Source organism: Rhinolophus hipposideros (genome assembly GCF_964194185.1).
Source record: "Rhinolophus hipposideros genome assembly, chromosome: 4".
Lineage (NCBI taxonomy): Eukaryota > Metazoa > Chordata > Mammalia > Chiroptera > Rhinolophidae > Rhinolophus > Rhinolophus hipposideros.
In genome coordinates, this window is record NC_138050.1 from 51,380,528 (window position 1) to 51,524,706 (window position 144,179).

General features: G+C 43.3%; 3 protein-coding genes across 9 annotated transcripts; 2 read left to right on the top strand and 1 right to left on the bottom strand.

Annotated features, from left to right (window-relative positions):
• Positions 1-7,467: 7,467 nt before the first annotated feature.
• TMCO3 (transmembrane and coiled-coil domains 3) lies at positions 7,468-56,790 on the bottom strand. 2 transcript variants are annotated; one of them, XM_081047079.1, is made up of 14 exons: positions 56,556-56,790; positions 55,106-55,201; positions 50,081-50,604; positions 46,008-46,187; positions 44,077-44,268; positions 42,496-42,624; positions 39,954-40,046; positions 35,795-35,981; positions 29,807-29,924; positions 22,593-22,788; positions 15,790-15,940; positions 11,748-11,827; positions 10,632-10,781; positions 7,468-8,720 (listed from the first exon to the last, which is right to left on the bottom strand). In XM_081047079.1, the coding sequence occupies exons 3-14, from the start codon at positions 50,522-50,524 to the stop codon at positions 8,607-8,609; spliced, it is 2,034 nt and encodes a 677-aa protein (XP_080903205.1). In that variant the 5' UTR covers positions 50,525-50,604; positions 55,106-55,201; positions 56,556-56,790; the 3' UTR covers positions 7,468-8,606. The 2 variants fall into 2 exon arrangements, with proteins under 2 accessions (XP_080903205.1, XP_080903206.1); XM_081047080.1 differs by having other exon boundaries at positions 54,975-55,201; positions 56,556-56,754.
• Positions 56,791-56,931: 141 nt separating this feature from the next.
• DCUN1D2 (defective in cullin neddylation 1 domain containing 2) lies at positions 56,932-87,740 on the top strand. Of its 6 annotated transcripts, XM_081047081.1 has the most exons (8): positions 57,022-57,114; positions 62,256-62,297; positions 63,426-63,642; positions 66,106-66,274; positions 70,829-70,959; positions 82,379-82,461; positions 84,169-84,265; positions 85,661-87,740. In XM_081047081.1, exons 1-8 carry the CDS (start codon positions 57,112-57,114, stop codon positions 85,747-85,749), a joined length of 831 nt encoding a protein of 276 aa, XP_080903207.1. In that variant the 5' UTR covers positions 57,022-57,111; the 3' UTR covers positions 85,750-87,740. The 6 variants fall into 6 exon arrangements, with proteins under 6 accessions (XP_080903212.1, XP_080903209.1, XP_080903208.1 ...); XM_081047086.1 differs by lacking the exon at positions 62,256-62,297 and having other exon boundaries at positions 56,932-57,114; positions 63,568-63,642; XM_081047083.1 differs by lacking the exon at positions 62,256-62,297 and having other exon boundaries at positions 56,987-57,114; positions 63,241-63,642.
• Positions 87,741-89,780: 2,040 nt separating this feature from the next.
• ADPRHL1 (ADP-ribosylhydrolase like 1) lies at positions 89,781-109,115 on the top strand. Its single transcript, XM_081045998.1, has 7 exons — positions 89,781-90,144; positions 94,910-95,074; positions 101,627-101,752; positions 102,125-102,265; positions 105,334-105,461; positions 106,026-106,158; positions 107,647-109,115. The coding sequence occupies exons 1-7, from the start codon at positions 89,931-89,933 to the stop codon at positions 107,802-107,804; spliced, it is 1,065 nt and encodes a 354-aa protein (XP_080902124.1). The 5' UTR covers positions 89,781-89,930; the 3' UTR covers positions 107,805-109,115.
• The last annotated feature ends 35,064 nt before the right edge of the window (positions 109,116-144,179 follow it).

Genomic DNA, 144,179 nt, shown 5'->3' on the forward strand with positions numbered 1-144,179 from the left:
TACACAAATAACATCAGTAAGGAGTATCCAAAAGCAGTAATAAGCTCTATAGGATAGTAACTATTACAGTAGATGCCAAAAGCTCACCAAACTGGGGGAGAACAACACTAGAAAAGTCATAAATCCAAACCTTGCCAGGTCTGTAGCTGAGAGAAACTCAGGCGTCTCCCACACGCTGCTTACAAGTTCCCAAGAATGTTGCTGCTGTTGTCTTTGTTGTTGTTAGAAGTCAAGGCATCTTCTGATGCTATAAGCTGCAAGCTGTATACAAGTTTTCAAGGTGTTAACAATCTGAAGACTGTTGCTGTTGTCGCCATTGTTGTTGTTGTTGGAAGTTAGGACGTCTTCTGACGTTGTAAGCTGCAAGCTGCATACAAGTTTTCTAGATGCTAACAAGTTCTCAAGAAGGCTAACCGTGGGGAACAACACTGGAGAGGCCGGGAACTAGCCAGACCTCACCAGGTTCGCGGCTGGAAGTCAGGCAATCCCCGGGTGTTGTAAGCTGCATGTTGCTGGAAGTCTTCAAAATGTTAGAATGATGAGAAATCACCAATGACCAAATGACCAAATGACGAAATAATAATAATAATAATTACACTTCCAACTGAGGTCTGTCTTATATATTTTCTCAGATGTACCTTAGAGCCAAGTTTCTTGTTCCTGCCTCCCCTCTCAAGGAATGGCCAGTTCCGGGAGGGTCCCACAGTTACTGATATGAATGCTGCCCATCCTGCCAAAGGGCCAATTCATCCAGATAAGCAACAATGCTTGGCAATGTGTCTGTCACATTGTCCTGATATAACTTAGCTACTTCTTCACTTCATCTGCTGATGTGGGCGAAACAGACAGAACAAAAAGGGAATTCTCTCAACCCCTGATCAAGAATTTCTTTAACCCTAAGTTCACCATCACTTCACAACATAGAAAGAACGACAAACATCATCTCACATCTCCCCTACTCGAGAGAATGAGACCAAAGGGGGAATTTACTCAAGCCCTGATCACAGCACAGAAATCACCTCACGTACAGGAACAGATAAAAGCTAACAGAAAAAAGCTCACGTCAATCAATGAAGGCAAATTTTCTTCAACATCTTCCCTACAAGGAATTATTCATTATGAATTTGTACCAACTGGACAAACAGTTAACCAAGTTTACTATTTGGAAGTGCTGAAAAGGCTGCGTGAAAAAGTTAGATGACCTGAACTTTACGCCAACAATTCATGGCTCTTGCATCACGACAATGCACCAGCTCACACGGCACTGTCTGTGAGGGAGTCTTTAGCCAGTAAACAAATAACTGTATTGGAACACCCTCCCTACTCACCTGATCCGGCCCTCAGTCAATTCCTTCTTTACTTGAAGAGAAAGGAAATATTGAAAGGAAGACATTTTGATGACATTCAGGACATCAAGGGTAATACGATGACAGCTCTGATGGTCATTCTAGAAAAAAAGTTTCACAATTGCTTTGAAGGGTGGACTAGGCACTGGCATTGGTGCATAGCTTCCCAAGGGGAGTACTTCAAAGGTGACCATAGTGATATTCAGCAATGAGCTATGTAGCACATTTTCTAGGATGAGTTCGTGAACGTAATTGTTGGACCTCGTAGCCTTTTCAGATTGGCTTCTTTCACTTAGTAATATACATTTAAGATTCCTCTACATTTTTTCATGGCTTGAGTCCTCATTTCATTTTAGCACTGAATAATATTCAATTGTCCAGATGTACCAGTTTATTTATCCATCATCTACTGAAGGGCATCTTGGTTGTTTCCAAGGTTTGGTGATTGGAAACAAAACTGCTATCAACATCCATGCGCAGATTTTTGTGAGGACATAAGCTTTCCACTTATTTGGGTAAATATCACGGAGCATGATCACTGGGTCGTATGGTAAGAGCATGTTTAGTTTTCTCAGCTACTGCCAAACAGTCTTCCAAATGATTGTACTATTTTTCATTCCCACCAACAATGACTGAGAGTTCCTGTTGGTCCACGTCTTCAGCAGCATTTGCTGTTGTCGGCATTTTGGATTCCCACCTCTAATAGGTGGATAGTGGTATCTCCTTGCTGTTTTCATTTGCAAATCCCCAATCACAGGTGATGTGAAGCATCTTTACACATGCTTCTTTGCCATCTGTATATCTTCTTTGGTGAGGTATCTGTTCAGTTCCTTTGCCCATTTTTTAAATTGTGTTGCGTATTTTCTTATTAAGTTTTAAGGATTCTTTGTGTGTTTTAGATGGTAAGTCTTTTATCAGATATGTCTTTTATAAATATGTTCTCCTAGTCTTTGCCTTGTCTTCTCATTCTTTTGACAGTGTCTTTCACAGAGAAGTTTTTAATTTTAATAAAGTCCAGATTATCAACTATTTCTTTCATGGATTGTGCCTTGGTGTTATATCTAAACACAAGGTCATCTAGATTTTCTCCTGTTATCTTCTAGGAGTTTTACCATTTTGCATTTTATATTTAGGTCTATGATCTATTTTGAGTTAATTTTTGTGAAAAGTGCGAGGTCCATATCTGGATTCATCTTTTTGCATGTGGATATCCAGCACCGTTTTTGAAAATACTGTCTTTTCTCCATTGTATTGCCTTTGCTCATTTGTCAAAGATCAGTTGAAAGCAAGAAAAAATACACACACACACATACACACACACACACACACCCTTTTTTTCAGGGCTCTCTATTCTGTTCCATTGATCTATTTGTCTATTCTTTTGCCAATACCATATGGTCTCGCACTGTAACTTTATAGTAAGTCTTGAATTCAGATAGTGTCAGTCTCCTGACTTTGCTTGCCTTCAATATTACAGTGAATATTCTGTCTTTTGTCTCTCCATATAAACTTTAGAATCAGTTTGTCAACATCTACACAATATCTTGCTGGAATTTTGATTGGGATGTCACTGAATCTATACATCAAGGTGTGAACAACTTACATTTTAACACGATGAACAAGACTTTATTCATGAATTGGACTATCCATTTATTTAGTTTTTCTTTGACATCAAAGAAAAACTAAATTCATTAGAATTTTGTAGTTTTCCTCACGTAGATCTTGTACATATTTTGTTAGCTTTATACTTAAGTATTTCATGTTAAGGGGTACTAATGTAAATGGTATTGTTTTTAATTTCAAATTCTAGTTGTTCATTGCTGATATATAGGTAAGTGATTGACTTTTCTTTATTAACCTTGTTAATGTATCCTGAAACCTTGCTACAATTGCCTGTTCATCCTAGAGTACTTTTGCAATTCTTTCTGATTTTCTACATAGACAATCATGCTATCTGCAAACAAAGACAGTTTTATCTCCTTCTTTCTAATTTTGCACCTTTTATTTCCTTTTTTTGTTTTGTTTTGTTTTCCTGCATTAGCTAGGACTGCCAGTATAATGTTTAAAAGGAGTGGAGAGAGATGACATTCTTGCCTTATTCCTGACCTTAGCACGAAAGCTTTATCACCATTAAGTATGATGTTCGCTGTAGGGTTTCTGTAGATGTTCTTTATCCAGTTGAGGGAATTCTTTTCTCTTGCTAGTTTGCTGGTTTTTTTAAAATCATGAATGAGTGTTGAATTTTGTAAAATGCTTTTTCTGTGTCTATTGATATGATAATGGGATTTTTCTTCTTTAGCTTGTTGTAGATCTTAGTATAATTTCTTCCCTAAGTGGTTGGTAGAATTCACCAGTCAACCCATGTGAGCCTGGTGTTCTGTTTTGCAAGGTTGTTATCGATGTAGTTTCTTTAATAGCTATAGGCCCACCCAGATTGTTTACTTCTTCCTGTGTGAGTTTCGGCAGCTTCTCTCTTGTGTCACTCCCAGCGGACTCACAGTGCACCCCCACAGATAGTTCCCCCATTAGGGCCAATGCTGCGGCTGGACTGGCTCTTGTGGTCTTATTATGGTCACAGGATGTACACAAAACCCATCAGGGAACTTGGAGGAACAAGATTGATTACTCACAATTCCTGGAGTGTGCATGGTAAACCTGAGGGCCACACAGGAAGGTCACAGGGGGAGGGAGAGAGGGAGAAAGAGAAAGGGAGAGAGAGAGGGAGAGAGAGAGAAGAGGAGAGAGAAACCTGGGGCTCTGCCTTTATTAGGTTCCGAAAGTAGGGTATCAGCTTGGAAGTCACAGGTGACAGCCCTGCTGTTTGGCGGGGCGACAGGGGTACATGGTTTGGGCTGCAAGCGACAGCACTGTAACAGCGTCCTGACATTGGTGCTGCTAACCTGGGGCTGAACATCACAATGACTCTGAGGGATCCCAGGGAGAAGAGATGTCTGAAGTCAAAGACACCAGAGCAGTCTCTCCACCTGGCAGAACCTGCTTCCCCTCCCCCTGCCCGTCACCTGCACGCTCCTGAAGTAGCTGCCGTTGCTTGTCTTCTTGAAGATTTGCACGTCTGGTGGGGTCTCAGCCTCACATGGGGCCCCGCCCCGACTGCACCTGCACCTGGCTCCTGGCACGGAAGCCTCCCACACCCCTTCCTGCAGGTGGTCCTGAGTCTGTGCCTCACCTCATCCCTCCTGAGCTCCGAGTCACTGAACCTATCTTCAGGGAACATTGTGTCCAAAGCAGAAGTCATGGTCGTCCTCTCCATGCTCTGTCTCTACAGAACCCTCATCCACAGGGCTATGTCAGGCAGCACTGCGGCTGTGTCTATTGCTTAGGCTTCTACTGTATCACCAATGATCACCAATCACCAAGATTAGCAATCTGAAAAAGACTTGGGGATGGCTGTCGCCCTCTTCCAGAGGCTCGAGGGCCCCCTCGGGCTATGTGCTCTGTTCACTTCTCTCACCTGTAGCCCTGACACGGCAGAACCACACCCTGCAGAGCCATGAGTCTGCTCAGGACGGGGAGTTGTCAGGAACGCCCCACCCGCATGCTTCCGCACCGACCTCTGACCGCTGCAAGGCCAGCCCACACGCCTCTCCCCCGAGAGGACTTCCGGGCCACTCTCACTCCTCCTGCCTGCCCCCCAGCTGTCCCCACGTGCCCTGCTTTGACTTCCGAGCCCCTTCTGCACTGTTCGTTAGTCTGTCTCCTACATCAGATCTTTGCTTCCTAGAGGCAGAAACCACCTATCGTCTTCACTTCTACGTGTTTCTCACCTCTGCTTTGCGTACAATCGGTGATGCGTAACTTGTTTTTCATCTGTTGCTTAAACAAACCAAGGCAAGATTCCTTCCTAACTGATCTCCCATGGAAGATTTGCTGTAATAGCCATCACTGACATCTTAGTCTCCCACGGTGTAAGTATGTAGCTATCTGGTGTTTGACATTCTCCCTTTTGATTCCTTTGGGCCTGAATAAAGTGCCTCAGGATGGTGAGGAAGCTGGTTTACTGTGGACCTGCTCTCCACACCCTCAGCAAAGCTTTAGGACACCAAGGAAGAGGATGGCCCTGCCTGTCAGGTTAGGAGTCGGGAGTCACAGGCACAGGAAACAAGGAACACCACACATGGGTGCCAAGCATGGGGGCATGAGGGAAGAGCTGGGGGGATGGGGAGGTCCAGGTGTGACACCTGGCCACCCGGGTAAAATGCTTGGGGGTCCTGACACAAGGCAGTTAAGGTCAGCTAGTATTGCTCAGCTTTTATTGGTGTTGAGGTGGCCGACACACCTTTCTCCCAATCTGTCGTTAGAATTCCCAGGACCAGAAGGTGAATTCTCTAAGTGTGTTTCAAGTGTTGATCTCATAGGAATGGCCTCAAACCAGACACCGATTTTTAAATTCAGGATGACAATGTGTGGGGACAGAGCCAGGAGTGCAGTTTCCAGGCTCTCGGCCTCACGTGGAAAGGTGCTGGCTCAGGTAGTAAATGGCCACCAACTGTGATTGGCTGTCAGCTGTAACCAGTGAGCCATTGGCCACCAATATAACTGCTGTGGCTACGCTAGCAGCAAATGGGGGCTAGCAAGAAGATGGTGGCTGAGCTAGCAAGAGTGGATTGCAGAGAGGCGGATGCCGCCAGCGAGAATATAGTGATATGACTCCCCTACTTATGGCTCCGTGGGTGTTCCTTTTTGGCCTCACCATGTCCTGCGTTCTTATGTGGGGAGCGGGAGCTGAGACTCCGCGTGACTCCCTGCATAACATGATGTCACTACTGGGCTGGTCAATCAGCATGCTTTTCCTCTGGCAGAAGTATGTACAGTAGGACTCACCCCACACGTTCTGGCCTGTCCCCCTCCCCCAACACACAGTCACGGGAGGCGGCTTGCAGGGTCTCAGCTCCCACTCCCCACATAAGAACACAGGACATGGTGAGGCCAAAAAGGAACACCCACGGAGCCATAGAGGGGGAGTCATACCACTATAGTCTCGCTGGTGGCTGGGTTGGAGACACAGGAAGCAGGATCCACATGATCTGCAACCCGCACTTTGCCATGCTAACTGCAATCCTCTTGCTAGCTCAGCCACCATCTTCTTGCTAGCCCCCATTTGCTGCTAGCGTAACCATAGCAGTTATATTAGTGGCCAGTGGCTCACTGGTTACAGCTGATGGCCATCCAATCACAGTTGATGGTCATTTACTACCTGAGCCAGCATCTTTCCACGTGAGGCCTAGAGCCTAGAAACTGCACTCCTGGCTCTGTCCCCCCACACACAGAGGAAATGCTAAGAGGAGTTAGGCCTGGGGGGTGGTACAGTATGAGACGGGTTCGATGCTGGTATTTCGGAGGCAGGTGGTCTGCAGCTCGCAGGTGCTGGGGTTTGGGGGGATGGAGACGACTGCTGAGCCTTCTGCAAGTCTAAGCCTTCCTCGAATCCCCACGCTAGAGCCTAAGGTGGGGAGAGCGAGGACAGAGGTTGAGAGAGGGCTTTGTGAATTCAGGATGGGGCAGACAGGAGCACGTTTATAAATGAGAAGTACAGGCGAGTGAAAGACGAGGAGGCCAAGTCCTGGGGCTGGAAGATGTGAAGGGGGGAACGGCGGCCCCGGGAGGGATGAAGCGGGGAGGGTGGGCACAAGGGGATAGAGCTACCCATGGCTTCAAGGTGTCCAGATATTCTAGGACTCTTCAATGAGCATTCTCCATAGGGAAAGGTCTCCTAAAGGCATTTCCTCTTGTCATTCAGTGTGCATTTTTATTTTCTTCATTCTCACAGTGACATGAGCTCCATGTTTTGTTGAAAACTTGATGTAAGTGCATCAAATAGATTTTATTCAGTTCAACAAAATTTAATAAGCTCCTGGCTCTGATGTGGGCACTGGAGATACAAAACACAAACTAAAATGTATCCCAGAGGACTTCAGTGTATTCCTGCTTGCCGGGATGGGAGAAGATACAATATTGCAGACAGGACAGGACTGTCAGATGAGCGGGCTGTGCCCAGAATACGTCCCACACTGCCGTGTGTATACACCCAACCAATCCAAGAGAAGGCCCCCAGGTCGTCTGGATAACTTAGAAATGAATAAAACCAGTGCTGTTATATTTTCTAAAAATAAGCACCTTTATATAATTTCTCCACTGATTTACTTCAGATTCAGTACAATTTCTTTACCTTAAAGTGTTTTAATTTATATTACTGAAATCCATAATTTATATTTGTAATCCCTAATTACACCTAAAATGTCTGTCCCTCTATTCCAAGTATTTTGGCCAAATTGTTATGCTCTTAAAGCCAATACTTACAGGAAAACTCTGGTTTAAAGTAAGTACCCCTTCAGGAAATCTTTGTAAGGATCAGGTCTTCATTTGTGTGGTTTTCCTAAAATGGGGCACATAATAACCAAAATATACTTTTAAAATTCAAAGTTAGAACTTAGGCTTTGCACATAGCACTGCATTTAATTTGGTCTCCTGGAAAATAGTGTGGTAATATACACATCCTCTCAATAAAAAAATTGGTGAACATTAGTAAAACTTAAAAATCTAATTTAAAAAATATTTTCAATAAGTTTCAATTAATTGTATTCCAATCATAAATATCTTTATTAAAGAATGCATATTCTTGTGATTCAAAACTAAATATTTTAAAAGAATGATATACCTAATAAAAATTGACATGAAAGTGTTTTATTTAAAATTGTTATAATAAAAAGCAAATAGACATTTGAAGATATTTGTCTCATTTTAGAAAACATAAGTTTTAAGCATTAAAAGTAATTTTCTGAACTTGTTGCCAGAATTAAAATTTCACGTCACAGAAATGTTTCAAAACAAATATTGACCAACAGATTACAACACTAAAGTTGTATAATAAATAAAAAAGATTTCTAATTTTTTTTACCAAAAAAATCATGAACTGATGAAATAACAATAGAAAGTTAACATTAATTTCAGAAAAAAAGGCACATCCAGGCAAAATAGTCAAGGCGATTTATAAAATGCAGCGTTATGTTTATACTGTGCATGATCAATTGAATGCAGTAAATCACTCTGGAAGATTCTAAAATATGGCAGTAGTAATTTCTAAAGCCGGGCAAAGAAGAAGACACCCTCTGCCCTTAAAAGCGTATTTTGTTCCTGATGGAGAAGGCTCACAGGAATGTGCCATTACAGAACTGTCCAAAATACATGCTTTTCCTGCATACAGGTTTCACTTTGCAAAGTTGTTTTATCATCTCGGTGCCCTTAGAGACTTGACCGTCTGTCTGGTCGCGGCACACACTTTGTAATTGCAGCTCTCCACAGCACTGGGGCCAGTAAAAGACTGAGCGTGGTCACACTCAGGATTAGGAGGTACACCTGCAACAGGTAAAACGGAGTGTCATCTCAGTATTAGGAGGTGCACACGTAAGGCTGAGTGCGGTCACACTCAGGATTAGAAGGTACGCCTGCAACGGGTCAGGCGCATGTCCTCTCACACAGGCTTAGCAGGCCCACCTCCAACCACAGGTGCGTTCTTAGGTACACCCCATACAGCCAGAGGCGCACCGACATTTGGCTGTGAGGCAGACTGAGATTTGACCATCAGCGGAGACTGTCGTCAGATTAATGCACCACTGGGCCACACAGTGGAGTCTGTATAACCTGGGGGTCATCCCTTGCACAGACTGACCCCTTGGGAGTCACTTACAGTGAAAGTACAGCCTCAGGGCAGGTTTCAGAGGGAGCTCTTGCACAACTTCCTTTCTTCAGCAATTGTTTTTGGTGCTGTTTAATATCAAGACTTATCTTACTCACACTTATGGATACAAGGAGACAACCACTTAATTTTGAATGCTTACCAGCATTTCACATGTACTGATAAAAACTTTTATATTCATTCAGCCCAAATTTATTACTAGGGAGCAGGTAGGCAGAACCAAATATTCAATGTGTCACTTGGCAGGGCGGGCTTTATCGACAACATCACAACTGAGGGAGGGATGTGTGAGGTGGGGGCCGTCAGGAGGCTCTCCCTCTGTGGCCCCGCCATGTGGAAGGGAATGAGAACAGGGGCAAACCCCTGCTCTGGCTCCAGGGCTCAGGCCCAGCAAGGTCAACTGTGCTTCCACAGACATCAAGAAGGGCAAAAAGTAAAACTTAGATTGCAGAAGGGGGCTAACAGGTCAAGAAATTAGGTTAAATAATTTATTTTGTATTTTTATGAGAGTCAGTTTACGTGAGCCAACCTGATGATATGCTGAGAAGCAAGCTCTCAAATGCTCCTCAAAAATAACTTTAAATAGAAGTTACTATTTGAGAACTTGTGTGTCTACAAATCCATGACTTAAAAACATCCTGAAGTTAACTGTTTCTACACTGGAAAATACAGAAACAGCCGACTTCCACAGCCAAGGAGTCTATACAGAAAGCATGCAGGTTCCAGCCCTGGCATGCATGCGCTTTCTTAGTGAACCAACAGTTCCAAAGTAGGGAGTTCAGATTTCTACACTATTTGCTTTCACTAAACAGTAATGCTCTAATTTTAGTTACCAAATGCTTTTCTTAGTCACAGCATCAATTTGCTCTTAGATCATTCAGGGCTAATACTCAACTGAGTAATCTGGTCCTGAAAGAATATTCAGATTTTAAATATTAAACGTTTAACACTGGGGAGCAACAGATTGCGGTATTATTTACCCCGGGGCTGGGGAGCTTTTCTTTCACTTTAGAGCAGGGGTGTCAAAACTGCTGCGGCCCGCAATCCATTGTTAATTGGCCCGCAGCAAATTCCAAAAATATATTTAGTCTACTTAAATAAACCAGGTGAGGCAATATGTACTTCACCTCGAGTGAGTGGCCCGCCTGTTTGTGTATTTACCGCATATGGCCCTTGGTAAAAAACATTGAAAAAAGTTTTGACACCCCTGCTTTAGAGCCACAACCCACACCCTGCAGTCAAGCACAAAACCTCCTTCTTACCAAATTTAAAGTGACAATCATGGATCATCAAATGATATTCATCAAGTTCTAGTTCACAGCCAGTTAAAAAAAGGGCAAATAATACAAGTTAAAAAAAATAGAAACGAACAAAACCAGAGAGAAAAGGTTAGACAAGCAGGTAGACAAGCGCACAAGTGTACACACACACACACACACACACACACCTGCATGCACACACGACGGGGCATGATGCTCGCACAACAGCATGAGGAATGGCGACCAGGCCGGTGGCAAAACGCCTGTCTGACCCTGACCGTGAGCACTCACAGAAAGTGAGTGGGGACTCACCTCCCGAGAAATGATGCCCGCTCTGCGCGCTCTGCTCCCCAGGACGAAAGAGAACTCGCTGACCTGGGCCAGCCCTGCGGCCACGATCCACTTGATGTATTGGCTGGTCTTCGGCAGCAGGAGAGACAAGACCAGCGCTGCCAGAACAAACTGCGAGAGTGGCCGTGTGTTACCGCTTACCCAGAGCCCCGACAGCCAAGCACCCAGAAAACAGAGACACATAAACGCTGGGGCAGCCCTCAACGGGCACAAAGAGGGGACATACAGAGAGGCACTTCAATGCAGAAGCACCAAATAAACACAAAATGTCTGAAATAAAACCATATAAACACCAAGGCAAAATCAAGGGTGTAGGTTCACCAGCAGGAAACAAGGCTTTCCCTTCCAAACTACATTCACAGCATTAAATGTTATACAGCATTCAAGATGGAGATTTCAGTTTTAATGAGAGAGAAGTGTCTCTCTCATGTAGACAAAATCCAGAGGTAAGCAGCCTGGTGCTGGTGGGGAAGCCAGACCATCATCAGGGGTTGTACCTCCTTCAGATGGAAATATTTTAAGTCAATTTTTGTCATCTGCAGAGCCAGATAGATACAGACAGGTAATTGCACCTTGAAGTAAAAGTTATTATAACACAAGCAACTTAATAATTTGTAGGCACAGAAAGCAGACAAGCGGAGAGTGGTGAACTAATTCTCAGTGGTCATTAAAACGTATGTCTGCATGTGTCATAAGAGTGGGGATCTGTGGTTCTTTGGATTCACTTAGGATAAAAGTCAAATTATAGCGCAAGGATTTCACTGGAAGATCCAGAAAGCTGTTTCTTCCATCCAGCTTTCTAACTCCCAATTTGAAACATACTCAGTTCTTAGACAGACAAAGGAAAACAAACCCAAACCACCCCTCTCCTAATCCTGCTGTGCCAGTGGCAAGAGTGGTGAGCGTCATCTCACAGACGGGGGTTGTGTGTAAACGCTGTAGCTGGGGGCTCACGGACTTGGCACCACAAAGGGCAGGAAATTAGGCCCAAGAAGCAGTGACATGTGCCGCGTGACGGGAAAGCCACACATAACATGAGCTACACCAATCACGAGTCCCCGAGAGGCAGGACAATACCTTCATGATCACCACCGACAGAGTGAGGACCATCAGGACGGTGAGCTCGTACACCACAAAAGTGGGAAACACGTGCAGGCCTGTTAGGAAAAGGACACACACACAATTCTTTCAGGATCACACAGCACATCTCCCAACAACACACACCCTGTCTCAGTGATAAATCACGAATTCCCAAGCTCCTAATAGTTGTCTCGGTAGAAGGATAAAGTTCTTTAAGCACGATCCTCTCGAGCCATTCCCTGAAGTGCTCATCCAAGCATTTGCTGCCAGCGGCTCCGGAGCCGGCTGCGCCGGGCAAAGTGGCGGTGGGCTGCATGGGCCTGGGCGCAGAGCGCAATCCTCCGCCAGACGTCACCCCAGCACACAGCAGAGCATGATGGCAAGCAGCGGCTAAATCTGATGTTCCTTTATGACAACATTCTGGCCAGGATACTCTTCGAAGACAAGGAGAGGAGGTTGACTGTCCACACCTCAAGGCTGGGAGGCCCCATAGCTCGCTGACACAGGGTGGAGCGGGGTCGCCCCAGCACATTCTCGTGTCCTGTATGGACAGCACTGTGGCGTCGTCATCACACAGTCCCGCATTGTCACAGCAAGCGCCTGGGCCCAGACTAGCAGTGGGCCCTCAGCACACAGGCCAGATGACGGATATTTTCTTTCCCCTCTGAGGGCAGAGACCCTACTTACTCACATGCCTCCCTGCAGGGAGCAGAGCACTGTGCACAGAGCGACGATGACACCAGACTGACTGGAGACAGTACTTAGTGACGTTAACAAAACGGAAAAAGACGAAAGCCATGTTACAATGTCTTTGCCACACATAACTTTCACAGGAGGGCAAACAAGCTATGTTACACTTTTTCCCACTTATGGCCATTCATTCTTACAACAAATACCAAATGTATATTTGGGACAGCACAATGTTCAACAGGACAGGCTCTGGGCTAAAATTCAGGGTCTACCACAAACCAACTGTGGATGCTGGCACACCTCTTAACCTCTCTCAATTTCTTCATCTGTAGTTGTGGCTCTGGGCGTAGAGTGAATGCAACATGATGTGCGAAGCAGGTAACTGGTACACGGTCTGTGTTAATCAATAAACACCAACTCTCGTGGTCACTGCGCACACCCACTAGACCCACAGATATAAAAGTGAGTAAGGATCCAGGGCTGCAAGTGCTAGGTTATACCTGACATGTGACAACTACCTCTAGGGCACCTTCAAGAATGAGCACTGTCACCCCCCCACACCACTGTTGCTGGAGTCGCCCTGAGTGAATTGCCCCCAAGTTCATGTGCTGAGGTCCTAATCCCCAGTGTGACAGTATTTGGGGGTAAAGAAGGTTAAATGAGGTCACAGGGTGCAGCTCTGATCCAACAGGACTGCTCTCCTGTAAGAAGAGACACTGGAGCTTACTCCTGCTCCCATGCCCTCACTCTCTGTGCACACACCCCAAAGAAAGGTCATGTGAGGACCCAGCAAGAAGGTGGCCATCTGTCTGCGAGCCAGGAAGTCCTCACCAGAACCCGACTGTGTGTAGATGCCTGATCACTGCACTGTACATCTGAAGCTGAACAATAATGAATGTCAACTAGAATTATATATATATATACATATACATATACATATATATACACACACACACATATATATAGTCACAAGAAGTGGAGTACAGCATTAGGAATAGAGACAATGGAAATGTAATGGCTCGGTGCGATGTCAGAGGGGTAGTAGATTGGGGAAGGGGGTTGTCACTGTGTGAGGGATATAAATGATAAATGTCTAACTATTACATTGTTTTGCACACCTGACACTGATAAAAAAAATTTTTAAAAAAAGGACCCGACTATGTTAGCACCTTCATCTTGGGCTCCAGACTCCAGGACCATGAGAAATAAACGTCTGCTGTTTGAGCCCAAGTCCCCTAAGGTACATGGTTATGGTGGCCCATGCTGACTGAGACTGAGCACAAAAGCATTCATAAACATAAGCAAATGAGCTTGGCTGGCTGTGTCCCAATAAAATGTCATTTATCAAATCAGGTGTCAGGCCAGATGTGGTCTATGGACCAGAGTCAATGGACGCTGGTCCAGTGGGAAGATTGCAGATTGAAAATCTATACTGCTGCTTGCTATCTGCGTGAACCTGGAGCCCTTACTGTCACTGAGGGTTAGGATGCATGTCACTGAGGTGAGGCAGGGCCCGATTTCCACCTTGTAGGGAGGGCATGTGGAGTCCCACTCGTCTCCTGTCCCCCTGCATTATCCTGGGCACCACGGCTCTCCCTTCAGCACGGAAAGCCCTCCGACACTTTGGGATGCCAAACCGCCCTTTGCTGTTCAAAGGCCGCCGCTCCTCAGGAGCGTAGCCTGAAGCCCTCGGTGCACCCACCCCTGTTGGTGCCGGTGCCCACAGGACCCCTTCTGCTCCCCCACACTGACGGTGGCTAATGAGCCCTGAAAGCAGCAGCCACGTCCAGGTCCTCTAGGCAGGAGGTCAATGAATGTTTGTTGAAAACGGGGACCCCAATATTCATTTGCACGTCACTGAGGTCTAAGTATGCGGACAAGTAAAGGTGTCTTCTTCAGCGGATGCTGTTAACTTGTTGCTTGGACCCTTGGAACAAAAAGATTCTGTCCCTGACCAGTTAGAGAATAAAAACCTAACTGTATGCACATTTCTCAGCTGGCAGGGAAATTAACTTGAGTTCCCTTTGATATACTGCATGTAAATAACCAAAGCAAAAATACGTATGATTTTTGTTTTGTTAGAAAGCATGGTTTTCAATGAATCAAGAATCTTAATTTGAGGAGTATTAAAGCAAATATGTCTGTGTTAAAAAACATACGTATGGAATTTCAGTTTTTGCACAAGTGAACATGCCACGAAGCCCTAGCCGGAGGGACACGGAATGGCACGCACTCGTCAGGGTGACCCCGAGGTCTTAGGAATGGAACACAGGACTGAAATGCAGAAAGAATGAGGTCACTGTTTAATCAGTGTTTTTAGATCTTGTCTGGAAAAGAATTGACAGAAAAGAAGTCAATCATCAACCGGGAATGGAGTTCAAGGAATAAAAATTGGCAGAGCTTATTTAGCACATCGAGGGGGTGTTACCAATAGTGGAGGCAGGGGTGACGGGGAAGGGGGGGAGGAAGAGAGGGGATCAAGGAGAGAGGGTGAGGGGAGATGGACATGGACGCGTGCGCACACACACGAGAAAGAGCGAGAGGATGAGGGGAAAAGGGGGCAGAGAGGAAGAGACAAATGTCCACCGATAGGGCCTCTCTCATGGGACACAGAGGGCATCCAGTTACCGAAGCAGCTCATGAATGATCTTATTTCACCTCTTATTTCACACAAAGTGCGACCTTCCCCACTTTGTGCTTCTCTTTCAGGACTGACTTGAGTATTCAGGGCCTTTTACATTTCCGTATAAATTTTAGAATCTGCTTTTCCACATCCCCGTCTCGCTGGGATCCCACCGAACCTGCCGACCAGTGTATAGTGCGTGAGCTTTCCAGGCGGTGAGGAGTGGTGTGACGACTGTGACAAACGGAGGCCGTGATTCCGACACGCCTGCACCCCTCCAGGGCTGGCCACTCAAGAAACCCTGACAAAGCGAACTCTCCAGGGCAGCACACCTCCACATGGTCAGTTCACTTTTCTTTGTATCAAAATTAAATTCCCTCCCCAAGCCCCCATTTGGATGCACTGACTAAGCTGTTAACCTGCTGAGCACCAGTGCCTTTCCCTGTGGAGTCATCCCAAGTGAGGGTCGTCCTCACCTCAGGGCACCGGAGCCTTTTTAATGCCTAGTTACGTGCGCATCTTAGCACTGACAGAGCATGACAACCAATCAACGTCCCTTGGTCCAAAATTTCCCTCTTTTTAAATGTCTCCTTAGACTCTAGTTTTTATGGGTACTGTTTTCACTGTCTAGGCTATAAATAAAAGTATGCATATAAACAGATACCAGAAGTGATCTGCAAGTGTTTAACAAATACAATGCAAACATCATGACATAAAGAAGGTTACCTATGGATGCGAAGAAAATGATAGCCAGGAAGTCACGGATGGGCTCGATGTAGGACACAATCTCCTCGGTGACCATGTGGCCTTGGGAAGAGATGAGTGCTCCAGCCAGGAAGCAGCCAAGCTCCATGGAGACATCCAACAGCTCTGTGACCTGAGGAAGAGGGAAGGACCACACATCACACACACAGTGCCACCAGTTACCAACAGCTTCTGCCAAAGCAGGAGTCACACCCAAGGACGGCCTGTTAGATCTAGCAGAACCGACACAAGAAAACCATGAAAATCAAATATCGCTGTCCATCTGTGAGGTCCTCCGTGGGGCCTCTGTGGGGAAGACATGAACGACCACAGGCGGAAGGTAACATTAGTTGAATTAACCACACAAGAGAAAACAGTAATCTGAAACAATAATTCATATAGATTGCTGTGAAATTTTTGAATCAGAATATTTTTCTAAATTTATTTTAAATATTCGTGATACATTTTTTTTTTTTACCTTGAATCAATGAATAGCTGGACTGGGACATTAAAAAGCATACTGCATAAAAAGCAAAAAAACTATTCCCATCACCAACTCAAACCACTTAGAGAAAGCAGACAAAGCTGATGAGCAATTACCTGGAGATGGCAGGAAACCAGAGGGAAGCATCAACGAATCTAGAAAGGACTAGATTCAATAGAGCCAGATTCAGGTAGAACGGTGACGGTTTACCAGGTTTCTAACTATGGTTCTGTCACATGCAAAGCTTCAAACTTTTTGATGAGGCATTACTGATGCAAAACAATTGGAAAGAAGTAGCTGTTTTTTAATTTGAGATACCGAAACTATAGATGATAGCAGCAATAAACAGGAAAAAAAAGAAGAACTTTAAAAAAAATACCATTTACAATGGCACCAAAACACATCAAACAACTGGGAATATACAACCACAGAAGTGCACGGTCTCCGCACCGAGCACTAAGAAACACAGATGAGGACCTCGGTACACTGACGGTGTGTGCCACGCTTCCAGGCTTGGAATCATTAAAATGTCAGGTCCCCCTCAACTGTTTACAGATTCACCAAAATTACAACAGAACTTTCTCGTGTGTGAACATGGACAGGATAAATCTAAAACTTAAATGTGGACACCGGAAAGACCACAAATATAGCCAAGACAACACTGCCAGAGAAAAAAGTTGGGCCCTACACAGGTGAGCTGGCCAGGGACTAGAGTGAGAAACACATGCGCTCACACACACACTCACACAGCCTCTTGGTTTTTGATAAGGTGACCTTGCACACGTAGGGGAGGTATCCTCCGTCACACAGTGTGGGGAAAAGCACGTGAAAAAACAGATTCTGTCCACTCCCTTCCATCATGTGCTAAGCTCCCCTGAAGATGGACTGTCCAGCTAAACAAGAAAAATAAAGCGGTGACATTTCTAGAGGACAACACGGAGCATCTCCATGATCCAGGGGCAGGCAAAGATCTTTCATGTGGAATATAAACAGTACTAACCATGAAAACATCGATAACTTGGACTACATTAAAATTAAAATAAAAAAAAATGCCAATTAAGCAAATGAAAAGGCAAGTCACAAAATAGAAGATGATAACAAAAATATCTGAATATTATGCAGCCATAAAATGGAATGAAGTACTGAAACATACTATAGCATGGATGAACCTGTGACACAAGCAAAATGAAAGAAGCCAGACACAAGAGGCCACATATTATTTTATCCCATTTATCTGAGATGTCAAGAACAGGCAAATCCACAGGAACAGAAAATAGATTCGTGGTTACTACAGGATGGTGGGCAGACAGAATTGGGAGACATGGAGTTTCTTTTGGGGTGATACAAATGTTCTGGAATTGGACAGGTGTGATGGTTATACTGACTAGTACACTTTAAAATGGTTAAAGGGCGAGTTTTGTTATGTGAATTTCATTTCAGTTAAAAAAAAACTGACAAAAAATTTGCCAGATAAAAATTCCTACAGATGAGTAAGAAAATAACCAACCCCAAAGAAAAATAACCTGAAGACGCTAACAGGCAAGGTGCTCACACCATCAGTCATCAGGGAAATGAAAATCAAAACCCCGACGAGATACCACCACTACCCAGCAGAACAGCTACAACTACAAAGACGGATGATACAAATAATGGTGAGAATACAGTGGAACTGAACCCTCACACAGCGCTGATAGGGGTAGAAACCTACGGCATAACTACTTGGGGAAAGCTAACATGGGAAACTACTGAAGTTAAACATGTGCATACCCTACGACCCAGCAACCCCACTCCTAGATATACACTCATCAAAAATGAAAGCACATGTCCATCAACGAACACATAGGAGAATGTGTATAGCAGCTTTATTCACGGAAGCCCCAGATGAAAACAAACCCTAATAGTTAACAACAGAAAGGATGAATTGTGAAATACTCGCATGATGGAGTATCACACGGCAATGAATGAAGAGTCTGACAGAGGAATTATAAGAATATATGATCTGCAAAATGCCTCAGCACCTAACACAACACTTGGCAACAGCAGCAGGTGTTCAGTAAATACCACTGAATGAAGAAGTAAAACTGAAAACCAATGAAGTGGGGATTGTTTTTAACTTAGGTAGCTATTGGGAAATAGCAAAGAAGTCATCCAGGTAAGACAATTTTGCTGGATGCTGTTTTCAAAGAGAAAAATACTCTGAATGGATAAAGCAATGTAAAAAAATTAAGTAAGTCAGATACTTGAGCAGCTTTGAGCAGAAGCAAATCTGTCCTCTCTGAAGATCATAAAATGGGACACCAGGCAATTAAACTATATATACGGAAGTAATTTTTGTTAATTTCCTTTTTTTTAAATTAAACTTTGTATTTTGAGACAACTGTAGATTGAATTGTAGTTGTAAAAAATAATCCAGTGACGTTTCATGGACCCTTTACTCATTTTCCCCAATGGCAACATCTTGCCAAACCATAGCACAAGATCGCAGCCAGGACACTGACATGACAGGGCACAGAAGCGGAACACTCTGTCACCACGAAGACCTTTCCCACCCCACTCCCTCCTTAATGCCTGTCAACCAGCAATCTTCCCTCCAGTTTTCAAATTCTGTCTTCATAAAGGTCACAGCAATGGGATCATACGGTACGTGACCTTTGGGATTGCCTTTCTCACTCAGCATCATTCTCTGGAGATTCATGTACCAGTATTTTTAAAGCTGGGTCGTCTTCCTTGGTGTGGAAGGACCACAGCTGGTTGAACCATGCACCTGTTGAAGGACAAGTAGGTGGTTTGGGGCTAATATGAATAAAACTGCTATAAAAAAAATTTGTGTGTAAGTTTCTGTGTGAACATTAAGTCTTCATTTCTCTGGGATACACGTCAGGAGTGCAACTGCTGGGTTGTATGGTGAGTCCATTACCAGAGTACTTATTGGGGGCCCCAACAGTATTTCCCCATTCTCTCATGAGAAGGCTGCTTCCAAAACAAGCTTTTTATTTTTTAACCTTTCACATTTATGGCAAAGGATGTTCTACTGTTACTAGCTTGTCATGATCCAACAGAGCTAAAATTTGTTTTTAAATTGCTAATCTTATTTCAGGTACAATGCTGTTTGAAAGTTTAAGACAGAGGAACACGGCTTGACACTGGTGGCTTTTCACTCCCACAGATTTGTTTTTCAATGCAGCATTCACAAATACCATGTGAGCAAAGTGCTTAAGAGTGTGAGTTAATATGTTAGGAAAGTAGCTGAGACTGCTCTGCGGCCGTTTAGTCCTGGGGACAAAGTGAATGTTGCTGGTCTTAGTGTAGCTGGATCAGCTGACCACAAAACTGAACTAAGTCAGTCTGTGTTTGATCAGGTGTTGCAACCAAAAGGTTTAAAATTAGTTGATCTATGGTGGTGAAAATGAATTAAACGTAGCTATTGAGTTATTTGAAGTTCTCTCCAACGCAAAATTCATTCAAGAGAATGAATCTTAGGATGTTACTCTGATGAAATCAGCCAGGACACAGGCAAGTACTGTTTTGGAGTTAAAGACACACTAAAAGCTTTAGAAATAGGAACTACTAGTCTATGAAAATCTGGATATAATGAGATACATTCGTCATTGCCAAGGCACAAAAGGAGAAAATTCTCTAACTCCAGAACAAGAGAAGGGTAAGTCTCATTTCACAAAAAGACAGGACCAGAACATGAACTAATTGAGAGCATGCCTCTGCAGCAATGGTTTGCTAACAACTATAAAAAATTTGGAGTTACATTGGAAATTGTCACAAGAAGGATTCCAGTTTGTGAAAACATTTGGTGGAATTGGAGGTGTCCTGTGGTAATGAGCAGATTTCCAGGGAATGGAATGCCACGGAAGAGACAATGAATTTTTTGACCTTGATGACTACTAGGTAGTTGGCATGGGTCTGGCAAAATGTACCTCACACTCCAACATCCAACTCAAGGAGCATAACCGTGATGGAATCCAAACAGATCCCTGTCTTACAATTGGAACATTTCCAGAACTTAATCCATGAACACTGGGTATTGAAAAGAAAACCAAAACAAAACCAGGCCCAACCCTAGACTTTGGTTAGTCTTGGTGTCAGTCCAGCAGCCTACAACTAAATTCCTAAATGCCACTTTGGACTAATTTAAACAAGAATCCCAGTTTTTACTTTTACTCGATGGTGAAATTGGTTGCTCTTGTATTTTATGGGGGAAAAATGATTTTTTTAACCTTATACATAGTAGCAAAAACACTTTAACTGCTGTAAACCTTCAAAAGTTAATAGAAATGAGATCATATTGGTTTGTTTCTTATTTTAATTGGAGAAAAATAAATGGTTGCATTTTGCAATGACCCATTTACATGGCATTCTCAGCATAGACTGCATAAGAAGAAATATACATGGTGAAACGTTGGAACCATTTCTGTCTTGGTCTCTTGTTTAATGTTGAAAGGGTAAACTAATAAGAGACAACTTCAACTTCAGTCCCTTACACTATCCCTCCCACTACAGACTGTCAGTTTCGAGGATGTAAACTGCATTGCAAAGTCAAACTGATACATGAAGCATTGGGGAGAGTGCACTGTTTCCTTCCATCTGTTTTGGAGGCACATTTGTAACCAGGTTTGGAAGCCCATAGCATCAACTGCCTTGACAAGGGTTCCCATCATCTCAGCCTGCTAGAAACCAGTTTGGGATGGATATGATGGGCTTCTGTGCGATTGCTGGGATTGGGAGAAATAAAACATGCAATATAAGGGGAAGCAAAGAAATTTAAAGAATATTTTATTTTGCTTGGATCTGTCCACGGTAAACGGGAGGTGGTCACGTTTTCCTTGTGTTGGATGACATGCGATTATGTGAATGTCTTGATTTTTAAAACATGAACTGCAAGGGATTTTACAGGAATGAGATAAAACATGTATGACTATGCATGTAATAAAAAAACCCCAACCGCCTGGTGGGGTTGGAGTATCTGTTTCAAATATGGGACTTGCAGGCACCTCTCATATGAGAAATTATGGGAGGAGGGTGGAAAGAGCAGGGGAGGGAAGGGAAGAGATGGGACACAGCTCTGGCTCCCAGGACTTAACCATTTTGGTGCCAAAGTGGGCCTGGAAACCTGAAGCTCACGCTTCACAGCTGGGCTGTGAGTAGGACTTGACCCCAGCTGACGTGCAAGGTCATGGTGTGCCCGAGGTGGTGACAGTAAACAAAATGCATAGGACGTACCCAGTGGTAGCAATGGAAAATAAGGATACCAAATGGGTTTTGAAGACCAAAGGTTTTAAAAGTCCGTTGGTATCACTCCTACACTGATAGGGTAGTGGGGTGCATTTGGTTTTCACACTGGGTACTTTTAACACTTCAGCGCCTGACTGCTATTCTTTACTGACTTGACTCAGTCACTTGTAGCTTTATTGGTCTGAACCAGCTCCCTGTTCCCAGTTGCAGACCTGCCTATTATTCCAATAATCCTGTTTCACTTGAATGCAGGGAGTATGTCTCAAATGTAAAGTTTCTGGTTCTCACACTGTACTCTGAGCTCCAAATGACTGTCGTTGTGTAACCTAATGTTTCAGCCCCCAATGAGAAGAGTCAGTTCTTTGGCATTCACCAGTGCGGGAGGCTTCACTGGAACAGGTTTTTGCTTTGGGCTCCGCTGTCTGTTTGCAGAACACCCAAGAGTGAGCAAGCGTGCTCTCTTCAGAGCAGTAGCTCAGGGTTTTGCCATTGTAAATGGGTCTAATGTGCTATGACAAGACCAGAGAAATTGCATGTAAATTTACATTTTTGACTATGTTTGTTTCACATGATACATTTAGGGTATGCAGCTTCTTTTGTAGTTTTTATTTTTACTATTTAAGTTCGGAAATTATGCCAAAGTTTTGTATTTCTTTAATCAATGTGCACTCTTCAGTGACATATACTGCTGCTATGTACTACACTTAAACATATACAAACACATAAATAAGGGGGTGAAAACCGTAGCTTTTGTAGTCTCTATAGCCTCTACGGACAGATCCTAAGCAGTGAAATCGTGGTGCTGAGATACAGAAACGGAGAAGAGTAACAAACCATATTTAAGAATAAAAAATAAAAAAATGAGTATGAGTTTAAACAGGCTTAACTCATATTAATATTGATGGGTAACATAATAATTGTGCATAAAATTAAAAATTCTAACAAGTGTTTCAAATATTTTAACTGCTATTAAAATAAAAAGATAAAGAACTGATCACAAGCTCTCAGTGAACAGATTATAAATTAGATTATATAAATAACATATTTTGAGAATTACCGTTAACATTAAAAAGATGAAAGCAGAGATTCCTAAGATTAGGATTTCTTTGTTCCCTTTGCTTTCCATATGCAGCTTTCGATAATATGGTCCTATGAGGTAAGTCTTTATAACAAGACATAACAGAAAAACAGCAGCTAGCGAAAAAAGAATCTGACCAATCAAAACCAGTATTCGTAGTATTTCCATGACAATGCTAGGAAAGAAAAAAAAAAAGAGACATGTTATTTCACCTCCAAAACATATTTCTCTAAAACCCAATAAAAAGATCTTCCACTATTTTGTTTAACATGACGCAAAATAAATGATCTAAATCACATGCATTTTTATTTCCAAATATTAAAATAAAACGTATCAATCACATTAACCTCAGAAATTATTTGAATCAAATATAGAAGCTGGATTGTTTTACAACCAATACTTTAGAGTAAATACATTTAATAGGATGCAATGACTTGACTGACAGCTTAGATAGCTTTGTAATAGATAATAAAATTCCTTTTCAGGAATTAACCCCCACTTGAAATTCTTCATCAAGCAACAGTCACTTTGTAATATTACATTACAGGCTCACCATTAGAAGGTAACTAAAGAATTCCAGTGACTTTTAACAAAATACTCCTTTATCCCAAGCCAGAACTCTGAATTTTATATCTATTGTTTAGTCATAAAGAAAAGGATTCTGTACTAAGCTCTTTTCACAAGATGCTACTCAGATCTCGGAATATATTCTTAAGATCTCAACCTAAAGACTTTTATAAGAAAGGCACCACTATGTATTTGTAGTATTTATAATAATATACACATTTTCTTAAATATATGCACATTTTTCTTAGCTTTCCATCATATTTAGGAAACCATTCAATCCAAAATTCTGGTTTAAAAGTTCTCAATGGAAGAATACAAATCTGATTACAGTAGTCCCACCTTATCCACGGTTTCACTTTATGTGGTTTCAGTTACCCCTGGTCAACCAGTCTGAAAATATTAAATGGAAAATTCCAGAAATAAATAATTCATAAATTTTAAGTTACACACCATTCTGAGTAGTGTGATGAAATCTCATGCTGTCCTGCTCTGTCCTGCCCATGACATGAATCATTCCTTTGTCCAGTGTATCCACACTGTATATGTATATGCTCCCTGCCTATTAGTCGCTTAGTCGCTGTCTGGGAAACCAGAGCCACTGTCTGAGTATCGCAGTGTATGTGTTTAAGTAGCCCTTACTTTACTTAATAATGGCCCCAAAACACAAGAGTAGTGATGCTTGCAATTCAGATATGCCAAAGAGAAGCTGTAAAGTGTTTACTTTAAGTGAAAAGGTACACATGTAAAAGAAAAAACATACTATAATACAGAGGGTGCCAAAAAAATCTATACACATTTTAAGAAAGGAAAACTGTATTACGATTGTAATATATATATACCGATAACAAAAGAAGTCACGTTTGACTTCTGCAATTACAAGAGGTGCTCAGAGTGGTTACCATCAGCGTCCAGACACTTCTGATTACGGCAAACTACTGCTTGAGCAACAGTGACCAAAGCATCCACTTGTATATATTTTTTGGTACCCTGGGTATATAGGTTTTGGTACTATCTGCAGTTTGAGGCATTCACTCAGCGTATTGGAACATTTACCCCGCAGATAAAGGAGGACTATTGTACTAAGAGAGAATTCATCACTGTAGCCACGCTTAAATGAGCAATGCTGAACAGAAATCTCAAGTTGTGCGCAATTACTTAGGAGAATTAGAACAGAGCAACAGAGTTGGGCTTGAAGCAAAAAAGCAAAGTCACCGTGAAAGACTCCACGTCTGTTAATGAAGATGGCGAGCCAGTGTGGGAAATTAGGGTCTGTAACTCTGGCAGGAATAGAAATGTGCTTGCTGTGACAGAATCAAGTAGGTTGAGACCTACCTCAAATTCCTAGCCGTCTTCCACATCCCAGTAGCAGACCACTGAACTAATCTCTCACCACACACATCAACGCATCACAAGTAAGTGCTGTACTACCGATCCTGGTCCTGTCCAGCACCAGGGCACCCCTTCCCTAAGTGCCATCATCTCCCCACACAACTCCAGTAACCTCCTAACTGATCTTGTCCAGGCTCCACAGCGGCCAAAACAATACAGGGGGACACCAATCAGATGTCCAAAGCGCCTGTGACATTCAGATGAGCCCAGACTTCTTACTCCTTCCACTCTTCACCTCTCACCTGCAAAGCGGCCTACACCAGCCTTTCCTCCCTGACACACCACATTCCCTCCAGCCATCGGGCCTGTGCACAAGGCCCCCTCAGCTAGATGCTTATCCCCTACCCTGGGTTCTCCTCCCTGACTGGCTCAGCTGTGTCCTTCACAGTTCAGCCCAGAGTCCACTACTTAGAGGCCTTGCCAACCTGAAGTGGTCACCCATTGTCCACTGACTCTTCACCCCAGTGGAATTCTCTGCACAACACTCACCTGCACTGGACATCTTCTTGTTGACCATTCCCTTATTTGTCATTCATTATCTTCTCCAAACGCCATGGCAAGTCTGAGAGCAGGCCACACTCCCCTAGTGCATGGCAGCTGCTCCAGTCCCAGTCCAGGTTTATTTAGCTGATAAAGATACTGCAGCCACTGAAGACCTGCATTTCTCACGACAATCCTGACAGCAGCCCTACCAGGTATGTGCCATCGCCATCCCCATCTTATAGACAAGAAAGTAGAGGCAGAGGCCAAGTGATTGCTCCAGGTCACACGCTAGGTGTTTGGCTCCGAGGCCTGTGTGTCTAGTTGCTAAAATGCTCTCTGCAATCACCAAGCCCAAGGCTTGCATTCAGGTCTATCTCCCAATTGTCTCTTAACTGCATTGTGATGAGGATACAATAGTCAAACACTCAAAAAGGTACAAATGAAAAGTGAAAGTCACGTGCAACTCCAATCTCTTTCAAGACAACACTGTGAAGAGTTTCTACTAGCTCACGTGTCATCTGTATGCCCACACACATCCAGTTATTCATCTGCACGATGAATACATTATTCTGCATCTTGATTTCTCTAGTCATCATGTTTTGGCAACGTTTCTGTATCAGCACAGGCCTCACTCGTTTTAATACCTGCGCACGTATTCCGTCACGTGTCTGTGCCATCATTTTCTCAGCCAGGCACTTGGGCTGTTCTAGGTTCCTGCTCCAATTCCCACCCCTCACCAAGACCTCTGAGTGCTCACTCATTTCAACTATTCACTCATTTCAACTATAAAACACAATGCTTTCTAGTATATTCACAAAACTGTGCAATCACTACCACATCAATTTTAGAACAAATTGATCACCAATGAAAGAAACCCTGTACCCTAAAGTCCCCTCCCCCAGCCCTTGGCAAATTTCTGTACCTATGGATTTGCATACTTTGGATGGTCATATAAATGGAATCATATGTGGCCTTTTGTGACTGATTTCTTTGACTCAGCCTAATGTATTCAAGGTTCATCCATGTAGCATATGTCAGTACTTCACTCCTTTTTATGGCTGAATAACATTCTATTGTATGATCCTAGCACATTTTATTTATCCATTAATTAGTTAATGGACATTTCAGTTATTTCCTCTTCTTACCTATTATGACTAATGCTGCCATGAACATTCATGCACAAGATTTTTTTATTGTGATAAAATATTCGTAACATAAAATTGACCACTTTAAACATTTTAAAGTGTATAATTTATGGCATTATGTGAAATAGCTATGTCATACGGTAACTCTATGTTTAACCTTTTGAAAAATATTGTATGTGATTTTGACTGTTTTTTACAGCTTAACATAATATGGAGCATTTTTTCCATGTCATTAAAAGTCTTGGTAAACATGATGTTTTTATGACTAAATTGAAATAATACCAATGGTGTTGATACCTGTATTGGATTAATTTTTTTAATTGGGAAAATAAAAAAAGAAAAGCTTTTAAAGTTTTTTGATTGAGACAACATCCTATAGCAACAGTTTTACCTGCAAGTGACAGGAAAGTTTGATAAGATGAATGTCACATTTGTGTTTTATGAGTGCTCTATGACTCTGCTGAGGTTCTGCTTATTGTTTGGAAGGAGATCCCGACCTTTATAGACAACAATTTGTTATACACTTCTTAAATAGAACTCAAATAATTTTCAGCTAAACTTACAAATCTTCCTTTTGCTGTCCAGATTTTTGTTCAGTTACTTATCTTGAATATCTGTAGCCAAAAGAATAAGAACTGACTCTGATTTTTGAGGTTGTGACTAAAATGTTGCTTTTCTGATAGTTAAAAAAAAATGGATCAAAGGAAAATGACAATCAAAAGGAATTTCTTGATAAACTACCTTTACTAGTTATATGCACCTGGGACTAAACTAAGTGCTTTGCGTGATTCTGTTCTGCAATTCTCACACAGTCCCATGAGGTAGGTCCTATTTCTATATTGTCCTCATTTTACAGGCGAGAAAAATTGAAGCCCAAAGAGGTTCAGTAAGGTGCCAAAGCTTGCAGGATTGGCAAATGGCAGAGCTGGGGCTCCCAGGAGGCCTTGCTCCAGGGCCTGAGCCTCAGTTGAAAAGCTATTCATTCCTTCTACTTTCCCTGCCAGGCTGAGCTACCTAAGAGCACAGAAGAGATCTTAAATCATTTTGGGTATGCTGAAACTTAATATAATATCTGGTAAATACTAAAAACTACAAAATATTTCTATCCTACCCATCTGCAATGAGGCAGGTTTGTTAGTGCTCCACTTGGGTGGGGCCCAACAGGATGATGAAACACACGCACACACACACCCTCCCCCCACACACCCAGCTAGCCTTCACACCACACCTCAATCGGGGGACTGCTTGCTTTAAAAAAACGATGAAGAGGATCTAGAGACATATAATATATGAAATGTCCAGGATACAGCTGAAAATCACTCATCTCACCAAGAATCAGGGAAAACCACAACTTGAATGAGAAAAAACAATAAACAGACTTCAATATCAAGATGAATCATTTTTAGAATTATCTGACAAAGAGCTTAAAGCAGCCATCATAAAACTGATTCAACAGCAATTAAAAATTCTCGAAACAGAAATGCAAATAAAAATCACAATGAGATATCACCTCACCCCCGTTAGAACGGCTATCATCAACAAGACAAATAGTAACCAGTGTTGGAGAGGCTGTGGAGAAAAAGGAACCCTCATACACTGTTGGTGGGAATGCAGACTGGTGCAGCTGTTATGGAAGGCAGTGTGGAGGTTTCTCAAAAAATTACGAATAGAATTACCATATGACCCAGCAATCCCTCTCCTGGGTATCTACCCAAAAAATCTGAAAACATTTATACATAAAGACACGTGTGCTCCAATGTTCATTGCAGCTTTGTTTACGGTGGCCAAGACATGGAAACAACCAAAATGTCCTTCGATAGATGAATGGATAAAGAAGTTGTGGTATATATACACAATGGAATACTCTTTGGCGTTAAGGAAAGATGATATAGGAGCATTTGTGACAACATGGATGGATCTTGAGAATATAATGCTAAGCGAAATAAGTCAGGCAGAAAAAGCAGAGAACCATATGATTTCACTGATATGTGGTATATAAACCAAAAACAACAAAAGAACAAGACAAACAAATACTCATAGACACAGACAATAGTTTAGTGGTTACCAGAGAGGAAGGGAGGGTGGGGGGTCGAAGATGAAGGTAAGGGGGATCAAATATATAGTGATGGAAGGAGAACTGATTCTGGGTGGTGAACACACAATGGGATTTATAGATGATGTAATACAGAATTGTACACCTGAAATTTATGTAATTTTACTAACAAATGTCACCCCAATAAATTTTTTAAAAAAAGAAAGAAAAAAGAAAATAAAATATTTGATTTGGTCGTAAAAAAATATATATATATAAAAAAATTCTCGAAACAAATTGAAAATAAAAAAACACAGAAAAATCTCAGCAAAGAAACAGAAGTTATGAAATGAAGAACCAAATGAAAATTGTACAACTAAACAATATAATAAACAAAATAAAAATCTTGCTGGATACGCTAACTCTTAGAGTGGAGATGACAGAGGACAGAATCAATGAACTTGAGGACAGATCAGAAGAATTTACTCAGTCTGAACAGAGAGAAAATAAACTGAAAACAAAAATGTCTCAGAGGCCTGTGGGGCAATAACAAAGGACATTAGATCACTGGAGTCCCAGAAGGAGACAGCAAGTGGGACTGAAAAAGTATATGAGGAAATAATGGCTGAAATTCCTAAATTAGGAGAGAGAGACATAAATCTACAGATTCAAGTAGCTAAGCAAACACCAAATAGGATAAACCCAGAGTGTTATGGTTTATGTTCCCCCAAATTCATACTGAAACCCATTGTGAGGGTATTTGGCAGTGGGCCTTTGGAGAGTGATTAGGTTGAGATGAAGTATAACAGATTAGAAAAGACGAGAGAAAATAAATAAGACAGATCTTAGCATTTCAAACTGTTTCCGAAAGAAACTTCAAAGAAGTCTACTAATTTTTGACCAATAGTATCAGTACCACAAGAATTAAAATTAATGTATCCCCTGGAAATATTTAATGCACAACATTTATATGCATATATTTGCTTAAAACAAATTCAAGCTTATAATCCTAACCCACATGCAATGTACCTTTAAATTTTATAAGGCTCCTTATATTTTCCAAGTGTATTTATTTTCTGGCTGGTATTCTAATATATTGTATACGCAACATAACCTACAACTTTCTGGGTAAATTTATTTTTCCCATTTGGCTTCTTTTACCTTCTGAACCTAAGCAAGTAGAGTTTGGGTTCTGGTATCATTTTTATTGGAGAATGGAAAGAAGGATGAGGGGGAATGGTAAGACGGCATTGACAATGATAATCACCACGACAGCGTACTTTATACCTTAACTCATTCAATCCCAGTAACTACTTTATTGGGTAAGAACTGGTATTATCCACACTTTATAGATGACAAAACTGAGGAAGAGTAAGGTTAAGTAACTTGTCCGAAATCAACAGAGCTAGAGTTTGAGCCCAGGTAGTGTGACCCCAGTGTCTAGGCTCTTAAGTCTGTGCTAGCTATACAAGCTCTGAACATCTCTTTGGAAAAATGTGTTAAATAGTATTTTTATAAACAAACGATTTGAAACTAGAAAAGCAAACTGTGACATAAAGTAACATAAAAAAATGTACCTAGAGTATGTGCTGGCTCCTGCTTGGATAAGAGTCGGCATGACAGCTATGAACAGCCCCAGCTGCACATCCTGCATCACTAGCATTCCAAGCAGCACAGCGCTGTAGTCAAGGTCACCTGCGTGCGAGAAACAGTTATTAAAGGCAAATGCGTACGGTATTTTAAAATGTCCCAAGTCAAAATATAGTCACCGTACATATTTCCAATATAATTCCAATAATTTTGATACTTTAAATGAGATTATAGACTTTGAAATCTCTTTGAGAGCAAACATTGAAACAATTTTAAAGATTAAAACTTTTTGTAAAGAAAACTTCCTGAATATTTTATTTTCGTTATTTATTTGATATTTAAATAATTATAGAAAAATGTCATGATGGAAAGATGGCATGGCAAACAAGAATATGATAGGTCTGGATAATCATACCAAATTCACTGGGTCCCCTAAAAAACACGAAGCAGCAGCCTTCAACACCAATCTTTATTTCTTCCCTAAGCTATGCAAAAGATGTCTGGCCCTACCCTTTTCTGGTCACATCTGCTGGGCAGAGTCTGGCTGCACAGGTCACTTTCCCTCAAACCCACCATCATCCCCACATGGAATATCCCTTCCCTTTGAGACAAATGGAGACTTGGTAGGGATATACGGGCTCATTAGATAGACAGAATAGAAAAGCACTGACCAGCACTGGTTGAGGGGACTACACAACTCTGCAAAGAAGAAAGGAAAAATGATGTATTTTTCCAGAACTCACTACTTCACACAGGCCTCCAGATGTCTCCCTTTTCAACCAACAGTCCTGGCTTTGGACTTTTTAAATGTACTTCTAAACACTAAAGTATCATGTTCTCCCTAAAATAAGCTATTCTCTTTTTAAAAAGCTACTGACAGTATATATACATACAGTATATGTACATACATATATATATGTACATATATATATGTGTATATATATTTTTTTTAAGGAGAGCACAGCTCACAGTGGCCCATGTGGGGTTGAAACTGGCAACCTTGGTGTTATCAGCCCCACGCTCTAACCAATTGAGCTAACCGGCCACCCCACGACAGTACATATTTAAAGACCAATCTGTTAGAGTAAATTTATATAAAAGAAGCAGAATAACCAAACCAAACCAAATCAAAATCCTTCATGACCAGCAAAAACTTTGATTAGAAGTTTTTAAGAGGCTTGTTTTACTTATTATACAGAGTTACACTTTTGGTGAGTGAAATCATGTTGACTTAGAATTTTACAATATTCTACACTGATGATCCCATCAGGTTGTTGTGAGAGCTTGTACCTCTGAGGGCTGGTTACAGAGAATAAAGAACGGCTGGGACACTTCACCACACACCTTGATGACGGGGACTCTCCTGATCTCGGGAAACTCGGTGGGTCCTAAGCTTGCAGTTACATCATGGCCTTCTCCCCTACTCCTCACACACAACTCATGTATTTCAGACTGCCCATTACTGTACCTCTGCTTGATTTAGAGGAAATATAAAAATCTCTAAGTACATCTCACTTTTTACAATAGCATTTGATGACATACTGCCAGCATTTTGTAAATGTTTTTACAATTTTGTTCTGTTCCTTTGCACCTGATCATAGTCAACTGTCTTAACTCAGTCACTTATCTACCACCAGGCTGCAGGCACCACGGGTCAGGGCCAGGGTCCTCACCATGGGCCCTGGTGCAGGACCCGTGCTCTTCTCAGGAAGCACCCACTCGTGAGCAAATGCATTTCAGCTGGAGGAGAAAGACAAATGCTTATAGTGGTGATAAGCACAAAATGTAAACACTGCAGTCAAGACAAAGGTGAAAATAATTATTCATTTTGAATTATTAAAAAATAGATACCACTTTTACTATTTTGCATGTTTGTCTTCATTTTGCATTAAGTTTAATTTTTGTGCTTATCACTGCTATAAGCATTTCAATTTTTTCCTGTTTTCCATTCCTTTGATTAAATACTTTAAATGTGTAGAAAACAAAGAACATAACAAATGTCCAGTACTGAATTTTGCCAAACCTTAAATTTTTGATACCTTGGCGTCAGATTATTTTTTTTCAGGACTCTATTGGGGAACAGTGTGTACTTCCAGGACTTTTTTCCAAGTCAAGTTGTTGACCTTTCAATCTTAGTTGTGGAGGGTGCCATTCAGCTTCAAGTTGTTGTTAGTTGTGGAGGGCACAGCTCAGCTCCAGGTCCAGTTGCCGTTGCTAATTGCAGGGGGGCGCAGCCCACCATCCCTCGCTGGAGTTGAACCGGCAACCTTGTGGTTGAGAGGACGCGCTCCAACCAACTGAGCCATCTGGGAGCTCAGAGGCAGCTCAGCTCAAGGTGCTGTGTTCAATCTTAGTTGTAGGGGGCGCTGCCCACCATCCCTTGTAGGACTCGAGAAGTTGAACCAGCAATCTTGTGGTTGAGAGCCCACTGGCCCATATAGGAATCGAACTGGCACCTTTGGAGTTAGAAGCATGGAGCTCTAACCGCCTGAGCCACCAGGCCGGCCCCCGTGGCTTCAGATTTTTGAAAGAAGATACTGTAGGTACTTGTACTGAGCCCTCAGCTATCTCCTGCTGGGTCCCACTCTCCCTGGCTACATCTCCAATCAGTGCCTTATTTTTAACGTTTATCATCCCCTTGAATGCTTTTCTACTTTAATATAATAACATCTGTGTGTTTGGGAACAACACTGAGCTTATTATCGTGTAATTTTAAACTTTATATAATCAATATTTCTGTAATGTGCTTTTTTTTGCTCACCATTATATCTGAAAATTATCCACATTGATACACAATGCAAGGATTCAGTTTTAAAGCTGCAGCAGAATACATCACAATTTACCTATTCCCCAATCGATGATGGGTACTTGGGTTTAATTTTTCCATTATCACAAATGTGCTGTGATATGAACATTCTGGTACATTTACTGGAACACCCCCTTCCCTTGCTTGTTTTCATGAGATTTCCCCTAACCACTCCTGGCGCTGTGCCCTAACCTGCCTACGCTACTCCCACAGAAATGAGCATGCTCTATTTGGGAGTCGGTAGTAGCCCCTCTTTCCCTGGTGAGCAGCAGCCCAGGTGAGGTGACAGAGTGAGGTCTTTTGCAGGCCCTCAGGGGAGGCCTCCGTGGCTGCATACTGCATGGAGCAGTGTTAGGTCCCATTCTGGGCGTATGTATCAGAAGGTCCTGGTTGCCACATCTTCTACAGCACTTTTCATCATCGTCAAGCTGCTAGTGTGACCTCCATCTGCTTGACCCCTTTGTTTATCATCCTGTGGGTTCCAAGCACGGGCATGCAAGAGTGGAGTTATTTACTGGCCCTCTTTGAGGGGCCAATATCTGATATACTGATATATACTCAATATTTGATATACTGGCTGGAATCTTGAGAAATAGAAAAGGAACAGAATTTGGGCAACAACTAACAAAAACCCAGACTTGAAGAGTGATGGAGGCATCCTTCTTGGGCATCTCTTCATGCCCCCAGTGTACAAGTTTGCGAGTATAAAGCTTTGCATGGCTTCAAAATTTACATACATGTTATCAGACCAGATGTCTTCTGTATCTTGTATTTTCCCCCTCAATACTGTATGATTAATTCATTTTTACTTCTGTAGTATTTCAGTAGATGAATACACCATAATTATTCACTGTATTACTGAATACTCAGATTACTTATAGTTTTTTGCTATTAAAAGTGATTATTTTGAATATTCTTTCACATTTGCAAGTTTTCTAGGATATGGCTCCAAAAATGGACATTTCTGTTTGCAAAATTGTTCTCCAAAGCGGCTAAATCAACTCACATTCCCATAAGATTTCCAGGCACTCTATGTTCTTACTAATACATGGTATATCTATTTAAAATTTTCTGCCAGCTCACTAATGTGAAATGGCATTTAATGGTCTTCACCTGCATTTCCCTAATTACTAGTGAGGTTCAACATCTTTTTATCTCTATTGGTCATTCAGATTTCCTCTTCTGTAAGTCATCCTTTAGGATGTTTTGCCTATTTTCCAATTGGGTTTCCCCATTTGTTTTGACTTATTGAAGTTCTTGATACATTCTAAGTATTACTCCCTTGCACATTATATATATAGCAAATGTCTTCTCTCAGTCTGTGGCTTATAAAAAAAAGACCTTTTTAATAAAAGTTACAAATTTTAATGTGCTCAAATTTATCAATATAGTTTTTTGGATTCTGTGTTCACGTTATAAGGAATTCTCTTTACCCTCAGGTCACAGGCTATTTTCCTGTAAGAGCTCTAACGTTTTGCTCTTCACATTTAGGTATCTAACCCATATAGAACTGATTGTTGTGCATCCAGTTGAAGGTAATGCTCTAATTCTATTCCTCTGTACAGATAACTGATTCTTGTTCGCTGATCAGCCCACTTACTTGTAGTGTCTGGGCTATGCATTGCACCCCCTGCCCTGTCTTTGCCTGGCCAATACCATGTCACACCGAGCATGGCAACATGGCGATAGGTCTTGATATCCGGTGGGGAAGCGCCTCACTTCAAATTAGTATTGGCTAGTATCATCCTTTGTTCTTAAATCAACTTGAGGATTAGTTTGCCAAGTTTCATGAAAAACCTTGCCAGATTTTTCACTGGGATGGCTGTTTCTAAGTTTGGGGAGAAAACATCTTTATGTATTGAGTCTTTCCATTCATGGGTTCTCTTTTCTATAAGATTTTGTACTGTTATCCACAAAGACCACACATATCTTTTCAGAGATTTAGTCCTTAGAACTTTGTATTTTTTGTGGCTATTACAAGTTGAAGGTTCTTTTTTTCAAATTATATTTTCTAACTGTGCTACAGGTATATTAAATTTTTACCATATAGGCTTAATCATTAATTTTCCCATCAAAATGTAAGTCCTTCAGTATGTCTACCAACCTCCCAAACATGCAACCCATTAAATGACTCTTCCTATCTTGTTAGGCCAGCTCTGCTCACTGCCAGACGGGTTTTATCCGCCAGGTCAGCTGCACCGCTTTGGTGTTCTCTTCCCATATCTTCCCTTTCATTACTGTGTGTTGATAAAGGGCAAGTATCAGTGTGAAGTTACTATGACATTTTATCCCTGTTTTTTACTGACTTTTACAAAATAAGAGTGAAACGATGAAAATTACCATCATGAATCAACATGTAAAAAATCAACCAAGGAGTGGTTGATGTAAAAAATGGCAATACTGTCAAAGTTTAACTGTATACAGAAGACAGTGCCACCAAACAACAACTCAGAATGTTCATTCCTAGCTTTTGATCAAGTCTGATTTCACGATACATGATAATGATTTAGAAATGGCAGTGTTCCACACACAGATGAAACCAATGCCAAAGTACGAGGTGCAAACACCTTTAATTAACCAAGTTCCTCATATATTTTATAGTAAAAGGTATCAAAACTATGTCAATTCCCAATGCTTGCCAGAATTAAAGTAGTGAAGCAGTGCACATTAACCTTTTTTTTTTTAAAATCTGCATGTAACAACATCAGTTGACAGTAGGCAATAAATACACTGAATTATCTTACATAACTAGAATTCTGGAGGTGGGCAGAATTGGCTCCAGCGATGGCGCAGGCCAATTCCTGAGTCTTTCAGAAATATACACAACACATTGTGTAGTTTCAGGTTTGGTGCAGCACATTAATGTCTTAAATCCACCAGTCCCACGTATATTTTTTAATGTAGCCTCATTTCTTTTTAAACCTGGTCCTATCTATCCTAAATTTATGAGCATGTAAAAGGCATTTTTCTTAATCAAGTGGAAGTTTGGAGAAGCTGAATTTATAGGGACATCAGTTCTTAAGGGAACATGAGCATAAGTACTCACAATTGTTAGGAAAACCCCAGGGCGGGAGGAAGAGTGCAATTTTTTCTAACAGGCCTTCTGAGTGAATTCAATCAATTAAATATGTAACACTTCAACATATACTTAGAACATGTCATCACCTACCTTCTTTCTCACCCCGGGCACTGCCCACGAGGAATCTGGACACTAATGGTGTGCTTGATAAGGACAAGCAAGTAGAAATAAAGACACTCTGGGTGGGTCTGATCTGTAAAAGGTGTCCCCATAATAAGCCAAACGCAATCATTAATAGTGTCATATAACATGGTCCTTGTAAGGATATCTTCCACACCTTAAAGAGAACACATTTACACACATTTTAGTGACAATAAGACATCTCGTGACTAGCCACATACAGAGCACATACACATAGACTGTCCAGTAATGGGGCAGGCCTGAATCTTTCAGGAATATGCACAACAGATTGTGTATATTCAGGAAGCAACTCTGCAGTGGACACATCAGCATAACATCCAAAGTCGTAACCTTAACACAATAAAAACAGCAAACACTAACATAAGGCTTTCCGAGTTCTAAGTGTTCTTGTAGGGACTAAACACACACGTCTCTTCGTGTACACGAATCTGTGTGTATATGATTTAATCCTCAGAACACATCTTGGAGGTAGACAACACTCTCTCTCCCATTTCTAGAAGAAAACACCAAAGCCCATATTAGGTGACTTGCCCAGAGTCCCATAGAAGTCAATGTCAGGACATAAATCCAGATAGCATGGCTCAATAATCAAACAAATATTGATAAGGCATGTCGTGGCACTTAGCACTGTGCTAGACATGATGGAAAATGTGAAGAAATCAGGTTTGGTTTTAACCTTCTGGGATTTTCAATCTAGTTGAAGAGACAACACAATAAAACCTGATATTTACACAAATATGAGTATACATAGTAACAAAAGAAATTAACCAGAAACTCACCCTATCCCACTTTAAAGCACATGTTCATTTTCTTCTCCTTATTTCACCCTCCCAGTCAAAACCGATTCCCCCATCCAAGCCCTCTACTGAAAGAGCCCGTGGGAGATGCATGGCTCAGCACAACTCTAGGACAGTAAAGTCAAACGCAAACGTTCGGAGGCCCTACAAGATGGCCAGCCTCATCTGTGTCTCAACACATCTACTCACTTTCGGGTGTTCTGGATGGTGTGAGCTTTCCCCTCCCCTGCTCTGGTTCTCGGTAAAAACCAATACATCCTGCAAAATCATGACATTTTCTTTGGGAATCAGCTCAGCTGGGCATTGATTTCCTACTGTGGCTGAACAAGCACACACACACCCTGCCCTCCGCAAGGCTGTGACTGGCTGCCAACCTGCTTGTCTACCATGGAAACTTCAGGAAATGAATTCCAGGAGCCTCCTAACCCTGTAAAGCCCCAAATGGAGAAGACAAAACATGGAACTGAACTGAGTGCTCGGCCCTCAATGCAGAGCCAAATCTGTCTTCTGCCACGTGACTCTGGCCAATGTAGGCCCCTCTCTCCTTCCCAAAGGGGGGAGAAGGTTAGCTCCCAAAGGCTCTTCCTCAAAAGTTCAAATTTCATGTTCTCTACTTCCTATATTTGGCAGTGATGATAGCTATCATAAGCTAATCTCTTTCTAATAACTCCTCCTCTTCCTGTATATTTCAACCAAGGAGTAGTGAATGACTAGAGTGGGCCCACACAGCCAGCTGCACCTTCTGAGAAGGTTGGGCACGTTCGATTTTAGGGTTCACAGCTTTTAGGTAGTCCTTCCTGCAAATAGTGTTAGCCCTCAGGGCATTCCTATCTGCAAAGGACATCTGGAGTTTAGGACACCTGTCACTAACTGGCTGTGCACCTTGCCTAGGTAACAATCTCTCCACTTTAGTTTCCACATCTATAGAGAAAGGTGACACTAAATGACTTCTGAGGTCATTACCAGAGCAAACTTTTGACTTTATTATCTAGTGTCTTGCTACACCTTGGTCAGGAGGGCCAGAATCCATTCAGCTCAAGAAGCACAGTGTGGAGGAAACAACAGTGGGAAATGAGTCCAGAAAGATCCCGAGAGAGCGTTCGTTAGAAGCTTCGTGGGCCCCTGGACCCGAGCATCGGCACCACCTGCACTCACAGAAATGCAGGCCCTCAGGCTGCCCCTATCAGCACCTTTGGTTCAGCAGGAGCCCCAGGGGACTCCTCACACATCGGCATCTGAGAACTCTGATGGGGAATCCGCTAAGCCAAGGCCCCACTCCCTGGCACCCGCACCACATTCCCAGATGCGTGGATGGCCTCACATACTCTTGAGTTCTAATTTCCTCTTTCTTTTCCTAGGACTTCTGTCTACCACTCCCACACATCTGTCTAAAATCCCCAAATATAAGCCTCAAAAGGACAAGGAGCGTGCTGATTGTGTACATCACCTTACAACCAGAAGCTACCAGAGCGTCGGGAACTTCATCCTCAACAAGCATGTGTGGAGAGAACAAATAAGGGGCAAAAGTAGGAAAAAAGAACTCTTGCCTCTAATGATTTTATAATCTATTTAGGGAATGACAGAAACTGAACTATTACGACATAAAACTTAGAGGACAGTTTAAGTGGAGCTAAAAGAATAAGACAGTAGATGACGACTTACAAATAACTGATTTAGACAATCAATGAGACCAGTGGGCAGAACAGAAAGACCAACTTTCTTTAGCGTCAAGGAAGAAGTAGTTTCCAGACTGGTTCTTGAATAGTTTCTAATCAGACCTTTAGGAGATTTCACATAAGACCTAAGAGGGGCCTTCTGGCAATTATCAATATTTCAAAAACCCTATTAAATAATTTTCCACCATGATGAGGACACATGGGTAACCCACACAGCAGGAGTCCTATCAACTCAGAACAGTACACTAGTTACTTCAGGTGCTCTAAAGCTTTACCAGTTATTTATACCTGAGAAATAGAAAAAGGAAAACGTATTACTTAATAATGTAGTTTTTATTAGGTAGATATAAACCTTTTGCCATCCAAGCCCATGGGCCTAGAAAGTGATAGGATGTACTCTTGGTACGAGACCCGTTTCCGAGCCACCACAAGGGGGCAGCCGCAAAATGTGGAGAAGGAAAAAGAGAAGCCATCCAGTTGTTTGGTACACTATTTCCTGTTGCTTTTTCCTAGGCATTTGGGATCCTTTTGGATTGCCATGTCCATGCCATATACTCATTTTTTTCTTTTTAAGTTTATCATTTTAACATATTTTTCTTTATTACACATTCTTGTAATATTTTTAATGGCCACATAATATTCTATCAAGTAGCTATGTCATAGTTTAACCGTTAGATACTCAAGTTTCTTCTAATAAAATTCTACAATGAGGAGCTGAATACCTTTTGTGGGTTAATTAAAAAAAAACACATTTGATTGTTTCTTTTGGATAGAGACCAAGGAATAGAACTATCGTTTAAGGCTCTTAAGTCAAATTGCTAGACTGCGCTCCAAAAAGGGTACACTAGTTGTAACTTTCATCACCTAGTTCAAGAATACCTATTCTAATACTCCTCACAGCCATCTAAAAACCTTTTGCTCACTTGAGATTAGTATTCTAGTTAATACTGGTAAGCAAAATGATACTTGATTTTAATTTATATATATTTTTTTGTAACCAGTAGTGTCCTTTTATCCCCTTATCCTCCCCATTAGCTTGTAAATCAGCTATTTTCCTCTTCTGTGAAGTATTTGTTCCAACTTAACTCTTATTTCCATGCTGGAATACTTCAGCATTCAAAGTAATAATTCTAAAAGCAAACAAATTTAGAAGGCAACTGTTGCTGTCATTATTTTAACATTTATTCATACATTTATTCATCCTATTACAATATTAATCTTTCACATATTTTCATTTAACAGTGATAGAACAATAAAATCAAAATATGCGACTTATTTAGGAATTAGAATCAGTAATTTTTTTCTAGGGTAATACACTGAATATTCAATCCCTATGATATTTCAGCCTCTAACTGTTTTAAACCTTCTTGAAGGGACCCATATATTAAAATTCAAACGCATTACTTCTCAGACCTTTTTTGTAATTTTCCATTTATTCATTGAATTTTCACCTTTTCTAACATTTTTTACCTTGTAGAATTTGTATTCCAATAAATAATATCAAACTAAAACATCATATTGTATCCTAAAAATATTTAATTTGATAGCCAAGTCATGACCAAATGTTAAAAGAAAATAAACCAAAATCATTTATGCTCAGTTGTGGGTAACAACACAGACTGATGAGGTCCTTACCTTTCTCAGCTTTTCCGGGGAAAATTCTAAGCCAACAAGAAAAAGAGTAAAGAACACACCAAATTCTCCTAACGTCTCCACTTGTACAATAGACTGAAAAACACAATTTTAAAACCATATAATTTAATATATTTAACATATTAAGTACGCTTAACAGAACAATCTTGTACTAACAAGCTCAGTGGAACTATCTCCCCCCAAACCCCTGCCAAAGCACAGTACATTTTTAAAACAATTAATTTTTTGAATTTCCTCTACATCTGAGATAATTTGGACTTCCTGATTATAATGCTTTTTTTTCCTTTTTCTTGGAGGAACAGTTTTCTAAGAACAAGCTCATGCATTCACCTGTTTTTAAGTTCATTAATTGCCACTGTTATCTTCAGTAGTTCCTTTCTTTAGTGTTCTTTATGTGACAGGGAAGCATTAAACCCGAGCTTGATGCTTAACTAATTTAGAGTGTTTTACGCTCATTTGGGCTTGAACATGACTAAGTGAATGAATTATCTCCCGACTACCACATTTGATCATATCCCAGGTTTGGATACACAGTATTCTTATGTTCTTTATTTGTTTTGGTTCTTCATTTGCTATTTATTTTTAATGTTATCACACTATAATAGAGAATGTTATTTATACTATTATATTTGGTACTATTTATGTTACTTACATTTGAGGTTTTCAATTGTTGCCACAAACTTCCATTTTTTTCAATGTTCCTTGAACATTGGAAAACAAAGTACAGGCTCGCGTGTGCTATCCTAACCCTTAACCCACACTCAGTTTGCCAGCTATTAGCATTATGAATCCTGCCCCCTTATTGGCAACTGTCCTCCTTTCACTTTCAACCTTTCTTGATTGCTTTATTTTTACTTAATCTTGTTTACTGTACTTTTTTTTTTCCTGACACCATCTGGAAACCTGTATCTTTTAAGAGGAAAGTTTATTCCACTGACATTTATTGTTATAACAGATACTTGCTCTTACTTCTTTTACGTTATGTCTTCTCATTTTTATGCTTCCTTACTGCTTTTATTTTTTCTTTTATTTTTCTTCCCTTTTGAAAATCAGGCTGTAACCTATGACATCAAAGTAACATACTTAAACCTATACTTCTCAACTTAATAAATGAAAGCCTATCAACTTCCTACGAGGAAAAGATAAACATTTTGGTATAATTACACTTCCTCCATTATCCACCCCCCACTTTTGGCTAGTATGTTGTTGCATTTTTATCGTCGCTTACTGTAATTATATTATTTTTCCATGGTATAGCTGATTTATTAAGAATTATAATATTTATAGTATCAAGTTATATCTATTACCTAGTTATTTAGTCTTAATTCTTTGCTCATAAACTATCTTTGCTGCCAAGTAAACAAGGAAAAGGAGAACATGTTTGTATTTGCTATTGTTTGCAAATACTCTGAAAAGGGAGGGATGGGACATGGACTGCAAGACATTTTTCACCTACAGCTTTTTACATTATTTTCAATAATGGAAAAGTACTTATTCAAAAAATTAAATTAAAACCATTCTTCCCAAAGGCCACCCTAACAAGTGGAGGCCAGCCCACCAGGGCACCTTCCTCGTTGGTTGTCTATTCTACCACTAAGTTTCCAGGCTTTTAGCCTGGAGCAGCTGAGTATAACTTCTCACCTGGCTAATCTCACCTATTGTTAAAATTAGTTTGGTGTGAGGATTTCTTCACCACCCTCTTCTGCTATTGGCCAGTCCAGGAAAATCACATAGGTCCTCTGACCTGGTGCCAGGTATACTAATCAGCTGTAAGGGAATGACACTTTATTCACTACCAGTGGAGCATTCCACACCTTTCGCCCATTCGCCTACTTCTGTTCTACCCAACTGGGAAGCATCAGTGAGGTTTTGAGAATTCTGTCGTTTATTTTCGGCCATCCTATATTGCTCCTTCTGTGTGGGCTCATGATACCTATTCTTGGCATTTTCTTTCTATTTTGTCAAATTGAGTGTATTTAAATGACAAATTTTGAAGCACACAAAAGCCTTTCCTTATTGTCAGAAAGTGCTGTCAACATTAGATGAAGCTCACTTAAATTTGCTGGGCAAATGGCCTCCAGCAAAAGCAGCGTCAGTACCACACTGTTTCTTGGGGTCTTCATAATACCCTATATTTAGGCTTGATAATGCCTCACTACTTTATCAGTTTTTCAACGCATTAAGAATTTTTTAAAAAATACACTTAATCTAGCAATTTTAGTTGCTCTCTGTCTCTGAATAATCCAGTCCATCATATTACTAAAAATGGAATCTTTAAAACTATCTAATTTAAAGATATGAACAGGGTTATTTTCTCTAGTCAAGTCACTCATTCATTAATGAACAAAATGACTTTCTCATGGTTTAGCGATTTCCTATGATACTTTAAAGGGCATCTTCTTTGATGTGGATTATAAGAAACTGCTATCTTCATTATTTCAAGTTCAAAACTTTATTCAGTCTTCATGAATGTTTCTTTTGTTGTCTGTAAACAGATACTAACATAGTTCCATTTTGTTCTTACCTTAATACTATTTAGGCCTGAAGGTCCGAGAAGTACACCACAAATAATATAGCCAAACATTGTAGGCAATCCTATCGTCGTGCACAGCCATCCACAAGGTAAGGACACCATTCCTATAGTAACAATGTCCTAGTGTAAGAATAAACAAGTAAGAAACACAAAAATTCAAGACAACAGTTGGCAAGAAAAGGGTTGGTTGATGGAGAAAGCAGGATGGGATAGTATGAAGACTTCTCTAAATGAGAATAAAGGGCAGATGAAACTAAGAGAGATAATTTTACTACAACTGTGTACCACAGAGGAGTGGAAGACACTCAGAATGTTGTATTCTAGGAGTAGATGAGGTTAGCTCCTGATGGTCTAGCAATTACAGCAAAATACATCTGTTTTGCTTAAGCCCCATAATAGTATTCTGACAATTCAGAGCACTAGGACTCCATTTAGCCTTGTGGTCTGGGAAACCTTCAGAGCTGGTTTCCTAGTATAATGCACATAACTTCACCATTGGTTTTCCTACCACAGAGTCAATATAAACATCACACTAATAATAGATTCAGGCAAGAATCATCAGTAGATGCTAAAACTACTGGTAAAGTTTGATAAGAAATGAGATTTCACATAGTCTTAAAATATTTCCCTAGAAAGTATGTATTAATTACAAAGGGAACAAAGGGTAACTTTACAGTGGAGACCCTGCCTGTTCCCAGAGGGCACTAGTCCGTTTTGCAGACGCAGCTCCCTCCCACTTGCGGTTCCAGCCCCAACAGAAGAAGGCCAATACAGGTGCTGAGTTTTATCTATCGATTCGAGTCTATTGATAAAGGGATCTGCCCACAGTAGCCCATGGGGATCATTTATCTTCCTCTCAGCCTGTCTGTGTTGGCACCATCTCTAAGACGAGGTTCTTTGTCTGGCTTTCTTTTCCTGTGTAAATCTCAGGGCCAGAGTTTTAGAGATCTGACAATTTATCTGGAACCTGCCAGCCTTCCTTGAACAGGCTGAACCCTGTTCCTCATATTTCTCATTTCCATCCAAATCCAGTGATTCTGAAGCATAACACCATCGATTTCAAGTCTTTAAATAATTACATCCTCTTACTAGTCTGGTTTTCTTGGAGGTCACACATCTGCCGCTAACCCAGGCCAGAATGCCAGTCACCGCGGGGGGAGACAGTTCTCACACTGCACTCCACGGCTAAATAATGCCATATGGGATACCTTAGCCAAAACTTCTCTGCCTCAGAAGAATGCTCTATTTTAGTGAAAATAGTTATTAGATAGCTGAAATTTTAATCCCCTCTAAGTCTTCCAAACTCTCAAAAGCAAAATTAATTTTCATTTAAACATTAAAATACGTTATTCTTATGGGAAAAAATTGAGAGAAAATGTTTCAAATCACAGGAAACCTAGGAAATTCTAGTAGAATCTCTCTGTTAGGAGGAAGGTTGTGTCCCCTAATATAATGTTCCGAAAGAAAGCTCAGTTTTCCCTGACATGCACACCAGGAGATGAGGTGGGAAGTTAGTGGGAATTCAGCCCAGCAAATGATTTTGAGAGGCGAGCAAGCAGACAGACGAACTACCTTTATGAAGTGGTGATCTGCACGTGGGATTGTTGAGTCCCTGGGCTTGGTCAAAATATACTGGTTGTTCTGAGAGTCAATCAGCATGCTAAGGCCCAAGCCATCCTCCACTTCCCGTTTCGTGAGATTCTGTTTGGAATTGGCCTCTTCTTCCTCCACCCTCAGAACTGCCTCAAAATTGACCCCTTTGACCTATAAGAATAACCAATATTGTACAATTAAAACCAATGAAATGTTTTCAAGTTCAATGTTTAGAGAGTAAATTCTATATGGAAGAATGAATTACTTTTTTAGTATTCTGTTAAGTGTGACAAAAGATCAGTAAGTTCATTAGCATGAATTAGGAAAAAAATTTCAATTAAAAAAGTGATTTAAGGATGGAAGTGTTTAGGATTTCTATTATTTCCAAATACCTACTTTACCTGATTCAGGGTATGACATTGTGATTTGCAATAAGAAATATATATTTGGTCTTCATCCCCTTTCCTGGCTCACAGCTCCCCAAACCTATGTAATTTCCTAAGTGATAACGAGCGATGGGAACATCTTTTGTTCTATTTGGTCTTTTGCCCTTGGTTCCTGAAATAGCTCTAAAATGATAGAGGCGAAAGGAGTGTCTTGTTATTAATAACAAACTCCGAGCAACCTCACCTGAGTTTATATTAGAGGTGATTTTTGGAAAGCCCTTAGATAACCACAGGCCTGGACTAGTTATCAGAGGAACCAACCACGTGATGAGAGGGTTGACCTTCCGGTCCTCCCCAGACCTCCAGGAGGGGAGGGGGGCTGCAGATTAGGTTAATCACAAGCCTACATGAAAATCATGGGGTTCAGAGAGCTTCCACTTGCTAAACACATGGAGGTGTTTGGCTGGGAGGGTGGCGGGTCCAGCGAGGGCATGGGAGATCCACACCTTTTCCTTGTACCTTGCCCCATGCACCTCTTCCATCTGGCTCTTCCTGAACTGTGTCCTTTATAATAATAAACTGGTAACCAAGTAAGTAAACTGCTTTCCTGAGTTCTGTGACCTGCTCTAGCAAATTTCGGAGTCCGAGGAGAGGGTTGTGGGATCCTCCAAGGTGACAGCCTGGGACTGGGGACTGGTGTCTGAAATGGAGGGGACAGTCTTGGACTGCGCCCTAATTTATAGGGTCTGCACTAACCCCAGGTAGGTAGGTTCACAACTGAACTGAATTGTAGGACACCTGCTAGCAGCACAGAGAACTGGAGAACTGCTTGGTAGGGCACCTGATGCCCTTGGAGTACAGAAATGTGCAGGGAGCAGTGAACAGGGGGACACGTGTCTCACTTTCAAGGGCATACTCTTTCAAAAATTCATAGCCCTTAAAAAACTTATGAGGTCTCCTCCATTCCATAATTAGAAAGCTTTAAAAACACACCATTCCTTTCTCTCAATTTTTATTCTCCCTTCTTTCTTCGCTGAACTTGTTCTAATTTGTTTTTATCACCTAAACCTTTTCTGAGTCCATTCCAAGACACAATTTTCAGCATTAATCTCATTTTTCCCCAAAGAATCCCAAACACATTACAATAAGTGAACAGTCTGAAATCCTGCTTCAGATATGGAGCTTGTTTCCTGTAAGTAACTCATTGCTCCACTGGTAGGTAAGCATCGAAATCCAACTGCTCAGGGCAAGCTTTCTTGAAACAGGAGTTCTAATACAGCTGAGGGCACAACTGGGAAACAAAGATGAGCCAGGGATGGGGAGCTGACAAAACATGAAGAGAAAATAAAGGATAACCAGTGTACTTTTGCAAGACCAAACCCAATTATTTTTATGACACAGAAATGTTTGCTTTTGTCTTTGTTTTCAATCTACAAAACTACACATGCAAACAATTTCAACAACACATCCTTTCAGTAAGTAGCTCAGCAGGTGAAGGGAAAATTGTTCTGGAATGCTACTTACTGACTTATTGTCATCAAAAGCGTGTTCTTCTATTTCCTCCTCTAAACGATCAGCTGCCTTTCTGACATCTTCAAGAATTTCATCAAGCATGGATAAACTTTTGTTTTGATGTTGCATATTTTTAAGGGCTTCAACTTGATGTTTTTCTGCTGCCAGAAGTTCCACGTATTCTGTCTCTTCCTATTCATTTGTAAAAAATGAAGAGTGGGGTTTATTAAGAAATAAACCAGGATATGACTTCCATTCATGTAGGGGGCCTGACCACACCAACCAACACACTCTGTCAAGTACTCTTGTTCATAAATGTATAATTCTAGCTCTAGTCAATTAGGGAAGGTCGAGTCCTAGATTATCAAATATAACTGAGTGTAGCAAATGTTTAGAGGAAGTTATTTTTACACAAATAGTCATATGCTGTATAACATTTCGATCAATGATGAACCACATATATGATGGTGGTCCCATTAAGATTATAATGGAGCTGAATTTCCTGTAAGAAATGGAAGTATATGTGGTTCAGGAGAATTTTTCTTTATGATGGGAGCAATAATATCTGTGGGGCTTGGCAACAGATTCCCTCTGAGTCACCACCTCAAATTTGCGTGCACAGATTACATGCCTATCTGTACTGACCCACTTCAGCACAGATGAACCTATCCTAGTGCCCATTCAGAGGGCGCTACAGCCCTCCCAGGTCCAGCATGATGGTCTTCAGAATGCAACTGCTGTAAATTCTTTGTTGAGGACCTAAGATCCTGCAGAAAAACACAAATCCACAGGACCTACCTTAACAGGTATTAAATGACCCTGTCATTTAACTACAGCTTTCTGTGGTGGTATGGAGCCAGCCTGCCCCTGTACTTAGGAAATATTTTCAGGTTGTGATGATATAAAGTATAGGTAAGTTTTCTTTCTTTTATCAATTTAATGCCAGAGAGAGTCCTTTGTGCCACATAGGGTTAATGGAACCAAAACAAATTTCCAAAGTGAAAATACTGAGTCCTCAGTTCTATATCCTCTTCGTTAAACACCCTGTCTTTAAAAAATGAATACCACAAAGTTCCTTAATCTGACCACCATGCAATAGCCAAAGTCACATTGCCATGACAGTCCCCTATGTTCCTTTATCGCTCCGTCTTGATTTGTTTTTCTTACTGATCCTCAAGCCACCTTTCGTTCCCTCCGGACAGTCACTATTATGGAGATCTATGACGTATGCAACCAGTTTCTTCTCCATATCTCCAATCCATCCAGCCCACGTCCCTGTCCATGGAGCAGCACTGACAGCGTCAATGTTCTATTTCTGACAGTGTTGGAAGGAAGTGGGGGAGGGCTTGTGGGACAGTGTTTATAAGTCTACCGTAGTGAACAGTTATGTCCCAGGCCTTCACATCCACTCTCCATTCACTCACTGACTCTCGTAGAGCAACTTCCGTCATGCAAACTCCATTCATGGAAAGTGTCCTATACAGATGTAGCATTTTTTATCTTTTATACCGTATTTCTATGTTTACATAAACAAATCCTTACCATTGTGTTACAGCTGCCTACAGTATTCAGGACAGTAATATGCTGTAGAGGTCTGTAGTCTAGGAGCAATAGGCGATGCCATGTAGCCTAGGTGTGCAGGAGGCTGCACCATCTAGGTTTCCTAAGTGTACTCTGAGATGTTTGCACAATGATGGACAAATCACGTAATGACGCATTTCTCACAACGTATCCCTGGAATTAAGCAACACATGACTGTACATCAACAAATGTAATATACTATTGTAAATAAATTCTGAAGGTCATCTATTCGTACAAAAATCACTCACTGAACACTGATTATGTTCCAGGCATCATGCCTACTAGGTACGTATGGAGGTATAGCTGTACTTTAAAAACAGCCGTGATAGTTCATTATTTAGCTATAAATTTCTAATCAGGATACACATAGTAAAAGTCCAAGTTACAAAGGGGAAATTCTTCCAGAAGAATCTAACAGCATTAATTACTTGGAAAACTGATGGATATTGCTGATAATAGGATTCACGCATTTTATACAATATTTAAACTCAAGCTATCTTAATCAAATCAATACACCTATTATTAAAATATTTATTCACAATTAAAGGGGTGGGCATAGCTGGGACAGAGAAGTGACAGGACAGTCTCGGGGGCAAGCATGACCATTTTATGGATCTCCACGTGATCACAACACCCCTAACACACAGCTGTGGGATAACAATACCCGGACCAACTCAGAGATACGAGGCAAGAACCAGTGTAAGGTGAATGCTGTTTATTCAAGTTGTTGAAAGCACGCATATTTGGTTCAATGTCACTCAAGCTTACGTTTGTTCTCTATTTTATAGTAGAACTACCTTAAATTGACATCACTAAGTGCAGTAACCTCCCCTTTTCTGTGGGGGATATGTTCCAAGACCCCCAATGGATGCCCGAAACTGCAGATTATACCAAACCTTATGTATACTATACTTTTTCCTATACACACATACCTTTTCACTTAAAGGAAGCACTGTATGGCTTCTGTTTGGCACATCCAAACTGTCCGCAGCACCACTCTTGTGCCTTGGGGCCATTATTAAGTAAAGTAAGGGCTACTTGAACATAAGCACTGCTATGCAGAGACAATCAATCTGATAAGAGACAGCTAAGTGACTAAGGGAGCATATACAGCATGGACACTACGGACAAAGGAATGAGTCACGTTCCAGGTGAGATGGAGTGGGATGGTGCCGTATTTCATCACAGTATTCGGAACAGTGTGCAATTTAAAACTTGTGATTGTTTATTTCTGGAATTTTCCATTTAACATTTTTAGACCTCAGTTGACCGGGGTAACTAAAACGGTGGAAAGCGAAATCATGGATAGATGGGGACTAGTGCAGCCCTCTTTAAAACCAAGGAGTTTTAATGTCTCAACTGTCCAAAGGATCTGCGAAGGCAGTCACACCTCAGAGGAGAGCATCACGGTCTGTTTCTAACATACGATAACACACAAAATAGACAAGACGACTGAATCAAGGCGGATGAAAACCCTGATTTAGCCATTTACCCCATTACCATACAGTCATGAGCTGCTTAATGATGGGGACACATTCTGAGAGATGCATTGTTAGGAGATTTTGTCGTGGTGTGAATATCATATACTGTACTTACACAAACCTAGATGGTATAGCTACTACTGTAATTGTATGTGCTATACTTTTATACGACTGGCAGTGCAGTAGGTTTATTGACATCTGTGACACCACAAACACGTGAGTAATGCGTTGCACTAGGGTATGACGACAGCTATGACATTGCTAGGCGATAGGAATTTTTCAGCTCCATTATAATCTTACAGGACCAGCGTCATATATTCAGTCCATCATTGATTGAAATGTCATTATGTGGCACATGGCTGTATTTCTAATCCCAAATACCATACTTTGGTAAAGAAAGTTTTATAAGTCAATTTCTTTTCTATTTTTTAAACTACATATCAATACCATAGCCTTTCTATGAAGAGGAAATGATATGTATTTAAAGTGCCTGGCACATAATAATGGCTTTTAAAAATTATACAATATCACATCTGATACAGTAATGGTTTCTTTTCATTTTAAAAGTATACTTCATCAAAATCCTTATTTCAAATGTATACATTTGTTTAAAACTGATTTTATATTTTTGTTTTCAGTACATGGATGTTGAAGAAAGTCAACCTTCACACAAAAAGGGATTCTTGTCAGAAACTCAAAATGTTGGTTGCAGTTACAAATATATTTATTTCCACATCAGTTTATTGGGAAAAGTTCAGTAACTATTTTAATCCCCAGGGGATTTTGCAATAAAGAAAAGCGTCTGAGAATGACTCCCTCTAGAAGTGATCAAATGTAACTATGCTAAGACATAATGCAAAAGGAAGATTCTTCTACACGAGAGTTTCTGTTTGATTATGAACAGATACCCCAACAGACCACACCTGCTGAAGTATCCGCACCATCTGCATTTTCCCTTCCCCTCTACCTTCCAGCTCAGAGTGTGAAGGGCTCGGTTTGGTAAATGAGTGTGAGAGGACTAACCTTTATGGCAGCCTCTCTCAGGGCCTCCAGGCGCTGCCTGCTGCTCTCTTTCATGTTCACCACATCTTTGTAATCTCCCTGCAGGGCTCTCTGGAGTCCATAGATAGCCTGAAAGACTGAATTTTCACTTTCATTCAGCTCCTTTTGGAAAATTTCAAATGTGTGCACCTGAAACAGTTTCTCTTCATCCGACAGGCCAACGTCTTTTTCCACTGCTCGGATTGCATTTTTCAGTTTGTTAAGAACCACCGTCTTTTGGCGAAGAAGCCCGGAGAGCTTTCTGCAACCATCGAGGACCCACTGCTTCCTCTGCGTGATAGCTGCCCCTTTGCCTCGGTGTAATTTGATGGCATGTTTCGCTACCTCTTCATGTTCCGCAGCATTCGTGATCAAATGAAGTAATGGAAGCAACATCCAGAAGTAATTTTTTTCCAATACCTTCATGATCCAACTTTAGAGAACAGGGCAAGGCAGTCCAAAGATTTCTGCTAAGCTGAGCTTGCATTTTAGATACACATTTTCAGCTGAAAAAAGGACTTATTGTCACATATAGTTGAATGATGATTCATTATTATTGAGATCAGAGTTAAAATATTAAATAATTACATCTAGAACACTATCGCTATTCTGAAGAGAATGTTATTTTTCCTAGGTTAATATTAACATCTGAACTATTTATTGCACCTAGGTTAAAATCAAATACTGAATATTAAAGTATGGTGCCTGGTAAAGAATTGAGATGAAAGGTTTCATCTGAATGTAAAGGAAGTATTTTTAAGAAAAACTTAGCCTAATACTGTGTTTCCCTGAAAATAAGACTGGGGGGTCTTATATTAATTTTTGCTCCAAAAGATACATTAGGGCATACTTTCAGGGGACATCTCATTTTTTCATGTACAACAATCTACATGTATTCAAATACAGTCCTGTCATCTTCTTCTAGAACATCGTCATAATGTACTAAATGCATCCGTCTGGCTGACGATCTTAACTGGGGCTTATTTTCAGGGTAGGTCTTATTTTCATGGAAACACAGTATATCTCCTAAATCTACCATGTGCAAAAGTCAAAAACCAATTCTATTTAAGAGGGTCCACGTATCCAAGGTCAGAAAATTCACAGATCTGTGATCACCTGGAGGAAACATGCTCCGTATCCTCCCAGAAACGAAATCTTTTGAGCTACTATTACCTTGCTGTGCCACATTGTTGGCTTTCCACAATCACCTGAAATTTTGCCAAATTTCCAAAGTCAGTCTACAGTTAAGTGCTAACAAGATATCAAGAACGGGGGTGGGGAGGGGATCTCAAAATATAACCACATCTGGATCTCTAGGGCTTTATAAAACATTCATTTTCAATCATCCAAATTCAGGCTCCATCTCCCTCTCTCTTTAGGAAGACCTCAAGCAATGGGTATGAATTTTTCCTGACAAGTGAGGCAGACAGGACCCTGGGCATGATGAATTGAAGGTTTCAGTGCAGGCAGCGGTGGGAGCTGCAGCCGTGGTGTCCAGATTATGATAAGCAGAGGTCAGGGCTGTGTCCCCCAGAGAACAGCTTTATGAAGGAGCAGGTGGCAGCTGTGTCAGCGTGGTCACTAAGAAAGAACCACCTCAGAAGGTAGTAAAATAGAGACCAAAGGAAAAAGAAGTAACAAATGCAAGAGAGGCCAGTAGGATACATCCTATAAAACATCCACTGAACCTGGCAACTAGGAGCTCACTGGGCACAAGTAGTTAGGCCAAAAAAGAAAACACAACAAATACCTACAATTTACACAGGACTTACAGTTTTAAGGAAACAAAATATTCATATACACCATCTAATTATTCTTAATTAGCAGCAGATAAGCCAATGGATCAAGAATTCCTACTCAACTGTCAATTATACCAATATTTCCTCTATCTGGGGAGGTTGACTAAAATATGTATCGCTACTTTGATTTCACTGGTAATCTAACCAGTTTAATCTGGTTTCCCAGGCAAAGAAGATTAAATGCAGCAAAAATAAAGTGTGGTATTTCTAGAGAAAGAATTCTGACCAAATCAAGCTATGACAGCCAATAGAAAGTGGGAGACAAAACAGAGTTTAGAGAAAAGAAACACAGAACTCAGCAAAGACTAGCACTAGCCACCCAGGTTATCCAGTGAGCGGGGCTCTTTCTATGCACTTCAACAGATCCAGAAAATACCACTACTGGAGGCCAGGAGAGCCACCGGAAGTTCAGAATGACAATCAAAAGTCACCAAGAAAAGACTATAATCTGGTTAAAAAGTTAGGGAACTGTTCAATTTCAATACAGCTTTAGATACTTCGGCTCCTAACGTTACATAGAAAATTCACTTACCTAGAACAGGTCACTTCCTGACAGGGTAGGATAAATGAGAACTTGCTGTTTGTTACAGATTTAATACAACTTTAAGTAAATGTTCCCACCTTAAAAATAAATAGACGATTAACCATAGTAATACCTAGCAATACAGTTGGTCTGTTATTTTAATGACTCATTTCATTGCTAAGCTTCTTTGTTCCAAGGGAGAGAAAGAATTCAGCCACTACTTCAGAAGTGCACACTTTCAGTATATTTCAGAACCAAGACAGAAATTTCAGATGCTTCATCAATGCTTCCCATTTTCCTCCAAAAGTGATTCTTTTTTTCTTTTGAATTTTTTATAAGTGTTTGTTGGAGCCAAACTGATGACAAACCAGGAAGCAAGATCTCAAATGCTCCCAAGTGACTCTTTTATGGATTTCAAAGTTCAAAAAAAATAACCTGCTGCACAGTTTGTGTGTGAATAACACCTCTCCATTCATTTCCGGTTCCTTCCTCAAACAAGTTCCTAAACTGAAACAGTTATCCCTCTACCCCATACCATGTTCCCCAGAAAATAAGACCTAGCCGGACCATCATCAGCTCTAATGCGTCTTTTGGAGCAAAAATTAATATAAGACCCGGTCTTATTTTGCTATAAGACCAGGTATAATATAATATTATAATATAATATAATATAATATAATATAATACCAGGTCTTATGTTAATTTTTGCTCCAAAAGATGCATTAGAGCTGATGGTCCGGCTAGGTCTTATTTTTGGGGAAACACGGTAATACCCAAGGGAGTTACTAATTTTTTATGAGAGATCTTTGAGAATTTTAGTTCTAGTCAAACTAATATTTCCACTGAAACAAGTTCATGTCATCAACATGAAACTGAAATTATTTATAGACACTTAAAATCGGAATCATCCCTTTATCATAAACTTACTTCATTTTCCTTTCATACTTGGCTACCCAATCCTATGAACTACTAAATTTGTAGCATGCTTTTCCTGAGTAAATAGTAAACATTTTTAGCTTCAGTGTTATTCTGCCATTGTTATTTCATTATAAACAAAGACACTTTGGATTTTCTGTGTTTTTATGATGAATTCTTAAAATTTCTGTCTTGAACTACGGATACATACAACCTGGGTAGATCTCAAGGCTGAGTGAGGAGAGCCTATCACACACACTGTACAAATCCATTTATACGCATTCTTGAAAAGACAAACTGTAGAGTCGGAGGACAGTGGTTGTCACGGGTCAAGGAAGGGAGCGCAAGTGGCTGTGACTATAACAAGGCAGAAACGTCCCTGTGGGGCAGAAATGTTCTGTGTCTTGACAGTGGTGGTGGCCACACAAATCTACACGTGTGACAGAACTGCACAGATGTAGACACACACATAATAAATACATGTAAAACTGGTGTGATCGGTACAAGGTGGGTGGATTGTATCAACGTAATCTGCTTATCCTATTGTTTTGCAAGGATTTACCATTGGGGAAAACTAGATGTCTACATGATTTCTCTATATTATATCTGATAACTGTATGTGAATCTATAATCAACTCAAAATAAAGTTTCTAAAATTCTATATAAATGCTTACTGTTTCCCACTTAGCCTTTATTATGTGTAATACTCACCATGTACATTACAGAGCAAGGAAACCATTCCCGTGACATATTTTTTATATTTAAACTAGGAAATGCCCTAAAACAGAGCCAGAGTATTTCAGGATGCCTCAGCTACAGTAAAACCCAAGGTTACTTTTCATTTAGAGCAATACCAAAATCAATACTGAGGACAACCTCTCCCCCAAAGTTTCTATTTATACATAGTCCAACATTAATTAAAATGTATCTCCGCAAAGTTGCCAAATTTCTAATGGGTTTTGCTTATTTTAATAAATGCAGAACAAGAACCCCAAAACTTACTTTAAATTGATGAGATGATTTAAGAAGAAAAATATTTTTAATAAATGTCTTCAATGATTTAGAATAAAAAGGCAAATGGGTTCACCATTAAGCCTACTCAGAAAAAAACCAACCAAGAACTTCCAATACTTTTAACTCACTGTCATTTTACATAAAAACCAATTACTCTTATACCATTGAGAATTTTTAGTAATTCAGAAATGTCACATATCATTTATTGGGTAAAAAGCTCAAAAGCAAAGCACAGTAATATAGCCTAAGTTCAAGCTTTTTCAGAGCAAGTCACCAAAGTTAAAGATTTCTCCCTTACACCTCTAACTCTGGGTAATATGGCCACAGGGTACATGAGGAGACTATCTCCTTAGACATCTGTTAGGACCTACAAAGCCCAGAGCCCTAGGGTTATACAGTCCCTTCAGGGAAAGGGGAGGGGAAGCCAACGGAAGAGGCAAGACTGAGGGGGAAATAGCTCTTCTGTTTTCCTAGTTTACATAATGGGCTAAAATATGAAAACCTACCCAGCCTCCTGCTCATGTGCAGCCACAGGTCCCTCCAATGTCCGTCTCCTCGGACCTTCCAGACCCACTGAGTCAGATTTACCAGATCAAATTGCTGAGAAAGAATCTAGATTACCCACCATTAGTGCAGCAGACACCACCTGGGCTGGCTCCGGCCCCGACTCTACTCCCCACAGCTCTCAGGCCAGCCCACCAGGGGGCCAGGCCTATCCTTGGGCCTACCCAGGCCCCGAGTGTGGAGGGTACTGACCTGCTCAGGCCTGGGCTGCGGACAGGAAACCGGGAGCAAGCAGTGAGTGCGGCACGCATAGGGTTAACCAGTCCAGTGCTAGTTATTTAGCATTCTCTGAAAAAGGGAACATACGAAGATTATTTGTAGTAAATGGTTTAAGATTAGAATTTCTTCGTCATACCAGCAATACGTCCAGATTCAGCAGGAAACAGTAACTGAACACATAACAAAGGAGGACTTGTGGCAATGTCTTAAGAAGCGAGAAAACTCGCCAACACAAATAATCTACACCTCAGTGTAATTTGTGGAGGATGTAGCTTAAAAAGCATACTGTAAACTTTAACAAACTGAATGATATAAACTGTATTTCTGAAAAGATAAATATATAATCCTGTGAATACAATTAGCAAAAGCGTTAGACATGAGTTGAAAAAGGGAGAGAGGGAGGAAAGAGAAAGAAAATTCTTATGGATATTAAAACCCTTTAAGGCATTTAATTGTTCAACTACAAAAAAACAACGATGCCATTGAGTCATCCATCACTGAGACGCTCCTTTTTAAAAACTTGATGAACCAGTAAGATGCTCTGATCCAAAGAGTAGTCAGAAAAATGTGTAAATGTGAAAGGCTGAGCTCCCTTAGACTAGATCGTACAGTCTCCTACTATGTGAGCTTGACGGTGTTCCAAAGCGGGTTACAATCACCGTCTTTACTCGGGCGTTAGCAGGTGAGACCCAAAAAGAGCTGAGACCCAGGGCCTACGAAGGTTCCGGGTCAGCGCCCGCAGTTCTGCCCTCAGACGCAGGACAGCGCCGCGGGGGGGCGAGCCGGGGTTGCAGAGTCCTTTTGGGGGAGGCGCCCCCGGGTCACCGCGCGGGCGGCCGAGCTGGCCGCCGTCGTCCGGGCCTCGGGTCTCCCCCGCCTTTCCCGGGGCTGGCCCAGCTCGGCCGGCCGGACGGCAGAGGGCGTCCGGTCTTCTGTGCGGCCCCGTGTGTCGCACTGGCTCCAGCCACGCGCAGCTCGCACCTAAGTCAGAAGGCAGCCCCGCTGGGGGGTCTGGACACCACCCGGCTGTCTGACCGCGGACTCGGCGGCTCCCCAGCTGGGCCGCTGCCGACGGCGCCCCCGCCACTGCCCCAACACACACCCTCCTGAGCGCAGTCCTGGTCCACTACCAGGGCCATCTGTCTTTCCCAGCGGACTGGAGGGCGCGTGAACAGCATCCTCACCCAGCGCAGCGCCGATGCGCAGGCGGAGGGAGCGAGAGCGGTGCGCAGGTCGCTGCGGAGCCCGGCTCTGGGAGGCAGACCCTCGGAGAGGAGAAAGGGGAGAGACCCCCAGGAGGGGAGACCTCGCCCGGGAGGAAGCCCCGGGAAGGGCGGAGCCCCGGGAAGGAGCCCCGAGGGCCCGAACTTCGGGCAGGACCTGGGGCTCCACGCCTCCCGTCCGTACCCCGCGCAGCGCTCACCTGGATGTTCTGGCCGCTGCGCGGACTGGGCCCGGCTGTCCGGCGCCAGGAGGCGAGGGGCGGACAGGACTGCGGCCTCCTGGCATCCCTACGCAGGCAGCGAGGCTGTCCCTGGGGCCAGGACAGGGACGAGGTCAGACACCGGGAGGGGCCGAAGCGACCCTGCCAGTCTCCCGAACGCTCTCTGTACTAGGGAGACGCGGCTCCTTTAAGAGGGTGGGGCGTGGGTTCCGTCGGCCCCCGGGCCGCGCGGTGCTTGTCGGGATTTGTAGGAGGGGGCGGGCCTGAGAACTGCCCGCCCCCGGGGGGCCTGTGCAAGTCCGAGCCGAGGAAGGGCGGGGCCAGGGTCCCGTCGGCTCCCGGGCGAATCGGTGCACGCCGGGAGTTGGAGTTCGATCGGCAGGAACTGTCGCCACCTCCCCTGAGCCCCTCCCCGCGCGGGTGTCCCGCGAGCCAACGCCGAGGACGAGGACCGAGCGGCTGACTGGGGCGGGAGGCGGCTTGGGCTCCTGCGCAGACGGCTGGGCCGGCGAGAAGCTGGGGAGCGCCGGGGAGAATGGTAGGTGGTGGCCCGTTGGTGTCGCCTTCCATCCGGCCCCATCTGCAGACCCGGGGCTGGGGAGCTCCGGAGTCAGGGGTCCGGGACCGCAGCCGGGAGCGCCGGGCGCGAAGGTCACCGGAGCGGTGAAGTGGCGGTCCGCCCTCCTCCGCGGTGGGCGCCGCCGGCGGGGGGAGGCGCGCAGGTGGGAACCTGCAGGACCCCGGGCGGCATCGGACTGGTGCCCTAAGTGCAGCCTTGCGCGGTGACGGGCGGAGGCGCAGGGCCGGCGGGGGCACTCGGAGCTGGGCTCCACCGGAGCGCGAGCAGCCAGGTGGACGCGGCGGGAGGGCGTTTCCGGTAGATGCGGCGTCCTGTGGGAGCCGCGCGGGGCGAGACGGCGCGTGTGCGCGTCGCCAGGGGGTCAGGGTGGCCGCGGCGCGGAGCTCAGGGTCGGCGTGGCAGGACGGCACCCGCGGGGCCTTGGCTTCCGTGCTGAGTGCAGAGTTTCTCCCGGAGATGATGGGAGCCATAGGAGGATTTCAAGGATGGGGGGGGGGGGAGGAGGGTGTGTGCGTGTGTGCGTGTGTGTGTGTGTGTGTGTGATTTGATCATGTTTGTATTTTTTTAAAAACGCCTTTATGTCAGGAGGATAGGCATTGAATTGGAAAGGGTCAGGATTGCAGGGAGGCCGGCTAGGAAGCTGTTGTAATAATTTAGGGAAGACGAGATGAGGACTGGAACCAAAGATTGTCCTTAGGAATCAGGGGGGGTGAGAGGAAGGAGGGATGAGGACTTTCACACAACTGTTCAGAAAGGGAGAAGAAAGGACAGAAAGGACTCAGCAGGTCCTGGCTTGGGCATCTGAGCACATGGTGGTATTGACCAAAATAGGAAATAGAGAGGGAAGAGCAGGTGTGTACGGGAGACGATACAGTAATGAGGGGGACAATGAGGGATCAGATGGTTAGTTGGAGATACAGACCTGGAGCTCAGAAGAGAGGTTTCTGGAAATGTCTATGTACTTTGAAATGTAGTGGGAACCAGGGTCATCTGGGGGTTTTTCATTCATTCGGTAAATGCAGAGGTTTCTCTGTGCAAGGAAGGTAGTGTACAAGATGCTGGGGGTTTGATGGTGAGCAAACGTGAGCAGACGTGGGTTGGGTCTTCATGGAGCCGATGTCCTGGCAAGGGAAACAGGCACGAAACACACAACTGTCTTATTGTAGTTGAGATAAGTGTAGGGAGAGGCACAGGTTCCAGGAACCCGGGTGATGGAGCTGGTGAGTGGTGTCAGAAGCTAAAGTAATACCATGTGAGCTGAACTCTCAAGAATGGGTGGCGTGGGAAGGGCAGCCTGGTAGGTGCAGTGCTCCCCGTGGGAAGAACAGACTAAGTGGCAGGAGGTGGTGTGCTCCAGGAATCGGAAGATCTGCCTGGCGACAGCACAGACAGCCAGGGAAAAGTGACACAGTAGGAGGCTGGTGGAGGGACTGAACCAGATTGTGCCATCTTCTAGGGCACAGGAAGAAAACGTTAGCCTTTATCATAGGGTAGGTCCTGGGAGGTTGGTGAGAGGGTTTCCAACAGGAGAAAGATAGTCCAGGAGGAATGTGTCGGGGAAAGAGCGGAGGAATAAGGACAGAACTTCAGGGTGGGAAGAGGAGCAGAAAAGGAGATGAAGAAGGGTTGGTCAGAGAAACAAGAAGACTAGAGCGAGTGGTGGTAGAAATCAAGACGGGGCAGTCAGCAGTGCAGCCATAGACACTGAGACTCTAGTGGGACAAGTGCCCTGCTCAGGCACGATGTGCCCACCTCCTGCCGCCAGAGACCACCCTCTCCAGCTCTGAAGGGGAAAGGGCTGGGTGGGCAGGAGCTTTACTTGCAGAAGAGGACTGGGCTACCGCTGCAGAGGTTGGAAATCCAAGAGTGTGAAAGGGGAGCTTTGAATTTAAGACCATTTTGAAACAGAGTGACCAAGTTTATGGAATTAATTTGATTAATATAGTTGCCATGGCAGCCCCTTGTAAATTGACCCTAAGAGATTTTGTTGTATTAGGAGGAAGGGCATTGTAAGAATAACTTTTTTTTTTTTTTGGTTCATTTTATGTATGGTCAGCCTTGGTGCCGGATTATGTAAGTGATTTTTCACAAGGTCACAGTGAAAATATTTGAGACTTTTTCCATAGGCTAGAGATTTTATTTGATGTTTCTACTGTATTATCCAGATTTTCATTTCAAGAATTTTGTACATTTTAACAGCAAAACAATGAAACACAGAAAATCCATCCCCGCCTCCCACCTTTAAAAGCCGCCATTGGTAATTTCATCCTCTTGGTGTGGTCTCACTGAAGAGTAGGCTCTGGTCCTGCAAGTTTATGGACCTTTATTAATTTTACATGGATTTAGTCCTATCTAAATAGACCAGAACTTTCTTCTTTCCCCCTATAATTTTTGTAGTTTATGAGGCTTTTTCTTCTTTACAGCTTTATGCCAGTTCCCTTTTTTACACATTGCAACTTGCTGTTTGTAAATTGCACATATAATCTTTAAACTTACCTTAATGATTATCGTTTTAATCACTGTGATTTTATGGAGAAACTTGTAATGGGCGATATCAAATTGTTGCAGCTTTAATAATGGTCCCTTTCCTTTTCATTCTGGCCAGAGACTTGTCATGGACGAAGCTTAGACCCATGACTGCTGTTGCTCATTCAGAACCAGCACCTTGGTACCTCTTTGAGGTTCAAGGTCACTTTGAGGTTCAAGGTCGTAGGCTCTGTCTTGTGACATATCAGGCACTTGGAATAGATCTAAAAGGGATCTATTTGTTTCTCTATCTGCACATCTTTCCATTTTGTAACTTAACATAATAACAATTCAAACCATTTTATGTGGCCTGGACCCAAATACTCCTCCACCTACTCTTCTAGAGTTTCCAGAAATTATTCTCCTTTACACTGTTGATATAACTATTTTGTCACATATTAGGAGAGGCTTCAAGAAGTGATTGTCAGGAAAAATACCTCAAGATCAGGTATCATATCTTCCAGGTGTCTGTCAACATGTACGTGCTGTGGATCTAGCAATTATATAAAGCTGGTTAAATAATTCAGTTACCTGACAGTACACTATTCTGTTGATCAATCTTGGAGTTTCTAAGGGTGCTCTGTTGAATTTTTTTGAGTAAAATCTACATAACATAAAATTAACTGTTAAAAAGTATACAACCCTACAACTAGGCTGAGAAACAATGGCATAAAAACCCGGGGGGGAGGGGGTGGAAAAGTGGGGGGGGCAGAGGCAAAAAAAATGTATACAATTCAGTTGCATTTAGTACATTCATAACGTTGTGCTTCTACCACCACCTCTGGTTTCAAAACGTTTTCATTACCCCAAAGAAAACTCCACACCCGTTAGCATTCACTCCCATTCCTCCCTCACCCCACCAGCCCTTGGCAACCACCAGTCTGCTTCTGTCTCTATGGACTTGCCTCTTCTGGGTATTTCATATAAATGGAATCATACAACATAGGACCTTTTGTGACTGACTTCATTCGCTCGGCATGTTTTCAAGGTTTATCCACATTGTAGTTTCAGCACTTTATTCCACTTACAGCTGAATTTTATTGTATGTATAAACCAAGTTTTGTTTTACAATTATGACAGAATTTTAAAATCTAGCTTTGACGGCAATTTCTGTAATAAAGATGTCATCATTATCCCCAGTAGTGTACCGTTTTTGGGTTGAACATCTGTGTCTATCTTAAGGTTTCTGAGGTAACCCTTGGCTTTGGCCACCCTCTCTTGGGGAGGCTATCAACTTCATAAAAAAGATGCCAGCTTTATTTTTGTCAGCTTATTGTCAAAATTTATAAGATCTTCCCTAATTTAGTTCAATTTGATTTTACCAGAGAATATTCCCTTGAACTCTTCCTCTGGTTCTTTTCAATTTCAGAAAATAATGTACAGTATATTCCATGTATTTCCCTAGAATCTAGATCAGGATTGCAAACTACAGACCACAGGTTAGCTCCCTATGTTTTTAAATAAAGTATTATTGATGCACAACATGCCCACTCATTTGCATATTGTTTATGGCTGCTTTTCTGCAATGGTAGAGTTGAGTGGCCTTAACAGAGACCAATGGCTCTCGATTTAGCTCTTCGGTTCTTAATCTGAGTTCTACCTTCCCCTGCCCTCTGAGGAACCAGTAGATGGGCTTAAACATTCTGTGAAAACTCTGAAACTTTGTGCAAAACCACATGCACATGTGTGTTTCACATGTGTTTTCCTGGAGAGAGGATATGTGACTTTTATCAGATTCCAAAAAGGACCCAAGACCCCAAACCAGCAACATTGTTGTAAGCAGCCAAGATGTTAATTCCCTTTGTTATCCTAGATCAGCAGTTGCCAAACTTTTTAGTTGAGGTCCTCTTGTATAGGGGTCCCCTTGTATATAATTTAAAAAATTATTGGGACCCCAAAGAGCTTTTGTTGATGTGGGTTGTAGCCATTGGTGTGTATAATATTAGAAATTAAAATGGAAAATTTAAAAATATTTATGTACTTTAAAATAACAATAATAAACTCATTACATATTTGCATTACATTACATTTTTGCATATGTCTTTAATGTCTGGCTTAATAAAAGATAGGTTCTCAGATCTTTTGCATTTAGTCTGTTAAGATATCACATCTCGTGTAGCCTCTAGAAGCCTCTACCATACACCAATGAGAGAGAGAAAGGTGGAAAGTGGCCTGGAATCATTATGAAATAGTTTTGTGATCGTGGACCCCCTGAAAGGACCCGGGGGTCCCCAGACCATACTTAGAAAGTGTATTTGGACTGCATTATCTTATTCTCCTGCCGAATTGTACTTCTGCTGTTGTGGCATCAGCATGCACTGAGGGATGCCTTAAGAAGAAGCTCTGGACACTTGCTCTGCTCTTTCTTGTTGGCATTTTGGTGAGGGGTTGGTCTGGTATGAAGGAGACATTGCACGTTGCCCTTTCTTGAGCAGCCACAGGAGACGCTTCCTTCAGGGTTCAGTGCCAGGAGGAGCTGTGCCACTCCTGGGCCACTGGTAGGTTTTTAAATCTTATAGAAACAGATTTTCCTAACTAATCCTATTTTCTTCTTTGCTTTGACAACTGGGAAGCTTGGAGCCTACTTTTCAGCTGATTTTCAGCTCTTGTTAATGGTATGCATGTCTGTATATTATCCCTGTCTTTCTTACCTCCCTTTTTTCCTCCTCTCAAAGTCTTCATCTACATCTTGTTTTCCATTTACATATTTTTGTAAGTTATATTATAATTTATTCTGTGTGTTTCTACAAACCGTCTCATCTTTTTTTGGATAAGATTGAATATAAATTCTTTGAAGTAAAACTTTTCCTCTTATATATAAAGCATTAGCATCTAGTAGATTATAGAGTCTGTTCTGATTTACAGAAATTAGTGAATCACTTTCATTTCTGGTGTCATTTTTCATCAAGTTACCACAGATGAATAGAAACTTAACCATCCTAAATCTGGAAATATTAAGATGTTATTTTGTTTCATTATATACTATATATAGTACAGTTACTTGGCAGTTTTGTTATTTACTACCTACTTGCAGCCTCTGCCCTATTTTTCTATTTTATTTCTGTCCCATGTACGTAGATATTCTTGTTATTCATATCATCTTCATTTAGTCATAACAGGCTTCTGGTGCCTGCTTCTGGAATTTTTGTAAATTTTTTTTTGACACTATTCTTAGTTAATTGTGTATGTTTTCATCTGTGTGGTTCTGCTGATTTTAAACTGGGAAACAATGATGTTTCCAAACTGGGAAGCCCTCCTCCTGTACATTAGAGCCTGAAACTAACTGAAGTCAAAGAGGATCCTGCAGATGGGTGGTGGTGATGGTGGTGACGTGGTCAGGCCTTGGGGCGCACACCCAGCCTCATTTCTTCAGGGGCTTGTGTGTTATAATGAGGGATTTTACTGAGACTTAGAACAAAAAATAATGTCATACTTTATGCAAAATTAACTGGATAAAGATCAAAATGTATTTTGTTTAAAATATTGATTCTTATAATTTTTTGAAGATTAGACTTTGCATATTTGTTACTATATAGATGCTGTCGTTTCAATTTTCAGAAGACTGGGCAGTCTTTTTAACTGATGAAGAACGAGGCTTTGTCTTCCTGTAATTCTGAAGTGAAGTTGAGTCACCCAACGAGAAAAAACTAAGTCCAGTTAAAATATAGGCATTAGTAATAGAACGCTGAAACAAACCTCTGGATTGGCTTCATTGGCTTTCCTGCTTCTTTTGCATCCCAAAGCATAAGCTTAAATCATCTCAGAAGGACAAGGTCCGCCAGTTTATGGCATTTACTCAGGCTGGTGAAAGAACTGCCATCTACTGCTTAACACAGAATGAGTGGAAACTAGACGTGGCCACTGACAACTTCTTTCAAAACCCAGACTCGTTCCACAAGGAATCCATGAGAAACACAGTAGACAAGAAGAAGCTGGAGCAGCTGTATAACAGGTACAAAGGTAAGAGGTGACAGTGACAAGGGCAGACAGTAGAGAATTCGCTTCCATCTCTAGGTAACAGAGTGAATGTTATGTTTCTTGAATGTCTGATGCTGTGCTCAAAAGACCTCCAAGATGCTGTTCTTACTCTTCCTGGTTTTCATCTGCAAAATTCAATCAGCTGAAATGGAACTGTGAGTGTTAATCTATATAGATTAGGGGTGGGATGAGAAGAGTCTAAAGATTGATCTACCCGCTGTGTTCTGGGTAGAGTCTAATGAGTTAACCGCCAGTGGCAAGGGACCCGTGGCATAGTATTGTGGCCAAATGACTACATTTGTGAATACAGTGTTTTCCTAAGCAGTTCCATCTAGGCTGAAATATTTGTGGTGAGAAAGTTGTTTAAGAACAATACCAAATTATACAAATAATTCAACATGTGAGAGTAAGTCATCCTTCTCTTAACACAGTGTCATAGTGTTATAGCACTGAAAACAACTTCAGTTGTTGCATAAGCTTTGGGAAAAGTCTTTAGCAAAGAAACTTTTGTTTTGTAGATCGGGGACAGTTGTTATTTTTATTGAAATCAACACCTAGAATGGAGCTTTCCCTATCAAAAGACTGTCATACTGCAAAAATAAGTCTACATGATGAATACATACAGACCTAAATCACTCAGGCTTTAAAATTGTGTATCAAACGTCAAATCTGTGCTGTAATGGGAGAGGCAGCAACGATTCAAGAGTTGATTTATTTTTTCTTTCTAGTAGTTTCTAAGGCTAATCCTTATATTTCCAAAACTTAAAAAACACACAAAACCTTATTTAAATAAATATTAACCGAAATAGAATAACTCCCTTGGCTTTAAATTCTTGTTCATTATTTTTTTACTTTAAAGAATGCTGTGTATATATTTTAATCTGTCTATTTAGATCTGGAAAATGGATTGAAAATTGCATTCTTTTTTTAAAAAAGATCTTCGTTCAGAAACATATTCTGTAGTTAAAAAAGATTCGTACTTGTAGTTCTCGAAAAAATGTACATTGTTTATAATTAAGCTGCAGTGTGCTTTAAATTTTTTTGGCTTAGTTAATTGTTGAGCTAATTTTGTAAGTCAGACTGCAGATTTTTAAAATTATTCAAATATGTGCAGCTGCCTTTGAAAAAATACTTTTATGTAAGTGAAAATTGTCATTTTTCTTTAGTTTAAACTTCATATCTTCATCATTTAATATTATCCATGCAATTGTAGTTATTTAGATATGTGGTACAATCATTTTGGGTTGTAAAAATAAATACATAGTTCAAAGACTATTCACAAATATAATATTGGTTATTACATTAATTTTTTACAAATGAATGCGTACTTCAAAAGTTACTTTAAAATATTCAATATTGTTGTATATTAAGTGGAGATGGCTTATTAGGTGAGAGCATTATAGACCATTGTAGACCAATTTTTCTATTACTCTGAAGTTCTATCATGTTAGGAGCACAGAATTGAGTAGGAAGACAAGTGACAATGTGTCCTGTGACCTGTGTCCATTAATCCCATGACTATAGTTAAAGTATTAGTCCCTTCACTAATACTTTTGAAATAGTATTAGTAGAATAGAGTCGGTAGGATATATGCGGTTTCATTCATTTAATTATCATTTTTTTCCTTGGTAAAAGTCGTATACCGTACTTATATGATCAAAGTTAAATTTTGTATGACAGAAGAAAAGTTTATCACACTTAATCTTTATTTAAACAAAGTAACTACAAGTTTTCTGTTTGCATCTTCTAAACCAACAGAATTAATACGAACGTTATAATATATTACGATACATACCATCTGTCTGAAATGACTAGATCTTGTTTGATAAGGTCTTGCTGCGATTCTTTTAATAGATCGTATTATTTGATTTTCAGATAGGGAAATACTAAACCAGAAATGGAAGGCAGAGGAAAGCCTGAATTTCCAAGCTGTTAACATGAATGCATAAACTAAATGATTTTGAAAATAATTATTGTACAGTAGCATTAGAACTATAGCAGATAAAATCACTTTTAAAAGAAAAACATCAATCTTTTGCTTTGGTGGGGTTGTGATAAAAACTTAAAATATTATGAATACCAATGCAGTAATTTTTGCAACAGTTTGCCTTTAGGCAAACTAAAATTCTGCAAACTTTAATTTTATTTTACTTTAGGGAAATTAATTTTTTTCTTAATGATGAAGTCTTCTAAAAGAAGTTTCAATGCTTTTTTTTTTCCCCCGCTAAAGCCCAGAAACCTAGATTTTAAAAATAAGAGTATTTCCTGGATAAATTATTATTTGTTGCCGTTTCTTTCAAAAATAGTAGGAAATTACAGTTTATCGATTGATGTGTTTGAAACATGCGTGCTAGAACTATGTATTAGATGTATGAATCTAACAACCCATTTTAGTAATACTTTCCAAAATAGTATAACTTGTTTTTCCCTCAATTTTAACTATAGACCCACAAGATGAAAATAAAATTGGAATTGATGGGATTCAACAGTTTTGTGATGATTTAAGCCTAGATCCTGCCAGTATCAGCGTTTTGGTTATAGCGTGGAAATTCAGGGCAGCGACTCAATGTGAATTTAGCAAAAAGGAATTTGTAGATGGCATGACAGAGCTTGGGTAAGTAAATTAGTCTCCATTTAAGTTTTTTCAAAAAGGACAATACTTTCAACATTAATTATTTTTCAGGCACTTGTAAATATTAATTTCATATCAATTTATATTCTTTGTGTATTTTATAAATATCTTATGCATCTATATGCACTATATTAATCCTTTGGTTTCCCTTTAAATTACAGTTAAAGTTTTATTTAATAATTTTTTTCAGATTAATCCCTTTTGTAATTTATTTTCTACTTTAAAATTTTTATTCCAGTTTTGAATTGACAGTAAGCATCAGTGTTTTCGTTTGTTTTCAGCCATTCAGTTTATTTCATAATATTGCGTACTAAATATGTAATTTAGTGTGTTGCTGTATTAAACATTAATAAAATGTCATTTTGATTTTTGCTTGTAATACTTCTCTGTTCTACTTACAGTGTTGGGGGTACAAACTTCATTAATAACTTAAGATGTTTCTCACTTGTCAGATAAGTCAGAAGTAAATGAAAGCACATAACATCAGTGTTTTTTAATCATTAAATTTACTGAATTATTTCATGAGATCACGTAAAAGCCAATTTATTTGACTTGCTGATATTCTGATATTTCAGTGTTGACAACTTAAACTAGCTTATTTTTAGCTGCTGAAGGAGCTTGAAAGCCTAAGGTAAACATATTTTTAGGCATGCGCTTACAGCATTCCACAGTAACAAAATAGAGCATTTATTGTTCCCACTAACCTGATGAATCTGTTGTATTTGTCAGCCTTGTCTGTTTAGATAATAATAAAGACTTTCTTTATTTCTAGTGATATCTGGTGGTTGTATAAAACCAACCAAACAAAAGAGATATTACAATGATATAATAGCACATTTCTTCATCTTCTTTACACCCAGAAAAGCCTAGATGAATTATCAGTAGTTTTAGAATGGAAAACTACCTGTTAAAGCAGCATTCCATTGGCATTGTACTACCATGTTTCCCCTAAAATAAGACCTAGCCGGACCATCAGCTCTAATCTGTCTTTTGGAGCAAAAATTAATATAAACCTGGTCTTATTTTAATATAAGTCTGGGTATATAATATAATTAATATAACATAACATCATAACATAACTAAACATAACATAAACATAAACATAATATAACATAACATAACATAATTCTTACCGGGTCTTAATTTAATATAAGACCTGGTCTTATATTTTTGCTCCAAAAGACACATTAGAGCTAATGGTCTGACTAGGTCTTATTTTGGGGAAAACACGGTATATATTATCCCATCTGTTTAATTTCCCCAAAATAAGAAATTTTGCAAATAGGTGCTTCTTATAGAAACACTGGTATTTCTTAGACATTGTCTGGAAATATGTTATACAAGTAAATTTTTAAAATCCCTATCTATTATTCTGTTAAGTGCCATAACTTAAACGTACTTTAAAGATTTTGAGTGTGAATCTTCCCATAATGTGTTAGATAATTTCATGCCCTTTTATATGGAGCATACAGAATGAATTTAAGGTTACAAGTTCATGATGGTTAATGGTGCAGCTCTCCACATCTCACTGGGTGGGTAAAGGTGAAAGCATTTTATAAATATTAAAGTGCTGTGTACTAAACAAAATATTATTAATGTGTTAGTAAAGTATACTGTAGAGATAACCTCGGTGTTTTTAGGGACATAAAGGACTATTGGCTTCTAGTCTAAATAGCACTAACCTTTAAAATATACTTTGACTTTTGTGTCCGCTCTCTTATTGTTTTTTCACACTTTTTCCTGGCTATTAACTGTTGACTGTGGTTGGAGTACCTGCCTTTAACATCTTTTCATTGCAGACTTGAGGATTCTTTAGTAGACTGAGTAAACTTTATGAAATACCTTGACATCTTGTAAAACCAAAAAAATGACTGTATGTGTGGCTCTGTTTCTGAATTCTCTATTGTATTCCATGGATCCATTTATGTGTTCTTAACCCACACCACATAGTCTTGATTATTGTAGACTCAATCTTTGAGTTTAGCCAGACTGTAGGACACAAAGTCAGCAAACAAAAATCGATCATATTCAAAACACTGAATACAACAATGCAACAAAACAAAGTGAATTTTTAAAATTTATGTTATGTTCAGTAGCATCAAAATATAAAACACCTAGGATAAGTCGAATTAAAGATGTAAGACACCTTTATAGAGAAAACAACTCACTGAAAAACAGGAAACCTGAATAAATGGAGAAATATACCTCACTCATAGTTTCGAACACTCAAGTGTTTTATCCCTAGAAATATCTGTACATTTAATGTGCTCTCAATGTAAACTCCAAAAGTAGCAGATTTACGTATGTGTAATTTGAAAAGTGGATTTTAAATTTATATGAATATGCACAGTCAAGAATAACCAACAATTCTTAAGGAAAAAAGAATGAGGTGGGAAGATTTGCTCTACCAGATAATTAGGACTTTTCAAGATGTACTAAATAAGACTACATGGTATTTAGTACCAGAATAGATAAATAGACCAGTAGACCAGAATGGGGGACCCAGAAACGAATCCATGTATACAGGTACATTTGATTTATGGCAAAGATAGCACTTTAGAGAAGTGGAGAACAGACATCTTCTCAGTAAATGGTCGTGGGAGATTTAGCTAATCATATGGAAAAAAATTCATCTTGATCCCTACCTCATACCATAAAAATCAGTTCCAAGTGGATTGTAAGTCTCCGTGTGAAAACCTGAAGGCAGAGAAGCCTCTAGAAAATAATGTAGGAGAATATCTTTATGGTCACGCAGTAGGAAAAGTTTTAAAACATCAACAACAATAAAAAAACATTATGAAAAAGAAGATTGATATAGTGTACTACATTAAAAATAAGTGATTGTCACGAAACACCATCAAGGAAGTGCAAAGGCAGTTCACCTTCTGAAGTGCTTTAAAAATACTGCACTGACAAAGGGTTGTATCCCTAATATATAAAAAATTCCTATAAAACAATAAAAAAAGATAACCAAATTGAAAATGGGCAAGAAACTTGAACAAGCACTTCACAAAAGAGGATTTCCAAATGACCAGTGAAAATACATGAACACGCTCAATCTCATTCATTAGGGGAGTACAAATTAAAACCACAATGAAATAGAACCTCACAATTCAGTCTCTAGAATGGCTGAAATAAGACACTGTCACAAATATTAGCGAAAACATGAGGCAACAGGAACTCTAGTATACTCCTGGTTGGAGTGTGAAGTGGGACAATCACATTGATAAACTGTTTGACGTTACTTACGAAATTGACAGCGCTCAGACTCTGACCCAGCTGTTCCACTCTTGGGTATGCCTAACATAACGCATTCATGTGTGTGCCAGGATACATGTACAGAAACATTTTTAACAACATTCTTCATAGCCAGAACCAGCCAGAAAATTTATCGTCAGTAAATGCATAAATTATAAAGTGTAAATATAACGGAATGCTATATGGCCATGAAAATGAACCAACCAGAGCCATACGTCAGCATGAATGAACCTCACAGACATAATGTTGACACAGAAAGCCAGACACAAAATAATACACACCATGAGTTCCTACTTATAAAGCGTAGACACAGGGATAACTAACTTACTCTGTCAAGGAGTGCTTGTTGGGTGATGGAGGCATAAGGAAGAGAAAGGAAGTGTGACCACATGGAGGAAAGCGGTTGTGATGGGGAGAGGCCGGTGGCCACACCCAAGGTGCTGCTGCCTGCCCATTCTCCATGTGGGTGGGCTGCACTCGGGAGCACCCACGGCAGCCCCTAAACTGTGCATTTGTGCCTCTGAGTGTGTTCATGGACTTGTTGGCCGGTGGGTGGTTCTGGCCACTCCAGGACTTTCTCCATTGTCTTTCCTCAGCCCTGCTGTACTTAGTGTGTGCATAAGTGAAGTGTTGCTTTTGTTCTCTTCCTTCCTTGTTGTGCAATCAAAATAGAAATGACAAAAATCTATGTTTCACTATTCTAGAGTCTGCTTTAAAGATTTTTTAATATTCTTAAAGGTTCTTGACTTTGGAGGACAACCAATTTTAAAGTAATAGAGTTGTGTTTTATGATACTTGGACATTTTAAATCTAACATGATGGAATGAAGAAACCCCTGGATACAGTAGCTTAATGCTACCGGTTTTTTCCCTCTTGTAGGACTGTACAGAGTAGCAGAGGTGGGGCTGGCAGTGGCTCATTTCTACGAGGTCACTGAGGAAATGGGGTCTTGCCACTGTCATCTCAGGGCATTGACCTCTGTGTGGTCAAAGCTGCATGCAGAGTTAAACCATATCCATATTCCAATTTACACAGAGGAGGGCAAGCAATTTTATTTTTTTTAATGACAGCGTTAATTAGAGATTAATTCACATGCCGTGCAATTTACCCATGTAAAGTGTACAAATTAGTGACTTTAGTGTATTCACAGAGCTGTAGCCATCAGCTGTAGGTCAGTGTTAGAGCATTTCAGGTCCTTTTAGCTAGAGAAAGGGGCCCAGGATTGGGGAGACACGTCTGCCTCCCATAACCAAGCACTATCTCTGTCTCTTGCCACAGGTGTGACAGCACAGAAAAGCTGAAAACTCTCCTGCCAAGATTGGAGCAGGAGCTTAAGGACACAGTGAAATTTAAGGATTTTTATCAGTTTACTTTTACTTTTGCTAAGAACCCTGGGCAAAAAGGTTTAGGTGAGTATAAAATCCAGACTTGTAAGATGCCACATCTCACTGAGATTGTAAGTGGACAAGATCAACAGGATGTCAGTCTTGCCTGCTTTAGTGTTATTATCCCTCTTTGTGTTTTTTGCCCACTGATTTGCTCCACATGCAGGTAGACCAATTGGTACGGTCATATACTTGAACACCTCAACCAATACCATTCTCAAATTTACATTTAAAAATTTTAAATGTAAACTAACTTGCAAATGCTCTATGTTCCCTCATATTGATACCTAATTTACTGAGAAGTCAGCAATTCATGTCGATAGTAGGAGTGTTTGTACCAGCTAGTGGTGTGATCCCACCGATGGTGTTTCTAGGATTGGTCAGGTGACATTAATCCTGTTCAGGTCTGGAGATTTCAAGTTAACTTACTTAAAATCAATTCTCACATGCATTGGATTACATTTTAGTACAGCCATACCTCGCTTTATTGCGCTTTCGCAGATAGTGCGTTTTCATCAACATTGAGGCAAGACCTTCCACCAGCAAAAAGCTTATGACTTGCTGAAGGCTCAGGTGATGGTTAGCATTTTTTAGCAATAAGGTATTTTTCAATTAAGGTATGTGGGTTGTTTTTTATACATAATACTGTTGTACACTTAGTAGACTACAATATAGTGTCAACATAAATTTTATATGCTCTGAAAACAGAAAAATTTGTATGATTCACTTTATTGTGATCTTTGCTTTATTTTGGTCATTTGGAACCAAACCTGCAGTATCTCCGAGGTATGCTTGTACTTCTTTCAGAGTTGTATGATTTTGTCGTGTAAGTTGTATATTACTGTATGTGATACATTTGGAAAATTTTTAACTTAAAATTTTAGTTTGAATTTCTGGTTTGTTTGATGGCTTTACTTAGTTTCATTTGTGTTGCCCTTAAGTAATATGTCATTTATTTTTGTCATCTCTTTGTAGAAATAAATCTGTATTGACCTACATTTTGTTGTCTAATGTAACAATTATATTTTAGCTCATCAAATTTCTTACAAGTTTGGAGGGGAGAATTACATGGTCTTTAAACAGGGATTAAACAGGCACATTAGAAAGTATATTTTGATGAAAAGTTCTTATAAATAAAAGCAATAGTATAAAATGACCAGAATTAGGTAGGAAACCTAAAAAGGGCTTGAAAATTCATAGACAGAAAAATCCACTGCAAGCATTTGGTTTCAGGTCCTGGTTTCACTTGTGCATGTTTGCAGGTGTGTGTGTGCCGTAGCCTTTCTTATCCCTTCCATCTTTCTGACATTCTTCCTTTCCTTCTGTCAGCAGATGACATAGAGGTACAGTCTGAGGCAGCAGGCATTCTGTGTCACATCAGGGAGACGGGCAGCCGGCTCCTCATGTCAGATCAGGGACATGGGCAGCCCGCACTTATGTCTCAGATCAGAAAGCTGGGCAGCTAAGCTCTTCCGTCTCAGAGCAGGGAGATGGGCAGCTGCCTTTTCTTAAGCACTACTTCCTAGTTCTTACGGCAGGGGTTTTCTTCTTTTTCTTTGTTTTTCTCCAGTGTTGTGGGTTATTCGTTTTTGCTGTTGGTACATTGCACTGTGATGAGTCTCCGGTCAGATTCCCTGTCTCTCTAGGCTGGTCCACCATGTGAACGGGTTTCTCACTTTGCATGCCACCTCACAGACCACGCCCCTGCCACACCAGGAGCAGAAAAGGCCTCTGCCACAGGGCCCCACTCAGGGCCCCATGTACTTGAATGATCTGCTTAAAACTTCAGAAGATGGAAGTGGGAGAACTGCTCGGAAAATATGGATGGATTTTTTCCTATTCAAAGAAGTGGGTGAGCAGATACAGGCTGTCAGTTTTATAAAGGTCCAGCAGTGAGGAGTTTCTGACATCAAAGGCCTTGCACATTCCCCACCTTGTCATGAGTCAGAGAGCTGAGGTCATGGAAAACATTGGTGGGATCCCATGGGAAGAGATGTTTCTGACACCTTTGTTTGTGAAGAAACTGATCGTTTTCCTATTTGGCTTGACGTCGGTGAAGGATCTGGTTTTGTAACCAAGTGCACAGATTGAAAGGAAAGGGGAGTCCACGGCAGCACCCAGTCAATGGTGGAGCATGAGCAGTGAGAACAAGAAGCTGAAGCAGGGTTTTGTCTGTTCTCACCCCCTCACAGAGACCAACATGTGGTCAGCCGACAGAGATAATGGGCAGAGGGGCCACTGCAGGCGCGAGCCCTGATATGCCATTGGGCTCTTTGTGGCTCATTGGGGCATCTCCTGTAGAAGGTCTTGCCAGATGCTTCCAGAGGGACACCATGGAGGAGAAACTCTGAGGCATTGGCAGCAGGGCCCTGGTTACATTAGAATTTCAGATGATTCCAGGGTGTTCATGCAGAGTGGAGAGTTGGACTCGCGGTATTGTGCTCCTAGGAAAATTTTTAAAACTTGGCATACTTTAAAAAAGAAATAACTCTGACAGTCCTACTCAGCAGTGAGGGATAAAACTGGAGTGAAATACAGCATGTCACCCCAGTGGTGCTGCTCAGCCCTGGACACACTGGTCTCCCTCTCTGTCTTCTCTGCCACTCAGAGGTCCAAATGCAAAGTTGTTCTTGACAGCCAGTGTGGCTTTTGTTTGTAGGTGGCTTCTTTTATCTTTTATTTTGTTACTGAAAAGAAAGGTAGAAACTTACATTTATTAAGCATATATATGGCAGACTTTATCTGATTCACACGTGCCCTTCTCCCCATTTTATAAACGGAAACTGAGGCTGAGGCATAGAACAATATGTCAGAGGAATGAACAGGCTGTGGCAGCAGGTGTGGAGCCCACCCTCACCTGTCCCGTTGTTCACACCTCCCTGATGGGCTGCCTGACGTGGGCTGAGAACCCAAGGGAGCCTGCAGCTGTAGGACGGCAGGAGCACAGCGTCCATTCATGCACTGTCATGGGCCCCTGTAGGGAAAGCTCAGGCCATCAAAGTAGGATCAGGTTTGTCTTGGCCCATCTGTCCTTTCCTGGTCACTCTGCTTGCTTTGGCACTGCTTTCCTTCTAGGGTTTTCTTCTCCAAGCTTCTCTGGCCCATTCTCCCACCAATTTTCTTTGGATTCTATGTATAAATGAGATCATGTGGTAGTTTTCTTAGTGACTTATTTCACTTGGCATAATACAATTATGCTAAGTCTATCCATGTTGTTGCAGATGGTAAGATTTCATTCTTTTTGTGGCAGAGTAATACTCCGTTGTATAAATGTACCATGTTTTTATCCAATCATCTATTGATGGGCATTTCTGTTGTTTCCATATCTGGGCTATTGAATAGCGCTGCAGTGACTATAGCACCCAGATACTTTTAACCTCGGCTTTTTTTTCCCATTTGATCTATTGTAGCTCTGCTTTTCAACCATAAACATTTTTTCTCTTCAGGAATCTTATAAATACCTGGAGGATGTATACCTTAACTTTCATTTCCACTGCAACAAGGATTAGGTGGCTGCATTCCAGGTGTGACCCTCTGAGACAGGGGCCATCTCTGAAAGAGGCATAGGGACACATGGGAAGGGTAGGGAGTGCTAAACACTTGTCCTAGGCTGTGCTGAGGTACCTGCGTTGGTTACCTGCTGTGCAGCTTTTAGGTTGCCAACCCCTGGTTCATTTCATAGTGTAAGGGGTGTTTTCTATTTTAAGTATGTTAGGAAAACTAAGGAAAAACTATAAAATGTTATTAGCTGTGTGACAGCCTGTAAAGTGGCAAGTCAGATGCGTCATCGTGCTGTTAGAGCGGTTGAATGAGTGTTCACGTGGAAATGAAGAGCCGTGCATCACTGTGTTAGGGTGACAAAGGGGCCTGAGGCCGGCTGGCCACTTTCTCTCAAACCCTTTTTATCTCTACTTTGTCTCTTTTTTATTTTGTTTCTTTGTTTTCTTTTTGAAATTGTCCTCATTTTTCACTTCTCTTTCTCTTAAGACATTATCTATTGAGTTTATTTGCTCTTTTAGTGTTTCTTTTAGTTTAGGTATTTCTGAAATGATTTTCTTTCATTTCTTTCCTGAGTTTTGTCCCCTCATTTCTGAGTTTTTCTAATTCTGATGTATGTTCTTTTATGTTTTGTGTCATTTCTTAATGTCTTTTAGCTTGTTTTGAAATGGAGGTCACAATTTTTATCTGTCTGTTGGCATGTTTCCTGGCACACATGCATTTTCTAGGGATGATATTCTGTTTGTATTATCTTAGTGTCATAGGGATTTGACCTCAGTGTTTTTCTTTTGTTCATTTCTATGTGAAATTCCCTTTCCTGGACTTGTAAAAGGACGATGGTTCACGGTAGTGTTCTAACTTCTGGGGTATGTGTGTGTATGTAAAGTGTGCATGAATGTGCCTGCTGTGTGCACGTGTGTACACATGAGTATTTGTGCATGTGCTTGCATGTACGTTTGTGCGTGTCATGTACAGTGATGTAAAGTTTGCTAACACTTTCTGGCTCTCCCACTTTTATTTTTTCTTGTCTCTGCTGTTGTTTCCTGTTCAACTTGTCCACTCTCAACCACCTCTCTGCAGCGAGGCTTTGTCTAGAAGGTGCCGTGGTAGGTCAGTGCTGAGGTTTGTGGGAGCCGGGTTGCCTCAGCCCTTCCTGCCCTCGTGGCAGGTTCCTGCACCCACGTTCTGTTGGTCACAGCCATGGCCCAATTCAAGTTCAGTCCTCACCTCGTCCTGGCCAGGTTTTGCAGTAAAAGCCTGGTGGCTGCTCTGAGGTCCCTCTGCTGTCGCACCCATCAGAGACACCGTGCCCCTCTGACTTCCCCACCTCTGTACACACCATGCAGGTCTTGTGGCTGCTGGTTGTCCATCCTCTCCTACACATATTTGCAGTTCATTATGCCTTTTCACCTTACTTCATTGTAAATGTTGCTTTGGGTTTTTGGTTTTGCTATCTAGAAGCTTTATCTGTTTTTATATGAAGATTCAGATAAATGTAAAACTATGCTACCTCTTCTACCACCTTTCCAGAACCTTTCCAAATGCTTTTGAGTGTTAAGTGCTCATCAATTGCTTGTCTAAAGGACAGAAAGGAGAGGCTGAGGCATGTAAATTGCTTATTCTTACACCATCAAGTCAAGGGTCCTTGGGATTTTTCCCCCCCAAGGCTATTAGTTCATTCTTTTGTTTTGTTTTTTTACCACTTTAACTGTTTTCAAATACACAGCCCAGTGGTACTAAGTACATTCACATTCTTGTCCAACCATCACTGCCACCCATCTCTAGAACTTTTTTCTCTCTCCAGACTAAAACTTTGTCCCCATTAAACAATGATTTCCCATTCTTCCTCCCGCCAGCCTTGCCAACCACCATTCTACTTCCTGTCGCTATGAATTTGAGTACTCTGGGTAACCTGTATCAATAGCATCGTACAGTATTTGGCCTTTTGTTACTCGTTATTTAATTTAGCATAATGTCCTCAAGGTTCATCCACATTGTGGCATGTGTCAGAATTTTCTTTCTTTTTAAGGCTGAATAATATTCTACTATGTGTGTAGACCACATTTAGCTCATCCATTAATCTGTCAATGGATATTTGGGTTATTTCCTTTATTGTGAATAACGCTGCTGTGAATATGAGTTCAAATATCTGCTTGAGTCCCAGCTTTTCAGTTCTCTTGCGCATATACCCAGAGGTGGAATGCTGGATCATATGGTAATTCTATGTTTAATTTTTTTAGAAATTACCATACTGTTTTCCACAGCAGCTGTGTCATTTTACATTCCTACCAACAGTGCACAGTATCTCTACATCCTCACCAATACTTGTTATTTTATGGTTTTATTTTTTTAAATAATAGCCATCCTAGTAGGTATGCCCCAAAGTGTCGTGTTATCAGCTGACTTTTTACTTTTGGAACTAAAACTCTTGCTTCTTGCCTTCTCTCTTCCACGCTCTTCCTTTCTAAGAGGCTGAAGCAAAATATTCATTAAAAATTAAAGCCTATTTTAGTTTGGACCTTGATTGCCCAGTAACAATCATCAGTGTTCTCAAGGAAACATTACCAGTCTTTTCTAGAACCTAACAAACAAATAGACAACAGAATAACAGTACTAAAGAAGATTGGGGTTGGGCTCATTCAGCATTCTTGGGATATTTGTGAGAAGACTCGGTCATTTGGCGAGGATAAGTGCCATGTTCCCAACCGGTGGTTCTTTCTGCCATGATTATTATTGCTTCTGCTGCTGCTTTTTGTTTTTTTAACTTCTCTCCATTTCCTGATTTTTTTTTCCTAAATAATATTCTCTTGAACAAGAAATACTGCTTTCCCTGCTTTCTAAACTTTGGCTGATTCAGGTCTGAGTATAATTATTATTCTACTTCAAAAGGAGGCTGCATCGCTTTCGTGGGCAGGACAGGGGAGCTGTGCGCCTTTTAAGACCCAGCCCTGTAAATCCTACAGCATCAGTTCCATTTGAAGTTAACCACGTTCGACGGACATTTTAAATCCATAGTAATGTCTAAGAGGCTCTAAATTAATTATCTAACTTCAAGTTTAAAAATTTAGTTTCTCTCTTCATGAATATTCCAAAGAAATTCAGTATGAGGGTAAGGAATGTTTTGAAACATTTTTACAATACAGAGCCTAATATGTTTAGCCTCTATTTTAGGTAGATTTTTCCTTAGCATCGGGCAGTGAAAAAAGGTGGAATGTATGGTAATTCCTTTATTAAGAAAAAATTATTAATTAAGAAGAAATTATTAATTAAGAAAAAAATTTTTTTTTCTCAACAGTATTTCATTTACCATTCACGACACTCTTAGTACAATGACACTGTCATCCTTAATTTTCACTGAAGGGAACTGAACTTCAGAGGGCTTAAAATAACTTGCCAAAACCATGTTTCTAGAAAGTAGTATTGTCATGGGATTTTGCCTTTTCTCATTAGTAATTACTAAAAAGTTGTCTACGGCCATACAACCCTGAACGCTCCCGATCTTGTCTAAAATGTTTAAATGATTTCATATCTCACAATTCACTTAAAATATAACTTAGCACAAATTCACAACTATCCCCAATATTGTTTCACTTATCCAACAGGTGTGCTCTCTGTTGCAAAACAATTGTGTCCAACCCAAGTTCATCTCATCCAGGTCATGTTTTCTGATAAGCCCTCCAGTAAAGGCAATGTGTACCCATGTGGACACCAGCCATTTCCATGTGGAGCATGTGGAATACCTACCTGAGCTGGAATATCTACCTGCATCGGTTTCAGAGGAGAATGGGCACAGCTCCCCCCGAGGAGTGGGAGGCTGGCTTGCAACGTGATGCAGTGTCAGTTCTGTACTCTGCCTCCATCTCACCTGTCCTCGGGCACAATCTACCAATCTTGACAAGCATGGGAAAATGGCCATACAAAAGCCTGCACCAAGCTGAAGTCATTTCCGTGCTTATAGTAGTCTTCCCCATTTTATTCAGTTCTGCTACAGATACTATATATATTATAATATTAATATACTATATATTATTGGACACGCGGAACTTTATCCTGAGCTTTGGGTGTGGGCCAACATGTTATTCCTTTGCTCCTTAATGAAAACCTTCTCTGGCTTTTTAGACCCAAATCAGAAACTTCTCCTGATAGATTAAGCCTTCAGAAAATTTAGCGCACTGTGATTTTTTTTTTAAGCAAATAGCTGTGCGATCACTAATAGAAATATTTCTGAGGATTTCCTGTCATTCTATCTTTAGTTTTCTGGTAAGGCTGTGTCTCCATTGTTTTTTTGCCTTTTTGTTCTTGTCTGTTATTTCTGTGTGGTGATATTCTATGATGTTTCCCTCTGTTTCTTCTTTTATTACAGTATATATTTCAGTTCTGGATTTTTTTTGAGTGGTTATCCTTAAGTTTATGTAAAAAAAAAGTTTGATATTTAGAGTATTCCATTTTCTTCAGCACGCTTACTTTTCTCCATTCCCATATTCCGGTTCAGGCCTTTACTCTCCCCCTTTTGATGTTGCCACAAATTGTCTCTGTTGATGGTGGTCGAATAGCCTCCTTTAGTATTTCTTGTAGTGCAGGTCGTGTATTAGAAAATTCCCTCAGCTTCTGTATGTCTGGAAAGGTCTTTATTCCTCCTTCATGTCTAAAGGATATCTTTGCTGGATGTATTATTCTTGGCTCATAATTTCTCTCTTTCAGTAGTTTGAATATTTGGTTTCACTCCCTCCTGGCTTGTAGAGTTTCTGTTGAAAAATCTGATGATAATCTAATGGGCTTTCCTTTGTAGGTTACCGTCTTCTTTTCCCTGGCTGCCTTGAGGATTCTTTCTTTGTCGTTGATTTTAGACAGCTTTAATACAATGTGCCGGCTAGTTTCAGTGCCTAAGACTTCCGTTCGCTGAGGCAGTGAGGGCTTAAACCACCGATTTCAGCCCTCTTCTCTCAGTCGTTTCTCCGAGGTTTCTGCCGTGAGCGTTGGGTTCAGCGGTTTTGTATGCTGCCCCCTCAGCCCTGTGGGCCGTAAGCGGAGCCCTAGCAGTCCGAGTTCTTTCCTCTCCCGCATCTGCGGTAGTTCCGGGAGCAGCGGGCTCCGAGCACTGAGCTAGGTCTGCGTCCTGTGCCCGTGCGGCTCTGTCTCTGCACTTCTCCATTCCCTCCTTCCCCGCTCGCTCGCGCAATTCGCCCACCTTTAGGTGAATTCAGTAGTGGGCCTCTTCGTCTTGCCTGTCTGCTGTGGAGTTATTGTTGTTCAATTAGTTGTAAATTCCAGGGGAGCTTTACAGAGGCTCACCTCACGCTGCCATTTTGATGACGTCCAGAAAATTAATTTCTTAAAATTAATTATTAAGAAAAAATTATTATCTTCTTATTTAGTTTATATCTATAGACACTGAAGTGTTTATCAAAATCACTCACTAGAGAATTAGAACAGTTACTGCTTTTGATTCTTTGCTTCATGAGAGTAATTGAAAGAATATGAAATTATATTAAAGACAATAATGGCCTCTTCAGGAAGCGATTAGATTATTTGAATATTTCAAATACATTACAGTCTCTATCTTAGAAGGTAATTTGAGGACTTTAAAAAAAAGGAAATAAAGCAAGATGAATAATTTTGACTGTACACACAAAACAGAACAATTGATTTTACAGTTTCCAAAGTATGTTACGTGGTCTGTCTTCTGAAGGGTTAAATATAAATTAAAGAGATTGATACAAGTGTTCCTAGAAAAAAACATGGACAGCAGTAGAAAAGGGCAACCAACAAAAGAGAGATTAATTCTTCATGTCATTCAAGTTTGTGTGTCTAAGATTATGTATACTGTATTGTTTTATGTCTGATTATTCTTTAGCCTGTACTTAACTGATGGTCAACCTAATAAAAAAGATAATTAAAGTTATTTGACTCTTTGTTTTAATGTCAGAAGCTTGACATCGTTTCATAGTGGCTAGAGTCTGAAATCAGTTAACTTTCAGGAATCTTGACTTTTGAAGAAATAAAGTTTGATAATGATAATTATCTAATGATAATTAGATAATTTTTATATCTGCTGGAAGTTCCTTTTTTGATAGGATATCTTCATTATCTAAGTCTAAATTAGAGCACCACAAATATAAATTTTAGATAGTAAAGCTTGTAAACATTTTCTTACTCAGGAGATAAGACCTATCAGAGGTTATTGGAAAGAAAATAGCTGCTACAAAGATTCTTTTTCATAGCCACTAGAGTAGCTATTGTTCTTGATTTCAGTTCTCAAGTTCTGTCACCTGGGGTTTTGTTGTTAATTTGCAAATGGCTAAGTCCCTGAGGACAATATGAAACATTTTTACAGAGGTAATACTAAATATTGAAAATGCATACATTTACTTTTAGTCATGTGGTTTACAAACATACAAATGAGGAACTTCCTAAGAACGAGGACCAAACTAATCCAAAAGTAACTAGATTAAAGGTCTGCCATAAAACTATTTTTCTCTCTCCCCAGGTTTCCCTCCATTTCTCAGTATGAGACTTTTCATCATTAAAATGAGTTGCGTATAGATTTCAGTTAACGTCCTTCCAAAGTGATAAGGATGTAGATTTAACAGGATAAGACTAACCGTCTTAGCGTCTTAGCGTTACACTGCGGCCCCATAGGTAAGGCTCAGCGGGCCTTTCCGTCCTACCCATTTCTGACAACTGCTTTCTTTCTGATGAACACTCCAAGGTATTTAAGACTGAGAAAGTCTGTAATAGACTTTAAATACAGGGAATATAGGCATTTTTATTTAAAGTCGCTTTCTATTCATACATCTCTTTTGCTTATCCAATTTTAATAATAATTGACCCTGGAAACCTTAGGTCAGAGCTGTAACTTGAATAATTTTTGTCCATGTAGGATCAAACAAAATTTAGATGAAAATCTTCTGAAAAGTGTTCAGTGTTTTGCATTTAAAATAATCTGCTACCTTAAATATTTACTCAAATGCTTCTCACATTAATCTGACATACATAAGTAAACATATAATTAGGAAATTATTTCATTATCACTGTTCTTTTATTGTCTAAAAGTGGTGAGCACTATTCAACATGATTAAAGGTTATCCATCTTAAGAAGTAAACTTCTCAGCCTCTTTATGTACTTGCTATATTAAGCATCTAAAAAGAAATAGATATTAAACTTCTAGTGAGCAGAAAATGAATCAGTATTCCAAAAATTATGGATTGGGGATCATATTCTCATGCAGCTCTAAAACTCAGCATTCATATTCCATTAAGACATCATCTAAGATTGAGCCCTACAGCTTGGGTTTGTTTAGAAATTGTGAAATAATCATTCCTTTCTAGTCAGGGGAAAAGGAGGACATTGAATTTGATTAATAACCAGTCTACATTTTTAAATATCCTTACATCAGTGAAAGTCATTTTCCTTAAGCCTGCTTATTTGTCTTGACTATGCTTTGAGAAATTCAAAGTCATTACAGTGTTTTTATGATTGACTTTTGAATCAGATTATGTTGTAGTTCTAAGTAGCCAGGCAGATCTATCTGAAAAGCCTATGTCCCTTTCTAAACAAGTGTTTAACTTGTAGCTCATCATTTAGAAACTACATTGGTTTATTTTTTAAAAAATAAATGATATGCATTAATAATATCCAGGTTGGTTTAGATTTAAAAATGGCCTAATAGTATGAAAATGAGAGTCCTTGAAACTAATGAATTCAGAGATAATTATTTACATGTCTGAATAATGTAATACACAAATCCTTTTTTGAAGACATGCCTCTAGAGTTATGAGATTACATACAATTTCAGAACACTTCGATTAGGCCTCGTATTACTCTTGGGTAAGAACTGCTGAATTTTATTGAGTAAGTGAATTATCAGTGTGCTAAGAAGTGGTCGTTTTTTGTGCAGTGGAAAAAATAATTGGGATTTATTAACTGCTCTTTCTTTTTTGCCAGATTTAGAAATGGCGGTTGCATATTGGAATTTAGTATTATCTGGAAGGTTTAAGTTTTTAGATCTTTGGAACACCTTTTTATTGGTAAGTGTCCCCCTGCTTCTTGCTGTGTGTGCCCAGTGTGAAGAGGGCGGTCTGCAGGTTATATGGCTATCCATATTACCTAACCAAAGTATCGCATGTGGGCATTGTGGTAAAAGAGAAGTGCTATACAGAGATCCACCAGATAGCCTACAAGTCACCACATAGTTTTGTCACCTGCAGAGCATGTAGCCGCTGAGTTTTAGGTTGGGCTGCTCCAAGCCTGACTTCGAAAGTGGCTCCAGGCTGCCAACTTCTAGGTTGGGGTTTCAGATGATGGATTGTATCCCTTGTCCAGTGAAACCCTGCCATTGTGTGTGGGTTCACAGTCTGATACCATTTTAAGATGTATTTTATGAGGCTTAGAAGGAAAAGAGGGCACAGCTGGCCCCATTAGGCGAGAGCCATCTGTGCTAGAGGCAGACTTCCCAGTCGCGCTGCACCTTCTTAGTGAGAGGGGTCCTTCTGGCATGAAGTCAGGGGAGCAGGTGCGGCTGTGGGCTATCTGAAGTGCGTGGAGCATCCCAGCTCCCAAACAGGTGATCATACTATCAGTGTGCCCACCTCTCCCTTGTCAGTTCCATCCGTGAATGTGAGCGGAGGTTGTCGTCCTCGCAGCATAGAGTCTAACCTGGCCGAGGGCAGCCCTTCTATCCAGAGCACTTGTGTTTTCAGGCCCTCCTTGGAGTAGTGTGGGAATGCCTAGGTTCAGCTTCTCAACAACAGGTCACATTTACTCTGGTCCACGACTTACTACTTTTGTGGCTAGTAACCTCAACTGCAGACATTCCCCAGAGCACCTGCGCACATGTGTGCAAAGACGGTCGGAGAGCTCCCAGGTCATTGTAACGACAACACACTGGGAACAACCGCACTGTCCATCAGTCAGAGAGTGGAGAAAAGCTCAAGCGTGTAAATGCAGGAGGACACAACTGCAGAGCAGGGACAACGGATCCATCTAGATTTACAGGCGTCAGGCTGGATACATTTCAAACACAGGGCTGAATGGAACAAAAAGTTGCAGAAGACTACATACAATTTGGTAGCCATTATATAAATGTTTTAAAACATAAGACAATCTTATAAGGTGTTTATGAATATATGTGCATGTACTTACTATATGTGCAAAGACAGGCATGAGAATGATAAATGCAAACTTCAGGAGGATGAGGACCTCCGGAAGCAGAAAGAGCAGGATGAGAGAGAAATGCCAGGGGCTGCAGGTTACACCCTCCTCCTGCAGCTGGATGGTAAATAATAGAACATAGATGTTGGTATATTTTTGGTATATCTGACATATTAAATAACAAAGATGTTTACAGAAAATTGTCCCAACACATTGTAAGAACTACCTAGTATATAGAAAAATTATGTGTCAAAATACAACTAGCCTATTGTCCTGCATTGTTTCTAATTTGATTTGGGGGTTAGGGAAAGAGATTTAAAATGCTGCCCTTCTGTTTGACAGGAGTTTATAATCTTTGCATTTTAATATTTTAAATGTTTTTTTTAAATGTCTACTTTCTATGTTTGCACATTAGTATTATGTAGCTCTTCACATTTATCCAAAGCACTATTTTTAACGTTTAACAATTTTCTTCTGATCCTTATTTCTCATTAAATTCTGTACTGAGATAACTAGGCCACTAGGAGAGCTGACAGTTAAGTCTGTATCTTAAATCTTGTTGTTGTTTTTCTCTTCTGTATTAGGAACATCACAAAAGATCAATTCCAAGGGACACATGGAATCTTCTGCTAGATTTTGGAAATATGATTGCAGATGACATGTCTAACTATGACGAAGAAGGTACGAGTTGCAGATGATGGGCAGAGATGCTGATATGTATGCTACCTTGTCCTGCCCCATTAGCATAGGACAGTGATGGTAGATACAGACAGTGGATCAGACAGGTCCTACCTAGAGTGTAGGACAGTGACAACAATACAAACCCTAGGGTCAAAGTGGTTCCACTTGACTCCTGGCCTTACCCCATCAGTGAAATGGGAGTAATGATGATAATAATAATAATAATAATAATAATATCCATTTTATTATGTCTTATAAATCACACAAAAGAAAAATAGGGCTTCGTATTTATTTAAATCAAGAAGACAGTTCCCTAAACTAAAGCATTTCAAAAACGGACATGCAGAGAGCCCTGTGGCAGAACCATACAGTAGAGAGGTGTTTGGAAATCACTGCTCCAAGTGCATAAGCCCGTTCGATGCTGTAGGTTGTTAGGCTATTTAAGCTTATTTGATGATTCCAGTATTTGTTTATTTCCATGAGCATAATCACATATTTAGTAGTCCCAAACCCCAAATGTTTCAGGACACTCAGTCAGGGAACACTGAATGCCTGCTGCTCACTGGGCGCTCTGTTACGTTAGGGAAGGAATGCGCAGTGTCCGGACCCCACGTACTGCCTGCTTCCTCCGTGCCCAGCTAGGAGGTAACCCCCTGGGCAGCCTCCTCATCACTCGTCTTTGTTCTAGAAAGTGAAGGCTCTTCAGTGACAGCGCTCTCCACCCTGGTGGTAATTGTTGGCATAGAGTCTGTCTCTCTGTGTCCTCAGCACGTCACACCCCGCTAGCACAAAGGAGGCACCTCGTCAGTATGTGTCAAATCAGTGGGTAAATATGGTTGAATTCAGACAGAAGCCCTGCTTCCAGGAGCTTTAGCTATGGTGGGTGAGACACGGCACATCGACATAAAAAAGAGCCAACATGTACAGCAGTGAGTGTACGGTTGGCCACTGCATGGTTTCTGAGCATCCGGGCCTTTAAAAGGGGGCCACTTGGACTGGGGGAGGAGGCACAGCTCAGGGAGAAAACAGCACCCCTAGGAGCCAGAACTCAGGAGGAAAGGGGCGGCATCTCTCAGCCTGGGAAGGCAGAGGGTCCTCTGTTTGTTCCTGACAGCCTGGTGCAGGGGCTGAGGGCCATAAGGCTGCAGTGGGAACACGAGGGCCAGCTAGCCCTCTGTGCCGCCCTCGTTAGAGAGCCATGTCCACACGAGCACACAGTACCTGCCAGCCCTGGGCTGGCTGGAGTGGAAGAAATAGGTAACTTGAGCTGTTAACTGAAACTTAAAATCATTGGAGTTCTTGAGATGTAAATGTTGGATGATGAAAAAAGTGCTTTGAATATAAAAGTATTGCTCTAAAACATTAATTTTTAAAAACCTGTTTGTTTTCCTTTAGGAGCCTGGCCTGTTCTTATAGATGATTTTGTAGAATACGCACGGCCAGTAGTCACGGGTGGTAAACAGCCCTTTCTAGGCGGAAAATGAAGATGGACTAGGATTAGAAAATGGACTGCGTCCTGCAAGGAGACATTTTGCTCAGTTACTGTGCACATGTGTCACCGATTTCAGAAGTCGTCCTTGACCAGTCATGAAACTGGAATGACCATCTCACTCTGCTTAAAGAAAAGGGTGGCTGGTTTTGGACACCGTACGGAGACCCTCAGGAGAGAGCTGCTTCAGAATGTCTGGCGATGGGTCACATAGCTGCTGCTTTAAGAGATTTCTGCATGATTTTTATATTTATAAAAAAGTAACCTAGAGCCTGTTTGCAGGACTGCAGAGCATGCTGTTAATTCATGATTTAAGGTGAACACCAGCAGTTACCATACTCTGCTGAATTCTATGTAATTATACTTAAAAAACAAAACAAAATAGTATTTGTGTCCTTGGTAGGATGTTGTATTTTTATACAAGTCAAAGCTGTTTAAAATGTGCCCAAAAGAAGAAGATCTTGTCGTGGATTCTAACATTTTTTAAACTTGGTGCCAGGAATTCAAGATTTATATTTTTTGAATTATCAAATATCTAGATTTACCAGATCTATTTTTCCTTTAATTTTCTCTAGATGTTCATCTGAAAATCATTTTATAGTTTTTAATAGACATTACAGTTTGCACAGCGATGGCACGTGTAGTATGTGATTCCAGGGAAGTTTTATTTTAAACTGTTTACAAGTCAACAGGTCTATTTTACTTTTAATAATGTCATTTGAACTTCCTAAGAAGTTTCGTAAAGTATGCTTTTTAAAAAATGTATTTTATTACATTTAAAAAGACATTTTCCATGAAAAATATTTCTTTTATGAATGACGAATTATAGAGATTTAAAAAATCAAGTAAGTTGGTTCCTTTCAACTGTGTGTAACATCCACAGTGTCCACCGTCCAGCCCTTTGTGTGGTTGTGCACATTTGGAAGCTAAAATACACATCATTGTCCAAAACAACCAACCAAACCGGAAACCTTCATGTCATTCACGCGCTGAAGTCTGTGTTGGCCTCACATTGCCATCTGATTTCTCTGGTGTTTGCCTTGTCAGAGACGACCGTCCAGGACAACATGGATAAATGGGGTGTAGTCCAAAGGCCAGAGGCCTGCGACGCACCTGCTCTTTTGGAAAAGCTCTGTGTAGAGTTTTGAAGGTCACTGTGTGGACCCTACCTCAGATTTGAAAGACCTTCACGTCACAAATGTGCCTGCTGGCCACCCACAACCCAGTTTATGAGACAGATAAGTTGAGGTTATTTCACGGGAGAGAGAAAATTCACTTCAGACTTCTTGTAAACAGGAAGTGTGCCTAAAATGTATAGTTTGATTTGACTTTCAAAAATGCGATTCACTCTGTGGTTTAGGAAGCACCCATGTATACCATGAGGTTTGCCTAGACTTACTATATGTGAGCTATTTATATTTTTGAATAGAAATCTTTCAAAGAGGGCAGCAGGCCGTGGGGGATTGGAAAGGGGCGGAGGCTTAGAGATCACAGTCTAGGCTGGGGCCCCCAGCCCCAAACTAGGTGCAGGACCCAGGTAAGTCATTTCACCTCTCCCAGACCTCCACTGCTATGTCTGCAAAAGGCAAAGTGGGGTCATCTCTACCTGTAAGTCTGTGATTCTAAGAGAGCATTTATTTTATATAAGAAAAGCTAGCTTTAATAGAAACCTCAACAATTTTGAAGCGTCCTTCAGGGCTTCATGTATTCTTGACATGTAAGTGTTCTACTCAGAGAAGGTCCTAGAACTCAGATAACCCTGTATAAATTGTAGAGGTCTGGGACTCTTATTCTTCAGATTAAAATTACATGGGGAAAAATGTTTTCTGCACTCGTTTATCAATAGATATCAAAACATTAGTCATCGGACAAAGGCTCTTCAAAAAATTGTGGGTTTCTTTTTCTTCTATTATTATACATTTAAGTCATGCATGCTGTGAAAGTGCTAAGAACTTTGGAAACATTAAAATAAATTATTTTCTCTGGTGTTCTGTTATTTTAATTCTATTTTTGGTTGCTCACGTACTCACCACTAGATGTCAGGGTCTTGATCTTGTCATGGAACTGACAGGAAAGCCACTTCTAAAGCACAGTAAACTAGCCCCTGCAGGAACATTCCCGCCTGTGCACAGCCTACCACCCTAGTCAAATGAGCATGTCCCCAAATTGATAGCTTCAGTCATTTCGTTTTCTTTTTCAGAATCGCATAGTGTGCTAAATATGGTGGTTTCCATGTGAAAAATTAAAGATCTCATACAGCCCTTGAGTTGATAGGAATTATATAACCAAAATACACTGAAATGCAAGCTATAAGTATAGTGAAAATACACAAATTAACCAAGCACAGTAGGTTTAATAAATATATGTTACCGGTGCCTTTATAGAGTGCCTGCCAAGAATTTCTGGAATAGACATCATCTCTTTCTGCCTTGGTGACATAATACATTTCATTGTGTTATTTTAACTCAGTAAAAGTTTAGATGTAATATTATACACCTCTCAAGACGTCATGCTCCATGGAGGCAAGGGTAGATTTTTTTCTTTTTGTTGCTATATCCATAGTTGGTAGCATACAGTCGGGGCTCAGTAAATATTAAACAAATCAGTGAACTCATCTCACCTCCTCCTATTTTCTGACACAGGCCAAATAGTAAGGAGTTGCTCTTAGCATCTTCGATAAAGATTTCCACTGCCTCAGAATAAGCAAAAAAAAAACAGGCCTACACTGTACATCTGCCCTCAACAACAAATATTTCTGCCAAATGATGACGCTCCCTATGGTGGTAGTTGTCTAAATTAGGGCTGCTGTTGTCTGCCTAGTCCTGTTGGGTAGGGAACCCGCATACCCAGTAACCCAGGACCATCTGTGCTGGTTTTGACGGACTATTTGTCTCCGAATCTCTCAGAATTATGCTAGCTGGAATAATACTCCAGAACCTCATTTTTAACAATGCTATATGTTCATTTAAATGCAGCTTGTTATTATTAAAAGAAATTTCGTTTTTATCAGATGTGTAACTTAAGCCCAGGTGTGACGCCCTCTCACTTCTCCTGGTCTAATGTATAACAAGGTTCCAGGGGACAAAGGGAAAGCACTTTGGACACTGTCACTCTCCAGGGGTTGGGGAACAGCAAGATGGACCGCTTTTTTAAGTCCTTATTTCAAATCAAGACCCCTGCTTTCCCCCCAGCCTCTTCATAACTTTGAAGGTTCTTCCCCGTGAGTTGGCAGGGTGATTAAATTCAGGAAGCCTGATGATGGCGCCAGCATGGGTGCCACTGAGTGAGGTTCTCACACTTTGCAACCTCAAGTCTGGTTATTTAGAAAACCTTTTGTTGAACGTTGAATTATTAGAACACTTCATAATCTTTCACACTGGAGCTAGAAGAGCTTTGTTTCTTTACATTTTGCATTTTCTAAGTTTTCTGTCATAAACAATCCCCCCAAAAGTTTTCCAAATAACAAAACCATGGATGTAATGGAAGAATTTCAACATTACGCTAATAAGCCAGACGCAAAAGGCCATATAGTGTATGATTCCATTTATTTGAAATTCTAGGGAAGGAAAACAGACAAAGTAGGTGAGTTAAGTGCTTGGGGGGTGTGGTGGGACAACGGAGTAGATGGGCAAAGGGACTTTGGGGTGACAGAGTGTTCTAAAGCTGGTCTGTGGTAACAGTCGCACAGCAGTGCACCTGTACACAAGCTCGTCATACTGTGCACTGAACACGGGTGAATTTCGTGATGTGTGAATGACACCTTGAAGCTCTAAAAATGCAGGCATTTCTTCAGGAATACTGTGCAAAGATTCACTGCTTCAAAGCCCTTGCTGGGGGAGAGAGCATCTGGAATTGCTCTGGATGCTGACTAAGCCCGAAGGCTCCTCTGATGAAGAGCAGCGGTCTGAAGGAAGAGTCTGTCCAGACGCTGAAGGAAGCTGACACTTCCACGTGGCTCTTCAGGAGGCGCTGTGAGCTGCAGGGTCCAAACAAGTGTTCTCATTAGTGCCACCTGCAGAGACAGACGAGGAGTGCCTGGCCATTCGAGGAAACTCCTGACAGCGACACAATGACGAGAGCAGAGGTCAGCGAGGTGGACTGAAGGCTGCCACTGCTACGAAGCAACAAAGGCTGGGCGTGCTCAGCAGCTGTGGGGGCATAAGAGCCACCTCCACAATGGAGAGATTTCAGGCTGCGATGCTGCTGGGGAGTGTCGGGGATGTTCTCGGTTACAGAAACGCCCGCAAGGAGAACAGTTCTACAGGCACGAAGGTCCAGGAGGAGCTGCAGAAACTTGGGGGGCTGGACCACCTTGTGCTGTCCCCGGAGAGATGGCCTGTGAGTGACAACACCATCATGCATATGACCACAGCCGGGGCCCTGACCACAGGTAAGGCTCGGCCACTGTGCCCTTCGGCATGTCGGGTGAACCAGAGCTCTTGCAATCAGCACTGGAGCTTTGAAGGTGATGTGGCCTTTCAGCCATGGTGTCACCTGATGCCACAGCTAAAAGCAGCAATTTAATATACACCAGGGTCCCTCAGCAAATCGGACGTGCGACAGGTTGTGTTTCTCATGTAGTCTTTTTGGATGACAATGTTATTTATCTTTGCTTATCCACAGGGTCAGTTTCTTAAACAGGGAGTTTTCCTGTGTGTCTAAAATGGTCACTAAGCTGATCTCTCTGACTCTAGGGTGAAAGACAGTTAAATCTCTCCTTTGGGAGTATTTTGGGTGAGGGCTCAACTTTTCACTGCAGATAATAAGCCTTCTTCTGAGTCTATTTCAATAGACTATAAAGGAATAAGCCAGACTGAAATTTGGACAAATTAAGATAACATTGTTTGGGGATTACTTCTAAATTCCAATGAAGTAGGGTTAAAATGCTAGCTTCCTGAACAGGATTTAATTGGATAGTTGCTGATACATAAGTATGTCCTAAGAAAATGCTTTAAAACTGGTTGGATTTGGGGAGGGGAAAATAAAGTTTCTTGAAATATTCTTTCAGTAGTAGTTTGATTTTAGGATCAAGTTTTTATATGAATTTCAGAGAAAGAGTAGATGGACAAATGTGTAGCACAACTTTCCTACAAGTTATTTGCTCTTTAAAAACCTGTGTTGTTGGTATATCATTGCAAAATTAAAATCCGAGGGCGACTATTAAGTCAATGAAATCTCACTATGAGCTCACCTCGCCATTCCATGTATCTTCTGTGAGCACGCTGGGTTTAGTTCTGCGGTCATTGGACAGGAATGTCATCTACTTTGTGACTGGTTCCTAAATAGCTAGGGGCAGAGATAAAGCACCACAGATAAGATAAGGCGTCACAGTGTTGAAAATCGTGAAGCATCTTTCTGAATCTACACAACTTTGAAATCCAAATATTTCCTGTTTCTGATGTTTTTAGGAAGATTCTCATGTCCTTTGTGTTCAAATAACATTTTCGCATCCCAGAGCAGTCATGCCTGCCCCCAAAGAATCTGCTGGAGAGCATGGCTTTCCAAATAAAACCAAGGTTTGCTTTTGCTGCATGTAGCTGGTCCTTACTCTTAAACTTTGCTGCCTTCATTTGTGTCTGACGCCATGTACACACAAGTACACTGTCCACATGTCTTCGCCATGTTTGCCCTCCTCTCCATTAGCACTTGAGTAAGTTTTTGTGAATGGCAGAATCCACGACGTGTCTCCGTGTGGTTACCCCTAGGACAGTACCAGGCACAGGTCAGGGCATTCCTGATGATAACGTACTCTCCGAGAATAGATCGAGTCCTCTTAGCAGAAATAGCACACAACGTGACATTTAGGCATTTCAGAGGATTGTGAACGTCTGGGGCATTGTTTTTAAGGAGGGAGATGAGCTCCCTCTGTGATCACAGCCCCCAGCTGCGGGAAGGTGACTGCTGGGCAGGGCAGCACCCTCTGGCTTGGGGGTCATGAGAGCACACTCGTGAAGGCCACGTCCTTGAATCGGACTCCTCCAGAAACGCAAGCAAGCATACATTTTTTTTAATTCATAAAAATCTACGTTGAAATTTCATGTTAAGTTTAGTTTTTAAACAGCCCTTTTTTCTTCTTTACATAACAAATTGTAGTCAGTAAAAGAGGCCTCTGAACTAACTCTGACATGGACTATTTCTGTGCCAGGCATTTTTGTAACTTCATGTGTAAATCGTCTAATCCTCACAGCACCCTGAAGATTGACTTTACTGTTAGAGTTCTACAGAGAAGGGAAGCAGTACACAGAGAGGTTAAGTAAGGTGCCCAATGCTACACAGCCCAGTGAGTGTCAGAGCAGAGATTAGAACCCAAATAACCTGCGTCCAATGCCTCTGTTCTTCAGCACTGTCCCAGCCACCTGAGGTTATTAGACATGCCAATATTTCAAGGATTTCAATGGACGGTGGCTCTTCAACGTGTTTTCCAAAGACAGACAAGTGGAACTACATCTTGGCATATTTAATAAGTTTCACGAGTAAGTGCCCTAAGCTGATAAACCAGAGCTGTGTGGTCTGGCAAACCACAGTTGTACTGTGGAGCGAGGGTGATGAGGAAAGGCAGGTGCAGCCTGTGTGACGTCCTATTTCTGGGTGTGTCTGGAAAGGGCAGTGTTGGAGGAAAGCAGATATTGACCTAGGAAGCAGCCAATACCCAAGGCAGGTGGGTAACCAGCAGACACAGCTTATGAGCCACGAGCTCACCGACATGCATGTACCAAAGGCTCCCTGTGGACGTGGTCCTGCGCCCGTTACCCAAGGATGAGGGCGGAGGGCTTCCCGTCAGGGGCTCTGGAAAGTGACACTCATAGCTCTCTACCACTTACTCACCAGAAACCACTTCCCTTCTCTGAGCCTTCCTTCAGGATGATAACACTTTCATCATAGGGTTATGTGAGGATAAATAGGACAGTGTAAATACAGCATGAGCGAGCACTTCAGTTATTATGGGAAGGTGGGCCATGGCACTATAGTTAATGTCTGTCTTTCTACAATGTCTTATGCATCTGGGGACAGCAGCTCCAACTGTCATAGCCAAGCAAAGTAGCCATGTCGCCACTGCTGCAGGAGAGGAGTAGGAGGTCATTAGCCCACTGGGGACAGCAGCAAGTGCCACCTGCGTGTCCGTAACCTGCAGGGGAACGTGGGGCCTGACCCAAGTCTGAGCAGGTGAGTCTGTCCAGACTCAGCTCGTTATCTTCCTCCACCAGCAGCTTCTGATAACAGTGTTTTGAAAAGTTGGTATTTTTTCTTGCAAAGTAACTTGATACTAGTATTGTGACTTTTCCATATCATGACATTAGTTGGGAGACTTACAGGCAGTTTCTTAAGCTGCTCTGATTTTAGGCGACTGGGCAGGTAAGATAGAGAAGAAATGAGTTGAGTAACCATGTCACGAAGTAGAGAAATTCAGGCAAGAGGGTCCCAGCCTCTGCAGCTTTGAAAAATCTGTTTCTAATTTAAATTCTAACCTGAAATCAGCACAAGACTTTTAGTTGCCACTTTGTTTTTAAAGAGATTTTTTCCTTTTTTTAAAAAAAAGTGATTCCAGAATAAAAGGAATTATTTTAGGGGACTCTAGAAGGGCCAGGCTTATTCACCCTGCCTGGATTGAGTTCTGAAAAGCTGTTCGTAACTGATAGTGCTGGCGAATGAGAGCCTGGACAGATCCCAGGGGCTACACCTCCCAGACAGAGAGGTTCATTTGATTCTTGCGGGGTTACCGAGGGAACACCCCTCCGTGTGACCACAGAACTCATTCCTTCAGAACCAAGGTCTTGCCACAATCTCTCTTTCCCCCACTCAGAACGGGGCAATGCAGAGTGCGTCTAGGCCTCATGGAACGCCCCTTGCTGTGAAGAGATCAGGGAATGGGACAAAAGGACTTAGTACCACTCTTTTCACCCAGTCCTGTCTCCAACGGGTCACACCTACAGGAGAGAAGGGTGCAACCTGCTGTAGCTGCTGCCAGGACGGAGGCTTTCGTCCTGGAGCAGAGAGTTTGCCAAGTGCACTCCTAATGCCCTTCACCCCTCTGTGTCAAGACCCTGGCTCTGAGGCAGTCTGATGAAGGCTCTGGTCAGGGCATGGGAAGGTCCGTGGGTTTTCATGCCAATGGTACTCCACTGCCTGCTCTAAGCCCAGGGTGGCTGAGAGGTGGTTCTCCCCTCCCCCCACATTCCCTCCAACATGGGGAATCCACCCTCAATGAGAGGAGAGGCAGGAGCAGGCTCTTGATGCCAGCCCAAAGGGCTGAAATGCAATTTCAGCACAGAATGAGTTTGTTGGCGGGCAGCCTGTACCTGCCTGCCTCTTCGGGCACACTAGCCCCTCCACCAACCCAGTCTTGCTCTCACATATGACCAAGCACCTTGGGCCCCAATTTCAGAGCATGTGTGGCCTCTACCCACCATGCTGTGGTTTAATGGCAGAATGCTCAGGTTTACAATTGAAATCCACTTACTAACTCTGGCCTTGGGCAAGTCACATAACCCAACTGAGTTTATCTGGGGGAAAAAAACCAATTATGACACACAAGAGCCTCACATTGTTGTGGGAAGATTGCATGAGATCATCTAAGGCAGAGTGCCCGGCAGACAGCAGGCACTCAGTGTGCAATGGCTCCTCTGTCCTCCGTGTCCTATGATCTTCATGGTCTTCAAGGGACTTGGGATCACACTTGTCCCCAGAATGTATTCACGTGTTGGGGGATGCAGTTTGGGACAATGGCTGGCAAGCACTGGCTGCTTCATTGATGTGAGAAGAAGGGAGTTGTAGATAGGAGAGACTCTGCTTCAGGTGCCTAAGATGTGGGTTCTGAAAAGCCCAGGCAGATTTCAGTCCAGTCTGTCCTTGCACAGATATAACTGTTAGCAGTATATGAGGGTCGTGGCCTTTTTCTAGATTCTTATATGTAACTAGAATAATAAGCATCACAACCTATAATGTCTGAAATAGAAGTGAAATCTAAAGCAAATGATTTGTTACATTTCTCTAGGTAGCCAGGACCATGTGAGATGGGTCACTAATATCTTCTTCCTTTTCCACCGACTCAGAGGCTTAATGCTTGCTGTCACTTCTGTTGTCACTGCTGTGTTGGGGTTTATGAGGCAGATGCCCTTTCCACTCGCTCTGACCCTGCCTTCCTCTTCATTTTTCAGACTACTGGTGCCTGGATGACTTATACCGGGAGATGGTGAAGCGCTATGTGGAAGTCCTCGAGAAGCTTCCAGAGCATCGAGCAGACCCAGCTACTATTGAAGGCTGCTCGCAGCTGAAGCCCGATAACTATCTCCTCGCCTGGCATACGCCTTTCAACGAGAAGGGTGAGAGAATGCTTGCTTCTCCCTCTGAAGCCGCAGGGCACTAACCTATCTATCATCCCACTACTCAGGCGCCTTGCAGTTTTGTGTGAGTTGAGAGGGATTTGCCAGGGCTCCTTTGTAGGGCAGTGTGCCGCCTGGAGAGCCAGCCGCCTGCATGGGTGTCTATTTAGAGGACGCCAGCTTCCCCGGCAGTTTTGTCACTGATCCCTGGTTTATTTTAAGAAATATTTTCCATTGCTTTCCCTTTCAGTTTTCTTTTTCTTTTTGCCAAAACACTAAGAAAAACATATACCACCTGCATAAATGTCTGTCTTAATAATGGTTTCATGTGCTTATGGGGTGATGTATATAGGTAGCCACAGTCTCTACCTCCAGGACGTTGGCTCCTGGGGTCCCAGACCTGTCCTTCTTTGTTTATACTGAAGGATGGACTGCCCCTGTTTATACTGTTTATACTGCCCCCTTTGGATTTATACAGAAAGTGGGACCTAATTCTCTCTGGGTTTGTACTGAAGCCTGTATCCAATCAAATGTTACTCGGCATGCAAAGAATTGAGAAAATACGGCCCATAATGAAGAGAAAAATCAATAAATCCAAACTAATGAAACCTGATATAGACTTTAGAATTATCAGATAAGGATATAAAATAGTATGCATTCCATATTTTCAAAAGTTGAGATCCAAAATGGCAAAATAGATACTGTTCCTGCTTCCTTCCATGAACACATTAAAATTACAACTAAGTTATAGAACAATCACCCTGGAGAACCATCTGAAGTCCAGCTGAACAGAAGTTTCATAACTCAGGACATGAAAAAGAAGCCATGTCAAGACTGGTAGGAGGTGTGGAGACGTGAAACAGGCTGGTCCCAAACCTCTGTTGTGGCAGATGAAAATTGGGAGGGATACCTTAGCTGCAGAGGTTCCCCTTGGAAAAGCGAAGGACCCACTCAAGGCTCTCCATCCCAGAGTATTGGTGCCAGAAAAAGGAGCCCCCACAACATTAGGCTATGAAAAACAATGGGGATTCCAACCATCCAGATAGGACAGAAGGCTGCAGGAAACCCAGACATCCTCCTAAATGGCCGGCTCACAGACTGACTCGCTCGCAGGCACTCACCTTGGGCTCCAGCGGAGAGACAGTGACTCGGAGGCATCAGAGTTGTACGGGGAGCAGACTGAGGTGTGTGGCTTTGAGGCCAGGTCTAGAGGACCATCCCAATTTCCCTGTGAGACGTCCTCCTCTGGCACAGCCAGCAGGCAGCCGCCATCTTTAATATGTTGAGCCCGCCCCCTACGCTTACGTCCAAATCCGAACCTGATTGGTCTGGTGAGCTCCACTGCTCCATCCCGCTGACTCACTGGGACTCTGCCCCACCCAACTCCCCCAACAACTGAGTACCTTCTCCAAGAGCAGCCAGCCCTGCCGGAATTGCATTCTTTCTTGGAAAACTATTGGAGTCAACGAGCCCCAGATAGGAAACAACTGGCCTTGGTGTTCTGAGTAGCTGCAAGCTCAGTGCTGGCACCAAACCTGAGTCTATATTAACCTAATGACCACAATGCTTCCCACTGTAGTGATTCCATGAGACCCTGGCTCATCCAACTCGTATACCACACAAGAGTTTTTCAGGGGCTGAACTTTAAGGGAGCTAGCAAGTGGCAGCAGGACTTGGGGAGTTCTGGCTTTTTGTGGAGCTACCTGAGGCCTGGTATTGATGGCAGACATCCTCAGTTTGTAGTGTGACCTCTCCCATGTGCCTCTGGGTTTAGCACAGGCAGTGAAAAACCATGGATCACTTTGTAGCTCCTACCAGATAGTCCCCAGCTGGACACAGGCAATGGGTGACTGGGGCCTGCCCCAGAGCCCCTCACAAGAGACCCCAGAACTAACATACCTGGAGATTGGCTTCAGACCACAGCAGAACACCACCAAGCAGAACACCACAAGCAGAACACACAAAGGGTGGTCTTGACAGGCACCAAAGCCTGCTGAGGCAACTCTCACTCAGTGGGGTAAGCACCTCATACAGCAGCCTGTGAGATCTGGATGTGGTGAAACCCCACAGCCAGTCAGCCTGAGGGCCAATCCCACCCACTGACATGCCAGTAGCAATCAAGGCTCAACTAAAACAGGAGGACACACACAAACCACAGAAGGGACACTCCTGGAGCATCTGGAGCAGGTGACCAGGGAGACTGTGCCAGGGCCCCACAGGGCACCTACTACATAAGGCCACCTGGCCAAGACTGGGAGACATAGCAGATCTACCTAATACATAGAAACACAGGGAGGCAACCAAAATGAGGAAACAAAGAAATATGTCCCAAATAAAAGAACAGGAGAAAAGTCCAGAAAAATCACTAAATAAAATGGAGGCAAGCAACCTACCAGAAACAGAGTTCAAAACAATGGTCATAAGGATGCTCAAAGAACTTAGTGAGAACTTCAACAAAGAGATAGTAAGCATAAAAAAGGACATAGAAACCATAAAACAGAACCAGTCAGAAGTGAAGAATACAATAACTAAAATGATGAATGCACTGAAAGGAATCACCGGCCGACTAGATGAAGCAGAGGATTGAATCAATCATTTGGAAGACAAAGTAGCAGAAAACATCCAATCAGAACAGCAAAAAGAATGCAAAAAAATGAGTATAGTTTAAGAGACCTCTGGGACAATATCAATCATAACAACACTTGCATCATAGGGGAAAGAAAACAAGGGATTGAGAAGCTATTTGAAGAATAATGACTGAAAATTTTCCTAACTTGGTGAAGGAAATAGACATACAAGCCCAGAAAGTGCGGACATTCCCAAACAAGATGAACCTAAACAGGTCCACATCAAGACACATTATAATTAAAATGGCAAAGGTTAAAGACAAAGAGAGACTCCTAAAAGCAGCAAGAGAAAGGCAACTAGTAACTTATAAGGGAGCTCCCATAAAATTGTCAGCTGATTTCTCAACAGAAACTTTGCAGGCCAGAAGGGACTGGCACAAATATTCAATGTGATGAAAAGTAAGAACCTACAACCAAAGGTACTCTACCCAGCAAGTCTATCATTTAAAATTGAAGGACAGATAAAGTACTTCCCAGACAAGAAAAAGCTGAAGGAGTTCATCACCACCAAGGAATCTTAGAGGGACTTCTTTAAGACAGGAAAAAAAATATGAATAATAAAATGACAGTAGCTACATATCTATCAACAATTACTTTCAAAGTAAATGGATTAAATGCACCAATCAAAAGTCATCACAGGGTTGAATGGATAAGAAAACAAAACCCTTACATATGCTGCCTACAAGAGAATCACTTCAGATTGAAAGACACACACAGATGGAAAGTAAAGAAATGGAAAAGGATAGTTCATGAAAATGGAAACAAACTAAAAAGAAAAAAGTAAAAAAGCTGGAGTAGTCATACTTTTACCAGACAAAATAGACTTTAAAACAAAGGCTATAACAAGAGACAAAGAAAGACCCTCCAGTATTCCCACTTCTGGGTATTTATCCAAAAAAACCATTTTAGGGTTTAAAATGCTACTTTGAGGGGACATGTGGATCCATATGTTCATTGCAGCATTGTTTACAATGGCCAAGAGGTGGAGCCAGCCTGGGTGACTATCGATGGAAGAATGGATAAAGAGGAGGTGGTACATGTATACAATGGAATATTGCTCGACCATGGAAGGGTTCTTGCCATCTGCGACAGAATGGATGGACTTGGATGGTACTGTGCGGAGTCGAGTGTCAGACAGAGAAAGACAGATGAAATGTGATTTCACTTATATATGGAATCTAAAGAACAAATCAAACAAACAAAAAAATCTCAGAAACAAACTTATAGATACAGAAAATATTTTGATGGTTGCAGATGAGAGGGGGTTAGGAGTGTGGGTGAAAAAAGGGGAAGGGATTAAAAAGCACAAATTTGTTGTTACAAAGTAGTCATGGGGATATAGGTACAGCATATGGAATATAGTCAATAATACTGTAGTAACTATATATGGTGTCATATGGGTAATAGATTTGTTGGGGTGATAGATGGGAGAGGGTGGGTGCAGGGTGAAAAAAGTGAAGGGATTAAGAAGTACAAATTGGTATTTACAAAATAGTCATGGGGATGTAAAGTAAAGCATAGGGAATACAGTCAATGATATGGCAATAGCTATGTATAATGTCAGGTGGGTACGAGACCCATCAGGGGGATCACTTTTTAAATTATGTAAATGTTTAACCACGATGCTGATACTCCTGAAATTAATATGAAATAATATTGAATGTCAACTGTAACTGAAAAAATTAAAAAGGGAGGGTGGAAGGTGAAGGGTAATAGTGGTATGAAACAAATGTCATGGGGATGTAACATAAAGCATTGGGAATAAATCAATAATATTGTGGTATGAGATGGTTCCTGGACTTATCAGGATGATCACTTCTTTAGGTTTATAGATGTTGAACAAATATGGTGTACCCCTGAAACTCATATAATATTGCATATTAGCTATATTTTTAATAAAAATCTTAAAAAAAAAAGCTAAGGAGAGACATGAAGGTATAAAAGAGACCTAAATCACATTTCTAGAGAATTCTACAATGTCTGATTTTAAAAATACATTTGGCTGTGATTAACAGATTAGACGTTGCAGAAGAAAAGTTTAGTGAGTTGAACACACAGCAATAAAAACTATCCAAAATGGGATACACAGAGAAAAAAGAATCCAAAAATATGAAAAGAACGCTAGTGAGTCACAGTACAACTTAACGCAACTTAACATACCCGTAACTGGAATCCATACAGAGAGAAGGGGAACAACAACAAAAAATAATTTTGAAGAAATAGTGGCCAAAATATTTCCAAACTTGGGAACTGTAAACTCATAGATCCAAGAGACTCAATAAATTCCAAGCACAAGAAACACGAAGAAAATTACACTAAGGCACATAGCAGTCATATCGCTCAAAACTAATAATAAAGAGAACAACATATGTCCCATACTGACAGTCAAGGTAAGAATGACAGCACATTTCTTGTCAGAAGTAACATAAGAGAGGAGATAGCCAAGCAAAATCTTTAAGCTGTGGAAAGAATTAACTACGATCTAGAATCCTATACCCCACCAAAAATATCTTTCAGAATGAAATCCTAATAGCCTTTTTCAAGTGAACAAAAGCTGAAGAATTCATCACCAGCAGTCACACTATGAGAAATGCTAATGGAAGTCATTCAGGTAGAAGGGGAAAAACAGCTAACGGAAACAGGGGTCTATACAAAGGCATGGAGATCAATGGAAATGGTAACCACATGGGTACATAAGATTGCTAAACTTATTGAAATATTTTTAAAAGGTAATTGACTTTAACAATTGATGACAATGGACTGCAGGGTTTATAAAATATGTAGAAGCAAATGTATGACATGTTAGCACAAAGGCTGAGAGATGGAGGTGTACAATCATAAGGTTCTTATATGAGGCGTGAAATGCGGTATCACAAGAAGGCAGGCTATCATAGGATAAAGATGGACACTAGAAGCCCCAAACCACTATGGCAAATGTGGTCAGACGTAAAGAAGCTGCTGGTGGAATGCAGAACTGCTTTGGAAACCTGTTTGGTAGTTTCTTAAAAAGTTAAATATCAACCACCATATGAGTAGATGTCCCACTCTGAGGTATTACAATTACCCAAGAAAAAAGAAAGCATATGTCCACAAAAAGATCTGGTTATGAATGTTCATCACAGCTTATTTATAATAGCCCCAAACTGGAAACAACCCAAATGTCCATTCACAGGGAAATGGATAAACCAGTGTGGTGTATCCGCACAGTGGAGTATGACTCAGCAAAAGAAGGATCCAACTATTGATACACAACAACATGGATGAGTCTCAAGTAGTTACGCTGAGTAAAAGAAGTCAGGCAAAAAAGAGTATGTTCTCTATCATTCCATTTCTATAAATTTCTAGAAAATGCAAACTAATCTGTCGTGTCAGATCAGTGGTTGGTGAGAAGGGCAGGAGGGGCATGGGAAAACTTTTGGGGGTGTTGACTATGTTTACTATCTGTAGATGCTGTTTCATGGGTGTATTACGTGTCAAAACTTATCAATGTGCATACTTTAAAATACGTGCATTTGACTATATGTCAATAATAATTCAATAAAGCTATTTCTAAAGAGAAAATATATATGATTGAAAGCATACTGTGTATGCAATTCTGTCTTCTACATTTTCCCCAATACAAGCATATTGTGAGCATGTCCCCATGTCATCAAAAATTCCATTTTTAATAGCTAAATAGCACCCCAATGTATGGCTGCTTTGCAATTTATTTAATCTCTTTGTCAGGCATTTGGGTGGTTTGCCTACTTTTCACTCATTCAAGTGACACTATGATAGACATGTTATTAAATACATTTTTATGTAATAAAAATTTTCAGATTATTTGAAAATTCTCATTTTCATATGTTTTCAGAGTATTCATAAAAGCTAGATTGCCAGAGGTAGAATGATGAGAGCAGAAGTCTGTATTTCATGTTCCGTGTAGGCTCAGGATTTGGAGCTGCCACCAAAGCGATGTGCATCGGCATGCGGTACTGGAAGCCTGAGCGGCTGGAGACCCTTATTGAAGTCAGCATCGAATGCGGCAGGATGACACACAACCACCCCACAGGTAACACTGGTGTCGGGGCGGGTGCCTTTTGTGTGGTTCTCCACCCAATGGACTAGACTGAAATCTCATGTGATCACATCCACTGTTTGGTTTGCTATTTGTTGGCAGATTTGGGTTTTTAAATCTGAGGTTCTGCTTAGATTCTTTTGCCACCCTAAAAACGGGATGCGCAATAAGTGTGATGATTTTGGAGAGGGTAAGAAAAGCACCAGTTATCTGAAGGAAACTAGGATCTGAGAGGAAACAAAGGTCGAAGTACCCCAAGTAATTAATTGCCCAGGGTGCTATATCTGGTAAATGGCTTGTCCAGCATCCCAGAGCTAGGATGTGGGGCAGGCGCCATTGTGTCCCTCTCTCCCCACTGCCCTCCAGGCTTCCTTGGGTCGCTGTGCACAGCCCTGTTTGCCTCCTACGCCATACAAGGAAAGCCACTCGAGCAGTGGGGGAGAGACATGATGAAGACGATCCCACTGGCTGAAGAATATTGTAAGAAGACCATCCGGCACCTAGCAGGTGAGCCTGGCTTCCCTTCCTGTCACACCTGCACTGGCACCTCAAATTTGGTCTCAGTTCCCACTCAGAGTAGATTTGGACAGAACCGGTGGCTCCCAAAGAGGTCCACTTGCCCACAGTGAAACCAAGAGCCACCCTGGGGGGTCTGTGTGAGCAAGGGGGCCCCACATGGAAGGCCTGACGTGTTGCCAGCCAGAGGACATCACCCGCTCAGAAGGGCCCCAGGTGTGCACGGAGATCCACAGAGGAGTGAGGTGCCCACAGCAGGTCCTTGAGTAATGTCAGTTCATTCAACATTGTGTTGTGATAGCCTTGATGAGATGCCATAGGAATTTAACTCTTGTGTATGTTAATTAGCCTGCGGTAAAATTGGTTTCCTTATATGTCGTTTTGCTTAAAGTCACAGAACCTATGAAAGACATTAAGTGAGGACGTGCTGTACTTAGATTCAATTTTCCAAATTGTCCTTAAGTAGCCCATTCCTCAGACAGGGATGAGGGATGTCAACACTGGTGTCCGAAGTGCTCCCGGGACCTATTGGACAGCTGTGCCTGACCATTAGGGACTTTGTGTGGGAGACCTAAGGGACTTAAGTCTCCCACACAAAGGCTGGACAGAAGTCTGTGCCCACTGATGACATTTATTTCCAGGAAGATCCATTTGTCCCAGTTTACCCAAAACCTGTCATCAAATGACTCACACCCTTCTTGGCCACGAGTGAGGTCAACCTAGCCAAAAGCAGCCAATCCAGCAAAGTCCTAGGGGATCGTGGTGGTGCTGGCTGAGCATTCAGGGGCCTTCTGCACTCTGCTCAGCCTGCATCCCTTTCCCTGTGAGTTCCCCAAGGGATAGCAGACACAGGACAGCAGGCGCAGGACTAGGAAATCCATGGCTTTCCCCTCAGGGGGCTGGCCCAGAGGGACGTGGGCTGCATGCAACACAGACAACTTCATGCAGCCTTTGATATTCTTAAACTATGGAGGAGAATTTCTAGAACAAATTATCTAATTTGTCCCGGAAGAAAGGGAGATGAAGGGTTTGAATGTGAGAGCAGAGCTGCTGACTTTTCGGAACAGCCTGAGGCTTAGGTTGTCAAACTGAAAATCAACAAGTCACTTTACCGTCACCCTCCAAAGTGCTGGGACTATATTCTAGAATGCCACTTGGGAAGCTTCTAGAACAACTTCACAAGGAGACCTTTGCATTTATTTCTGCCTGGATCTAGCGCTGGGAAACACTTCCCAAGGGCCCTGTTCTAATGAGAAGTGAGAAACCTCAGTGTTCACAGTAAACTAAGTGTCCCTGAGTACTCACCCTTCTGTAACCTTAATTATAGAACACAAATGGCAGCGCTATATTATTTTCATTTGGTTTAAGTCATTGTTTGTTATCCCTGGGTTCTCTCCAGCCCTGCGGAGGTTGGTCTGTGGCCACTGGGTTAGATATCTCCCTAACCCAAGTAGGGTCCCCTTAACCCATCTGAAAGAGACCGGTAAGTAATATTATGAAACTGTATAGTTACAGTTTTCACATTGTATTAAGGAACATTTCCCCAGAACTCTAGAATCAAAAACAGTTTTCCCCAATGTTTTCTGAAGAATAATAGTTAAAGATGTCCCATGAAGAAAAACAGGGATGAAAGTCACTGGTCAGATAATTTTGAGACTTTATTCTTCCTATTTAATTTACAATTTGTTTAACCCAGTGTTTTATAAATGTCTATGGCAGAACCCTCTTTCAACCAGAGACCATAATGTTCTGCAGAACATCCCCAGGAAATATTCTTCCTAGGCCTTCCGCTTAGTTTATGACAACATCCACTGGCAATAAGGACGAGTGGCAAATTAGTTCCATGTTTTGTGTTTGGATGTCTATAGTCAAAGCTGACTGGCCATTTTCATGGGAAAGCGGCTATGTTTGAGTTTGCACCTAGACCCAGCTTGAGCCCTCTGTTAGGAATTACATGTCTCTGTAGGGCTAATGGGATCTGTGAATTCCAGTCCTGGCCCTGTTGCTTCTTTCACTTTTAATCTTATTTCACCAAGATAGACCTTAAATGGGCCTCACCATTAGTTTTGTAAAATAGAGTTGGGACAACACTTCTGAGCACGAGTGATTCCCTTGGCAACCTGGAATATCATCCTAGGACTGATCCCAGGCACCCCTGGCATCCCTGTGGCTAGAAGGGCAGCAGTGGGAGCACAGCTTCCCTCTGCAGCCGGTGACCATCCAGCCCCTCTCTGCTCACTGCTCTGCTCCCGAGGCTCCCCAACTGCAAACAGGCACAGCAGGGTCTGTGGCTCCTCTGAGTCAGTCGATTGTCTCAGGCCTTACTGGCCACTGAACTGCTCTACGCAGTTCATATCCCGGGTGGCCAGTGGACCTATGGTCCTGCCATAGCTTGTCAAGGGGGACAAGATCTAGTGTGCTAGCCCAGCCACCAAGTTGAGGGACGTTGAAGCCCTGCTGACCACCTGACTACTCTAAGACTCAGCGCCATCTCCTATCGTCTACGAGCAAGTGTAAGCTGCTGCTCCAGACTCGTTTCTGAGTTAACTTCCTTTTCCCCAAATGATCTCAGAATCACTGCTTTAACACCTCTGGGGCTGGGATGTCAAGCTGTTAATTAGGAATACTGAAAGGTCCTCTTTCCCTTCCTTGCATGCAGTGTTGAATTAATAGAAATACACAGGTTCAGAATTTTCAGAGTGCACTTAAAAATATTGCCATTGCTATTTTAGTTTCAGAATATAGTTAAGCAGCTCTTTGAGTTGCTTTTCCACCCCCCACTCCCACCCCCATTTCCATCTTCCTTGTTATGGTTTCAGAATAGCTATAAATATAAGCATTTTTAAATCTCTGGAGCAATCACTAGGTAAGGTGCCAGGTTCTCCTCCCACCCATGCGGGATGGAGAGCGTTATCCTCTGCCTCCTGTTCCTTTCTGCTCACTGCCCACAATGTCCCTGAGCCCACCCCCTCGGGGACTCCCTGTGCCCCAGTCATCCTCTGTCCCTGCACCCCAGCTGATGGCCGTGACACCCTGCCTACTCTGTTCTTTACGTTTAGAGTACCAGGAACACTGGTTTTACTTTGAAGCTAAATGGCAGTTTTACTTGGAGGAGAGAAAAATCAATGAAGACACGGGAAGTAAAGCCGCCTTTCCCGACCATTATGATGCAGAGGAGAGGGACAAGGTAAGTCTTGTCATGCCCCAGATGGCAGCAGCAGCAGGTCCCACAGCCCAGGGGGCCCTATGCCGAGAAGCCACCCCGCGCCTGGACTGTGTCCTTGCCTTCTGAGCCCCTCGTTTAGTGGGGCTGCCCCTCGCAGTGGAGTAGGCTGAGGGAGCAGCTGCATGTGAGAGGGGCCATGGAAGACTTCTTTGTCCCTTTGCCCTCCTCATGCCCTCCTCAGACCGAATGTCACCACAGAGGGGCTCCCTGGATGTGCTCTCCTAACAGTCCCATCACAGCACTCAGGCCTAGTTCCGTTTCTCCTCGTATGGCTACCCGACAGGCTGTCACGTGTTTCTCTGTGAAATGTCTGCCTCTGAATGGCTGGAGTGTACGAGCCATGAGAAGCGAGCCTTTCCTGTTCACTGTCTAGCCCCAACCCTGGGGCAGTGCCTGGCACACAGGTGGACTCCCATAAGGGCAAGTAAATAAAGGACCTGGAGGACCCAGGAAGCTCGTGTTCTAACGCAGCCTGTCATGGCTCTACTTTTGGCCCGTGCCTCTGACCCATGGTTCTTTCTTCAGACGTACAAGAAATGGAGCTCAGAAGGTCGAGGAGGACGGCGGGGACATGATGCCCCCATGATTGCCTATGATGCCCTCTTAGGAGCCGGGAACAACTGGATGGAGCTCTGCCACCGGGCCATGTTTCATGGAGGTGAGACTTCCTTCTTTAATGGCCTTGGACTTTAGGGAGACCAGGACCCCTTTCTATCCCAAAGCACCTGTAAGAATGTCCATGGCTTCCTTCTCTAGGTGGGGCTCTGGCTTCAGTGTGCTCGTGCACAGATATCACAGGCTGTGGGCAGGTCACGGCACTGCCTGCATGGCCCTGTGAGTCTGCGCTTAGAGAGAATGGAATATTCGGAGTGGCGGAGGTGCAGGCCTCCTCTCCCTTGTGGCTGCTGGTTCAAGAGCATGTGAATTCCACTGGTGCTGGCCACACAATGTTCTGCTCTGCAGAGTCATCTCATTTCTCACCTCTGCAGACTCTGCAGTCACAGAGAGGGTGCATTTTATAGAGTCAGGACGCCCTGAGTTCGAATCTAGCTCTGGGCCTGTCTCCCTGGGAATGAAGAGGGTAAGACCCACACTACAGGGCTATTGAGACAGTTGAGGACGAGATGCCAGGAGCTCACCACTGTGCCTCTCGGTAGCGATGATCTTTGCTGGGTGGGCTTGCTGCACTCCCTGGTGCCCATTTTCTCCTGGGAATGTAAAGTAAGAGGATAACAAGTATACCGTGTTTCCCCAAAAATAAGACCCAGCTGGACCACCAGCTCTAATGCATCTTTTGGAGCAAAAATTAATATAAGACCCGGTATTACATTACATTACATTACATTATATTATATTATATTATTATATTATACCCGGTCTTATAATAAAACAATCCTGGGTCTTATATTAATTTTTGCTCCAAAAGACACGTTAGAGCTGATTGTCCTGCTAGGTCTTATTTTCAGGGAAACACGGTATGTCACCTCCTGCCGGGCATGGATTCCATCAATATTAGACTAACTATTGTCAGAGAAAGTGCTGTTCCTGGTGCTGAGATGGTTGAGATGCTAGCACTTCCTGGGGGCCAATAGCAGGGCTTCTTCAGGAGCATAGGGGCTCCCACTGGGGGAGGAGGAGCCAAGGAGAGATGACAGGATGACAGGAGCTAAGGGCAGACGTGGAATGAAGGCACCTGTGGACGGACACAGTGACCCAACTAGCCCACTGTCCTTAGCTGAGAGCAGGAGGGAGTCTTTAGGAGGTGCAAACAGCTTGTCAGGGAGCCCAGCCTGGGCTTTTGCTGTCCTGGAGCTCCGCAGGAGGTGGTCTCCCTGAGTGCCCAGCCCTCAGGATGGCAGAGGCATCTGTATACTATCCTGTGTTGTCAGCATGTTTGGGATGGGGGTGAGGAGAGAGGAATCCTGGCCCCTTTATCAGGGACAGCAAGGGACTGAGGTTTTGCATGAGGGATGGGGAGGAGGCTGAGAAAGCCCTGCCTGCTGTAGAGCAGTCAGCCCAGAAGAGTCTCTAAGACGGGCCCTTGGCAAGGGGGGTGACTGGAGGCTGTAGCTAGTGTCAAGTTCACGTTGATTCCCTCTTCCTGCTCTCCCTTGCAGCCCCCTAAGGACGTGCGTTTCTGTTCCAGGTGAGAGTGGGGCGACAGGGACCATTGCAGGCTGCCTGTTCGGATTACTCCATGGCCTAGACGCTGTTCCCAAAGGGCTGTACCAGGATCTGGAGCACAGGGAGAAGCTGGCGCACCTGGGCGAAGCTCTTCACCACCTGTCCACAGAAGAGAAGTAAAGCCCATTTTCCCTTTCCAGGGAGCCCATGTCCACTCCTGGGGCTCCAGGGGAGACCACAGTGAGGCTCACCCCTGCTCAGCTCACTGACAATCCATGCCTAATTGACCAAGAGTACATTTTAACTCTTCCCCTCCCGATTTCAGAATCCTAATTGTTTACAAAATGCACTCTTTGTCCTACGAGAATAGCTTTCCTATCCTAACCCAAACCTAGTGCATTATTGAGGTCACATTGGATTTGCTACCCTCAAACCTCCCCATGCAATAGTCACGAACAGTCTCTTGGACAAATTGGTGTATTTTATTCTGTCGCTAAACTAATGCTATTCGCTCATTCATTTCAACAACTAACCACGATGGCTCTGCTCAGAAGGGCCCCCTCCATCTGCAGTACCTTCCGTCACTGTCTATCTCTAGCTCCTATACATGCATTTCAGCTACTGCAAACCTACCACCCCCCACCCCACCAGCTGCGCCCGTCCTTCACGGGCGCATGTTACACTTGCATTCTCACTGCTGGGTTTCTACATCAGAAGAACAGTCAGTATTGGTGCCTTAAGGTTGCAGCCAAACGCACTGCGTTTAACCTGCCAGCCTACGTTTTTAATCACACTAGATCTTTCAAACCAACCTCTTTTGGAACAACTAACTAAGGAAACCAAGAAATAAAGGGCTCTCATGCCAGCACCCGTATCTTTCTTCTCTGTGGTCTGCAGCTGTCACACTTGTGTGGGTCATGTCCACATTGCAGAGAGGGCCTGTAGCCTGCTCCACCGGGGTTCGCTGATAAGAAAACAGAGCCAGGGTTTCTCACTCTGAGATTCTTGCTCATGTTAAAAATAACTTTGGACACAACCTTTTTGAAGTAGCATCTGGTGTGACTAAAACAGCAGTTGGTGACTGATGTTTAACATGGCACTTTGGCAGCTTGGCTGGGGCCTGTCTTGTTGATGGCAGCATTCTTTTTATCGCAGGCTTGCCTCTGAGCACAGCCGGGCACAGTCCTCAGAGCCCCAGGGACACCAGTCCTGAGGCATGCCCGCTCGCACTCAGGCGCTCAGGATTCGTGGGACCACAGGGCCCCTCCGAGGCATTCTTACTCCCCTTCTTAATCGTCCTCTGGTGTCCTGGGCTGTAGGGATAGTAGAGTGTGTTTTCAATAGAATACATCACTGTCCATATCTTAGGAAAAGTATGAAGGTTTCTATCTGTGCTGATGAAAGAACCTATGAGCTATTGTGTAATAAGCAGATTGCACCAAAGTGTTTTTAATGTCAGGTTTCTGAATAACTGAACTAACATTTGCTGCTATTGATGCTTTTCAATCAGGAGAGGCAGAAAGACAGAGTGGGTGAAAGGTTCTCACGTCATTTACCTCCACCACCCTCGGGCCAAACCAGGGTTAGTGGGGGTGGAGAAATTAACTGAGAATTATCTTCTAGGAAAAGAAACCCAGTTAAGGTAAGTTGACCTTTTCCCTGGACATACATAACACAGCAGCTTACTGTTTTGAAGTAGTATCCTGTTTCACCAGCTTCCCTTACAAGTGGCTCTTTCGACCCAGCTGTGTGGAAGAGAAGCAGACCTCAAACGAGGAGGGTACCCTGCCGCTGGGTGCAAAGAGGCTACTTGGTCTGCGTTTTATAGCTGATTTAGGAGAATTCAACCCATCCTTAAGAATCAGGGAGTGAGTCTATTTACAGATTGATTATACATTAAAACACATAAACAAAAATTCAAAGGTAACATAAAATGAATGTAACTGTTTCCTCATTTCAGTTTCCTATGACAGGGACATGGAAAAGTTAAAAAGATAAACATAACCATAAAAAGTAATGCGGTGACTACCATACCTACTTGAATTTTTAAAAATGTAATACTTGCTGTTTCACTTTTGTTATAAAAGTATTACATGCACACAGCTTCAGAAATTTAAATGCCATAAATGGCGCATGTGGAAAGCATGATTCTTCTAAACACTCAGGCACATTCACATCTTACCAGACCCCAGAGAAAGCCATAGGTCACGATTCCTTATGTCACTTTCTAAAAATTTTCTCTACACATACAATCAGGGTTGCAAGTATGTGTTCTACACTTGCTTCTGTGTGTTGTACACACACACACACACACACACACACAATTTCTTTCCACAAATAAGAATTATAGTATTCATAATGGTTTCCTTTTGGCATTTTTCACTTAACTGGGTTTTAAAATGTTTTTCAGTATCATCATACATGTATCTACCTCAGTCTTTTTCACTGGTGCCTGATATTCCATTTACACATGTGCATAATTTATATAATCAGACCCCTACTGATGTAGTTTTAAGTTGTTTCCATTTCTGGAATGGTATTTTTAAACACTTCTCCTGATAGTTACTTTAAAAGGTTGCTTCCCCATCTCCTCTGGAAAGAAATGAAACTCAATAGCACAGTGATGTTTCATTCTAGGATGCATTTTTTAATTTAATATTTCTAAAATTGGGATGCATCGTATATTTTATTGTGTTGATCATTTAATTGGCAGAGTTTTTCTTTCCCTGACATCTATCAAGTAACAGTGCATCTTACGATTAATAGCACGTTAGATCCAGGAACGCTAATGTTAAATGCCCATGTAAATTCACAGCCCCTGTAAAACAGCAGATGTGGGCGTATTAGCACCTGTTACTCCCAGGTGACAAGGATAACTCCAAGGCAGGTGTGGTCCTGAGATGTGACCTACCTAACAGTTTTCCTCCTACACCTATAGGCCATAGCCCTCTACTGATAGTCCCATAGCTGATGCAGGATGCAGAAATGTGAGGTCTGAAGCTGGGACTCTGGACGGATAGCCGTGACTGTGGCTAGGAAATGTCATGGCTGTCAGGAAGGGTTTGCACTCTGGCAGCCGTCTGTATCTCCAGTGACAGGCACACAGGTCCTGCTCACGTCTCCACTCCACTATTAGAGCAGGTCCCCCACACTGCTCAGAAGTTTTCAGACTTCAGGCTGATTTTGATTAATTCATGTGCCCAGACTTTTTGGTTAAAAGATTTTGCATTTATTTTTATTTTTTTTAAAGATTTTATTGCGGAAGGGGAACAGGACTTTATTGGGGAACAGTGTGTACTTCCAGGACATTTTTTCCAAGTCAAGTTGTCATCCTTTCAGTCTTAGTTGTGGAGGGCGCAGCTCAGCTCCAGGTCCAGTTGCCATTGCTAGTTGCAGGGGGTGCAGCTCACCATTCCTTGTGGGACTCGAGGAATGGAACTGGCAACCTTGTGGTTGAGAGCCCGCGCTCCAACCAACTGAGCCATCCAGAAGGCAGTTCAGCTCAAGGTGCCGTGTTCAATCTTAGTTGCAGGGGGCAGAGCCCACCATCCCTTGCGGGACTGAGGAATTGAACTGGCAACCTTGTGGTTGAGAGCCCACTGGCCCATGTGGGAATTGAACCAGCAGCCTTCGGAGTTAGGAGCATGGGGCTCTAACTGCCTGAGCCACCGGGCCGGCCCAAAAGATTTTGCATTTAGATTTTAAATAATTTCCCCCAGTGTCTTCATATCTGGAAGCCAGCTATGAGGTGGGTTTGGCAGGTATTGTCACACCTCTCCCACAGCTGGGGAAACCAATGTATGGCTCAATCACTTGACAAGAGCAGAAGAGCTACGCAGAGGGTCCAGCAACCATGGTGCAAAGCAGAGCTGCCTCAGCTCCCAGTTCTCTGATGCCACCCACCATTACTAGGTGTGTTTTCCCGAAATCTGTATTTCCCTAACCTGAGGTACAGAGATGGGTACGGTTACTCCTCCCGTTCTGTAGAGGAGGAAACCAATTCAGAGGGTTGCAGCCGTTAGTAAATGGAGCATAGGAATTTAAATCCAGCATGTCTGACAACCAAACTCCTGCCTCTTAACCTCCCCATCAGCCACCCTAATTCAGCGAGACTTGACCATAGCCCTGAATTCCCCCAGGGAGATCCCGCCTTGGTGCGTTATGAAACCCCAGCGTCCCAAGCAGACAAGACTGGAAAAATCAATCAGATGTCAACTGATGGAACTAGAAATACTCAAATTCATGTGCCACCCAAATGTATTAATAATCCCATCATTGAAATTCATGCCAAGCTCCTGTAATGGTGAATACCTTTTAAGTAATGGTGCAGACACTGTGACTCCTTCAGTTAAAATCCCTCATGGGTTGACATATTTCCAGTTAATAAGTAGAAATAAAGTGTAAGCACCCTCAGAATGTTACAGGGGAAAAAAATCAACATGGGAAGGAAAATGGCAGCTTTAAGTCTCCCAGTGGTTTTCGTATGGCCCAGTCACTGAATAGAGACGGCTAACCAGCAAACGGAAGCATAAATACATGTGACAGAAAAACAGCAACTCTGGCCCTGAGTGCTTGGTCATCACTTTGCCTGCATAGGCACAGCAGGAGCTGTGACGGTGCCCAAGCTGTAGGCCAAAAGATGCTGCCAGGCTCACAGCACGTTACATGGCCTGAGGGCACATCTGTGCCTCAGCCGCCATCCCCACCACTCCATCACCACGGGGACATAACACAAGGAGGGTGACACAGTGAACATGGGGCCTTCTTGGAACCATAGCCACCTGGTGTGGACAGGCTTGTATCGTCCCAGACGCCTGAGAAATCCCAGAATGCCTGAGTCCTCTGCCTGCCACCAGGCCTGCGTGCATTAGTGCACTGCTGGGTCCCAAATATCACTGCTGACGTGGTGCTTTCAGGGTCCTAGAATGTACTTGTCACCCCATGCCTTTGCTTCCTTCCTGTCCTATTCTAATTGTTTGTTTTCAAGGATTTCAAACATACAAAAAGGCACAAAAAGAGCTCAAAGAAACCCCATATTCCCTTACCCAGCTTCACCAAATACTAACACTGGGCCACTTTTGCCTCATCACTTTCTCTCTCTCTCTCTCACTACACACACACACACACACACACACACACACACACATAGATATACACAGACACACAGAGATACACAGAGATACATGCAAACACATACATATAGCAGTAACTGTAAATTAGGTGTGAGAGGAGCCTCTCTAAAATGTTCTTCTTACTTATTAAATCTCAGGGCCTGGAACAGCATTTAACACTCAGGTGGTCTCAGGCAGCCTCAGTTGGACAGACATCCATTTATTCACCATATGGTTTATCCACCATAGCCAGGGCCATGCCTATGAGGTTCAGGTGCATGACCGTGGGGTCCCCCAGCCCCGATGGCTACCTGCCATTCTTTAGCCAGATTTATTTCCAGGAAAACACAGAGGTTCAGGTTCTCTGACTCACTGGCACAGTTTCAACTGTTAGCTACTTAGTCATTAAAGAAAATTACAGAATAGTCAACAGACATTAGTTACTGTGCTTTACTAGAAAAATAGTTATCGTTAAAATGATGCATACAAATTATGGTTAATAGTCACTATTAGAATTGACCTTGTGAGCTCACTGCTATAATAGCCACATGGGCTGGCTCACAGCCGCCCTCCCCAGGATGCTATCTGATCCCTGGTGAGCGACGTGGGTGCCCTGGAAAAGGGACCACAGGGAGAATTTGCCTGCTCCACGTGCATTCTCACCCACGTGCACTCCGATTCGGGGACTTTGGGGGTGTAGAGGTCTGTACTGTCACCCTCCTGGGGGACACTAAGAGGCTTCCACAGGACCAGTGGTGGTGGTTGTAGTGTGGGGGGGGGGCACTGGGAAAGGTTCCACTGGGCAGGGGCATCTGAACTAGATAGTGAAGGACAAATAGGAACTCGTCAGGAATGCAGCTGTTCCAGGACAGAATGCTCAGCCTGGGCAAAGCATGGAGCTGGGAAAGAGCATGGCATGGCCACAAAATGGAAATTCAGGAGTCCAGAGCTCCAGGGAAATGCCGTAAGGCAGGGTGGAGAGCCTGGAGGAAGGTCCAGAGCAGGTGGGCAGTACCTGTGTGCAGCAGGGTGGTGCTGCTCAGAGCTTGAGGCACACAGACCTGAAGTGCTCACCGTTGGCAGTGACCCGTGAGGTAAGCGGAGGCCTCCAAACAAGGCCCTTCCACAGGCGTTTGCTGAGTGCCTGCCCTGGCCAGCTCTTGCTGTCAGCCTGTCAGCCCACATGGAGCCTACATTCTACTGGGGGAGCCAGACAAAAATACACATGATGTGTTTGAAATTGCCCTCAAGTTGCAGACTATGATAAATGCTACAGCAACAGTTATCCTGGGGGAGGTGCTGGAGAGCACCATGAGTTGTGACTGCAGGAGTCATCTCAGGAGGGGACAGAGGAAACCCCGAGGGCAGCCTGCGCTAAGCAGAGGGATTAGTTAAAGCAGAGGCCTCGGGTGGGAATGAGCTGCCCAGAGCAGCTGGAGCATAGAACAAGGTGAGGTCAGCAGGCAGACTGGGCAAGCTCGGGGACAGGATGAGCAGGGAAGGGTGTCCCTGAAGGGAGGGCAGGAGCCCAGCTCACTGGAGGTGGCTCAGAGGGTTATTGTGGCACGGACGTTGTGAACATACACTCAACAAGTGTCCTGCAAACAATTCGGTGTCTATCCTGGGGCAGGATGGCCCAGGGAGAACAGCAGGAGAACAGAGATGGCCATAGGAGAAAGGCAGGCTGAGTTAGAGGAGAAATATTCGGTTCATCATGGTTGTTAAACACAAATGATTTTTTGAAGGAGATCATGCCATGTCCATTCTCTAATCACAGTCCCAGGATATCGTCCTGAATCTCCTACACTTCCTACTGCCACTGGCTCATGGGCAAAGCCACCTTGGCAAGACAGGGCTCAACTGAAAAAGAACTTTATGGTCCTGGCTAATCCCCTATTCCTTGACCTATAAATCTTAGAAAAGCATCCTGACCTTCTCTGAGAGTGAAAACATTTCTTAGGTGATTATGAAAGCATTTTGGAATGTTTTGAAACTCTACCCGTGTCCTGGTAGATAAAAGCCACTTAATATATACCTAGGGTTCTCCTAGGCAGCTTGGAGCAACTCGGTGACATTTAGTTCTCGGTGGTTATTAGCTTAGTGAGATGCTGAACGATGTCTTGATGACACAACCAACTTTATAACTGGCTCATGCGCTTACATGAGATGTGGCAGCACTGAGCTAGCCGGAACAGCTAACCTAGAAGTAGGGTAAGTCTTGTCCCCCTTAATGAACCATGAGAAGGACAAATGGTAAGTCAAACCAAGGACATGGCCCCTTTTGTGTCACTGTCATCATAAAAGTGCACCGCTGAGCTTCCCAGAACAAACAGATATGCAGCATCGAAATCATGGCTGGGAATGTGTGGAAGGTGGTGTCCAGTTACCCATAGACTGACGATAGAGTAATGGAATAAAATCAACATCGAGCTTCATATACTGTCCAGCTCTTCCGAATTTGTAGCCCATTAAGACAGGTGGTTGATGGGAATTTGAGGCCAGCTCAGTTCATCTTTCTATTTAGACAGTGGGGCTCAGAAGCTCTTTGGCAAGGTATGTGAAGGGGTGGATGAGCTCATACATGGATGATCCTCAAGGCCTTTATTCAGACATCAGAATGTCCCCAAAGCACATTGTCAGTGTAGCTATTTCAGTCATCGGAATGACTCAACCTGCGAAGTCATAAAGATGATTGAAATAACCAAGTGAGCAAACGACTCCAAGCTGGCCAGCAATGTAACAAGGGAGGTCTGGAAGCTTTCTTGTCTCCACCTGGGACCAGGTGAAGTCCTAGACCCCAAAGGCTCTCAGATGGCAAACTCTGGTGCTGAATTCACACGTCTCTGCTGCTGTGACCCTTCCCCATTCAGTGTAACTATCATCGTAAGAGACCCATTGATAAAACGATGATGTAGGAGGCCATCAGTGCAGTGCTTAGTCACAGGTGTGTTAATTCAGTCAACACTTACTGAGGACCCACCATGTGCCAGGCACTGAGCTACGTGTTTCGATCCTGTGTGAAGACACTCACGTAAGATAGCAGGGATAGATATTAAATAATTCAGCCAAGAATTCCGCATGACCGTCATGAGTACTGCAAAACACAACTCCTGCCCTACTGCCCTCCTGTGTGGGCAGGAGGATTTACTGCAGAAGGGCTCAGGAAGGATCCCCCCGAGTGGTGGCGTTTATGGGAGACCTAAGCAAAGAGGATGAAGGAAGGTGGGGGTAGTGTCGCAGAAGGCAAGAACAGCACAGGGAAAGGGTGAGGGAGGGCTGAGGGCAGAATGGCAGGGCGGAGGCACAGTACATGAGGAGTCGGCAGACATTGAGGCTGGGGTTCTGTCGGCCTCACTGACAGGAGTTCGCACTCAATTTTTTATTTTATTTAATTTTATTGGGGAATACTGGGGAACAATGTGTTTCTCCAGGGCCCATTAGCTCCAAGTCGTTGTTCTTCAACCTGGTGGTAGAGGGCACAGCTCAGTCCAAGTCCAGTTGCCATTTTCAATCTTAGTTGCAGGGGGCGCAGCCCACCATCCCATGCGAGAATTGAACCGGCAACCTTGTTGAGAGCTCACGCTCTAACCAACTGAGCCATCTGGCTGCCTTGCCCTGAATTTTAACGGTGGAAACCACTGTCTGGATGCAGCCTTCACTGGTGTGATGCAGAGGGGGTAGCGGGGGAGAGAGGAGCCGGAGCAAGTAGCGGGGGGTTTGTGAGTGTCATCGGCAAGGGGGGCAGCAATGCCACAGAAACAGATCCCTCCCATCCTCAGGCCCTACAATTGCAGAGCTTGGCCACGATTGGCTGTGGGGCCAGGGATAACTCCCGTGTTTCTGGGGGTGGGAGGTGCCATTGCCAAGGCTGGTTAAGCAGGAGGAGGGATTTGAGAGTGCAGAAAGTTGAGTTCAGCCATGTGTGATGTGTCTGTGAGACCCCAGATGTCCAGCCAGTCCCTGAGGCCTGGGCAGTTCCCAGAGGCACTGCCCATGGTATTCCATGAAGCTGGACACCGACCACATCCAGGTTCTAAACTTAGTCAGCCCTGTGATCTCTAAGTCTCTGAATACCTCCCTAGTTAGATTTCTCAGATGCGAAAGGGGTAACAATAATCCCTAAGAGATAAGATAAAATGAAATAAGCCAGTGTATGGTGCCGCAGAGCTCACCAGCAGTCACTAGAAAATCACCCGGAAGTTAACGACGGAGCATCATCATAAATTCCATTGAGTCAATTCAGTGATGCCCGATGTCTTATATGCCTCTGGGAAATAAAATGCCACCAGCCAATCAAGCTACCCACCAGGCTAAGATGCTACCGATCACAACACTCATCTTATTTCAGAGATGTGAGACGTGACAACTCTCAGCTCATGGAGCACTGCAATGAGCAAGGCTCTCCCTTCCCTGATGCCCCAGCACTCAGCCACAGGGCCTAGCCCCCACCGCCTCACCATCCCTACGGAGTTCTAGGCCATGTTTCTTTTAGGCTGCCTTTGGAAGATTGGGAGAGAAAGGGTGAGGGTTTGAGGAAGCCCCTGAAAGGCTTTGGCCTGGACCACTGAGTCCCCAGTGTTGGCTGCTGACAATCTGCCTCCTCAGGTAAAAGGAGTTCTCTGGTGACTCAGTGCAGCCCTCGGTGAGCGACCTGGTCATCAGGGAGAGAGGACATTCCGTAGACCACCTGGGGGCGTCAGGGAAAGTGGGCAGGCTGGCAATGAGGCAGGCAGCACAGATGGGCGTGGTCACCAGCCGTCTCAGATACAGCCTGACGCACCAAGGGCTGACCAACAATACCAAAACAGGCCTGCTCCTTGGTCTCCCCCAACCCCTGATGCTGGTCCAGGGCATGTGTGCAGCCTGGGTGGACATACTGCTGTGAAGTCACACACAGCCTGGCGCCCCCCAGGGTGGGCCTGACTGACCTTCCTACTGGTTCTCAGTGAACAGGCTAGCCTCTCAGAATTCTTGGCGCTGGAGGGGCACCCCCAGGCCCTGGGATTTTTATGTAGTTGTTATTCCGAGGCCATGCTGGCTCGCACCACATTGTGGCTTAGGAGTGGGTTCAGGTTTTGGTTTTGTTTTAGAAGCCTAATCCACCACGTTGGTTCTTCAAATCCACAGTTGTCTGAGGTTGGGAAAGATCTCAATCTATCCCAGTAGTTCTCAAAGTGGGGTCTCTGGGCCAGCAGCAACTACCACTCAGGGAACTTATTGGAAATACAAATTCTCGGCCCCTCATAGACAGACTGAGTCAGAAATTCTGGTGGGATCGCTTAGTACTCTGGGTTTTAACAAGTTCTCGCAGTGTTCTGATGTCCTCTACTGCCCTGATTCCCCGAAAATAAGACCTAGCCAGACAATCAGCTTTAATGAGTCTTTTGGAGCAAAAATTAATGTTTAAGACCTGGTCTTATTTTAAGACGAGGTATAATATAATATAATATAATATAATATAATATAATATAATATAATATAGTAAATACCGAGTCTTATATAAGACCGGGTCATATATTAATTTTTGCTCCAAAAGACGCATTAGAGCTGATTCTCTGACTAAGTCTTATTTTCGGGGAAACACGGTGTGTTAGAATAACTGAAGCAGCCACTTTCTGTGTGAATTCACTGCATCGAGGTGATTTAGGGGTTCTCAGGGAGCCTGAGGAGGCAGAAGTCCGAGGCTACGTTTTTGGCTTTTGCAATTCTATGTATCGGAATCCATTCCCAGGCATTGGGTGACTGCACGGGCTCACCCAGGGGGTAGGGTCGAATTGCCACGTGACAAATCATCCATGTCCTGTTGGGGTGAGGCCATCGAAGGGGTGGGCCTCTGGTGACCCCCCCCAATCACACCAAGGCACACGTAACAGCTTTTTTAAAGGATATTTGTGTGTGGCTTCTAAAAATAAAATGCTCTCTTCTGGAAAAATGCATAAAAATACAAAAAGAAAAATATGTTCGTATATTTCCTTCCAGCCTATTTCCTGACTGTGTGTGTCTGTAAAACTTCTTAAAAATACAGTTGGGCCAAAGTCCACAAACAGCTTTGCAGCTTGCACTTCTAACTTTACATCAGGAGCACTTTCCTATACCAGACTATTTCCTATAAATACGGATGTGCTGTTATTTAAGCAACCCAGTGTTGAACATTTAGGATGTCTCCAATTTTTCAATATCATCAATAACACTGAAGATTTTCCATGCAACATGTAATTTTTGTTCTACATCCTGATCATGTCCTTGTAATGAATAACTAGAACGTGTAATGGTTAGGCTATTAATTCTGGGTCCATCTTTATAGAACTACCATGTGGAGAGGTTGGAGATGGTGCTGCCCCACCAGGGAGGACCCTCCAGCTTTGACAGTGTAGTCAGCAGACGCCCTCCTTAGTGCCAGGCTGCTCAGGAGAGAGCCTCTCAGCCTGGGTGCTGGGCTGAGAAACCCTATCACATATCAGAGACCCACCATCCAAGAGACCTGCGAGGTCACAACCTCCAAGTCACTGGCTGGGCTGAGGTGATGAAATCATGGGGGCTTTGCTGACAAGCATCTCACAGGGATAGAGCTGCGTGAGCTCAGGGCTCAGGCCTCCATCTGTCTTGGGGTTTCTCTGGGAGCGTTTTCCAAGGGGTTCGAGAAGTCAGGTCCCAGTGGTGTCCCCGCTCTCTTCCCATGGTCCACTGCCCAGGCGTTCCTACCCCAGAGACCCCTCCCCAAAGCTGAGGCCCCTCCTGCCCTCCCAGGGCCAGCCGTCTTACTAATTATTCTCAGAGGCTCAGTTTGGGATTGAGTCAGGATACACACATAACTACAATGTAACTTCGTGTTTCATACTTAAACTTAGAGATATGCACAGAACCGCACAGAGATATAAATTCCCATTTATACAAGTATAATATGTCTATTATAAAAAAATTAAATATCTTACACATGCAAAGTAGATTTCCAAACTGTGATTGTTATTTAACAGAAAATGAAATAGTGACCCAGAGCGGTGACGGGTGTCCCTGACATCTCTGAATTATTGGCAGAGATGCATTAGAATCCAAGTCTATTGGCCCCTAGTCTCCTGTTTTTCCTCCTGGACTTGTTGGGTACTCAAAATAGGGGGTGTTCCATAAGAAATTTTCTATGAATTCACCTTGGAAAAAAATGATAATATCTGTAATAATTCATTTTTCCTTACAGCCCCAAGAGTGGCAAGATTTGCAGCAAGAAGACACCCATTGATTCCCAAGCCCTCAAAAAGAAGGTCAGTAAGGTGACCTGTGACCCAGCTGTACGTGCCATCCTCAGCAGCCTACTGCTCTACATCACTGGCCATGAAGACGGGCCCCAGGGGTGGACTCCCACCAAGAGGACAGAGAGTAGAGAAAGTCAGGTGAGCCGCAAAACGGAGCCCCAAGACACCAACCGGCGGCCCACACGCTTTCAGCTCCTGCAGGCCAAGTTCATGGGCACTGGCCGGGAGCCCTACCTCAAGAAGACCCGAGAGGTGGGAAAGCTGATCTTCAAGGACAAACAAAGCCCAGGTAGGAGCTTGGTGACGGCCACCGTCAACAAGTTCCTGGAAAAGTCCAGGGAGGGGGCCAACGGCTCAGCACAGAGCCGGGAGCCCCTCTGTGGTGATAAGCCCCGGCGGGGCCTCCCTGTCGGGAAAAACACTGTGAAAAACATTCTGAAGAAGTTCTTGGCCGCGGAGGAGAAGGAGGCTGAGGAGAAGAGGGTGCACGAAAAGCCTCCCGCAGAGCGGCCCAAAGCCAAGGGCCTCCTGCCAAAGATCATAGGCAAGAGGAGCTCAGTCCTGTCCAAGCTGCGGGAAAAGTTTGAGCAGAGCAGTTGTCTTTGCTCAGAAGCCAGCATGTTGCTGCTCCGCACAGAGGAGCGAAAGAAAAAGAACCTGCAGAGAAAGAAAATGCACCGGCCCGAGATCCGCGAGCTCTGCATGGCCACCATGGCCAGCACCTGCATCAGGACGCCCCCGGCCCACTTTCTGGCCTGCTCAGCGGAGCCTGTGCCAGCCTTCAGCATTGCCACAGTCGTCTGCAGCCCCAGAAGCTGGCTGTCCCACTGTGCCAAAATCAGACACTCGGATCAGGGACATATGCCCCGAAGAGAAAGAGGCAGGTCTCCGAATGCAGAGGAGACAGCACCTGGTGGGAACAACACACTAGGAAAGGGGCTGCTTGGTGAGGGGCCAGCACCGTCCTCGACACCACAGGCTACCGCTCCCAGCGACAGTCTGGAAACAGCATCCCCTGGTGCAGGACCTGAGTGTGTCCACAAGCCTTCCCCCTTTCTTGCATCCCAAAGGGGCGAAGCCATTCCTGGCCTCGAGCCTGTGTTATCCCTACTTGAACCAGCCAGCCCAGGGTGCACCGGGGTATCGGGAGGTGACAGGATGCAGGGTCCCCAGGCAAGCAGCACTACAGATGATACCCAGGAAGCAAAGGGGGCAAGAGTGGGCTTGTGCCCTGGACCCTTGGGCGAGGGAGCAGAGGAGGCCCCTCAAGTGGACTTGATAGTTTGCAGTTCAGAGGATGAAATGGAAAGAGTGATTTCAGACTCAGAGCAAGACCCCTTCTTCGCCATCCAGAAGAATTTCCCAGAACAAACAGCACCAGAACATATCCCACCACTCAATGCAGCCACAGCCCAGGCCACCCAACACACAGAGTCAGCCTTCGAGCCTCCACTGATAACTGTCAAACTTCCTCTTGTCCATGAAATGCCACCCCCTCCTGTCATGCTGCAAAAGGCATTAGGTAGTGAAGACCAATGTTCTCATGTTCTGGGAGAAGAGAGTGTGGTTGAAAACATACAAGTGCTATTTCCCACTATGAATGAGAGTAAAAGTGCCAACCTGGCTAAGCCCGGAATGAGCAAGCTTGAGGGGACACCCGGGAGACTCAGCACCCCTTCTCAGGGCTCATGGGCAGACCTAAGCCTCACAACTCTAAGGGGTGCTACCAGTGTTCATCATGACATCCCAGAGGCAGCTCCAACACTGAAACCACAGAAAAGTCCCATTGGAGGAAAGGAACACAAAGGAAGTTTTGGGAATTCAAACAAGCTCAAGAACCATAAGGATATTTCAAGTAAGGATGTTTCTGAGCTCAGTTATGAGAAGCACCAGTTGTCAGAATCAAATGAAATGCCAATCCGTGATGAAGACACCTCATCCCATCATTCCACAGCTTCGGAAAATTGTCTGAGAGGAAACAGCCGCTCTGTCCCTGGGAGTCAGCTAGTGCCATCTCCCAACAAGAATAACTCGATGGGCATCCCAACATTGGTGGCGGCACCGGCCAAGGATTGGACAATGTCTGAGAGTCTGACCACAGTGGACAAGAACACCCTGCATGAGCAAGAACACAGGAAGCCACCGTTAACTGAATCGGCCCTGCCCCTGCTGATGGTTGAAGGAAGCCCCAACCAGGATCTTGAGAACAGACCAAGATCCTTCAATGAAGGCCCAAAACCAAGTATTAAAGCCCCCAGGTCGGGGACAGCTACAGGGGTCACCAAGAGTCACACAGCACCAGCGCCAGGTAACACCCTGAAGCCCAAGAACAGTATGTCCGAAGAGTGGGACACTTCGCACAAGGGGGAATGCAGCTCCTCGCCAACAAGTCACAGTTTTATAACAGAGGATCTCAGTCAGGAACCCACCTGCCACCTCTTCTTAACACCAGGTGAGCCCTCAAAGCTCCACAGCAGCAGCGCAGCAGAGGAACGCATCTGCCAAAACTTGGGGGAGCGCCCATGTTCAACCTCACAGTCCTCGGAGGTGCTGACCGCTCTCCCACAGGAGGGCACTGGCCCTGAGCTCATGCCTAACGAGCCCCGAGTGGGGGTTTCAAGTGAAGCAGCAGCAAGCAAAACAAATACCACAGCTCCAGGCAGAAACACTATAGCTGCACAAACAAGTCCTCGGGGAAGTAACACAGAGTCCCCGGTTCCAACCTCAAATCTCCCCGTGCAACAGGGAAGCAGTGTAGCCAGGTCTCTGCACCAGGGCAAACTGCCCTCACCTTCTGAGAACCAACAGGCCAAGGACGAGAAGCACCTCCTGTCTGAAAAGCAGCTTCCTCTGGGCACTGGGGTTTCCTGTCAGGTTCCCTCAGTGCCACTGACAGCAGCAGAAGGGCAGCAGGTGGATGGGGCACCCCAAAAGTGTCCTGACCTCCAGGCACACCTGCTGCCTACATCCCGCATACAGTCTGGCATCCCAGAGGAAATAAAGGTCGGGAAGAGGCCACAGCTACCACAGGCAGGGCTGGGGAGTCGAGAGGAGGGGGCCTCGGGGGCTGTGGGGCTAAAGGGTCCAGGACAGAAGGGAGTAGCTCCTTCGGACCAGAAGGCCACATTGCGTGGCTCTGAAGAGGCTCAAATACAGACCATGGATGGCAAAGTGAGTAACATGGTGACTGCTGAAGTGGAGACTCCCTGCCGACACGCTGAGACAGGTCCAGAACATCCACCAGGACAATGGGTGAGGACTAGAGAGGACCCCACTCAAGGACACAGTGCCCACACTGAAGAGAACCAAGCACCTTCCCCCCTAGAAATGCCAGGGCGCTTGGCACAAGCCCAGGAAGGCAGGATGGCATCCCACAACTTGGTGCAGCCCACAGGCAGCTCTGCAGCAGTGGCGCCCCCTGCAGGTACAAGCTGGAAGTCCCAGACACCAGCTCCCAGGGACGGCGAGGGGGCACCTGGAGCGCCCCACCAGGTGGGAGAACGCTGTCCTGAGGTGGCCAAGGGCCAGACGTCCTCCCACCCCGAGCCAGCACAAGGCTCTGCAATGCCGACGCCTGAACCTGGGGACTGCCAGACACCCCAAGACCCAGCCCAGGAGGCGCCCCCAGACATCCCTGGGGTAGGGAGAAGCTCTCTGGATCTTGAACATCGAAGAAAGTCAGCTCACTTGGCAAAATACAGAGCCCAAAGCTTTTGCGACCAGAGGTCTTTTGATTTGTCCTTTCGGCCAAAAATTACGAGGGCCAACGACACATTTGAACTTGCAAAGTGAGGGCCCCCAGCTTATGAGCCATGGACATGTCTAATGACTCAGTTTTTGCTCCTCACTCAGGTTGTAGATTGTTTTCCCACCTCCAAAGGAGCACAGCGTTGAACGTTCACATTCAGAGAGGTCTGTGTAGTCCTTTCCTTTCACTCTTACCGTACCTGACCCCAGGAGGATTGACGTTCCATAACTAAGCACATTCTTACCTACATGTGCTGCGGAGTTCTGCACCTTTTTCTTAGTGCACACGGGCTTCTTCCTGGGAGACCTGAACAGCGAGGATGAGGAATGCATTAGGCACACCAGGCGTTTGTCTACCATGGACCCGTTCTTTATTTTACTTCAGGTATCTTCACCTGGAGTGCATCCAACCACACACTTCTATCTTCTCACAGTGTTGTTTTTAGTACTTTTACATTTGGTGCTGAACTTTTCACGTGTCCATTCTGTCTCCTCATAGGGGGCTTGGACCAACTTTGGTCCTGGAGGGCACTTCTTTCCTTGCAGGGTCCATCAGCAGGCACAGATGTGGCCAGCCTCAGACTGGGGTCCCTACCTTGCTCAGACACAGCCAGTGCCACCCCCTCAACATGGTGTTGGGCAGGGGCGTGCCCCAAACCAGGACCCATGATACAAATGCAGACACCTGGTCTCGGTAGCCCTGACACATTCTGGAAGAAGGGCTAAGAGCTTCAGTTTCCCGCAGCAACTCCCAGTGGGATGGCTTGGATCCATGACCCCCATCTGGCCAAGATGAAGGTCAGAAAGACGAAGTTAGGACGTTGGGATCCAGGCTTTGGCACCTCCTCTTTCTGCTTAGGAAAGTCAACACCTGGGCCCAGCTGGGCCAGAGCAGAACAGACCACGGGAAATGCTTGAGTCAATTCTAGAAGAAGGTGAGGATGCAGGTCGATTAAAAGGTCATTTCCAACACTGCTTCCAGGTGCAGTGTTCACATTCAAGGAAGGTTTCCTTTAGAAAAACGGGTGTGGTGAGGAAAATAAAAGGTCAGCCTGTCTTTCAGTGTCATCACAGCAGCCTCCATGAGGTCTCTGAGTCCTGCTGGGAACCTGGACAGCATTTCTGGATAATGACACGAACACAATGCTCTCTTGTCCCGCTGTTACTCCCCTGAAAAGCATATGAGTATTTTCCACCACTCCCCAAGATGTTATATTATTCCAGTTTATTTTCAGTCACTAAGATAATGCCTTTTGAGTCTTGAATATTGTATAGCAGTATAAGGAAGGAAATAAAATCACCGATAATAACACTACCTCAAGATAATTTTTGTTACTACCTTGGACTTTTTCTTTCCTCAGCATCTCTTCTAAAGCACAGACACAATTGGGGTCATACCTTGTGGACAGTTTTAAAATCTTAATGTTACAGCACATGCGTTTTGGAGAGCTGTGAAGTGATCTTTGAAAACCTGACATGTGTGCTGCTCAATTCATTCTGTGGACGCACCTGGGCCACGGGTTTTCAGAAGTAACTGACGGTGTGACTCTCCCCACTGGCCAGCACACTGTTTTCAATGACATCCTCTTGTGGAACATAGATTTCTGCTTTTTGAAGACTTCTTGATGTTTGCTAACTTTGCAGCTGAGCAATTTTCTAGACAATCTCTACTTGTCCTGGAGAAGCTTACTTTGACATGTGCTGTAATCTTCCTTATTTAATGATGTAAGTGTTCGTTTAGAGGAGGGTGTTTTCCGATTTATGATTTGATCGGGCGCTTAGAAACAAATGGGTTTGTCAGTGTCCAGGCTATCCATGCCGAGCCTGGGCCGCTGTGGTATAGCCACCCAGGACAGTTCGGCCCGGTGTGACAAATGTGCATGGTGTCCTACGTGGCACTGAGCAGGGTTAAGCAGGAATCATGAGGTCCATGCATGATCAGCTGGGCTCATTTCCTGCCGCCCTCCTCTCTCTAATCAGGCAATTCATTTAAAATCTGGCGGATTGGAAACTCCTCAACTGCAATGTCAGGCAAGTCAGAGTCCCACAGGAGCTCTCAGACGGGCTGGCCCTGGACCTTGGTGCAGGGTCTCCCTCGGTCACCCCTCAGAGGGCACCTTGGGGTGTTCTTCTGTAAAGCAGGGGCAGCGTTCCTGGCTTACACATGAAGGTGTCTGCCTGATTTACTAGTTGTTAGCAGCATGAGCTGGTATGTGTGACGGTTACCTACATGGACAGCACTGCCCTGTGTCCAGTGTCTGGGCACCTGGATGAGGACCCCAACTTCTTGGAGGCAGAACCCTAGGGAGGTGCCTCACTTGGCCTTTTGCTCCCACTTGGGGTTGAGGGCTGCCCATGGACAGGACTGGGGCCACTGGCTCCAGTGCTGTTCCCTGTCCACTAGAATAGGGTGCTTTTTCTCTGAATGCATGGACTCTGGGGATCCAGCGTGCCCCTACCCGCCCCCCCGCCCCCACCACCAGAGTTCTGGGAAGGCTGCATCTAGACTTGGGCAAAACTCAGGAGGCTCATGAGACAAATATTCAGGGAGAGGTCCCAGCAGAGGTCCACAGGCGCGGGGCTTGTTACAGTCCCATCCACCACAACTGTTCACAGCCAGGAGCCTCTTTGCTGGCGCTGGGAAGGTGACTTCCTGCTTATTTTCTTTCTTTCTTAATACTTTGTTTCACAAAGGATTTGAGGCACTATTTGACAGAGAATGTGATGACCGACAGAGGAGATAAAAATATTGTATTTACTGGGTGTTCCCTTTTTAAAATAAAATATCTGGCAAGCACAGGGGGAGTCTGTGCCCCAGCCAGCAGGCCACCTGCTCAACTTAAGGGGCCTTGCCCTGGTGTCACCAAGTACAGTTGCAGGTTGCATTGCCCTGCATGCCAATGTTGGGTGTTGCCATAGAAAAGAATCGAGAGTGATTTTTCATGAGGACTTACGAGTGGTCTGTGCACCTTCCCATTAAACAGACCATAAGGTCAAAGGATAGCTTTTGAAGAGTTTACACTGTAGACATGACTGCCATTTCTACAAAAGAAAGACCCACGTGGCATCCTGGGTTAAAATAATTATTGCAGAGGGGTTTTATTTTAAGTTAAAACCCACAGTAAATATTTATATAAGCTTTTTGGCTGACATACTTGATTTTGCATGTCAGAGTAGCTTACCCCTCACATTAGGTTTTTACAGCTCTTTCTACAGTTTACAGACGCATCTGTGAGCCAACCACATGTATGGTACGTACCCTGCACGGAAAGTGAGGGGGGGGCTCATGCAGGAAACATCAATCGAAGAATCACGAGTGCACATTTGTATTTCAGACGGTCCATCGGGGAATGTCATTGCTTAGAATTTTACAAATTCAGCATCACTTCTGTATTTTTTTAATGAAGGCATCTTTGCTGTTTGAGTTATGGTCTTTTAATTATTGAATTATGTATTAACCCACAGTTCAATGTTCCGTTCCTTGTTTTATCCTCCTTTGTATTCAAACTCTAAAATGGATTCATTAGAAATTACTAAATATTATTTTGTTGTAGTCTCTCCTTTGAACTTTTACTAACTTTATTCAGCTGAAAACAATTTTAAAGAAAGAAAATAAAATATATTGCCCATCACAAATCTCTTCCTTGCCTCTTTGAGGAGCTGCATGAAGGAGGTAGGAATTTCATGTCAGCTGTGGAACGAGAAGCAAGCACAGAGAGAAGCAGAGCCCCAGGCCAGGGTGTGGGGAGATTCAGTCAGCAAAGGAGAGGAGGGAGGCTCCTGGATCTGGGAGGCCCTCCTGTGAAGAAAATCCCTCCTGGTGCGCTTAGGAAAAACAAGCAGCAGACCTTCCCAGATTACTACCTAGGCTTTGGGCGAGAATAGACAAGACTGCTCCCCAGGCCAGGCCAAGTGTAGGCAGAGCCTGGGCGCTAGCAGGGCTGAAGAAAGGGCAGCCCTGGGAGATGCTTGGGACAGACTGCACAGGAGAAGAGGGGCATAGGACGCCAGGGGTCAGGGTATAGCAATTCCATGGACGCTTCCTTCCAGGACGTTCAGAGAAGCTGCTGTGCCCAGAGCCAGGCCTGCCCATTCTTAGCATCCTGGAAGAGGAAGAGCTCATTCATCTGTAGTGAAGAGCACAAAGGCCATCAAAGGGGGTGAGCCTTTCTTCCCTTAGAGATCTCAGTGCAAGGGGGTGGCTGAGCGCTGCTCCTGAAGCAGGTTTGGAAAGACCCGGGCACCTCTTGTCCTGAACCATTCCTTAGTGACAGGAGCTCCATGAGATGAGGTCACTGTGTCCCCTCTCCTTCTGCCCAGGAAGGATTTCTGATAAGAATCCACATAACTATCCAAAAGCCCGCAGATAATTCAGTTATCTGATGACAGAGGACTGGCTTGGCTGAGATCCACAGCCCCTGGGTGATGCAGCAGAATTCACTCCAAGGTTAGGAAGCTACTGGACATGCAATTTGTGAATCTACCCTAAACCTGGGAAAGAGTTGGGGGTATTTTCCCTAAAAGAATAAAGGGACCTACAAAGAAAACTGTTTTGATAACTCAAAACATGTCTGACACCAAATGTGTGGTTTTCCACACCAAGCAATTCTCCAGGTCTCTGAGATACCTGGTGGTGCTCTACAATCCCATTCAATTCTGATACCATCTACCTGGTTAATACAGACATTGTAGGTTAAGAGCTCAGCCCACAGAACCGCCTCCACTTGAGATACCAATTGCAGTATTGGGTCCCTAGGTTTCCACACTTCTGTCCAACCTGGTTACAAATTGGAGTTCCCATGTGTCGTGTGGGACGGCCTGCGGGGTCTCTGGTCCCGCTCCCCACATAAGAACGCAGGACATGGTGAGGCCAAAAAGGAACATTCATGGAGCCATAGGTAGGGGAGTCATACTACTATAGTCTCGCTGGCGGCTGGGTTAGAGGAATAGGAAGCAGGAGCCACACTATCTGCAACCTGCTGTCCACTTCTCTGCAATCTGTGACCGCACTTCGCCATGCTAGCTGCAATCCGCTCTTGCTAGCTCAGCCACCATCTTCTTGCTAGCCCCCATTTGCTGCTAGCGTAGCCACGGCAGTTATATTAGTAGCCAATGGCTCACTGGTTACAGCTGACGGCCAACTAGCCACATCGGATCACAGTTGATGGCCATTTACTACCTGAGCCAGCACCTTTCTATATGAGGCCGAGAGCCTGGAAACTGCTTTCTGGGGTTCTGTCCCCACACCATGACCCCTTCCTCAGGTTTGATAATTTGCTATAACAGCTCACAGAACTCAGAGAAACACTTTACTTCCTATTACCAGTTTATAATAAAGTGTATTATAGAGGTTACAAATGAACATACGGATGAAGAGGTTCACAGATGGGTCCTGGGAGCAGGAGCTTTTCTTCCTGTCAAGTTGGGGTGCACCACCATCTGGGACATGGATGTGTTCACTCCAGAAGCTCTCCAAACCCTGTAGCCTAGGATTTTTATGGAGGTTCCATTAATAGGCATGATTGATTAAATCACTGACCATTGGTGACTCAATCTCATGCTCCTCCTACCCTCCCTGAGGTCTGGGGTGGGGCTAAGAGTTCCAACCCTCTAATCATTGGTTGGTCTCCCTGGCAACCAACCTCCCTCTTCCGAGAGTCACCTGGTTAGCATAAACTCAGGTTTGGTGGGAAGGGCTTATTATGAAAAAAGATGCTCTGCTTACCCTATCACTCAGGATATTCCGAGGGTTTTAGGAGCTCAATGCCAAAAACAGGGGACAAAGACCAAATACATATGTCTCATTAATCATGTTGAGGAGGAAAAATTATCCTCTACCCCTCAAGGTTCTTCCGGCTGGATTAATAATCAAATTGACAGAAGACAGCTTAGTAGGAGAAAAACAAATTAAAGTTTAATCAGATGTATATCTCCTGTATATGAGTACATTGAAGAGACCCTGGAAAAGGAACTCACCAAAATGGTGGTAGCCATCACCTTAAATACCACTTTCAGCTAAAAACAAAAGACGTTGGGAGTGGAGAGTCAGTTATGGGGGGTTACCAGGAAAAGTACAGTAAAAACAAAGGTAAGTGATGAGACAGGTGTGGATAAACAGGAATGAGGCTGGGGGTGGGGTGGGGCAGGCAGCCATTTGATGGAGGGGTGGCTCCAACTTAAATTTATATGCATAAATAACATATGCAAAGGTTTTGATAACAAGTTTAACCGCACCTTCCCCCAAGACTCCCCCCACCCAACAGACAAAGCTGAACACAGCAGAAGTTTCCACTACAGGCTGAAGCAAATTATATCCTGGTTAGAAAAGTGTAAAACCCCAGCTAAACAGAAACTCAGCGCAGCTGTCCACCCTAGACCCTAGCAACAACTCTGACGGTGTTTCTCTTTTTAAATGAACTTTCTGATTTCTATTTTTTCGTGCCTCCTGAATTCTTTCACAACTGTGAGCAAGCAATCATGACAGTAAGGTTGTTACACGGATTTAAAAGTCCATGCTTTCTCCTTTGATAGGGAAGGCAAGCCCAGCACAGTGAAGGAGACATACTTACAGATGGAGGTTTCCCTTACAGTGTAAATGTCCTTTCACAAAAGATATCTTCTACTACTAGGTTTTCAGAGCTTCTCTCACATCTGCTATTTCTTAAAATTAACATGACTAAAATACTCAGTATCCCAAAGAGGCACATTTTGGGGTGGCAATCTGCTCCCCTTCAGTTACAATGTCACAGGGCCACAGTTAGTGTTGTACTGAGCTACAGAAAGAGAACTACTTTATTGTTTTCCTACATTTTGCAGTCCCCCACAGGCAAATTGTGGCCCCTCTGCACAGAAGCCCAAATGCATTACCCACCCCCTCATGGACCTTAGCATACAGTTTACAGCTGGGCTCACCCAACATGGAGCTCCCTTCAACCGGGGTGGGGGCAGTGAGGATCCAGAGCCCACAGTGGGGAAACACAGTTAGCCATTGCCTGGTTCCAGTAGCATAGAGGAAGATTGTTCTGGGGGCCGTGGGAGGACCCCAAGTCAGCTTGAAGACCTCCTTACACTCCCACCAATGAGACTTTGGGCTACTCAATGCCACCTGCTACGTCCCTTTCTGCTGACGTCTGCTGGGGCGGATTCCTCTCCTAGCCAAGAACTAGGCATAGTGCCACAGCAACACCCAACAGAACACATGTGTAGACAGTGCCTAAATCAGAACACACACACACACACACACACACACACACAATGCAATACGACACTGGTCTATCAAACAGACAAAGCTCCCCACCTACAATTTTTTTTTTTAAGGAAACAGTAACACTCAGTACTTTTGAGAGTGTGCTGAGACAGGCATTCCTGATGGGCCCCAAATTGGTGTCTCCCTTTGTAAAGCGACTTGGCAATCGGTATCAAGAATCTTTAGAAAGTGTGGGTCCTTAGTCTGATAACTATACTTTTTTAGGGATCATATGAAGGAAATATTTTTTCATAAAAATGTTAAAAACAATCCATTCAGTGTGATATTATTCAAGACAGAGACAGACATGACAGAAATGTTTATCCATTCATAGAGGCTGGTTAAGTGAATTATGGCATATCTATCTGTTCAGTGAGATAGATGCAGTCATCTAAAATCATGCTTGAAAATAATTTTGTGAAATGGAAAATGTCTTATCATTTAATGTATAAAATCCAATACAAAACAGTAGGTCCAAACATGTAAAATACATGCAAAAGGAAGAAAACAAACAAACCAAAAAATACACAGAAAGGCAGGCAGTGGTTAGCTGTGGATGGTGGATCTGTAGGTACTTTCTTGTCTTTACATTTGTCACTATTTTCTAAGTTAATTTAAATGCATTGAGACATTTTTATGACCAGAAATTCAGTACCAATGGTTTCAAGAGTCACAGGACCCTGATAAGAGCTGCATAGACCCTATGCTTCTGTTTACAGCTTCATGACACCGCCCAAGTTAGCAAACTTCCAGGTCTCACTTTCCAGTCTTTAAGTTGGGACAGTAACCGGTCCTGCCTGTCAGGTTGCCGGCAGTCATGTGACCACTGGGTCCAGAGCTTGGCGGGGTGGAGTCTGTGATGGAGTCTTCTTGGTGTCGCAGAAGACACTTTCCTGTTGGCACCTTAAACAGGGGATGGGTCCAGTTCAACTTTTGAATCCTGTCCTGGCCTACTCTCGTGAGGAGGGGGGGGTCCTCTGTCCTCGTCCACTCTCTGTACTCATCCAGGGGAGGCGCGGGGGCAGCTCAGGAACAGGACTCCTGTGGCCATCACTGCCCATATGCCCCTCAGCCAGGACCTCCCCAGAAACCTTAGTCCTGGTAGTGACTGAGCCACTGCCGTCGCCGTGGCCACCAGAGGGCACTGTGGGCTCCGTGGAATGCCAGCCCTGAGATCTGCAACCTGGGGTTTTTGCAAGACCCAAAATGAAATGAGTGAGCACGTGAGGGCTGGAGCGCACGAGACCTACACCACTTTGGTGAGCACTGCTTTCAACTGGGCATCATGGTTTGGGGCAGGCACGCAGGTTCCTCCAACTCTTCCCAGAGCTGGACTCTGCACTACAGCGCAGCAGCCCAGGCTTGGGGGCTCCGGCCTTCCTGTGGGGTTCCAGGGAATTGCTGTGGCCTTGGCACCAGGGAACCCTGCAGCCAGCTGCCAGCTTTGAGTCCTGCCTTGCCACAAACTGCGTGGCCTCAGGAAAGTTCCTTGTGTGTGCATGTGCATGCACGGGTGTGCGGGGGGGGGGGTGCCTGAGAGACGGAGGTGGTGATCCTCATGTGCATGTGTGCGCATGCACCTCAGCTTTCTTCACCCTAAAATGAGAATCGTAGCACCTACCTCATGAGGCTGTGTGACCTCGACGTTAGGCACTGTGCAATGGGCATTCAGCACCGCCTGGCGCAGTGCGGCCGGGAGTCTTACTACAGCAGATTGTGGGGCCTCCTAAGCTCTCAGCAGCAGTTGTCATTTGGGAGCTGCCAGTCCAGGCTCAGCACTTCCTCTCTGTGGAGGACGGAAGCTTCTGACACTGGCCTGGCATAACTGAGCTGACCGATCGGATCCTCCTTGGGAAACGTTTCTGCTTCTGTCCTTGTGGCCCCTGCCCCTGACAGGTGTCAGTGACAGGGTTTTGCCGTGCCAGCAAGGATGTAAACCCATCTCCTTTGTCCTGTCCTTCTGTCTGTGAGAAGGTCACGGGTACCAGATTACTCAGTCAGCATCCCCGGTCCTCACAGCTCAGGTAAACAGGTCACATGGCAGGAGGCGAAGCCGGGGTCAGACACACAGACTCCACACAGGGCCCTCCGGCACACTGAAATCACTAGCACTCCTCCCGATGTGTGAGTGCAGGCGTTTGCCATCAACACTCTTTGCTGAGAACGGACGCATAAATTCTACTGCTTATGTTCACCTCCCGTGGCGGCAGGTTCTTCCTATCACTCTCGATGGAAACCTTAGCACTGTGGGATTTTACTTTTCCTGAATTCTGTCGGCTCTCTCTAGTTATGACTCAATTAGTATTTCCTCTCTATACCTTTGCTGAGAAAAACATGCCTGTCGGAGACTGTAAGTCTCAGGCTTATTCCTAGGAAAACTCAACAGATTTTATGTGGATACTCTCTTTTTTAGAGGTGCTTTTCTTTTCAATGGCTTTGGCAAATGGAGGTTAAAAGTTTGGGGCATGCTCTGAGGGAGCCCTTTCCTTCCAACTTTCATGAAGATTAAAGAGCTGCCTGCAGGACCTCTGAGAGATGTACGATCTTCACTATTTCCTTCTGCATGCAGAGAGATTTCTTCTCACCATACCCTGACCCACCCAGATAGAAATGTGTCCAATAGGCTCAAAGAGGAAAATAGAATCAACCAAAATTATGTCTTGAGCACCTCCCAGCAGTAGAAAGGTTATGTGGGCTACAAAACTATTTAAAACCTCCCTGCGCTGCAGCATGGAGGGACCTTGAGGATATTTTGTTAATAGAAATAAGCCAGACACAAAAAGACAAATACTGTGTAATTCCACTCATATAAGATCCCTGGAGTAGTTAGATTCGCAGAGACAGAAAGTAGAACGGTGGGTGCCACGGGCTGGGAGAGAAGAAGGGGGACTTGTTTAATGGGAAGATCAGAGAGCTCTAGAGGTGGATGGTGGTGATGGTGGCACAATGTGAATGTACTCTGTGCACTGAACCGTATGCTTACATGTGATTATTGTGGCAAATTTTATATGTTAAGTATATGTTACCACAATTTTAAGGGAGGAGGAGACGTCACTACATGGCCCTGCACTGATGGACAGGAAGGAGATGCAGCAAGGTTGGAAGGCTGACGGGTAGCACCTGAGAGGAGGAGAGGAGAGCGGGCCACCAGCGGGTCCCTTTCCTGCACTTGTGTTTGGGAAGAGCTGAGAGCTTGCAGCCCCCATGTGTGGAATGAGGGGTTGCACTGCCCAGCATGGAGGAGGTTGTTGAGAAATGTCAACAAGTCTCTAAAAACAAACACCCTCCCGAACTTTCTGTCACTTCAGACGGTTTAATTAGTCTTTCTCCAAACAGCGCCTCCGAACAAATCCTGGGAGTATAAGCACAATTATCTTTTATTGATTCGATTCCTTGGAGTCGTTGTGAATAATTTGCTTCACTGTTTACCTGAAGGAATGGGAAATGCATGAAATTAACTTTATACTTATTTGTTCTTGAGGCCCTTCATCACAGCATTCAACCAATTGCAAAACTCTCCAAGGAATCTGATAAAACCTTTAGGATGGTACAGCAACAATAAAAGAGAAAAAAAAGCAAGCTTCTGTCAGGTTGGACGTTTTATGACACATTTGTTCCCAAAATTATACAGGTGACATCATTTTGCTTCCTAAGATAGAGCTCAATGGAGGAAAAAGAAACACCTAATTGGTAATGAGGCTGACGTTCATGAAGACCAAACATCAGCTACAGAAAATCTAGTAAATTCTAAGCTAAAAATACCCCGGCTCTGAGAGATACCACTCTGAGATGTACACTCATCTACAGGTTACCATGGAATTAGCAGAATGGGGACATCTTTAGTGAGAAATCACTGCCAAATACTGGTTACTCCTGATATAAATACCACAGTGGAAGATGGGAACTGTAGTAATTACACAAACGGGACCAGTAAGGTCAAGCTCTGTTCCTGCCCAGTTTTTAATATTGAACATTTGACACTGACGTGATAGGGCACGCTCCAAGATGCTCTCATAGAGGTAAAATGTCATCAAGTAGGATACATTGTCTCTTATGGAGTGCAGCAGGTGAATTCTTTCCGGACAAGCGTGAGGTTGAGAGCCAATGTCCCAGGATTCTCCCTTTCCTAAGTAGCCTTTTACGTGGTTCACAGAGTATGCCCGGTATTGCTAGGCCCGCACAGACATGGACCCAGAGGGCTGTTTAAACAGCTCACAAGTAATGTCATTCTGCTTCCATTTGCCATCATCACCAACATGTCTTTAAGTATCACCTAGCTGCAGGTACTGGGAGCTAGTCACAATGCAAAGAGCCCCACAAACATTGTTCCTGCCTCTAAGAATTTACGTTCAAAGACACCTCCAGGTGGCTGCACACCAACACTGTAAGAAGGCCTTTAAAAGGGAGTGTGCAGTGGGGTTGGTTTCTCTTGTGCACTTTGCCATATATGTGAAAAATTGCATAATTAATTTTTTAATTAATAGTTTCAGGCGTACAAAACAATGTAATAGTTAGACATTTACATCCCTCACAAAGTGATAACTCCCCCTAATCTACTACCTCTCTGACATCATATGGCTGTTACATTTCCACTGACTCTATTCCTTATGCTGTACTCCACATCCTGTGACTATATATACATATATACATATATATTAAATTATAGTTGACATTCATTATTATTCAGCTTCAGCTTCAGGTGTACAGTGCAGTGATCAGGCATCTACATGGTCCATAAAGTGGTCTCCCTAATAAGACAGTTGTTCATCGGAGACCCTACAAAATCTTTACAACATTATTGATTATATTCCCCAAACTGTCTTTTGTATCCCCATGACAATCTTGTGATTACCGATTGTGCTTTCTAATCCCCTCACCTTCTCCCTCATCCCCACCCCACCTCTCATCTCGCAACCCTCAGTTTTTTCTCTATTATCTCTGAGACTGTTTCTGATTAGTTTGTTCATTAATTCTATTCCATAATTAATTTTTTTAATCTTAAGAGGAAAGCACCTGGAAAAAAGGAATAGAAGAGCGCCTCAGTTCTGTTGGAGTTCAATTTTTTTCAGCAAGCATTTATAACGTTGTAATAATGTATTTTTGAAGAGTGACCCCCACGTTTCTGGCTTGAGCAGATAGATTACTTAGTGGTGCCCCAAAGCAAGGTAGGAGCCACGACAGGAGCACAGTGTTTGTGGGGAGATGAGCTCAGTTTAGCTGTATTGAGATGGAGGCACACTCTGGGTATCTTGGTGGACATGTCCATTTGGTTGTTGAAAAAATAGGACTACAGCTCAGAAAAGGGATAGGAGCTGGAAGTAAAGGTCTGGGAGTCAGCACTTATTTCAAGAAAGGAAGTGGACTCAGCATTTTAAGAAGATGTGAGCAGAGACATCAGTGGTCTGAGGAAGGTGAGAGTCTGTGTTTCCCAGCATGGCTGTCTGTGGAAATCACTTTAGGGATGTCATAAAGATCCCCAAGCCTGCACATTGGTCTAACAACAAATGTAGCAATTAAATCTCCTCCTGGCCCAGAAATCCTCTCCACAAAGGTGATAGAGAAAGAAACAGTTGTATTATTTTGAATAAGCATGAAGCCAGAATGTGGTGTGCATCACAGGCAGCTTGCTAAGAGATGGCAAAGTCAGAAAGAATTCCACCCTTTTGTGTAGTCGGCCTGATACCACCCATGACATACGTGTCCGTTGTCTTTATCCAAAGGAGAAATGAAACTCCTGTCTTTTCAACAAGAGGAAGTTGCATCTTGCAGACAAGCTCCTGGGCTAAGGTCCTCCAGACAGGGGGACCCTCCTCCACGTTCACATTTCAAAGAAAGTGTTCCATGCCCAAGAAAGACATCCCAGGACACAAACCTGCCAAGAGGCTGCTTCCACTTTTAGAAAATTTTACATGTATCCCAAGGAGGGTGAGAACATGCACCGTGTTGAGTTTTTTTTAAAAGAACTGCTGATGAGGCAAGGCAGTTCTCACTCCCTCTTGGGACTAGGGAAAATTTTAAATTAAAATTTGTTTTTCAGATTTGCATTTACCTTTACAGTAATCACAGTGGTCTTGAATCAATTTGTTTGACGGACTGGCTGACCACAGAAATCCTTTAGAAGTTTGTGCTCTTGTGTTTGAATACAATTTGGATACGACCGTAACTCCAGCTTCAAGTATTTATTTTAAAGTTAATATCCTAAGGATTGGGTTACTAGTCTAGATTGTTGATATTTACCTTTGTGTATTAAAAACATTTCCCATTGGCCTTAGAGGACCCTGTACCTCGCCTCACTGCTTCCTAACCTAGTAAGTCCTGATACCTCTTACCCCGAAATCCAGGTTTAAGTAGCAGAGTGGGACCTCCTTTGCATCTAAGGCAAAGGACGCTGTCAACTTTGCGAGGGTGGCGGAGAGGCAGGTGCTCAGGCTGTTAGAAAACGTCAAAAGAAAAAAGCTGAGAAACAAAGGACATTATCGTGCTTTCTGACTAATGGCCTTTTTAAGAAAAATTCTCAAGGAAAAAAATCTCCTTACTGCTTGTTTAAGGAAATCTGGGTCACAGTGTTTCATATGCCTTCAGGACAGGATTGCCAGCTAAATACAGAATGCCCGTCAAATCTGAAATGCAGTGTACATGAATACTTTGTTAGTGAAGGTCATACAGGATGCCCTGTATATGGATTTTTTATTTGCTAAATCTGTTAGCCCCATTTCAGGTGTAAGTGAAGTGGATTTCTCTGGGTATGTAACTTTTGTGTCGTGAATCTGGGACAGTTTTAGTTTGTATTGTTGGTCTTAAGTTCCAAAGTTAAGAGCGTCATTTTTCCACAGTAGAAATATTTTTTAGTGTGACTGCATTTGGAGATAGGGCTTTTAAAGAGGTGATTAAGTTAAATTGAGTTCATTAGGATGGGCCCTAATCCCATAGGACTCGTCTCCTCATAAGAAAAGGTGATTAGGCCACAGACACGCACCAAGAGAAGACCATGTGAAGACACAGGGAGAAGATGGCTGTTTGCAAGCCAAGCAGAGCGGCCTCAGGAGAAACCAACCCTGTCAGCACCTTGATTTCGGACTTCCAGTCTGCAGGACTGTGAGAAAATAAATGTCTGTTGTCTAAGCTACCCAGGCTGTGGCCCATTGTTACAGCGGCCCGAGCTGAATAATAAAAAACTAAAACTTGGAGGTTCTATTATGAAAGGAAGAAGAGGAGAAAGCACAGTGGGGATCACAGTATCTGTTGAGTGTGATACCTGCCCTCCCCCGATGTCCTTCTGACTTTCCCGAGGACTTGTCTATCAGGGTGCAGTTTGAGGCAGAAGCCTACTTCCTAGCTCTCTGCACTGCAGACTCCCACCATCCTTCAGGACGTGACAAACAACACTTGCTGGGTGGGGCTTCCTTCACCTGCCCAGAAAGAAGTACCTGCTCCCTCTCCCGAAGTGCAGTATCTCGTACAAAACCTTATTAGGGTTATTACATAATACCATGTTGTATCACAATATTTTTCTTTAAAATGTTCATTTTGTCTTATTATAAAGATAAATCTTGCTTATGGGTAACACTCTTATAAAATTGTCTCCAAAACCAAATCATAAGCTTCCTGTAATGCCAAGAGCCTACAAAATACCTGACATTTGAATCTGTATTGAAAGAATGAGGGAAGAAAAACCAACTGTAAGAGTCTGACTTATGAACCGCATTCAAAACCCATCTCCTTGCTTTATAATCAAGCCTCTCACTTGCAAAGGTCTCCCTGCAGCTGTAAATTACCCTGGCAGAGTGGAGAGCAGGAAGACTTTGGACCTGCCATCTCCCTTAACTTGTGTTTCTTCTTTAAAGATCTTCATGGAAAAAAGACTCTAAGGTGGCTTTCTGTAAGGCAAGTGAGGCATATGGGGCCTTCTGACCTGGGAATCTACCCTCAGATGAAAATGTATGTGAGTTTAGCCCTGAGTTGAGGAGGATCTGGAACAGGAACAACAAAACAGCCAGCATTCGCTGAGCACGTTCCGCACACCAGACGCTGGCTAAGCCCCTTTCGTTTTCTCCTTGAGTCCTTCTGTGCATGAGGTGACGTGACCTGATGAGGGTCACACACCCAGAAGCAATCAGCTGAGACTTGAACCTGCATGGTCTCCAGGATCCAAGCTCTTACCCACTGCAGCCTTGGGGAGAGTGACTTTCCCCAACCCAAAAGACCCATGTAGAGTGACCCTGTGGTCTGGTGTTTCTGCAACAGTTCAGTTGTTGCTTGTGATCCCAACAAAATTATTTCACTAATTGTCCTGGCCTGGACCTCACCTATAAGGCAAAGAAAAGGGTGGGAAGGATGGAAGGGAAATTTGCCCTCAGAACAAGGTCTCCTGCACTTGCTCAAGGAAGCCACCCAGCTCCCACACAGAGAAGTGGGCAATTTGTGGGGTCACTGGAAACCTCATAACGTCCCCACATTGGTCATTTTTATGTCCCCATCTTTGTTCCTTCCCCTTTACTCGTAACATCTGCATGTATCCCTGCAGGAGCAGAAGGCCTCACAGGGACCTGTGGGGGAGAAAGAAACTTTCCTCTACCCTCAAGGTTCTTTTGGCTGGTCTAATAATTAAACAGACATGAGACAGATTAACAAGAGAAAAATGCCCCACTTTAATTACGTATGTGGGAACACCTCAGACACGGGAGTCAGAGACCCCACATCCATGAGAGGTTCAGAGACAGAAAGGGAAAATGAGGCATACGTGACATTCTGAACTAAGCACAGGGTAACGTGCCTTTGGGCTTCCAAGGGGAGGAAGGACATTGGCAGGATAATAAGAAGAGCAGATGTTCAGTAATTAGTAGTTGCCCCTGCCCTATAGACAGGTCATACAAAGTTATTTCTGGTGATAACTCTTATGATGGGCAAGGCCCCTAATTTAAATTCTTTAATGGAGAGATCAAAGTTTCTCATGAGCTGCAGGGTCTCAATTGCCTTCAGCTCAAAATAATCCACATGCCAAAGTGGCACATCTTGGGGAGGCCTATGCTGAACCCCGTCAGACCCTCTGAGTGGAAAGCATATGTTTTGTGCACATTAATCCCCACGGTGCCAGCAGGCTTGTACGGCTGGGTGCTGGCCCTGCCTCAGACCATGGAGCAAGCTGGCTGGGGCCAAAGTCAAGCTAGGGCTCAAGACAGAAGGATCCGCTCCAAGGACCTGCAGCTGCTGCCCTCTCTTGCCCCCTATAGGAGAAGGCATGACTCATTTACGGTTTAAATACATTATGAAAAATTTCAAAGAGACGCAAAAATCCCTTCATGTACCCAGGACTCATCTTCAACAATTTTGCCTTTTATTTTCCATCTACCCTCTCCTGTTTTCCCCTCTTGCTGGAATAAATTTAAATTCAGCTCCAGACTTCACATAATTTCACCTATAAATATTTTTTTGTCAAATAAAAACAAATCTGGATTTAGTATTTTATTCAAAAGGATGATTGCAAATGTTGGCAGAGTCGGGGACTACTGCCATAGTGAGAACTCTGGAAGTTTCTCAAGAGCTGGTCTCAGAGAGATTTTCTTTATAGAGTAGTAAACCAGGTAAGAAAGAGCTGGGTGTGGAGACTAAGTTGAAACAGCAGACTGAGCAGGTTCCCTGCAGGCCACCTGTTCTCAGGAGGGGTCTCTGCTGGCCCAGGCAGAGGGTGGCAGGGGACAGAAGCTGTTCCAACTGAACAGTGGGGACCAAAGTCCAGCTCAGGACCCATGATGCAAAAAAAAGGAGTGCAGAGGGGTTCTGTCTGGCTTGTCCTAGATAAACAAATGAACACCCTGAGTCTCATCTAAGTCAGATGGGGCCGGGTTTCTCTGCAGGGAGCCATTTTTGAGAACACAAAGCAAGGGGTGTTTTTTAATCTTTGCTGTTTTCCAAGATCACAGGGCTCAGAAAGTTCAACACTGTCAGTTTCCATTAAAAAACAACACGCACATATATATATACAAAATACATATAATATATATGTGTATTATATATTATACACACATACACAAACATAGGAGGTGTGATCAAAACATACGGTGCATGTTTAAATTTAAAAAATTGAATACAGTAAAAGACACATTGCCATTAATACCCCTCAAAATATACCCCCTCGCTTCAAACACACTTATCCCATCATTCTTGCTACTTTCAGAGGCAGTTCTGGAAGTCCTCTTTCATAAATGTCTTTAGTTGACCTGTCATGGCTGCCTCAATGTCCTGAATTGATTCAAAACGTTTACCTTTTATGGCCATTTTGACTTCGGAGAAGAGCCAGAAGTCAGTCACACGGTGCCAGATCCTGTGAATAAGGCGGATGAGGACACACCGTAATGTTTTTATTTGACAGAAATTGCCATTTACCAGAAGGATGTGTGACACGGAGCATTGTCATAACAGAGGATGATTTAGGGCACACTTTAAAGCACACCTTCTCTCATCTGTAGCTCACACCCGACTGAATGCATCGAACAAGTTGAAACTTGTCACACACTGTTACTAAGGTTCGACGCACCAATTCCTGTATTGAAGATCCCTGCCTTTCTGCTGGATGGCACTCGGCAGCAGCATTCACCGTATTTTTTTTTTTATCACACCTCGTAAATACCAAGTAAGGGTTTAACAATATCACATAAGTATCATCAACACACTCAATATTATTAATAGTTCCTTAATCTCATCTACTTTCCAGTCCGTGTTAAATTCCCTTGTAGTCATCAGCAGTATCTTCTCTCTTGGTTTTGTCGCCATTCGTAGCATCTGGTGTCACCTCTTTTAAGCCTCTTTTCATCTATAGTGGTATCCCCATCCAGCCTGCTGTTGGACGCCGAGTCACGTTGCTGCGCAGACCCTGGCTCAGGGACCAGCCCTGGGAGCTTGTGAGAAATGCCATCTCAGGCCCCCCCCCCCCGGCCCCACCTTGTGAACTAGGATCCACATGTTACCAAGTCCCCGGGTGACCTGGGCCCTTCAGTCGGCATCTGAGCAGCACTGCTGTCATTCAGGTAAGCCATCCTTCCCTGCTGCCCATAGTTTCTGTGACCAGGCAGCATGCATAGAAGCTCAGCTGGCTGGCTTCAGGTCCAAAGACATGGCAAGGAGACCCACGGTGGCATGGCCATCCTGTGCCTCACGTCGGGAAGCTCTCGGTGTCTCGTGGACTGCTGTAGTGATCTGCGATGGATCAGCAGGTTCAGATGTTGTTACATTTATCTCTCCAACACCCCCAGGTCTTAAGACTGTCACCTAGATATTCTGCTAGTCTCGGGGAGATGGGCACTGCCAGCAGCTTCTACAATCAACTAATGAGAAGAGGAATTCCTGCAGGAACAGAGGCATCTGTTGGGTGGTGACACACGCTGGCGGTGGCCCTCCAGGCTCTCAGTGCAACTTCCCCAGAGGAACTGGGTCCTCTGTGTGGGAATTCTCACACAGGGGACTGCCAGTGGCCCCCACAGTGCTCAGAAGCTTTAATGATGCCAAGTGGGTTGACCACACAGCCTCACCACGAGCACGGGGAAGCAATGCGCTGGGGACACCGGGAGCTGGCTGCCCTCTGCACAGGCTGCACACTCGCTCCTGGGGGGTGTGCACCATTCGGTTCCCTGACTCCGGATGTGATCTGTCTGTTGCCAATCATCGTGGCTGCCAGATTTGAGGAAAGGAAGTCTGGCCCGGAATGTGGCCAGGACACTCAGAGCACTGGGCCTGTGGAGGTGGCGCAGGACACATGGACCTGTCTCCTGCTCCTAAGGGGGGAGCTCGGGCAGATGTTGCGGGAGGGCAGGTTGGGGTATGCGTGTCCAACAGCCCTTAGACTGCTGGAGGCCTTTCATTACCTTCTGGCTGCTGACCATCCCTGCCTGCCCTGGGCATCAGTCCTTTCTCTCGCTGTATCTTTCCTTCCACTCTTCCTGGAGGGCAGCCCTGCTCCTATCTAACTTGCTTCTGACACAGAATGCTCACACTCTCGTTTTATCTGGCCTGAAAATACACTCTGTCTGGGGAACCACCAACACACTCAAGTCTAAGTGCATATATCTTGTGTTCTGTGTTTCCTGAGGAATTGGGTGGGAAGGGAGTGAGGCTGGAATCCTGATGCCCATCAGGAGAAGAGCAGGAATTATGGTAAAGAGGGGTCTTGAGGAAGCAAGAAGTATCCACCAGGACTGCCAGGCAGGATGGAAGTGGCGGAGCTGTGCTAACAGGGCTGGAAGCCGGGAGGTTTCCAAGATGCTGAGTGCAAGAGAAGTGGGGGGCAGGAGGGTCAGACATGCTCATAGAAACAGCAACAGGAAGTAGGAAATGGGGTTTGGGCTCTAAAGAAAGGTCAGAATGAGAGGGGGGAGCGTTCAGGGAGCCAGTCCAATATACTGGTAGCAGACTGCAAAGGAAGGGAACAGAACAAAAACAAGAGGATGGGGTTTGGGTTGGAGTGGGGGTAGGAGAGGTGACTGTGCTTGTTCTGTTCTGTAAGATCCAGGAGAGGCAAGCGTAGTGTGGGCCTAGAGGAATTCCCCACGTTGGTGTAGAGATAAATCACCCTATCCATGGACTTTAGTCTGCAAAAGAAAAAACCATTGTTGGGAATGTGCCAAGTAGGTCAGAACATGCATCAGGGGTCTTTGAAAGAAGTGACACTGTGTCTTTCCAAAGCAAAATGCTGTAAACTGAGCTGAAAGCTTGAAGAATTTTCCTAGAACCAGCTAAGAAGGTTGGCAGAACTGGCATTTGGGGTTATGCTTACCCAAACACTAAATTTCCTATAGTTTTCCAGGGTTTGGAAAAGCATGAAAATGGACAGACTGACATCCCCAATTTAGGGGAGGTGTGTTTCACAGATTATTTTCTAGGCCCCTTGTTTAGGTCTAAGATGGAACATTCCTGAAAAACCAATGTTAAGTGCCCAGGCTGATTCACAAAAGCCCTGTCAGACTTGAACATGGAAAGCTGAGAACATTATTTCTACCACACCTCGCCATGGCTTAGGAGGACTTTTCAGGAGGAAGTGCATTTGGAGTCTCAGAAAGACACTTTCTCAAAGGTGGGCTGGTGACTGGTGGAGTGGGTTCCCAGGCACAGGACGGTGGTCATGTGACATTTGCAGAGAAGGAGTCTTTCTGCTTTGCCTGATTGCCTACTGTTCTGAGCCCACTTAAAAAAAAAAAAAAAAAAAGAACCCTTG

Bases quoted from the DNA above. Each gene is read 5' to 3' on its own strand.
- DCUN1D2 (XM_081047081.1), top strand. The intron at 62,298-63,425 runs GTATGCATGTCT...TGCATCCCAAAG, and splicing joins ATTTTCAGCTCTTGTTAATG to CATAAGCTTAAATCATCTCA. The intron at 66,275-70,828 runs GTAAGTAAATTA...CTCTTGCCACAG, and splicing joins GATGGCATGACAGAGCTTGG to GTGTGACAGCACAGAAAAGC.
- ADPRHL1 (XM_081045998.1), top strand. From the start codon at position 89,931: ATGGAGAGATTTCAGGCTGCGATGCTGCTGGGGAGTGTCGGGGATGTT. The intron at 95,075-101,626 runs GTGAGAGAATGC...TGTTCCGTGTAG, and splicing joins TACGCCTTTCAACGAGAAGG to GCTCAGGATTTGGAGCTGCC. The intron at 106,159-107,646 runs GTGAGACTTCCT...TTTCTGTTCCAG, and splicing joins CCGGGCCATGTTTCATGGAG to GTGAGAGTGGGGCGACAGGG.
- TMCO3 (XM_081047079.1), bottom strand. From the start codon at position 50,524: ATGAAGGTATTGGAAAAAAATTACTTCTGGATGTTGCTTCCATTACTT. The intron at 22,789-29,806 runs GTACATTTTTTT...TTTCTTTCCTAG, and splicing joins GGAGCCAGCACATACTCTAG to CATTGTCATGGAAATACTAC. The intron at 11,828-15,789 runs GTAACCTTCTTT...TTTTCCTAACAG, and splicing joins CATTTTCTTCGCATCCATAG to GCCTGCACGTGTTTCCCACT.